Below are 137,520 nucleotides of genomic sequence, written 5' to 3'. Positions count from 1 at the left end.
TCTCCTCTCTCTTCCCCTCCCTCTCTCTCTTCCCCTCCTCTCTCTCTCTTCCCCTCCCTCTCCTCTCTTCCCCTCCCTCTCTCTCTTCCCCTCCCTCTCTCTCTTCCCCTCCCTCTCTCTCTTCCCCTCCCTCTCTCTCTTCCCTCCCTCTCTCTCTTCCCCTCCCTCTCTCTCTTCCCCTCCCTCTCTCTCTTCCCCTCCCTCTCTCTCTCTTCCCCTCCCTCTCTCTCTCTTCCCCTCTCTCTCTCTCTCTTCCCCTCTCTCTCTTCCCCCCCTCTCTCTCTCTCTTCCCCTCTCTCTCTCTTCCCTTCTCTCTCTCTCACTCTGGAGGGGGGCGGGGGGGGGGGGGATGTCACACCAGTGTGAGGTGTGAAGCAATAAATGGGGTCACAGCAGAGGGAAGCTCTACAAGGTCTCATTATCGACTGCACGTTCCTTTGCCTTGTTAACCCTCTCCAAATGCATTAACTCCGGCTCCCTAGGTTGACCAAGTGAATGAAATCGTGTTCAAAGCTGGAAGGCTTCAGCCTCGCTGGCGCCCGCCCTCCAGCCCGAAGGTGGCTCCCTCACCATAGTCAGAGTCTTTGAAGCAGGCACCCAGGCTCTCCTGGTCGTCGTAGCTGTCGTTGTCGTTGTCGCTGCCGCCACTGCGATTCCCAGGCAGCTCGCTGCTCTTGCTGGCGGGTGCGGAGCCGCTTTGCTCTTGGTCTTCTTGCTGTGGGCCTGAGCGGCGGCCGAGCAGGTGGACGAGGAGGACGGCAGGCCGCCATTCCGCTCCTGGCCGCTGCTGTTCCACCAGGCCTGGAGGCTGGAGCCCGGCGAGGCCTGCTGCAGGTTGGCCATGCACAGCATGCCCTGGATAGCCTCCTGCGTGCTGGGTGAGGCTGGGGGCTGGCTGCTGTGAGAGAGAGAGAGAGAGGGGAGAGAGAGAGAGGGGAAGAGAGAGAGAGGGGAAGAGAGAGAGAGAGAGAGAGAGAGGGGAGGGGAGAGAGAGAGAGAGAAGGGGAAGAGAGAGAGAGGGAGAGAGAGAGAGAGGGGAGAGAGAGAGGGGAAGAGAGAGGGAGGGGAAGAGAAGGAGAGAGAGAGAGGGGAGGGGAACAGAGAGAGAGGGAGAGAGGAAGAGAGAGAGAGAGAGAGAGAGGAAGAGAGAGAGAGGGGAAGAGAGAGAGAGAGGAAGAGAGAGAGAGGAAGAGAGAGAGGAAGAGCGAGAGAGAGGAAGAGCGAGAAAGGGGGGAGAAAGAAAAAGAGAGGGGGAAAGAAGGGGAGAGGGAGGGAAGGGAGAGAAACAGGGGGGAGGGGAGAGAGAGAGAGAGTGAGAGAGAGAGAGACAGAGAGAGAGAGAGAGAGAGAGAGAGGAGAGAGAGAGGGGGAGAGCGAGAGAGCGAGCGCCGGAGCGAAAGTGCGCCAGAGCGAGAGCAAGAATGAGATGGAGACAGCGAGGCGGAGAGCGTGAGGCGGAAAGTGCGAGAGAGAGGAAGAGGAGTCAGGTGGGGGGAGAGAGAAAGAAAGGGAGAGAGAGTGAGAAAAAAAGAGGGAGAGGGAGGAGATAGAACAGAAACAAAAATCAGAGATAGCGAGAGGCATTGGGAGCGCGTCCCATTAGGAAGAAGCCACAGGAAAGGATCCGCGATCCAGTCCAGCGCCCCTCATAATGTAGGAACCCGACTGCCCAATTGGCGCACAGCAAGATCCCACAAATGGCAATGTGATAATGACCATATAATCTGCTTTTATGATGAGGGATAAATATTGGCCCCAGCCTGCCGGGGAGAACCCACCCCTCTCTTCCTCCAATAATGGCCTTGAGATCTTTTACATATACCAGAAAGGGCAGACGGGGTGTCGCTTTAATTTCAGTTGGCACTTCCATCAGTGCAGTGCTCCATCAGTAGTGACTCTCTGACAGTGCGGTGCTCCCTCAGCACTGACCCTCCGACAGTGTGGTGCTCCCTCAGTACTGACCCTCCGACAGTGCGGTGCTCCCTCAGTACTGACCCTCCGACATTGTGGCGCTCCCTCAGCTCTGACCCTCCGACAGTGCGGCGCTCCCTCAGCTCTGACCCTCCGACAGTGCGGTGCTCCCTCAGCACTGACCCTCTGACAGTGCGGTGCTCCCTCAGCACTGACCCTCCGACAGTGCGGTGCTCCCTCAGCGCTGACCCTCCGACAGTGCGGCGCTCCCTCAGCTCTGACCCTCCGACAGTGCGGCACTCCCCCAGTACTGACCCTCCGACAGTGCGGCACTCCCTCAGTGCTGGCCCTCCGACAACATGGCGCTCCCTCAGTGCTGACCCTCCGACAGTGCGGTGCTCCCTCAGTGCTGACCCTCCTACAGCGCGGCGCTCCCTCAGCACTGACCCTCCGACAGCGCAGCGCTCCCTCAGTACTGACCCTCCGACAGCGCAGCGCTCTCTCAGCACTGACCCTCCGACAGTGCGGCGCTCCCTCAGTGCTGACCCTCCGACAGTGCGGCGCTCCCTCAGTGCTGACCCTCCGACAGTGCGGCGCTCCCTCAGTGCTGACCGTCCGACAGTGTGTCGCTCCCTCAGTGCTGACCCTTCGACAGCGCGGTGCTCCCTCAGTGCTGACCCTCCGACAGCGCAGCGCTCCCTCAATGCTGGCCCTCCGACAACACTTTACTGGATTATGGGGCTCTGGCCTTTGGAGTGGGGCTTAAACACATGACCTCCTGACTCAGAGATGAGAGTGCCATTGCCTACTTAGTGCCCAAGATTCACTCCAAGCATTCATTCCTTTGAGGTAAAGGACTGGCACAGGAATATTTTACAGGGGGCGGGGTGCAGAAGGAGAGGTTTACCTTTGCGAGGCATAGTCCAAGCCCCCAACCTCCTTGCTGGCCTTGAGGAGATCCAGAATCCCAGCCGAGCTGCTTGCTCCAGCAGCATCGGCGGTACCCGCTCCATTACTGATATCAATGTCAATGGCTGAGTCTTCATCTGACGAATCATCCTCCTGCGTATAGGAAGGAGGGAGGGAGGAGAGGGGACAGGGCGAGTGAGGAGGTGAGAGAGAAAAGGGGGAGGGAGGGAGCAGAGGGGGCAGGGCGAGTGAGGAGATGAGAGAGAAAAGGGGGGAGGGAGGGAGGAGAGGGGGCAGGGCGAGTGAGCAGACGAGAGAGAAAAGGAGGGAGGGAGAGGGGGAGAGGAGACAAGGTGAATGAGGAGATGAGAGAAAAGGGGGAGGGAGGGGGGAAGAGGGGACAGAGTGAATGAGCAGATGAGAGAGAAAAGGAGGGAGGGAAAGGAGGCAGGACGAGTGAGGGGATGAGAAAGGGGGAGGGAGGGGGGAAGAGGGGACAGAGTGAATGAGCAGATGAGAGAGAAAAGGAGGGAGGGAAAGGAGGCAGGACGAGTGAGGGGATGAGAAAGGGGGAGGGAGGGGGGAAGAGGGGACAGAGTGAATGAGCAGATGAGAGAGAAAAGGAGGGAGGGAAAGGAGGCAGGACGAGTGAGGGGATGAGAAAGGGGGAGGGAGGGGGGAAGAGGGGACAGGGCGAACGAGGAGATGAGAGAGGAAAGGGGGGAGGGAAAGGAGGCAGGACGAGTGAGATGAGAGAGAAAAGGGGGAGGGAGGGGGGAACAGGGGACAGAGCGAGTGAGGAGATGAGAGAGGAAAGGGGGGAGGGAAAGGGGGCAGGGCGAGTGAGGGGATGAGAAAGGGGGAGGGAGAGGGGGAGAGGAGATAGGGCGAATGAGGAGATGAGAGAGGAAAAGGGGAGAGTGGGGGTAAGGTGGGGAAGGAGGGGGAGGGTGGGAGAGGGAGAGACAGTTGGAGGTAGGTGGAGGAAGGGGAGGGAGAAGAATGGGGGATTGTGGTAAGGGGATGGAGAGTGGTCGAACGGAGAGTGATATAGGAAAGAAGGAAGAAAGGATGGTGACAGAGACAGAAATAGAGAGAGAGAGAGAGAGATATAGATAGAGAGAGAGAGATCAAAGAAAACAGGATAAGCAGGTCCAGCAAAACACCAGTGCATAATAACAACCTTAGACATGGACGTAACGTCAGCCATTTTGGGATGGCATGATCGCTAACCGGCAGGGAAATGAAAGAGCATCGGGTGGAGTTGCCCGAGGGACGAACGTTGCCCAGGGCTCCCAGGAGGAGGGAGTCCCTCGCTCTGTCAATCTGGATCCTTAGCATCCAATTCCATCCGGGGCCAGGTTTGGGCCCCATCGGGACTGCCCTGGGACAAGGCCCCCCGCCCCCCCACCCAACCACCGCGAGCGGGGCTCAAACTGGCAACCCACCCCATCAGCAGGGACGGCAGCCCCGGGCACGGCCGCCGTCGGACGAGCTGTTCCACCAAGCGGTGGGGGGGGGAATCACCCGTCTTCCCCGTCCAACGCTACACCACGGGCCAGTGGGTCGAGCACGACGGCGACGAGGTCAAAGGCGCCGCCAGAGGGGGGGGCGCGAAACCGAGAACCCGGCGACAGGAAGAAAAAAAAAGGCATCCTCACCACGATATCGAAGTCCACTTCACCAGGCTCTCGCTTGCGGGTGGGGTCCTTACAGGGCTTGGCCCGAGGCAGTCGGCGCGGCAGCTCTGGAGGGCGGAAGAACGAGACTCTGAGCGCACGGCAGTCTCTCCCCACCCTGACGCGGCGGGTGGGAGTTACACCTCGGCAAGAGTCGGGGGGGGGGCGGGGAATGGAGAGAATTTGAACGGGCGGGAGGATCTGATCTCCGTCGTCACTTTCCCAGTGCCACATTCAGGGGGGGAGCCGGTGTCACTGTGACCGGTATCCCAGAGACCCAGGGTGATGCCCTGGGGACCCAGGGTTCGAATCCCGCCCCGGCAGATGAACTCAATAAAACAAAACCTGCATTAAAAGTCTAATGGTGACCATGAAGCCCTTGTCGTAAAACTCCCTCTGGTTCCCTGATCCCCTTTAGGGAGGGAAATCTGCCGTCCTTACCCGGTCTGGCCTGCACGTGACTCCAGACCCCACAGCTACGGTGGTTGACTCCTAAATGCCCCTGAACAGCGGCAATAAATGGTCACGTTCCACGAACAAATAAGGGAAAAACTCGTATTCCAGAGCAGGCTTGACGCTCGGAAGGACAGGGGTTCAAATCCCACCACGGCAGCTGGTGGAACTTAAATCCAATTAATAAAATCTGGGAGAATCCTGTCGATCGTTGTAAAAAAAAAAAACCCATCTGGTTCACTAACGTCCCTCAGGGAAGGAAACCCGCCGTCCTTACCCGGTCTGGCCTACATGTGACTCCAGACCCCACAGCGATGTCGTTGACGCTTAGCTGCCCCTCTGAAGCGGCCCGAGCAAACCACTCAAGTTCAAGGGGCGATTAGGGATGGGCAACAAATGCTGGCCCCGCCAGTGATACCCACATCCCCTGAAAGAATAAATCTTTAAGAACTGCTGCTGAGAGCCTGTACCTGCACCGTGACAGGTAACTGTTTACATATGGGATTGCCGTTCTAAGTGTTTCCTGGGGGCAGTTTCAGTGCTACTGTCTGTTATAAACACGGCAGAGGATTTGGGCAACAAGGTGTTAATGTCATCAAAGCGGGAGAGCGATGGATAGAGACAGGTTAAGGTCGAGGGGGTACAAAGATCATGAAGTCACAACGGTTCATCCAATTTCACCATCCTGCTCCTCGGTTCCCGATTCACGCAAGACTCGACAGGTAGGGTGGCCAATGCTCCAAACTCACGGACGGTCAGTGTGATCCAGCACTTACCCCACGCCCTCCCTACCTAATTTCCCCCCTCAGCTATCGTCCACAGTCAGAAGCGGCCCCCTTCACCCACCCTCCCGATACCCCTGCCCGGGCTGATACTGGGACTGTGATGGGCAGGGTTGGCTGCATGCATCCCAAATTAAGACAGATAGGCGCTATGGGACGCCCCGAGGTGGGGAAAGATGCTATGGAAATGCAAGTTCTCCGTTCCCCTGGTCTGGAGCATTCTGCGAGCTGCTGAGCAACGAGGGAGAACACAACAGATACAAGGAGGGGACCACTCGGCCCGTCGATCCTGCTCCACCATCCAGCACGATCATGGCTGATCTCGGGCTTCAACTCCACTTGCCCGCCTGCTCCCCATATCCCTCGATTCCCTGACAGACCAAAAATCCTGTAACCTGCAGTTACAGGCACTCACCTCCTGACTCCCCCAAAGCCTGTCCCCCAACTACAAGGCACAAGTCAGGAGTGTGATGGAATACTCCCCACTTGCCTGGAGGAGTGCAGCTCCCACACTCAAGAAGCTCGACACCATCCAGGGCAAAGCAGCCCCGCTTGATTGGCTCCCCATCCACCACCTTAAACATTCAATCCCTGCACCACAGACGCACAGTGGCAGTAAGTGTGTACCGTCTACAAGTTGCTCTGCAGCGACTCACCATGGTGCCTTTGACAGCACCTTCCAAACCCACGACTTCTACCACCTAGAAGGGCAAGGGCAGGAGATGCCTGGGAACACACCCATCTGCAAGTTCCCCTCCGAGCCACTGACCGTTCTGACTTGGAAATATATCACCTTCACTGTCACTGGGTCAAAATCCTAGGACTCCCTCCCTAACAGCACTGTGGGCGTACCAACACCACACGGGCTGCAGCGGCTCAAGAAGGCGGCTCACCCACCACCTTCTCAAGGGGCAATTAGGGATGGGCAATAAACGCTGGTCCAGCCAGCGACACCCACATCTTGTGAAAGAATAAACAAACAAAAAACGTATTCAACGATGGGGCAACCACAACCTTCTGGGATAGAGGTTTCCAAAGATTCACAACCTTTTGAGTGAAGAAATTTCTCCTCATCTCAGTCTTAAATGATCAGCTCCTTAGCGGAGAACGTGCCCCCGTGTTTTAGATTCCCCCGACCAGCGGAAACAATCCTCTCGGCGCCCACCCTGTCAAACCCCTTCAGGATTAGGTAGGTTCCAATGAGGTCGCCTCTCATTCCTCTAAAGTCCAGAGAATACAGACCCAATTTACTCAGCCTCTCAGCATAGGGCAACCCCCTCATCCCCAGGGACCAATCTGGTGAACGAGGATGTTAATGGGGAAAGGGCCATCCGTATAGAGCAGATAATCATTCGCATTGGGGAGGGTTGGGGGGGTAGTTATGGTGGAGGTTTATGAAGAGCAGGATCTTACTCAGCAGCTTCTTACTGGCGTTCATCACCCTGCGCTCCTTCCGCGGCGTTTCATCGATTTGCAGGTCGTCCTCGGAATCGTAGTCGTACTCGTCCTTGATGCACCGCTTTACCCCTTTCAGCATGCCGAAGAGTGGCTCGAACGTCCCCGGGGCTGACTGAAACTTCACCCCTTTGTTACTGAAGAGAGAGTTATAGGAAAGTTAGGGAGGCTGGAGAATGGCCGGTTCAGAATGGCCTCCCTTCCACGGTGTGGTGGAAGAGGTTTCCCTACCAGCTTACCCCCCTCCTGTTTTTGCGTACAGTTTCCGAGTCTCAGTGGGGTAGTTGGGGGGGGGGATCTCATGGATGCACCGCAGTGTGGGGGTGTGCGCACGTGCGGAAATGCAGGTGTGGGTGCGTGCCGGGGTGGGGAGGGTTATGGCGTGCCTGTTTGGCTCTGCCGGGCTCTGTTTGGCTCTGCCGGGCTCTGTTTGGCTCTGCCGGGCTCTGTTTGGCTCTGCCGGGCTCTGTTTGGCTCTGCCGGGCTCTGTTTGGCTCTGCCGGGCTCTGTTTGGCTCTGCCGGGCTCTGTTTGGCTCTGCCGGGCTCTGTTTGGCTCTGCCGGGCTCTGTTTGGCTCTGCCGGGCTCTGTTTGGCTCTGCCGGGCTCTCTTTGGCTCTGCAGGGCTCTCTTTGGCTCTGCAGGGCTCTCTTTGGCTCTGCAGGGCTCTCTTTGGCTCTGCCGGGCTCTCTTTGGCTCTCTTTGTCTCTGTTTGGCACTGCAAGGCTCTGTTTGGCACTGCAAGGCTCTGTTTGGCACTGCAAGGCTCTGTTTGGCACTGTTTGGCTCTGCAAGGCTCTGTCTGGCACACATGGGCATGGGCGCAGACACGCACGGGCACGGGAGTATGCACGCTTATGGGCATCTGGGAGAGTTCAGGAGCTGAGGGGAGTGGTGAGGGCGGGCCTATGAGTGAGTGCGAGCAAGGGTGAGGGCGGGCATGTGTGCGCACAGGGGGGAAGTCAAGGGGATGGCGTGAGACAGGGAGGGTGTGCGCGTGCGCTTATGGATGAGCGCAAGAATTTGTGTCAAACAGAAGGCGGTGAGCGAACGTGCAAGGGCAAATGAGTGCGCAAGAGGCAGTTGCAGCGTGGACACAATCAGCCTCAGTTCCAGGGTCAGGGAATAGCATGAACTGGCATGGCTGCAATCCCTAAGACCCCAGTTCAGTGAATAGTAAAGAGTCAGTGTCTACAAGTGGGGTGGGAGGAACCATGAAATGCGTTAAACTTTCAAACGGTACAGGAGAAACTTATGCCACAGCGCTGCCTGGTGGCTAGAGCCTGCAACGTGACGGTTGACATAGCAAAATATTATGGGGAAAAGCTGATATAGTATTATCCTGGCAGAAGTGCATGACTAAAGGTAGCGACAACAGGAAGTAAGGTTTATGTGCACGAGGGAATTTTCCCCCCACGTGCCTAGATGAGGGTAGGTCAATGATATAATGGCTGAAGCAGCCATGTGGACTTGCCTCATTATTTTCCCATTGGAAAGCACGAACCGCAGCTTGCTGTCATCCAGGCCGACTGAGGCATCCATTGCCAGCTCGCCCTCGAGCGTCTCCAGCTGCAGCTGAGAGCTGGGCACGTCGCGCTGTGAATGGGAACACAGGAGAGAGGTGAGGAAGGTGAGGGGAGCCAACATCCATTCAGCCGGTTTCGGCAGGGCAGGGCTCGGAGCCCGCCACCTCTCGCACATTCCACCTCTCGCACAAAACTCTTATCGCGCATAACGGACAGAATTCAATCCATTAAATCAAATCCCCAGCTTAGGTCCCGGGACAGAGAGCGAACTGCACAATGGTGCAAAATCCCAGCAAAGGAGAAATGTGAGGGGGCACAGAGAGAGAGAGAGAAAGAGGGAGAGAGAAGTGATGGAGAGAGATAGAGAGAGGGAAGGGAAAGAGAGAGAGAGAGAGAGAAAGAAGGGAAGGAGAGAGAGGGAAGGGAAGAAAGGGAGAGAGAGAGAGAGGGAAGGGAAGAGAGAGAGGGAGGGAAGGGAAGGAGAGAGAGAGAGAGAGAAGTGATGGACAGAGATAGAAAGAGGGAAGGGAAGGGGAGAGAGAGAGAGAGAGAGAGAGAGAGAGAGAGAGAAAGAGAGGGGAAGGGAAGGAGAGAGAGAGAGAAGGGAAGAGAGAAAGAGAGAGAAGGGAAGGAAGGAGAGAGAGAGAGAGGGAAGGGAAGAGAGAAAGAGAGAGAAGGGAAGGAAGGAGAGAGAGAGAGAGAGGGGGAAGGGAAGAGAGAGAGAGAGAGAGAGAGAGAGAGAGAAAAAGAGAGAGCGGGAAGGGAAAAGAGAGAGAGAGGAGGGAAGGGAAGGAGAGAGGGGAAGGGAAGGAGAGAGAGATAGAGAAGGGAAGAGTGAGAGAGAGAGAGAGAGAAAGGGAAGGGAGGAGAGGGGGGAGCGAGAAAGAAAAACGGGGTAGAGCGGGCTAAGTGGGGAGAAGGGGGTGCGAGCAAGGTGGGGAGGTGTTGGACATGGAGAGAGGGGTCCGGGCGAGGACAGGAGGCGGCCAGGCGAGGAGGGGCGGGGTCAGGGAAAGAAGAGGGTGTCTCGGGGCCGGGACAGGGGTGTCAAGGAGGGGGAGGGAAGAGGAGACGAAAGGAATGAAAGCAAGAAAAATAACGGAATAAAAGGTGAGGGAGAAAGGAAAATAAAAGAGGGAGAGAGAGAGAAAAATGGATGCGACCGGCTGGGCGGAGCAACAAGCCGGGGGATCAGAGATTTCGACACATCCTCACACAACCGAGCACGAGACGCCTACAGGGAACAGGAGGAAAAGATGGAATAAGGATGAGCATGTTGGGGAACAAGGAATACGAGGTATAAAAAGTGAAAAGCCACCTTTTCCTTCTTGGGTGACTCCAGTTTCTTCAGTGTTTGTTTGGTGTGCATCTCCAGGAGGTCCAGGTCCGGCGTCAGCAGGCTAACGGGCTCCTTCCCTCTCTTTCCCTTCCTCTTCCCGCTGTCCCTCGGCAGGCCTGTCTTCTTACGGCCTGGCTTGTCGCTGTTGCCAGCGGTGTTCAGCGTCTGTGGACTCCGGTGGAGGCCGAATGGCCCACCCGCCTTCCCTACAGTCTGACATAACACAGCCAAATCATGGACCCAATTTCAAATGGTCCCGACACGCGGGAGACGCAAGCGGTTCACAGGGTCGGTGCTGAGGGAGCGCCGCGCCGTCGGAGGGTCGGTGCCGAGGGAGCGCCGCGCCGTCGGAGGGTCGGTGCCGAGGGAGTGCCGCGCCGTCGGAGGGTCGGTGCCGAGGGAGTGCCGCGCTGTCGGAGGGTCGGTGCCGAGGGAGCGCCGCGCTGTCGGAGGGTCGGTGCCGAGGGAGCGCCGCGCTGTCGGAGGGTCGGTGCCGAGGGAGCGCCGCGCTGTCGGAGGGTCGGTGCCGAGGGAGCGCCGCGCTGTCGGAGGGTCGGTGCCGAGGGAGCGCCGCGCTGTCGGAGGGTTGGTGCCGAGGGAGCGCCGCGCTGTCAGAGTGCTGCACTGTCGGAGGGTCAGTACTGAGGGTCTAAGAGCAGTTAAAGCTGGTAAATGCTGTACTGTCGCCCCTCCGCGGCAGAGTACAGGCACTGCAGCAAAAGCAGCAGGGCTGCCACTCCCGAGCACTGCTTTAAGCACCAGTGGGCACATGGATGTCAGGGGAAGGGAGGGGAAATAATCAGCTGGGTGAGGTGTTGCAGGAAGATGGGCAAGGGGGTTGGGTGGAAGAGGTTCAGATAAACCAGGGGAAGGGGTCAGGGTCCGCAGTTTGAAACACACACACACACACACACACACAGAGAATGAGTAACACTCACGTCCACCAGGCGAATCTCTTTGGCGAGATCTTTGATAAGCTGCGCTGTCCGAATGGTCTCTGGAATTTCATCCTCATGCTCGGAGAGCGCCTAGTTTACAGAAAATAAAGCAGCACCAATTAAATCATTCGGCAGCCAAGAAACTCTAAATTTCATGTACATCTTGGGGCAGGAGGAGCCATTCAGCCACCCTCTCGAGCCTGTTTCACAGAAACAGGAGGAGGCCATTCAGCCCCTCTCGAGCCTGTTACACAGAAACAGGAGGAGGCCATTCAGCCCCTCTCGAGCCTGTTACACAGGAACTGGAGGAGGCCCATTCAGCCCCCCTCGAGCCTGTTACACAGGAACAGGAGGAGGCCATTCAGCCCCCCTCTCAAGCCTGTTACACAGGAACAGGAGGAGGCCATTCAGCCCCTTGAGCCTGTTACACAGGAACAGGAGGAGGCCATTCAGCCCCTCTCGAGCCTGTTACACAGGAACAGGAGGAGGCCATTCAGCCCCTCTCGAGAGCCTGTTACACAGGAACAGGAGGAGGCCCATTCAGCACCCCCTCTCGAGCCTGTTACACAGGAACAGGAGGAGGCCCATTCAGCACCCCCTCTCGAGCCTGTTACACAGGAACAGGAGGAGGCCCATTCAGCCCCCGCTCTCGAGCCTGTTGCACAGGAACAGGAGGAGGCCATTCAGCCCCCTCTCGAGCCTGTTACACAGGAACAGGAGGAGGCCATTCAGCCCCCCCTCTCGAGCCTGTTACACAGGAACAGGAGGAGGCCATTCAGCCCCTCCAACCTGTCCCTCCATTCAATCTGATCATGGCTGATCTGTATCTTAACTCCATCCACATTCTCAGTTCCGTAACCCTTAATCCCCCTTCCTCAACAATCTCAGGTTTGAAATTTTCAAATTACGCCTCTCCCCCCCCACCCCGCCAAACCACCTTAGGCTTGACAACTTTTTGGGGGAGAATGTTCCAGATTTCCACTCCCCTTTGTGTGAAGAAGGGCTTCCTAACGTCACCCCTGGACGGCCTGGCTCTCAGTTTAAGGTTCTGTCCCCTTGTTCCGGACTCTCTCCTCCCCCCGCCAGAGGAAATAGTTTCTCTCTATCGACCCGATCGAATCCTTTAATCATCTTAAACCCCACGACCAAATCACCGCTTAATCTTCTACACTCAACAGTGTACAAGCCTAGTCTGTGTAAACTGTCCTTGTAATTTAACCCTTTCTGCACTGCACCCCTTCCAAGGTTGAGGTGCGGGGCCTAGAACGGAACACTTGGCTGTTCAGATAAAGGCTAATATTTGAGATCTGAAATATTTGAAAGAGAAAAGTGCGGTCGGAGGGTCAGTGCTGAGGGGGCGCCGCACTGTCGGAGGGTCAGAGCTGAGGGAGCGCCGCACTGTCGGAGGGTCAGTGCTGAGGGAGCGCCGCACTGTCGGAGGGTCAGTGCTGAGGGAGCGCCGCACTGTCATGGGGTCAGTGCTGAGGGAGCGCCGCACTGTCGTGGGGTCAGTGCTGAGGGAGGGCCGCACTGTGGCAGGGTCAGTGCTGAGGGAGGGCCGCACTGTGGCAGGGTCAGCGCTGTGGGAGCGCCGCACTGTCAGAGGGTCAGTACTGAGGGAGTGCCACAATGTCGGAGGGTCGGTACTGAGGGAGCGCCGCACTGTCGGAGGGTCGGTACTGAGGGAGCTCCATACTGTCAGATATGCAGTTTCTCAATACTTAATTCTCAACCACCATCACTTACAGATTGGTTGTCTGGCTGCTGGTTGTGGTAGTTTGCTGTTCGCAGATTAGCTGCTGCCTCTCCTACATTACACCAGTGCAGCGGGGCCTCGTGCAACAGGTGGTTATGTTGGGGAAGAGCACTGAACAGGGGAACAGGTCGGCCTCTGTGCGCCCCTCCCAACATGGAGCAGCGTCACTGACAAGTTGAGGGGTGGAGCCAGATGCTGTGAGGTGAGGGAGAAAGCAGGCAGTACTATCCAGGTCTTGTGAGTGGCAATCTAACAGGGGCCTAGAGCAGCGTGGAGCCCGAGTGTGGCGAAGGAGCCAGGATGGGAATTGGAAACCTAGTCAAACCAATTGGCAGCACACCTGAGTCCGAGAAGCCTCACGAGAGAGAGTGGGAGAAAGAACTGGACTGCAGCCAGGAGCTGGGTAGCAGAACAAGCCTGGTGAGTGACTGCGTTGAGGAGCCAAGGCCCCAACTAGGACAGAGATCTGGAGCATTAGCAATGAATATTCTCTGTAAATAGTTTGTTTCTTGGAGTTACGCTTCCCCCTGAGGATTGATTCCACTTTGATACCAGTTGGAGGGTCAGTACTGAGATCTGAAATATTTAAAAGGAGAAAAGTACTGCCGGAGCGTCAGTACTGAGGGAGCGCCGCACTGTCGGAGGGTCAGTGCTGAGAGAGCGCCGCACTGTCGGAGGGTCAGTGCTGAGAGAGCGCCGCACTGTCGGAGGGTCAGTGCTGAGGGAGCGCCGCACTGTCGGAGGGTCAGTGCTGAGGGAGCACCGCACTGTCGGAGGGTCAGTGCTGAGGGAGCACCGCACTGTCGGAGGGTCAGTACTGAGGGAGCGCCGCGATGTCGGAGGGTCAGTGCTGAGGGAGCGCCGCGATGTCGGAGGGTCAGTGCTGAGGGAGCGCTGCACTGTCAGAGGGTCAGTGCTGAGGGGGCGCCGCACTGTCGGAGGGTCAGTACTGAGGGAGCGCCGCGCTGTCGGAGGGTCAGCGCTGAGGGAGCACCGCACTGTCAGAGTGTCAGTACTGAGGGAGAGTCGCATTGTCGGAATAGACAAGCCTCATTTTCTAACCTTCGTGCAACCCGTGTGCTTAAACCAGACGCTACACTGGTGGCCGAACTTCAAAAATAAAGAGCATCATTGGCTGCAAGTTGCACCTACCAGTTCTCACCTACTCCACATACCCTCCCTTGACCCCTTTTCTCCACCCGCTTGACATTTGATCTTCAGTTACATCGCCCGTTTCTATCTCCCACCGCGGAATCTCACTCTACCACTCGCTTTTCCCATCCCCTCGTCCCATCCCTCACCTAAAACTCACTCACTACAGCCTTTTACCAACCCGTCGGTGGCATTGATGGGCAGGGACAAGGCGAGGGGGAGGATTTTGGGAAAGTGGGGGTGGGGGAGAGGGAGGGGCGGCAGTGGACGTTACCTCCTTCTTGATCCATGACCTGAAGGCCACGTTGAGCGACTTGGCGCCATGGACGAGGTAGTTGGCCGGGTGCCGCTGGTTCTCACGCAGGCCTGTGGGGAAGAGTCAGAGGCTGCAACACATCTCCCCATTAATAACGCACAGGATTGAGTGAGCCACGCGTGAAAAGACACTCCCCCCCATCTTCCCGCCCCCACCCTCCCCACTCCTTACCTCTGAACGTGTCCAGCAAGTGCTTCCCGACGTACCAGCAAATCGTCTCGAAGTTCGGGAACTTAAAGAGGTCGGCCGTGTTCAGCCTCTTCTCGATCTCGTATGCTCTGAGGGAAGGGACACAGGGAGAGAGGTGGTTTCACGATCGGTACAGGACGCAGAGAGGCGCAGTATGCTACAGGCGCGTTTCTCCTTCAACGAAAACGTCCCTCTTCCTCCTCCCCCCTTGGCCTGGGCGTTAGGCTCAAGGGCACCATTGACAACCGGGTAAAGAGCGAGAGACAGCGACAGAGGGAGACAGCGACAGAGGGAGACAGCGACAGAGGGAGACAGCGACAGAGGGAGACAGCGACAGAGGGAGACAGCGACAGAGGGAGACAGCGACAGAGGGAGACAGCGACAGAGGGAGACAGCGACAGAGGGAGACAGCGACAGAGGGAGACAGCGACAGAGGGAGACAGCGACAGAGGGAGACAGCGACAGAGGGAGACAGCGACAGAGGGAGACAGCGACAGAGGGAGACAGCGACAGAGGGAGACAGCGACAGAGGGAGACAGCGACAGAGGGAGACAGCGACAGAGGGAGACAGCGACAGAGGGAGACAGCGACAGAGGGAGACAGCGACAGAGGGAGACAGCGACAGAGGGAGACAGCGACAGAGGGAGACAGCGACAGAGGGAGACAGCGACAGAGGGAGACAGCGACAGAGGGAGACAGCGACAGAGGGAGACAGCGACAGAGGGAGACAGCGACAGAGGGAGACAGCGACAGAGGGAGACAGCGACAGAGGGAGACAGACAGAGAGAGAGGGAGACAGACAGAGAGAGAGGGAGAGAGAAAGAGAGAGAGGGAGAGAGACAGAGAGAGAGGGAGAGAGACAGAGAGAGAGGGAGAGAGACAGAGAGAGAGGGAGAGAGACAGAGAGAGAGGGAGAGAGACAGAGAGAGAGGGAGAGAGACAGAGAGAGAGACAGAGAGAGAGACAGAGAGAGAGACAGAGGGAGAGAGAGAGGGAGAGAGGGAGAGAGACAGAGAGAGAGGGAGAGACAGAGAGAGAGGGAGAGACAGAGAGAGAGAGGGAGAGACAGAGAGAGAGAGGGAGAGACAGAGAGAGAGAGGGAGAGACAGAGAGAGAGAGGGAGAGACAGAGAGAGAGAGGGAGAGACAGACAGAGAGAGGGAGAGACAGAGAGAGAGAGGGAGAGACAGAGAGAGAGAGGGAGAGACAGATAGAGAGAGGGAGAGAGTGTAGTAGACAGGGCGATAGATTAGGGCCCCAGGCAGCTGAAGGCATGGCCGCCTATGGTGGAGCGATGGGAATCGGGGGGATGCTCAAGAGGCTGGAATTGAGCGCAGAGATCTCGGAGGGTTGTAGGAGGTTACAGAGATAGAGAGGGTTTTCGGGGCTGGAGGTAGTTACAGAGATAGGGAGGGTTGTAGGGACTGGAGGAGGTTACAGAGATAGGAAGGGTTGTAGGGGCTGGAGGAGGTTACAGAGATAGGGAGGGTTGTAGGGGCTGGAGGAGGTTACAGAGATAGGGAGGGGTGTAGGGGCTGGAGGAGGTTACAGAGATAGAGAGGGTTTTCGGGGCTGGAGGTAGTTACAGAGATAGGGAGGGTTGTAGGGACTGGAGGAGGTTACAGAGATAGGAAGGGTTGTAGGGGCTGGAGGAGGTTACAGAGATAGGGAGGGTTGTAGGGGCTGGAGGAGGTTACAGAGATAGGGAGGGTTGTAGGGACTGGAGGAGGTTACAGAGATAGGGAGGGTTGTAGGGGCTGGAGGAGGTTACAGAGATAGGGAAGGTTGTAGGGGCTGGAGGAGGTTACAGAGATAGGGAGGGTTGTAGGGGGCTGGAGGAGGTTACAGAGATAGGAAGGGTTGTAGGGGCTGGAGGAGGTTACAGAGATAGGGAGGGTTGTAGGGGCTGGAGGAGGTTTACGAATCTTGGCACAACACGAGGGAGAAAGGAATATAAGGATATTGGGGTAGGGGGAGATGAAGTAGGGATTGGGAGAAGGCTGATGTGGAGCCAATACACCAGTATGGAGCAGATAGGCCAAAAGGCCTGTGCGGGAATGCAATTATTGCAAGCTGATGGAAGGCCGCCCAGCAGACTAGACTCTCTTTAGGTCCCAATCTGTGTTGAAATGAAAGGTTTTAACAGTGACTTACTTCAACTGCATTTCGATGTTGAGACTGTGTAGAAAGTTGCCACCAAATGCAATGCAGTCCATTGGTGTGAGTACAGCATGGATCCAACCTGCAGGGGACAGGCAAGATAGCAATGGCTTCAGCAAATTCCAGGACTCCACAAAATATCATACACATTCGCAGCCTTCACACTTTTAAGTCCTGCTCCCCTCAGTCTGCTCCGACAGCGCGGCGCTCCCTCAGCGCTGACCCTCCGACAGTGCGGTGCTCCCTCAGCACTGACCCTCCGACAGCGCGGCGCTCCCTCAGCACTGACCCTCCGTCAGTGCGGCGCTCCCTCAGCGTTGACCCTCCGACAGCGCGGTGCTCCCTCAGCACTGATCCTCCCACAGTGCGGCGCTCCCTCAGCACTGACCCTCCCACAGTGCGGCGCTCCCTCAGCACTGACCCTCCCACAGTGCGGCGCTCCCTCAGCACTGACCCTCCGACAGTGCGGCGCTCCCTCAGCACTGACCCTCCCACAGTGCGGCACTCCCTCAGCACTGACCCTCCCACAGTGCGGCGCTCCCTCAGTGCTGCACTCGCGGACTGGATTACGGGGCTCGAATCTCTGGAACGGGGAGCCCACGATCTCCTAACTCAGGAAGCGAGACAGGAGTGGCACTATCCACTCAGCCACACCTGAGGCCAGAGGTCTGATAACAATGGTGACCTTCTGAGGGAAGTTTGGCCTGACATTCAGCTGGGAAGTTTCCCTGTTGCACCTGGGGTGGGCAAGCAGGCACCAATGGCAGTGGAGCAGACAGCAGCGCCCAGCTTCCGCCAACCCTACCAAGCTCCAATTGGCTACAGAGCCCAAGAGGTCCTGTCGACCGTCATTCTGGCGACGCCCGTCACAGTCAAATAGTCCTGGAACTACTCGTTTGGCGCTCTGCGTGGCTTGCGGTGAAGGATAATTGAATGGTAGGTGTTATTAAGATTAGGCTGGGTGAGGCTTGCTACGCTTATTCAATTCGAGCTCCAAACGCACTGTGAAAACTCAGCAAGGCTCCTTCGACAGCACCTTCCAAGCCTGCGACCTCTACCGCCTAGAAGGACAAGGGCAGCAGGCGGATGGGGAACACCGCCGTCTGCAAGTTCCCCCTCCGAGCCACTCGCCATCCTGACTTGGAAATATATCGGCCGTTCCCTCAGTGTCGCTGGGTCAAAATCCTGGAACTCCCTCCTTAGCAGCGCCGTGGGTGGTACCTACACCACACAGGGACTGCAGCGGCTCAAGAAGGGGGCCCCTCACCCACCACCTTCTCAAGGGGCAATTAGGGATGGGCGACAAATGCCGAGCCCAGACAGCGACGCCCACGCCCCCGTGAAGGGATTAAAACAAAACCGTGGGCCCCGACCTCCGCTCCGGAGCCTTGAGCTTTTTAAATGGAGTCCAACGTCTCGCTCGTGCGGTACTGGGGAGCACAGCGTCTGGGTTACTGGACTGGACTGGACTGGGGCACAAGTTCAAACTCCACCATGGCGGGCAGGAGAACTTAAATTCAGCTCATTAAAGGAATCTGGAAGATCGGTCTCGTTTCGTTTATGGTGGCTGGGTGGCCGTTAAAAACTCCATCCAGTTCACTCACGTCCTTCCAGGGAGGGAAATCTGCCGTCCTTACCCGGTCTGGCCTACATGTGACTCCAGACCCCACAGCCGCGTGGCTGACTCTTTACCCGCCCGGCAGCACGGGGATGGGCAACAACTGCCGGCCTGGACAGCGCCGGATGAAAGTAACGAACCAGAGTCCGTGCCCTGCCACACAATCGCGGGATTTACCAGTCGGGATAAAGAGAGTCTGCCCCTGCTTCACCGAGCAAGTGTAGCACTTGTCCACCTGGTCTCCGTAGAACATCTCGTTCTGGTTGTTGGATGAGCTCCAGCGCTCGAACAGTGCCAGGTTCGCGTTGGTGGGTCTAATCAGATAGAAGATCTTCTCCCCCTGGATACAAAGGGAACGAAAGCTGTCAGGTTGTGGACGTTAAGCATCTTGAAGTATTGCTGAGGGGAGGGACATGTGGCTGAAGCCTTTCGTCTTGCACTCAATCAGGACTAACTGACCCCAAACTCTCCAATCCTCCCTATCTCTGTAACCGACCCCCAAACTCTTCAATCCTCCCTATCTCTGTAACCGACCCCCCAAACTCTCCAATCCTCCCTATCTCTGTAACCGAAACCTAAACTCTCCAATCCTCCCTATCTCTGTAACCGACCCCAAACTCTCCAATCCTCCCTATCTCTGTAACCGACCCCAAACTCTCCAATCCTCCCTATCTCTGTGACCGACCCCCAAACTCTTCAATCCTCCCTATCTCTGTAACCGACCCCAAACTCTCCAATCCTCCCTATCTCTGTAACTGACCCCCAAACTCTCCAACCCTCCCTATCTCTGTAACCGACCCCCAAACTCTCCAATCCTCCCTATCTCTGTGACCGAGACAGGGAGAGTTGTAGGGGGCTGGAGGAGGTTACAGAGATGGGGAGGGTATTGGGGGAGGAGGTTAGAGAGAGAGGGAGGGGAGAGGGGGTTGGAAGAGGTTACAGAGATAGGGAGGATTGTAGGGGATGGAGGAGGTTACAGTGATAGGGAGGGTTGTAGGGGGCTTGAAGGGTTTACAGAGATGGGGAGGGGAGGCGGTTACAGAGATAGGGAGAGGGCGAAAGGGGGAAGAGGTTACAGAGATAGGGAGGTGAGGGAGGGAGTGAAAGAGATGGGGGAGGAGGTTATAGTGATGGGGGAGGAGGTTACAGAGATAGGGTGGGGCGGAGGAAGGTACTGAGATAGGGAGGGGAAGGGGGCAGGGGAGGAGGTTACAGAGATAGTGAGGGGATGGTGGGGGAGGAGGTTACAGAGAGAGGGAGGGGGGAGGGGGTTGGAAGAGGTTACAGAGAGGGAGGATTGTAGGGGATGGAGGAGGTTACAGTGATAGGGAGGGTTGTAGGGGGCTTGAAGGGTTTACAGAGATGGGGAGGGGAGGCGGTTACAGAGATAGGGAGGGGGCGGAGAGGGGGTTACAGAGATAGGGAGGGGGCGAAAGGGGGAAGAGGTTACTGAGATAGGGAGGTGGGGCAGGGAGTGAAAGAGATGGGGAGGAGGTTATAGTGATGGGGGAGGAGGTTACAGAGATAGTGAGGGGATGGTGTGGGAGGAGGTTACAGAGATGTGGTGGGGTGGGGTTGCGAAAGCACCACACATGGATTTGAAAACAAGGGTGAGAATTTGAAAATGGAGGCTCTGTGGACCAGGAGCTAGTGAAGGTCAGCGAGCGGGGGGGCGAATGGGCCAGCGAGCGGGTTTTGGTGTGAGTCGTGTTATGGGGGCTGCAGAGTTTTGCACAATCTCAAGTGAACAGAGGGTGGGAAATGGCAGATGGGAGCTGGCTGGGGGAGTGTTTCGATAGTGAGATAAAACATACGCGCGCAAGCATAGTTACACTCTCCACCCGCAACCTCCCCTCCCCCGCCTCCCACCCCCACCAACGCGCACATACCTTGAGAACGTGGTACCAGACAGACGTGCCCCCAAAGTCGATGTGGAAGTCGGTGTAACTGTCCTTCACCCCCATCAGGCAGTACTTCTGGACGCTGGGCCTCTCGAAGAGCGAGGACTCCGGCCACAGGTTCTCCACCCAGGACAGCTTCCTCACCAGCTTCGGGGTCTCCACGAGATTGGACAGCCTGCGACCGGCCGATCAGAGAGTTAGCAAAGGGTGAGAGAGAGACAGACAGGCTTTGTAATCCTCCACAGCACCTCGGGGATGGCTCCGAAGCGCCTCGCAACCAATTGGGGGACTTGTTTTTAAGCGAAGTGTGACGTGGGAAGCATGGTAGGCAACTTGCGCAGAGCAGGATCCTACAACGTGATAAGTGAGTGCAGGGGAGGGGTGGGTGGTGGGGGGGGGGGATGTCACCACCTGGTTAGCACTGGGTGTGGCCTGCTCTGTGTAGGGCAGAGGGAAGGGCGGGATTGGGTCCCAGCTTCCGTCCGGGGTGCTGCCTGACGCTCCAGTTGGCCCCAGTGCCCAAGACGAGCGCTGCAGTGTGCGATGCACCCCCTCCCACAGTTGAATAGCTCTGGCGGCACATAGTTAATTCAATACATTTTTTAAAAAAAAATTCATTCATGGAACGTGGGCTCTGCTGGCTGGGCCAGCATTTATTGCCCATCCCTCGAGTGAGAAGCTGGTCTCAGTCCCGAAGACCACGGGTCGTCATAAAAACCCCATCTGGTTCACTCGCGTCCCGCAGGGAAGGGAACCCGTCGTCCTTAGCCGGCCTGGCCTACGCGCGACTCCAGACCCCACCGCAACGGGGTTGACTCTCTTAACTGCCCCCTCGCCTAGCCAGCGACGCCCCGTGAACGAGCGAGACGGGCACAGCACCCAGCCGTAGGTTCCCCCCCCCACCCCCCACCCCCGGGCTCGACTCGCCTCCTCACCTGGTGTCGGAGAACTCCAGGCTGATCACGTTCAGCACTTTCTCCCGGTTGCTGCTGTTGTAGTATTTGACAAAGTCGCCGAGCTTCATCTTGCAGTCAGCCTGGCGGGCCACGTCGATAACATCGATAATCTTCTCAGGGCCTGCGGTGGGTGGGTGGGTGGGTGGGTGGGGGGGGGTGAGGTGCGGGTGAGGGAGGTGGGGGGGTGCAGTGGACCCGGGCGAGAGAGAGAGAAGCAGCGGTAAAACAAGGGGCAGTCGCCAGGCAGTCAACAAAATGAATACACAACACTCGCCCTGCCCACCTTCAGCGCACGACACTCGCCCGCCCACCCCCACGTCTGATAGTTGCCCCCCCGCCCGGTGCCCGACAGTCACCCACCTCCCCCGCAGTGCCCAACGCTCACCCCACCCCCGCAGTGGCCCCCCCCCCCACCGACACGCGCGCACTCACCCACGCACCGCTCCACGTCATTCACGGTGAAGGAGCTGGAGGGCACGGTCATGCCAAGGCCGTCCTTCTTGGCCACCAGGATGGGGACACTGAAGCTGTTCTCCTCCAGATACTCCACTGTCAGCTGATATCCCGTCGGCTTCAGGATCACCTCATCTGCACTAGAAAGAGACAGAGGGGACACAGGTCCAATTGCAACAATTAGATCAGGAGTCAAACATCATTAATAAACAAACAGAACAACAGACCTGTTAACTGAGCGCAGTTTAACGTCTCATCTGGAAGGCAGCACAGTGCGGCGCACCTACAGCGCTGACCCTCCGACAGTGCGGTGCTCCTTCAGCACTGACCCTCCAACAGTGCAGCGCTCCCTCAGCACTGACCCTCCAACAGTGCAGCGCTCCCTCAGTACTGACCCTCCAACAGTGCAGCGCTCCCTCAGTACTGATCCTCCAACAGTGCGGCGCTCCCTCAGCACTGACCCTCCAACAGTGCAGCGCTCCCTCAGCACTGACCCTCCAACACTGCAGCGCTCCCTCAGCACTGACCCTCCAACACTGCAGCGCTCCCTCAGCACTGACCTGCCAACACAGCGGCGCTCCGTCAGCACTGACCCTCCGACAGGGCAGCACTCCGTCAGCGCGTTGCACCCACAGCCCTGACTCTCCCACAGTGCGGCACTCCCTCAGCACTGACCCTCCGACAGTGCGGCGCTCCCTCTGCACTGACCCTCCCATAGTGCAGCGCTCCCTCTGCATTGACCCTCCCACAGTGCGGTGCTCCCTCAGCACTGACCCTCCCACAGTGCGGCGCTCCCTCAGCACTGACCCTCTGTCAGCGCGACGTTCCCTCAGCACTGACCCTCCGACAGTCCCGCACTCCCTCAGCACTGACCCTCCGACAGTGCAGCGCTCCCTCAGCACTGACCCTCCGACAGTGCGGCGCTCCCTCAGCACTGACCCTCCCACAGTGCGGTGCTCCCTCAGCACTGACCCTCCCACAGTGCAGCGCTCCCTCAGCACTGACCCTCCAACAGTGCAGCGCTCCCTCAGCACCGCATTGAGAACTGCCAGCCTCGATTACGGGGCTCGAGTCTCTGCAGTGGGACCTCGAACCCGTGAGTTGTCGACTCAGAGTCCGGAGCGAGACCTGACTGAGGTTTGGCTGATGGGCAGGGGGTGAGTCGCTGACATGACAGTACGGGAAAACATTCTACAAAAAGGCCCCCAGATAGAGAAACAACGACCAGATTATTGCTTCTCCAGTTAGGAGGGACCACCGATTGATCCTACCTTGGAAATGTCCGACTCCGGAGCTCTTTAATAAAGATCTGACTCCCGGTTTGGACCGGCTGTGACCTGTCCACAGTGTAGAGATTATCTGGCTTCGGCCAGCTTTTCCTCCTTTTCACTGGCGTGTTCAAGAGAGAGCGAGAGAGAGAGAGAGAGAGAAACAAAACTTGAATCAAAACTACCAAAAATTTAACAGATTGGTCTAAAAACCTTTTAACTGTCTCGAGTGTGCGGCACTGCGAACGAAAGCCTGCATTTCTATAGCACCTTTCGTGACCCCAAAGCTTCCCAAATCGCTTCACGGCCAATGAAGTGCTTTGCTTGAAGTGCAGATATTGTTCCAGTGTATGAAACACAGCAGCCATTTTGTGCACAGCAAGCTTCCACAAACAGCATAGGGATAATGACCAGATAATCTCTAGTGTACTGATGTTGGTTGAGGGATAAATATTGGGTCCCAGCACGCTGGCGATGACGCACTACCCTACTCTTCTTCCAATAGTGGCATTGGGATCTTTTACACTCAGCTGAGAGGGCAGACACTTCATTCTGAAACACGGCACCTACAATGCGACGCTCCCTCAGTACTGACCCTCTGACACTGCGGTGCTCTCTCAGTACTAACCCTCCGACAGTGCGGTGCTCTCTCAGTACTAACCCTCCAACAATGTGGCACTCCCTCAGCACTGATCTCCAGTCAATGCGGCGCTCCCTCAGTACTGACCCGCCGACAGTGCAGCGCTCCCTTAGTACTGACCCTCTGACACTGCGGTGCTCTCTCAGTACTAACGCTCCGACAGTGCGGTGCTCTCTCAGTACTAACCCTCCGACAATGCGGCACTCCCTCAGCACTGACCCTCCGACAGTGCAGCGTTCCCTTAGTACTGACCCTCCGACAGTGCGGCGCAGCCTCAGCACTGACCCTCCGACAGTGCAGCGCTCCCTTAGTACTGACCCTCTGACACTGCGGTGCTCTCTCAGTACTGACCCCCGGACAATGCGGCGCTCCCTCACTACTGACCCTCCGACAGTGCGGCGCTGCCTCACTATTGACCCTCCGACAGTGCGGCGCTCCCTCAGCACTGACCCTCCGACCGTGCAGTGCTCCCTCACCACTGACCCTCCGACAGTGCGGCGCTCCCTCAGTACTGACCCTCCGACAATGTGACGCTCCTTCAGCACTGACTCTCCGACAGTGCGGCGCTCCCTTACCACTGACCCTCCGACAGTGCGGCGCTCCCTCAGCACTGACCCTCCGACAGTGCGGCGCTCCCTCAGTACTGACTCTCCGACAATGTGACGCTCCTTCAGCACTGACCCTCCGACAGTGCGGCGCTCCCTCACCACTGACCCTCCGACAGTGCGGCGCTCCCTCAGCACTGACCCTCTGACAGTGCGGCGCTCCCTCAGCGCTGACCCTCCGACAGTGCGGCGCTCCCTCAGCACTGACACCCAGTATTTCTATTTCCTTCTCCCTGATGTGTTTATCTAGCTTCCACCCCCACCACATACACCAACACTATTCTCCTCAATCACTCCCTGTTGGAGCGAGTTCCACACTCTCCAGGTAAAGAACTTTCCCTTGAACTCCCCCGATTGGATTTATTAGTGACTGTGCCCCTCGTTCTGGTCTCCCACACAAATGGAAACCTTTGCTCTAGGTCTGCCTTATCGAAACTCCTGATGGTTTCAAAGGCTTCTATCAAGTTACCCCTCAGCTTCTCTTTGCTAGAAAAAAAAAGAGCCCCAGCCTGTTCAACCTTTGCTAAAAGTGCTAATCTCTCGGTTCTGCAATGAATCCTTTTTTGCACCTTCTCCAGAGCGTCGATGCCAGTGTTTGTGATGGAAACCAGACCTGCGAACAGAAAGCGTGTTTAAGGAGAAACGAGGCCTTGGTGGATGGGGTGGGGGGCGACGTCGGTCAGTCAGTCAGAAGGCAGGCCCGTGCCCCTCTCAGCCTGGAATCCCCCTGTCACACAGCAGCAGGAGTGGAGCCTACCTCAAGTCAAGGAGCTCAGACAAGGGGAGGGTACTTACTCACGGAGGGTCCATGCGCCTTCTCACAGTTCGGGCAGTGGTACAAGTCGATCTCTGCCGCCTTGTCTTCCTCCACGCCGACACAGCTGTAAACACAGTCACCGCACGGATAGGTTAACAGCATGTTCCCTTAATACTGGCACCAGGTCCGTGGGCAGGGACACCCCCAGACTGGTCGCATTTCCAACTCAATGGGCACGCATTGGCCATCAGGAGCTGCATCCCAGAGCTGTCAAACTGCACCCTCTGGCCTTTCTCAAAGTGCTCAAAGCTAAAAGGAAATTAGAATCACACAGCGTCATGGGGAAACTGTGGTTAAAGCGTTAAGGAAGTCCAACATGGGCAGAACCCATCACTGCTCGACCCCCAACCTCGGGTGGTGTCTGTATACTGACTGGCATCTCTCAGTCCCTCTATCTCTCTATCAGGGAGATATCTGTACACTGACTGGTGTATCTCAATCCCTCTCTCTATCAGGGAGATATCTGTACGTTGACTGGTGTCTCTCAGTCCCTCTCTCTGGGAGATATCTATACATTGACTGGTGTCTCTCAGTCCCTCTCTCTCTCTCAGGGAGATATCTGTACACTGACTGGTGTCTCTCAGTCCCCTCTCTCTCAGGGGGAGATATCTGTACACTGACTGGTGTCTCTCAGTCCCTCTCTCTCTCTCAGGGAGATATCTGTACACTGACTGGTGTCTCTCAGTCCCCTCTCTCTCAGGGGGAGATATCTGTACACTGACTGGTGTCTCTCAGTCCCTCTCTCTCTCTCAGGGAGATATCTGTACACTGACTGGTGTCTCTCAGTCCCCTCTCTCTCAGGGGGAGATATCTGTACACTGACTGGTGTCTCTCAGTCCCTCTCTCTCTCAGGGAGATATCTGTACACTGACTGGTGTCTCTCAGTCCCCTCTCTCTTTCTCTCTCAGGGAGATATCTGTACACTGACTGGTGTCTCTCAGTCCCTCTCTCTCTCTCAGGGAGATATCTGTACACTGACTGGTGTCTCTCAGTCCCTCTCTCTCTCTCTCTCAGGGAGATATCTGCACACTGACTGGTGTCTCTCAGTCCCTCTCTCTCTCTCTGGGAGATATCTGTACACTGACTGGTGTCTCTCAGTCCCTCTCTCTCTCTCTCAGGGAGATATCTGCACACTGACTGGTGTCTCTCAGTCCCTCTCTCTCTCTCTCTGGGAGATATCTGTACACTGACTGGTGTGTCTCTCTCTCTCTCTCTCTCAGGGAGATATCTGCACGCTGACTGGTGCCTCTCAGTCCCTCTCTCTCTTCTCACAAGGAAATATCTGTACACTGACTGGTGTCTCTCAGTTTCTCTCTCTCTCAGGGAGATATCTGTACACTGACTGGTGTCTCTCAGTCCCCTCTCTCTCAGGGAGATATCTGTACACTGACTGGTGTCTCTCAGTCTGTCTCAGGGAGATACCTGTACACTGACTGGTGTCTCTGAGCCCCCCTCTCTCTCAGGGAGATATATGTATGCTGACTGGTGTCTCTGAGCCCCTCTCTCTCTCAGGGAGATATCTGCACACTGACTGGTGTCTCTCAGTCCCTCTCTCTCTCTCTGGGAGATATCTGTACACTGACTGGTGTCTCTCAGTCCCTCTCTCTCTCTCTCAGGGAGATATCTGCACACTGACTGGTGTCTCTCAGTCCCTCTCTCTCTCTCTCTGGGAGATATCTGTACACTGACTGGTGTGTCTCTCTCTCTCTCTCTCTCAGGGAGATATCTGCACGCTGACTGGTGCCTCTCAGTCCCTCTCTCTCTTCTCACAAGGAAATATCTGTACACTGACTGGTGTCTCTCAGTTTCTCTCTCTCTCAGGGAGATATCTGTACACTGACTGGTGTCTCTCAGTCCCCTCTCTCTCAGGGAGATATCTGTACACTGACTGGTGTCTCTCAGTCTGTCTCAGGGAGATACCTGTACACTGACTGGTGTCTCTGAGCCCCCCTCTCTCTCAGGGAGATATATGTATGCTGACTGGTGTCTCTGAGCCCCTCTCTCTCTCAGGGAGATATCTGTGCACTGACTGGTGTCTCTCAGTCCCTCTGCCTCAGGGAGATATTTGTACACTGACTGATGCCTCTCAGTCCCTCTCTCTCTTCTCACAAGGAGATAGCTGTACACTGACTGGTGTCCCTCAGTCCCTCTCTCTCAGGGAGATAGAACCATAGAAAAGTTACAGCACAGAAGGAGGCCATTCGGCTTATCTTGTCCATGCCAGCCCGAGGACACCCAGGTGCCCTTTCTAATCCCACCTTCCTGCACCCGGCCCATAGCCCTGCAGCTTACAGCACTTAAGGTGCAGATCCAGGTACTTTTTAAAAGAGTTTAGAGTTTTTGCCTCTACCACCAACTTGGGCAGCGAATTCCAGACACCAACTACCCTCTGCGTTAAAAAGTTCCTCCTCATGTCCCCCCGACACCCTCTGCCACTTATCTTGAATCTATGTCCCCTAGTTCTAGAATTCTCCATCAAGGGAAACAATTTTATCCTGTCCACTCTATCTATTCCCCTCATAATTTTGTACACCTCAATCAAGTCACCTCTCTGCCTTTTTTGTTCTAAGGAAAATAACCCTAACCTATCCAATCTCTCCTCGTAGCTACACTTTTCTAACCCTGGCAACATTCTTGTAAACCTCCTCTGCACTCTCTCCAGAGCTATTACGTCCTTCCTGTAATGTGGTAACCAGAACTGCACACAATACTCCAGTTGTGGCCTCATCAGTGTTTTATACAATTCCAACATTATATCCTTACTTTTATATTCTATACCTCTGCCAATGAAGGAGAGCATTCCATATGCCTTCTTTATAACCTTGTCTACTTGAACTGCTGCCTTCAGGGACCTGTGTACTTGTACGCCAAGATCTCTCACTTCATCTACCCCTCTTAGTATATTCCCATTTATTGTGTAATCCCTGTAACTGTTTGACCTCCCTAAATGTATGATCTCACACTTCTCAATGTTAAAATCCATCTGCCACTTTACCGCCCACTCCACCAACCCATCTATATCGTTTGTACACTGACTGGTGCCTCTCAGTCCTTCTCTCTCAGGGAGGTATCTGTACACTTGACTGGTGTCTCCCAGTCTCTCTCTCTCTCTCTCTCTCTCAGGGTGATATGTGTACACTGACAGGTGTCTCTCAGTCCCTCTCTCTCAGTGAGATAGTGGCTTGCCATCCAACCCTGCGTCAAATCTGCACGACCCTGTCCAACCCAACATCAACTCTGCACGACCCCGTCCAACCCGACGTCAGCTCTGCACGACCCCGTCCAACCCGACGTCAGCTCTGCACGACCCCGTCCAACCCGACGTCATCTCTGCACGACCCCGTCCAACCCGACGTCAACTCTGCACGACCCCGTCCAACCCGACGTCAGCTCTGCACGACCCCGTCCAACCCGACGTCAACCCTGCACGACCCCGTCCAACTCGACGTCAACCCTGCACGACCCCGTCCAACCCGACGTCAACCCTGCACGACCCCGTCCAACCCGACGTCAACCCTGCACGACCCCGTCCAACCCGACGTCAACCCTGCACGACCCCGTCCAACCCGACGTCAACCCTGCACGACCCCGTCCAACCCGACGTCAACCCTGCACGACCCCGTCCAACCCGACGTCAACCCTGCACGACCCCGTCCAACCCGACGTCAACCCTGCACGACCCCGTCCAACCCGACGTCAACCCTGCACGACCCCGTCCAACCAGACATCAACCCTGCACGACCCCGTCCAACCCGACGTGAACTATGTACGACCCCGTCCAACCCAACGTCAGCTCTACGACCCCGTCCAACCCAACGTCAGCTCTACGACCCCGTCCAACCCAACGTCAGCTCTACGACCCTGTCTAACCCAACGTCAGCTCTGTACGACCCCATCCAACCCAACGTCAGCTCTGCACGACCCCGTCCAACCCAACGTCAGCTCTACGACACCGTCCAACCCGACGTCAACTCTGCACGACTCCGTCCAACCCAACGTCAACTCTGCACGTCCCCGTCCAACCCGACGTGAACTATGTACGACCCCGTCCGCCCCAACGTCAGCTCTATGACCCCGTCCAACCCAACGTCAGCTCTACGACCCCGTCCAACCCAACGTCAGCTCTGTACGACCCCATCCAACCCAACGTCAGCTCTACGACCCCATCCAACCCAACGTCAGCTCTACGACCCCGTCCAACCCGACGTGAACTATGTACAACCCCGTCCGCCCCAACGTCAGCTCTATGACCCCGTCCAACCCAACGTCAGCTCTACGACCCCGTCCAACCCAACGTCAGCTCTACAACCCCGTCCAACCCAACGTCAGCTCTGTACGACCCCATCCAACCCAACGTCAGCTCTGCACGACCCCGTCCAACCCAACGTCAGCTCTACGACACCGTCCAACCCAACGTCAGCTCTACACGAACCCGTTCAACCCAACGTCAACTCTGCACGACCCCGTCCAACCCAACATCAACTCTACACGACCCCGTCAAACCCAACGTCAACTCTGCACGACCCCGTCCAACCCAACGTCAACTCTGCACGACCCCGTCCAACCCAATGTGAACTATGTACGACCCCGTCCAACCCAACGTGAACACTCTACAGCACGAATGTGAACAGTCTTTGACCTTGTTTAACCTTATGCTAAGACACACATCCACATCCTAGCCATATAAATACTGTGGCTACAAGTGCAGGTCAGAAGCTCGGAACCCTGCAATGAGTAACTCATCTCCTGACTCCCCAAAGCCTGTCCACCAGCTACAGGGCACAAGTCAGGAGTGTGATGGAATACTCTCTGCTTGTCTGGATGAGTGCAGCTCCAACACTCAAGAAGCATGACACCATCCAGGGCAAAGCGGCCCCCTTGATTGGCACCCCATCCACCACCTTCAACATTTACTCCCTCCACCACCGACGCACAGTGGCAGCAGTGTGTGTACCATCTACAAGATGCACTGCAGCAGCTCGCCAAGGCTCCTCCGATAGCACCTTCCAAACACACGACCTCTACCATCTAGAAGGACAAGGGCAGCAGACACATGGGGAACACCACCGCCTGCAAGTTCCCCTTCGAGCCACTCACCATCCTGACTTGGAAATATATCCTTCACTGTCAATGGGTCAAAATCCAGGAACTCCCTCCCAACAGCACTGTGGGTGTACCTGCACCACACGGGCTGCAGCGCTTCGAGATGGTAGCTCACCACCAGCTCCTCAAGCGGTAATTAGGGATGGGCAAATAAATGCCGGCCTAGCCAGCGATGCCCACACCCCATGAACGAATAAAAAAAAACAGTATTTATACAACGCTATGAATCGCTTTAAAGGCGTTGTTCTTAATTCAGTTATCACATTTGTAATAAGTCTGCGAAATTGTCAAAGAGAAGGCTCTGGATATTCCAGCACAGTGCACACAAGGCAACTCTGTCCACTCTGCTCCCGTACAGCCTGCGCACATACCATATTGCCTTGTGAGTCTTTCCCTGCTTGTATTGAGTACAAGGGTAGCCCACGCATGAATAACTGAAACCAGAAACCATACTCCCCAACTCTGCACATCTCACACCCCCAAATGGCTCGTCTGTGGCTGGACTATCTCAGCCCAGTGGGAACCCACCCTGGAAAACTAGGAATCCTTCCGTATCGAACCAGACACAAACCCCCAGTCAATCCTCCCCTGTTCCACCCGGGAACACAGTCCCGCAGTCACCTCCACACACATTCACCAGCCTCAGGGGAGGGGGTTTATTTTGGGCGAGGTGGTTTAATTTGGGTGGGGGAGGGGAGGGTTTATTTTGGGGGATTTATTTTGGCAGCATGTGGGTTTATTATGGGGTGTGGGTTTATTTATGGGGGTGAGGGTTTATTTATGGGGGTGCGGGTTTATTATGGGGCAGTGGGTTTATTTATTGGGGCTGGGATTTATTATGGGGTTTGTTTAGGCCATAAGACGTAGGAGCAGAAGTAGGCTGTTCGGCCCATCAAGTCTGCTCCGCCATTCAATGAGATCATGGCTGATCTGATAATCCTTAGCTCCACTTTCCTGCCTTTCCCCTATAACCCTTGATTCCCTTACTGATTAAAAACCTGTCTATCTCAGCCTTGAATATACTTAACGGCCCAGCCTCTACTGTCCTCTGCGGTAAAGAATTCCACAGATTCACTACCCTCAGAAAGAAGAAATTCCTCCTCATCTTTGTCTTAAATGGGCACCCCCTTACTCTGAGATTATGCACTCTGGTCCTAAACTCTCCCACAAGGGGAAACAACCTCTCAGCATTTACCCTGTCAAGCCCCCTAAGAATCTTATATGTTTCAATAAGGTCGCCTCTCATTCTTCTAAACTCCAATGAGTACAGGCCCAACCGACTCAACCTCTCCTCATAAGAAAATCCCTCCATACCCGGGATCAACCTAGTGAACCTTCTCTGGGCTGCCTCCAATGCCAGTATATCTTTCCTTAGATAAGGGGACCAAAATTGTTCACAATTTCTCGGTGTGGTCTAACTAGTGCCTTGTATAGTTTTAGCAAGACTTCCCTATTTTTTTTACTCCATTCCCTTTGGAATAAAGGCCAACATTCAATTTGCCTTCCCTATTACCTGTTGAACTTGTATGTTAGCTGTTTGTGATTCATGCACAAGGACCCCCAAATCTGTGCTGCAGCTTTCTGCAGTCTTTCTCCATTTAAATAATATTCAGCTCCTCTATCCTTCCTGCCAAAGTGCATAACCTCACATTTTCCCACATTATATTCCATGTGCCAAGGTTTTGCCCACTCACTTAACCTGTCTATATCCCTCCGTAGACTCTTTGTGCCATCCTCAACACTTGCCTTCCCATTTATTTTTGTGTCATCCGCAAACTTGCCGATAGTACATTCACTTCCCTCATCCAAGTCATTTATATTGTAAATAATTGTGGCCCCAGCACTGATCCCTGTGGCACTCACTAGTTACAAGTTGCCATCCCGAAAATGCCCCTCTTATCCCATCTCTCTGTCTTCTATTAGTTAGCCAATCCTCTATTCATGCTAATCCCCAACACCATGGGCTCTCATCTTATTATGCAGCCTTATGTGCGGTACCTTATCAAATGCCTTTTGGAAATCCAAATATATTATATCTACTGGTTCCCCTTTATCTATCCTGCTTGTTACCTCCTCAAAGAATTCTAATAAATTTGTCAGGTATGATTTTCCCTTCATGAAGCCACGCTGACTGCTTGATTAGATTATGCATTTCTAAATGCTCTGCTGTTACATCCTTTATAATAGACTCCAGCATTTTCCCAATGACAGATGTTAAGCTAACTGGCCTATAGTTAACTGTTTTATGGGGATGGGAGTTTATTATGGGGTCTATTTATGGGGGTGTGGGTTTACTTATGGAGGTGCGGGTTTATTAAGTCTTTATTATTTATGTAGGGTTTATTTAGGTGTACATTGTTTATGGTGTATTTATGAGGGGTTTAGGTGTATTTGGGGTTGTGCAGGTTTATTTAATTCGCAGGCCCAGGAGGATTCTCCCTCTCCTTTCCCTGTTTCGTATTTATGGAATTTATTATTAATGGGGTTTTGGTGGAGGGTTTTATTTTTTATGGGGTTTGTTGGGGGGAGGGGGTTTATTATTTATGGGGTTTGTTGGGGGGGGGGGAGGGGGTTTATTATTTATGGGTTTGTTGGGGGGGGTTTATTATTTATGGGGTTTGTTGGGGGGAGGGGGTTTATTATTTATGGGGTTTGTTGGGGGGAGGGGTTTATTATTTATGGGGTTTGTTGGGGGAGAGGGGGTTTATTATTTATGGGGTTTGTTGGGGGGGAGGGGGTTTATTATTTATGGGGTTTGTTGGGGGGAGGGGGTTTATTTTTTATGGGGTTTGTTGGGGGGGAGGGGGTTTATTATTTATGGGGTTTGTTGGGGGGGGAGGGGGTTTATTATTTATGGGGTTTGTTGGGGGGAGGGGGTTTATTATTTATGGGGTTTGTTGGGGGGAGGGGGTTTATTATTTATGGGGTTTGTTGGGGGGAGGGGGTTTATTATTTATGGGGTTTGTTGGGGGGGGGGGTTATTATTTATGGGGTTTGTTGGGGGGGAGGGGGTTTATTATTTATGGGGTTTGTTGCGGGGGAGGGGGTTTATTATTTATGGGGTTTGTTGGGGGGAGGGGGTTTATTATTAATGGGGTTTTGTATTTATTGGGGGAGGGGGTTTATTATTTATCAGGTTTATTTTAGGGTTTATTATTTATGGGGTTTAGTATTTATTGGGGGAGGGGGTTTACTATTTATCGGGTTTATTATTCATCGGGTTTGTTTTAGGGGTTATCATTTTTCGAGTTTAGTATTTATTGGGGAGGGGATTTATTAGTTATGGGGTTTATTATTTATGGGGTTTATTTTAGGGTTTATCATTTATGGGTTTATTATTTATTGAGGAGGTTTATTATTTATTCAGGGTGGGGTTTATTATTTAAGGGGTTTAAGGGTTTATTATTAGGGTTTATTATTTATGATGTTTATTATTTATTGCAGAGGGGGTTTATTATTTATAGGGTTTATTATTTTTGGGGTAGAAGTTTATTATTTATCGGGTTTATTATTTATGGGGTATATTTTAGGATTTATTATTTATGGGGTTTGTTAGGGGAGGGAGTTTATTTTTTATGGGGTTTATTTTAGGGTTTATCATTTATGGGGTTTATTATTCATTGGGGGAGGGGGTTTATTATTTATGGTGCTTATTTTAGGGTTTACCATTTATGGGGTTTATTATTTGTTGGGGGAGGGGATTTATTTATGGGGTTTATTATTTATGGGGTTGATTACTCATTGGGGTTTATTTTAGGATTTATTATTTATTGGGGGAGAGGGTTTATTATTTTAGGATTTATTATTTATTGGGGATGGGGATTTATTGTTTATTGGGAGGGGGTTTATTATTTTATGGTTTATTAGTTATTGGGGGAGTTATTTATGGGTTTATTATTTCTGTGGTTTATTATTTATGGGGGCTGAGGGGTTTATTATTTTGAGTTTATTATTTATGGGGGACAGGGGTTTATTATTTATTGGGGAGGGGGTTATTTATGGGTTTATTATTTATGGGGGCTGAGGGGTTTATTATTTATGCAGTTTATTATTTTTGGGGGAGGGGGTTTATTATTTATGGGGAGAGGATTTATTATTTATAGGTTTATTATTTATTGGGGAGGGGTTTATTATTTTAGGGTTTATTATTTATGGGGGCAGGAGGTTTATTATTTTAGGGTTTATAATTTATGGGTGAGGGGATTTATTATTTATGGGGTGAGGGGTTTAGTTTTTGTGGGTCAATGGGTTTGTTATTTATGGGTTGAGGGGTTTATTATTTATTGGTTTATTATTTATGGGGTGAGTGGTTTATTATTTTTGGGGGCAGGAGGTTTATTATTTATGGGGGCAGGAGGTTTATTATTTATGGAGTGAGTGGTTTATTATTTGAGGGGGCAGGAGGTTTATTATTTGTGGGGGCAGGGGTTTATTATTTATGGGGGCAGGAGGTTTATTATTGGTGGGGTTTATTATTTATGGGGGCAGGAGGTTTATTATTGGTGGGGTTTATTATTTATGGGGGCAGGAGGTTTATTATTTGTGAGGTTTATTATTTGTGGGGGCAGGAGGTTTATTATTGGTAGGGTTTATTATTTATGGGGGCAGGAGGTTTATTATTGGTGGGGTTTATTATTTATGGGGGCAGGAGGTTTATTATTGGTGGGGTTTATTATTTATGGGGGAAGGAGGTTTATTATTGGTGGGGTTTATTATTTATGGGGGCAGGAGGTTTATTATTGGTGGGGTTTATTATTTATGGGGGCAGGAGGTTTATTAGTTGTGGGGTTTATTATTTATGGGGGCAAGAGGTTTATTATTTGTGGGGTTTATTATTTATGGGGGCAGGAGGTTTATTATTGGTGGGGTTTATTATTTATGGGGGCAGGAGGTTTATTATTTGTGGGGTTTATTATTTATGGGGGCAGGAGGTTTATTTATTTCCCAGGCCCAGGGGACCCGCCCCCCTCGCCCTGTCAACAATCCCCCCTCCCTCCACACAGCCCTGAAGCCCGAGGCCTCCCCTCGCTCACCTGCCGTGGAACCAGTCCTGACACACATCGCACTCGATCATGAAACGGGTCACATCGTACGGTAACCGGCAGAGGCAGTAAACCGGCACCGACGCCATTGTCCCGGGGGCCAGGGGCCGAGCACCGGGCTCCAGTCCGCACATTCCACTGAGCCCGGCGGGGGCCCACCCGCTCTCTCGCTCTCCGTTAAAGGAACACCCGAGCCCGCCGAAATCAGAATAAAACCGGGGGAATATTCAGCCAGAAATTATTCATTTCCATAAAGTTAAAAGTGAAATCGCTCCGTTCCCATTCGCACTTTCGTTGCGGCGGCGGAGGCACCCAGTACACCCACTCCATCGCCGGGCCGCACTTTCCACAGCGCCGACCTGTCACCCTCTCACCCCTTATTCAAAGAACTCCTCATCCCTCCCCCCACCGCGGCCATCAGAATAATACCCGGGGAATATTCACTCCCAGAATTATTAACTTTAATGGAGCTATAACTGAAATCGCTCCATTCCCATTCGCACTTTCGCCGCGAGGGAGGCGACTCCCAAACCACGCGCTGCAATCCCGGGCCGCACTTTCCACGGAGCCCGGCGGCGCCCCCCAACCCCCTCTCACTCTTTGTTAAAGGAACACCTGATCTCGCCGTAATCAGAATAATAGCCGGGGATTATTCAACCAGGATTTATTTATTTATTTCTATAACGTTAAAGTTGAAATCGCTCCGTTCCCATTCGCACTTTCGTCGGGGCGGAGACTCCCTATCCACCAATTCCGTTCCCGGGCTGCACATTCCTCACAACCAGGCTGCTCTGCTCTCACTATTTATTAAAATAACTCTTCATCCTCTTACAATCACAATAATTTTCCTGCAATATACACCCCCAAAATTATTCTTTTTAATAAAGGCAGAATTGAAGTCGCTCCGTTCCCATTCGTACTTTCGACGCGGCAGAGACTCCCAATCCACAAACTTTATTCCAGCCCCGCCCTTTTCACATAGGTGGACGGCGCCACCCCCTACCCTCACGGCTTTTAAAAAAGAACTCATGAGCTCCTCGCAACTGCAATAATAGCCCGTGTTTATTCAATGAAAAATAGATTTATTTTCATATAGGTACAACTGAAATCACTCCGTTCGCTTTCGCACTTTCGTCGGGGCGGAGACTCTTCAATCCACCAACTCCATCCCGCACTTTTCCTGATGGCCGAGCGATCGCTCGCTATTAAACCAACTCCTCTTCATCTCATCGTCAGAATAACATCGGCGGAAATTAGACTTCGGAATCATTAAGTTTAATGAACGTTAACTGGAAATCGCTCCATTCCCGGTCGCACTTTCGAGTCAACAAGCCAGCGACTTCGTTCCGGCAGCCGCACTTTCCACCCACCCTGGTACACCTCTTTCACTCGCTATTAAACCACCTCTCCGTCCTCCTCTACGTGTAATAATATCTTGAGAATATTCACCACTGAACTATTTACTCTTTTGATATTAAACATGAAGTCGCTCGGTTCGCAGTCGCACTTTCGTCCCTGGAGGAAGGTGGGGGAGAAGGAAAGAGAGGCTCAGCTTCCCTCTTGGTCGCACTTTCCACACAGCCCTCCCCTCACTCGCTCCGAGAGGAACTCATTATCCTCCCGTCATCAGAATAACATCTGGAGAATATTCCCCGCCGAATTTTTAATTTTAATCAACTTAAACGTGAAAGTACTCCGTTCGAATTCGCAGTTTCGTCACTGCAGAGACTCCACCCCCCCCCCCCCAACTTCATCCACCTCCTTCCAACAAATTCTTATCCTCTCCTCATCATCATATTATTATGCTGAGGATATTCAACCCTGAATTATTTATTTTCACGAAGTTCAATTTGAAATCGTTCAGGGAGACTTTTTAAAAATTCATTCCTGGGATGTGGGCTTCGCTGGCTGGGCCCATCCCCAATTGCCCCCTTGAGAAGGTGGGGGTGAGCTGCCTTCTTGAGCCGCTGCAGTCCGTGTGGTGTAGGTGCACCCACAGCGCTGTTAGGGAGGGAGTTCCGGGATTTTGACCCAGCGACAGTGAAGGAACGGTCAGTCGGTGGTGGAGGGAGTGAATGTTTGTGGATGTGATGCCAGTCAAGCTTTGTCCTGGATGGTGTCGAGCTTCTTGAGTGTTGTTGGAGCTGCACTCATCCAGGCAAGTGGGGAGTATTCCATCACACTCCTGACTTGTGCCTTGTAGACGGTGGACAGGCTTTGGGAAGTCAGGAGGTGAGTTTCTCGCCACACAACTCTCAGCCTCTGACCTGCTCTTGTAGCTACAGTATTTATATGGCTAGTCCAGTTCTGTTTCTGGTCAATGGTAACCCCCAGGATGTTGATAGTGGGGGATTCAGTGATGGTAATGCTATTGAATGTCATGGAGAGATGGTTAGATTCTCTCTTGTTGGAGATGGTCATTGCCTGGCATTTGTTTGGCATGAATGTTATTTGCCACTTGTCAGACCAAGCCTGGATATTGTCCAGGTCTTGCTGCATTTAGACATGGACTGCTTCAGTATCTGAGGAGTCGCGAATGGTGCTGAACATTGTGCAACCATCAGCGAACATCCCCGCTTCTGACCTTATGGTGGAAGGTCAGTGATGTAGCAGCTGAAAATGGTTCGGCCAAGGACACTACCCTGAGGAACTCCTGCAGTGATGTCCTGGCACTGAGATGACTGACCTCCAACAACCACAACCATCTTACTTTGTGCTAGATATGACTCCAACCAGCGGACAGTTTCCCCCTGATTCCCATGGACTCCAGTTTTGCTAGGGCTCCTTAATGCCACACTTGGTCAAATTCTGCCTTGATGTCAGGGGTAGTCATTCTCACCTCACCTCGGAGTTCAGCTCTTTTGTCCATGTTTGAACCAATGAAGTCAGGAGCTGAATGACCCTGGTGGAACCCAAACTTAGAGTGTCAGTGAGCAGGTTATTCCTAAGCAAGTGCCACTTGATAGCACTGTTGATCCCTTCCATCACTTCACTGATGACCGAGAGCAGACTGATGGGGTGGTAATTGGCCGGGTTGGATTTGTCCTGCTTTCTGTGTACAGGACAAACCTGGGCAATTTTGCACAAAGCCGGGTAGATGCCAGTGTTGTAGCTGTGCTGGAACAGCTTGGCTAGGGGCGCGGCAAGTTCTGGAGCACAAGTCTTCAGTACTATTGCCAGAATGTTGTCAGAGCCCTTAGCCTTTGCAGTATCCAGTGCCTTCAGCCCTTTCTTGATATCACGTGAAGTGAATCGAGTTGGCTGATGACTGGTACCTGTGATACTGGGGAACTTCGGAAGAGGCCGAGATGGATCATCCACTCGGCACTCCTGGCTGAAGGTCGTTGCAAATGCTTCAGCCTTATCTTTTGCGCTGATGTGCTGGGCTCCCCTATCACTGAGAATGGGGATATTTGTGGAGCCTCCTCCTCCAGTGAGTTGTTTAATCGTCCACCGCCATTCACTACTGGATGTGGCAGGGCTTAGATCTGATCCGTTGGTTGCGGAATCGCTCGGCGATGTCTATCGCTTGCGGCTTGTGCTGCTTGGCAGGCGGGGTAGCCCTGTGTTGTAGCCCCACCAGGTTGGCACCTCATGTCCAGGTATGACTGGGGCTTGGACCTCCCAAAGAAGCTACAACTCCACCTCCGGCCGCACTTTCCACACACACCCTGACTCACTCTAACATCAACTCCTCGCCCCCTTTCACAATCAGAACAATACTCCCCGGATATTGGCCACCGAAGGCTTCACTTTAATAAAGTTAGGGTTAAAATTGCTCCGTTCCCATTCGCACTTTCGTCAGGCCGGAGAGACTCCTCGATTGCATTCCGGTCCGCACTTTCCACACGGACCCCCCCCCCCCCCCACCACCACCCACAACTAACCCCTCCAACCAACTCCATGCTCTTTCACCATCACAATAACATTCCGAGAATATTCACCCCTTCATTTCTCAGTTTACTTCACATTGAACCTGAAATCCGTCGTTTCGGAGTCGCACATTCGACGCGTCCCGAAACCCCTCCCATCCGGCCCGGCGGGGTCCGCACTTTCGACACTCCCCTCCCCCTCCTTCCTTCTCAGCCCCAATTACAACAGCCCAACGGCCAAATGGGAAGTAAAACAAAACATTATTTAATACCCCTTCCCGCCCCCCCGGTGATTAAAATAATTAAATCGAAAATGTTAATCGTTCCGTTCCCATTCATCGCCGGGAAACCGCGGTCTTGCGATTCATCGCCGCACTTTCGGCCGTCCATCACTTGCGGAGGGGTTTGCGGCTCTGCTCCCACCGCCGTTTCCCATTCGTGCAAACGCCCGGAGATTTTATTTTATTTATTATAATTATTATCATTGGGAAAGCGGCTGAATACATCATTTCTGTCGCTCAACCCTTCGATTCTCTTCGGCATATTCGTTCCCAGCTCAGCCCCCACCAACCCTGGTTTGGGATTCCAGTCGCCACTTTCGACACTCCACATGTTGCTGGGTTGGGTTTGATGTGTCAACCTAACCTCCCCCTCCCCCCACTCAATTTTCAATATGTTTATACCTGGTAAAAGAGAAATGTTCAAAGAAAATGACCCAAAAAAAAAATAATAACGTCCCTATGATTTTTCTCCAGGGTTTGCGCACAGCAGGGTCCCCAAAGGTTCTTCTTCGTTGCCTGGAGACTCCAGGGCAATCCTGGAGGGTTGGCAACCCCACTCTTACCTCCCCCCACTAGGGGATTTCCGTGTCACTGTAACCCCTGCCAACGCAAGTTGGCTGTTAACAGGACGAATGCAGAGAGACGGTAGAAAACGAAGGGTACAATTCTAATCGGGGTGCAGGAGCAGTGTGTTTTGATGCATAGATCATTGAAGGTGGCAGAATGGGTCAAGAGCACGGTTAACAAAGCTTACGACATCCACAGCTTTATGGACAAGGGTGTAGAGTAAGGAAAATACGTCAAACCTGCATAAAACACGGGTTGAGCCTCAGCTGGAGTATTGCGTCCAGTTGTGGGCACCACTCTAGAGGAAGGATGCGAAGGCATTCATAGTCATAGAGTTATACAGCACACAAACAGGCCCTTCGGTCCATCATGTCTGTGCTGGCCATCAAGCCCTGATCTATTCTAATCCCATTTTCCAGCACTTAGGCCCGTAGCCCTGTATGCTATGGCGTTTCAAGTGCTCATCTAAATACTCCTTAAATGTTGTGAGGGTCCCTGCCTCTCCCGCCCCCTCAGGCAATGTGTCCCAGATTCCAACCATCCTCTGGGTGAAAAACATTTTCCTCAAATCCCTTCTAAACCTCCTGCCCCTTACCTTAAATCTATGCCCCCTGGTTATTTGGAGAGAGTGCGTGGAGAAGATTCACGAGGCTGGTCCCAGGGATGAGAAACTCCAGTTTCGTGGACAGATTGGGGGTGGTCAGGACTTTTCTTCTTGGAGAAGAGAAAGTTGAGGGGAGATTTTTTTTTTGTTTTAATTCCTTCATGGGATGTGGGCGTCGCTGGCTGGGCCAGCATTTATTGCCCACCGCTAATTGCAGCTTGAGAAGGCAGTGGTGAGCTGGAATACGCTGCCTGAGAGTGTGGTGGAGGCAGGGTCAATCGAGGCTTTCAAGAGGGGATTTATTATTGAAAAAGGAAGGACGTGCAGGGCTAGGGAAAAAAGGCAGAGAATGGGAATAGGTGGGCTGGCACAGACACAATAAGCCGAATGGCACCTTCTGCGCCCTGCCCTATCTCCGTGACCTCCTCCAACGCTCTCGTGATTGGCGTGTTATGAGGATCTGTGGGCTCTTGGCTTTCTTCATGGCTCCGAACAAGCTGCTTGCCAAATCTCTTAGGCCTAGAATCATCCTGGACGATGTCAAATCCATACGTTTCACGGTTCTGCTCCGAGTGCACGGTTCAAAGGGACGCTGCCCAACCGTGACGATTTCAGCAGCGCCATCTTTGGTCCTGGCCGCTCTGCCGCTTTTGGCCTGGAGTCTCCAGACACTGAAGATCTATCTCCAGGACACTGATGTGTGCAACCATCATCGGGACATTTAAAAAAACAGATTTTTTAAAATCATTTTCTTTGAATATTATCTCTTTTAATTTAATTATGAATTAATTACAGCTCATAATGAGGCTGATTGGCTGGAAGTGACACACATTCATATGCAGGGACTCTGCAAACAAAAGGAATATGTTCAAGCCTTGTGCCTTTTTTGAATTACCCGGGGGCTTGAGGAGCCTATAGCTCCCCGTTGCTTTCTCCACGGCAACGCCTCGGCCAATCGGAGACAACTTGCCAACCAAACAGCACCCTTTTCTCCTGTAGTATAAGTTGTCGTCATCCTTTGAAATTTGGTGTTCTTACATCTGTCCTGATGAGCGCGCGACAAAAAGCTTCAGCAACACGTCTCTCTTTGCAGCGATATTCAAGTTCTGTGCTGCCAAGCGCATCTTTCCTGCCATGTTGCTGTCCAATTTTTAATTGGCAGTGTCCAGCACAGGCATGATGGGCTGAATGGCCTCCCTTCTCTACTGCAAGTTTCCATGGGGGTCAGAAGAGACCGCGGGAGCACTTGCAAGAAGAATTTAACCGCAGAATTATTTTAGATGCATTTATGTTGGGATTATGTGTAAGTATATATGTGGTAATCTCTGTGGAGTTAAATACATGAGCAATTCTGGACAGCTGGCCTTTTGGATTGGATTCCAATAAACAGCTTTGTGCTTAAATATGGAAACTGGCTGAGCTTCTCAGCTGCCCTTTCAACAGAGGGACCATTATTTAATTGGTAATTAGCTGTAGTCCATGAGGGACCGTAGATCTCTCTCTCCATTAGAGAGAGGCAAGTGCTTGAATAGCGTGAGGAGAGCCATGCCACATCAAGCATGGGGCAAAGCGTGGAGGCAGGCCTCCAGAACTACCACCACCAGTACAGGAACAGCGCGATGCTCCCTCAGCACTGACCCTCCGACACCGCGGCGCTCCCTCGGCACTGGACCTCCGACAGCGCGGCGCTCCCTCGACACTGACCCTCCGACAGCGTGGCGCTCCCTCGGCACTGACCCTCCGACAGCGCGGCGCTCCCTCGGCACTGACCCTGCGACAGCGCGGCGCTCCCTCGGCACTGACCCTGCGACAGCGCGGCGCTCCCTCGGCACTGACCCTGCGACAGCGCGGCGCTCCCTCGGCACTAACCCTGCGACAGCGCGGCGCTCCCTCGGCACTGACCCTCCCGACAGCGCGGCGCTCCCTCGGCGCTGACCCTCCGACAGCGCGGCGCTCCCTCGGCACTGACCCTCCGACACTGCAACACTGCACTGGACTCGATTTGGAGCTCACACTGGGCCCTGATTGGGTCACCAAGAGGAATCAGAAATCTGTGGCATTAGGAGGCAACTCGCACAAAAGCCCACAGATGTGAAAATAAGACAGTGTCCTGGGTTTATACTAAAAGAATAGACTTTTTATTAATTAAGCACTGTAAGTATCTTTCATCCTCATAACAGCACACCATGATCCTTCAACATCTATTCAGTTCCCCTCACAGTTTACCCTTCAGAGAAATAAGGATTCACTTATTTTCAACAAAACATCGAGATACAATTACTAAATAGCTGTGGAAATGGTTGGGGTGTGGATCGGGGTGGGGTTTGGGGAGGGGAGGGGTGGGTCCTCGGGGTGGGTGGGTGGGGGGGGAAGAGAGAGAAAGGGTTGCACCTCACACTGTTCAGTAATATGTGACAGAGAGCTTAGAGGAGTGCTGGGAGGAGTCGGGTAGGGATGTTATCAAGCGGATGAAACGCAGAGAGAGGAAGAATAATCATTTTTCAATTAAGTACGGGGTGGGGTTGGGGGAAGGGGAATAATTTCACCGCACAGAAAAATGTTTAAATGGGTTCAAAATAGACACGATTTGGAGGGAGGCGGGAGGGGAGGGGGGGGGGAAGAGAGAGAAGGTGGGGGTAATTTTTACAGTGTCTTCTCTTTGAGCAAGTTGACTAAAGCTTACAATTCTCGAAACGAAACTAAAAAAGGGTCGGTGGGGAAATTTTAATAAAATATCACTAGCTTGCTGATTTGGGGTGGGGTGGGGTGGTTAAGAGGGTGGAGGACAGTAAGCGGATCACTGATGCAAGTAATGGATTTTATTTAACAGTGGGGGGGTGGGGTGGGGGTGGGGGAAATAATCCTTGTGTCGCCACGGCAGAGGACAGGACAATATCAAATAAGCTTACTAACCAGTAAGTAACAAGCAGAACAAACAGGATCACAAAAAGGATATACATGTGGGGTTAACTTTTTTTGTCGTTTTTAATATATCATTAGACTGAGAGAGAGAAAAAAAATCTATGCTGACTTTGAATTCATTTCCTTTTCAAAATTATCTCGTGTAAATTAAAATTGTCGCTATCCAAGTGTGTAATTCGGTTAAAAGTCGGTAGTTAGTGAAAGTAACGCGGATTAATGTGAACTCTACTGCCTGCCCGATAATGTGATTTATAAGATATACCAGTATACCAGGGAGGGAGCTCAGGGCTCCAGACTCGATTCCTACCCACCCACCCCCCCACCACCCCCCAGCGTAATTGCAGTTAGAACATTTTGTGGGATAGCACAGGAGGAGACCATTCAAGCCATCGCGCCTGTGTTGGCCCTTCTGAAAGAGCTGATCAATTAATCCCCCCCCCCCCCCCCCCCCTCCCCACCACCCCGGCCACCTTTTTCACCCTATCGTCCTGCAATTATTCTCCCTCTCCAATTAAATCCCCCCCCCCCCTCAGAAAGTTAAAAGGGGAAGGGCTTTTTTTATTTTGGATAAAAGCAAATCACTTTTCTTCCCCCTCCCCTCCCTGTTCCCAGTCTGGAGCCCCCTGGTTCAGTTAAGAAGAAATGTTTAAAATAGAAACACACACACATACACACACACACACACACACACACCTCAATCTCCATTTGAGAGGAGAGAGAGAGAGAGAAAGAGGGTGCCAGCATGCATATTAGTGATGCACTCTAAGAACCAGCCAAACTATTATTAATGTGTTTTAACTGTGAGTTCTTGTCAGAAAAATTATTTTGTGGTTTTTTTTGTAATGTCTCTCTTTCACTGTTGTGGCCTTGCTTAACACCGCATCTAACTTTGACCAGAAATGAGTCTTTTGTTTTTTTTTAAAAAAAACAAAAATTAAATCACGTCAGGTGTGAAGAAATCTCCTGTGACACTCTGAGCTTGCTTATTGGTGAGAGAGAGAGAGAGAGAGAGAGAGAGAGAGGTGGGGAGAGGAAAAACAAATGGTCATACTTGTGACCCAAGAGTGGCTTTACACCAGCGTGGCGGAGCGTGTTGGTGCGGGACAGCCTGTTCGTGCTGACAAGGAGGACGGACAGAGGAGAGCGAGTGCAAGTGAGAGAGAGCGCGAGCGCGCGAGTGCGAGAGAGACCACGAGAGAGAGCGTGAGTGAGAGAGAGCGTGAGTGAGAGAGAGCGAAAGAGCGTGAACGAGAGAGAACAAGAGAGAAAAAGCGAGTGAGAGAGCGAGCGTGAACAAGAGAAAGAGAGCGAGAATGAGAGAAAGAGAGCGAGAATGAGAGAAAGAGAGCGAGAACGAGAAAGAGAGAAAGAGCGAGAACGAGAAGAGCCAGCATTGGGTCGTGCCACCTCAGGCTCTGGTGCCACATGCAGGTGTACTGTCCGTCCATCATAGAGGTGGTTTTGCTGGTACTGTTACAGTGAGGCTGCAATAAATCCTCACCCCCAGCTAGATACCTGCCGGCCAAACTTGTCTCTGGCAGGACAGTTTTGAAACTGAGACACATTGGGGTACTGTATGAGAGGGAACAGGCCTGTTACTGTCGATAGGTAGAGGATTTAATACCGTAGAGCCATGGGTACAGTTGGATACAGGTCCGTCTGTGTGACGGGTACAATAATGATGGTACAGGGCCGTCCCTATTTGGCCCCTCCTGTTGAAGTGGTTTATTCGGTGTGGCCGCTGTCACATGCTAACAGCTGCTTGGAGCCGTGGCCGAGAGCTGGATGAAGGTGCCGACCAGGACAGGAGGAGCCAGTCCAAAGGAGCGCCTGACGGTCAGATGGCAGGCACGGGGGGGTGCTCACCCGGGCTGGCGTTGCCGAGCACCCACACCAGGTTGAGACAGTCGCCACTGGGTTGGGCTGGTCACGTAGCCAGAATGCCTGACACTCGCTAGCCAAAGACGATCTTCCACACAGAGTTGGGACTCTGAGCTCCAAAGGAAGCTACAATGACGCTCTGAAGGCTTTGCTTAGGGGTTTAGATATCGGCTTCGAATCCTGGGCCCTGTTTAGCAGCAAGATCTTCATCCAGGCGCGGATTGGCCTTTGAGCAGCCCATCGGATCCCGACCAAACCCCCCAAGATGGCGAACGTGGTCACCTTCGCCAGCAGCGGCAGACGAGAGGTCCCAGTGCTAAACGAGGGATGCCAAGGCAGGTACCAGCGTGCAACGTGGGCACAGCACTGGTGGGATACAGCTCGCGGGTGACCAGTCAAGAGGCCATCGCACAAGCGGATTGCACACTGAGGGAGGCAGGCATGTAAGAAGCGAGGGGGCCCTGTTCACAATGCAGAAACGTGTGCATTGTTTTGTGTATAACCCACATGGTGCAAGTAGCTGGGAAAACAATCTGATATTAACTGCTTGGTCAGCAAGGGGGTGCGGGGGTGGGGGGGAGATAAGATCCGTGTGGATCCATCCACACGCTCCATCCACATCCTCCATGCCCCGTCTTTAATCTGTCAGTGGGGGATTTTTGAGCAGGGAGAAAGAGAGAGAGAGAGAGAGAGAGAGAGAGAGACAGGGCAGGCATGCCAAGTGGGCTGGTTAAAGCTCGCTCCATGTGCCCTCTCCTCCATTCACTGCCCCCTCACGGACGGAGGGGGTGCCTCGCTACATCTGAAGCCTCGTACCAGAGCCCAGTGGATCTGCCTGAGAGTGTGGCAGCCCAGGGTGCAGAATGGAAAGCAACCCTCCTCTTGGCATGTGCGGTTTGACAGTGCGAGGGGGCAGCAGGGAGAGTGGTGAAGGGAAGCTACCTAGGGCTGGGCGTCGCTGTGCTGACTGCTCTGCCGGCACTCTCACTACCTGCCCAAGATCGTCGTGGCCATTTTCATTTTCTATTTTGAGCTCCACCATGGCACAGGGTCAGTATATATTTTCAGAAGGGAGATGGTCAGCCCACAGAAGAGGGAGAGGGAAAGATCGGGGGGGAAAGAGAGAGAGAGAGAGAGAGAGAGAGGGGGGGGGGGAGAGAGAGAGAGGGGGGGAAAGAGAGAGAGAGGGGGGAAAGAGAGGAGAGAGAGAGGGGGAAGGAGAGAGGTGGGAAAGAGAGATGGGGGCATAGAGAGACAGAGAGAGAGGGAAAGAGAGAGAGATATCTTGGCTGACATTGTAAGGGTAAAAAAGGATTGGAAGTTTCACTCACTGGGATGGAGGAGGAGAAGCAGGGGCAGCAGCAGGGAGCAGTCTGTATTCTCCCTCCATCCTTGCGCCCTCCCACACTGCTCTGGGCTTCAGGACTCTGGCTGCCCGCTTCTCCCAGGAGGGCGGTGAACAGCCAGAAGCATCGAAACGGGAGGAGGGCCATTCAGTTTTCGGATTGTGGCCCACCTGTTCCTTAAGCCCATTTACCCGCCTCTGGTGGCATGACCCTTAACCCAACACAAGTCGATCAATTTCAACGGCACCATTTTCAATGCACTCCACACCCCAAGGGTCCAGATTTTCACTCCCCTTTGTGTGAAGGAGTGCTTCCTGACATCATCCCTGAACGGGCTCAGCTCTTGGTTTAAAATCATTGCTTCTGGACAGAACGATACGGTGGGGGGGACAGGGGGGAGAAAAAAACCATTAGTGCAATGGCTCCCCCGAAGGCAAGAACGTGGGAGTTATCTAAAGCCCGGGGGCGGCATGATTACTCAGATCGGAAGCAAATTCCCACAGGAAACCACGTCCCGTTTTATTTTTTTAAGGCTTCGCACTCGGACCTGGCCATTTGCTTCGGGGAGATGGGAATCGAGCCTCGAGGGGAGGGGGGAACAGCCCTGTGAAAACCCCCTCTGCCGAGCTACTTCGTCCCACCCCCTCTCCCCCACGTCTTACCTTGGGCTGTTGGGGGAGGGGGGAGAGATCGTGGTCGCTGCTTCCAAAACGGCACCAGCTCGTTTTTAGCCGAACTGCATTACTGTCGAGAGTTAAAATGGAGGGTGGGGGCGGAGAGGAAGAGGCAAGCCTGCTCTTCAGGTTAGGTTTGGAGGGGGGTGGCGTGTGGCTGGGAGGGAGGGAGGGGGTGTGTCGGGGGGGCCGGGAAAGTGGGGATGCTTTCCATTTTGACGACAAAAGCGTCCCGGGGCTCATGAGTGACCCTGACGGAATCGGGACCGAGGGAGACCCGCCCCGCCACTCGCCCCCAACTCCGCACCACGGGAGTTGGGGCTCGTCCGGCAGCCGCCGGCAGGGAGGGAGGGGGCAGCGCAGGAAGAGAGCCGACAGCAGCGTGCCAGCCTCACGCTCAGCGGGAGAGGAGGGACGGCCGGCAAGGTGGGAGGGAGGGTGGTGGGGATTAGGATTGGGGAACCCGCCAAAGAGCCACGAGCCGGCGAGACATCTCTTGTGGAAAGCAGGCGGGAGGGCTGCCCGTCGTCTTATTATTTTATTTTTGGTCGGTTCCCTCTCTAACTAATCCTACAGAGGCGCAGGGGGGAGGGGGGAAGAGAGACAGCAGAGTTCGTTGGTAAAAGAGGTCATAAGAAAAAGAGAGAGTCGGAGAGAAAATTCCCAAAAGTGTCGGTCGGTGGGTGGAAACGTGTTTGTGTGGCTGGGAGGAGTGGGCCCTGCACTGGGCAGTGATAGCAGCCTCCCCACCGATCAGCATGAAACACCTTTCTTTCATATATAGGCTTGTATATTTTTTTTTCTTTAAAAAAAGAGATAAGCGATATAAAGTTATCTTCTTGACGTCGGATCTGGTCAGGTCCTTGCTAAAGTTTGCATGGTGCTGTAAAGTGCAATACTGCTCTCCCCATTTTTACACAGGCTTCTCACAAGCCAGACCATCTTACAGCTTCCCCCACCCTTTTTTTTTTGTGTATATATAAACAGTGGAGATCGCAGCTCTTACAGTTCATCCCACAGGCCCAAAGGTACTTGTTTAAAAAATAGGTGGCGCTTTCAATTGAAATTGGGATTGGATGCTTGTTATTTTCAACCCAAAAACAGACAAGAAACCAACAGCTGCGTTCTTAAAAACAAGGGCTTGTTTTCCTCTTATTTGACTTTAAGCAGCCAGTGCAGGGTGACCAGGCACGGAGGTCCGCCTGGAAACCCCCAAACCGGCCAGCCTTTCACCACCCTGCTCGCCGGTGGTCTCCAGTCCAACCGTGCAAAGTCTGCGCGAGTGGACGCTGAACGTACAGAGTAAAAATCGACAAAAAGAAAAGCAAATCCAGAAACAGGCTGGATCAGCCCATCTTTGGCATGGATCCAACTTTAAAGAGGGTCGTCACGGGAATATAGTGTTTTCAACAGAGATTTGGAGGGAGTTGGTGGGGGGCATGAACGGTACAGGGGATGGAAAGGGGTTAGGAGGGGGAGGGGAGGTGGAGGCGAGGGTCATACCCGATTTTACTGGGAATGTTCCAATCAGGTAAGACCTCAAAAAGAGTCTCGTGTATAAATGTTTCATCTTCCCCAATGAGTGGAGCTGAAACTTTTCTTTCTCATTTGAAAAGGTTTTAGACCTGGTGGCCTTGGCATGGTATTCCGAAACCCCCTTTCTCCATCCACAGTCCCAACCCAACACGCAACGTGTGGAAAAACTGGCCGCAGGGGGCCGGGAGATTCCGCCCCACACTCCCCCACCCACCCACCCTCAAATTAAGAGCAAAGTTTTCTTTTGGTGGGGGGGAGGAGAGGGGCAGAGGACTCACTCCCGCTGCCTCACATGCCTCGATTTGGGTTCAGGAGGAGTGGGAAGTGGAGGAGGAGATTGGGGGAGGGGGAGGGGTCAAACTATCCCGCACCTCCCCTCTCCTCCCGAAGGAATAAATATCCGGACCGGGGGTGGGGGGGGGGGGCACTCCCTAGTTTTGGATCACGTATCCAAGGTTTAGCAGCATGACCCTGCGGGGGAGGAGCACTTGACGCTGCCACCATGCCATATTGGATATCGTGGCAGGAGCAGACATCAACCGCTCAGCAGAACAGGGGAGGGAGGCAGCCATGTGCAGGGTCTAAGAGTGTTGGGGGGGTGGGGCTTCATTTAAAATCAACCCCATCTTGATGTGTGAGCTGCGTCCGGCTGCAGGGCATACAATCTTTTAAAACAAAACAAAAATCCATGGGCGAAAAGTTTAAATTCCTTGGCTGGGTCTCCTTTCCCCACCATGGCGATAAAGTTGAGTTTTTTTTTTGGGGGGGTGGTGGATGGGCGGGGAGGGTGTCAAACCGAACTCTCTGCTTCGAGGCGTCACCCGGGCGCCGAGGGGCTCACTCGCTGGGAGCTCAAGCCCACCTGTCGGCACGCACTGCCCTGGAGGGGTGAGCGACCAGTTTAAAGGCAAAACGCTAAGGGGCCCAGTCGGGGTGGAGGCCGGCAACAAACAAAGACGTCTCCCAATCAGCCTCCGAGTTGTGGTCTCGGGACTTCGAATAACCAAAGTTACACTTTCCCTCGTCCCCACTCCCCCACCCCTCACCCCTCACCCCAACCCCGGTCCTTTAGAAATCACACTCATATCTGTCGTACTTGACCAGCGCACGAAACGCTCTTGCTATCGAACAGCCCAAAAATATATCTCCGTCTGCTGCATTCTGACATTCAAGCCCCTTCACAAGGCCGACGAAAAATAACTCCCCCTCCCCACCCACCCCTCCCCCCACCCACCCTTAACGTGGGGGAATTCAAACAGAGGGAAAAGTACATGTTTCCGATTGGCTCCCACCTTCTCCAGGCGGTTTACAGGGCAGGTTGGAGGAGAGTTCTACTGCCCGCAGTGAGCCCCGCTGCTCGCTGGATCCCGTGACCAGGTGGCCTCGGGGGCCGAAAAATTGGAACCAAGGAAAGTGCGCGAGGCTTAGCTTTCTCAAATAAACTGCAGTTATACTGCATTGGCGGTGGGACATGAGCAGTGCAGCGTGACAGTGCCCGCCATCTCCACCACCACCACCACCACCCCCCACCTTCGCCAGTGACAGTCTCGTGAGCATCCGCCTTCAGTGCGATTGGAATGCGCTTGCTCCTAGTTATACTGTCAGCTGTGCAGTTGATGCAAAGCAGATTCTGGGGGAGGTTGGGAAGTCACAAAAATATAAAAACTTTATAAGTGGGACTTTCTAAGGAATATCTGGAATATCAACCCGTCAAGGGCCTTGCTATGGATCAGAGGCAATTTCTGTCATTACTTCAGATTCCCCGCGCAACAAACCCATCACATCTGGGGGGGATTTGGACTCTTAGCCTTACCCACCACCCCATATAATGCATGAGAGCTACGCAGTGATGGCCAGTAAATTCCCCTTGGGTGGGTGGGGAGCTGGGAAATGTCGGCAGGTTAGATCACAGACAGGGATGGGGAACACACAAGTCTCTCTGCGTGGGGTGTAGGAGCAAGGCAAGGAGCTGGGAAGAGAAAGAGAGACAGGGAAAGAGAAAGAGAGACAGGGAAAGAGAAAGAGAGACAGGGAAAGAGAAAGAGAGACAGGGAAAGAGAAAGAGAGACAGGGAAAGAGAAAGAGAGACAGGGAAAGAGAAAGAGAGACAGGGAAAGAGAAAGAGAGACAGGGAAAGAGAAAGAGAGACAGGGAAAGAGAAAGAGAGACAGGGAAAGAGAAAGAGAGACAGGGAAAGAGAAAGAGAGACAGGGAAAGAGAAAGAGAGACAGGGAAAGAGAAAGAGGAGACAGGGAAAGAGAAAGAGAGACAGGGAAAGAGAAAGAGAGACAGGGAAAGAGAAAGAGAGACAGGGAAAGAGAAAGAGAGACAGGGAAAGAGAAAGAGAGACAGGGAAAGAGAAAGAGAGACAGGGAAAGAGAAAGGGAGAGACGGGGAAAGAGAAAGAGAGACAGGGAAAGAGAAAGAGAGAGACGGAAAGAAAGGGAGAGACAGGGAAAGAAAGGGAGAGACAGGGAAAGAAAGGGAGAGACAGGGAAAGAAAGGGAGAGACAGGGAAAGAAAGGGAGAGACAGGGAAAGAAAGGGAGAGACAGGGAAAGAAAGGGAGAGACAGGGAAAGAAAGGGAGAGACAGGGAAAGAAAGGGAGAGACAGGGAAAGAAAGGGAGAGACAGGGAAAGAAAGGGAGAGACAGGGAAAGAAAGGGAGAGACAGGGAAAGAAAGGGAGAGACAGGGAAAGAGAGAGGTGGGGGGGAAGAGAGAGAGAGGGAAAAAGAGAGAGAGAGAAAGACAGGGAAAGAAAGAGAGCCGGGGAAAGAGAGAGACAGGGAAAAGAGAGAGAAAGAGAAACAGGGAAAGGGAAAGAGAAAGAGAGAGAGACAGGGAAAGAGACATACACACAGAGAGACATGCAGATAATATAAAAGAGAGAGTATGTTCTGGGATCCTGCACAATAAAAACAGAATTCGACTTAAACTAGGAGCAGGAAACTATTGACACTGGGCAGGTCTCTCAGACGCAGCTTAACGCAGGTCTCACAGATCCCCTGCAAGCTGTCTTAAGTCCAGGGGCATCTCCATGCATACCCCATATAGGGGGCAGCGACAGATGGGCGAAGGTGGGGGGGGTGAGATTTCACCGTGGAACCAACCTGGAAATCGGAAGCATGTATTTTTCTTCATCTTTCAATTTGTTAAACTCCCACCACCCCCACCCCACAAAACAAAGGGGAGAACTATAAGAGCCCGGTTGGTGTTGGGTGGGGGGGGTTGGAGTGGGGGGAGGGTGGTGGATGAGGGTGGGACGTGCTTTACTCCTCCTTCCGCCGAATGGCAGCTTCCGCTCTCTGCTCCCAGTGGCAGCTGTCGTCTGCCTTTAGTGCATTGAGGTGAGCAATACTATTGCAAAGGTCACTGTCCCTCTTTAAGGCACTTGGCGATAGGGCGGGAGGCTGTGGCTCCTCCTCACTCTTCGGGCTCCCGTTCAGCTGGGCCTGGCCGTCGCTGGCGCCAGGTGCTCGGCTCTCCGTGGGCAACGCAGGCGCTGCTTCTTCCTCCTCCTCCTCCTCCTCCTCCACCACCTCCTCCACCACCTCCACCTCCTCCTCCTCCTCCAGTGGGGGACTCTGGGGGCCCAGAGCCCCCGGAGACTCGGTTGGCGCGGATGACCTGCTGGCCACGGGGTTCTGCTGTGCGTTTCGGCGACAGGGATGGAAGAAACAGACAAGACACACACACACACAACTCGATTACTTGCTGCTGCTCAAGAAAATGCCAAGGCGGGCCCTTCCCGCTAAATTCCAGCTGCACCCCTCCCCTCCACCCCCTCCCGCAACCTCTAGTGTTAAACCGGCGCAGGTAGCGAGCTCGGCGTTACCTGGCTGCTGTCGCTGGTGGCCGCCACGGTCCTTGTGCTGGTCCCCCGGGCTCCTCTGCCAGCCAGTGCGGAGTCCTTCACTTGCCTGGCGGGTGTGGAAGAGACAAACACAGTCCAAGGTCAGCTTCGGACGAGGGAGAGAGACTCCGTCACTGCTATTAAAACGTCCTAGCTATCTCAGCACCGACAGCAACCCCCACCCCCACCCCCCAGCACAACCGGCTGACCATTAAGTTTGACGATTTCAATAAATCACTCAGACTGTAGAATCACACACCCCGGGAGGAGGCCATTCAGCCCATCGTGCCTGTCCAATCTATCCAGCTAATCCCACCCTCCCTCCCTGCTCTTTTCCCCCCAAAACCCTGCAAACTTTTCCCCTTCAGTTCCCCCTTTGAGCGTGAATCTGCTTCCGCCGCCCTTTCAGGCAGCGCCTTCCAGATCACAACAACTCGCGGTGCCAAAAAAATTCTCTTCATCTCCCCCCTCTGGTTCTTTTACCGATTCTCTTCAATCTGTGTCCCCACCTCTGGTTACCGACCCTCCTGCCACTGGAAACAGTTTCTTCTTATTCACTCGATCCAAACCCCCTCGTGATTTTGCAAGCCTCGATTAAATCTCCCCCCCCCTTCACCGTCTCTGCTCTAAGGAGAACAGTCCCAGCCTCTCCAGGTGATCTGAAGTCCCCTCATCCCTGGAACCGTTCTCGTAAATCCCCTCTGCGCTCTCTCCAAAGGGCTTACGCCTTTGCTAAGGTGCGGAGCCCAGAGCTGGACACGATACTGAAGCCGTTTTTCAAGGTTTATTAAGCGTCATGTCCTTGCTCTGCCAGAGCCTCTTTCTTTCATGGGGCGTGGGTGTCGCAGGCAAGACCAGCATTTGCTTTCATCTGCAAATCCCCTTGAATTGAGTGGCTCGCTAGGGTCAGTTCAGAGTCGACCACATGGCTGTGGGGTCTGCAGCCACGTGTAGGCCAGACCGGGTAAGGACGGCAGATTTCCTTCCCTCAAGGACATTAGTGAACCAGATGGGGTTTTTAATAAACAATCGGCGGTGGTTTCACAGGTACCATGACCGAAACTGGCTTTTAATTCCAGATTTTATTAGTCGAATTTAAATTCCACCAGCTGCCGTGATGGGATTTGAACCCATATCCGCAGAGAATTAGTCCGGGCCTCTGGGTTACTAGTCCAGTGACACAAGCACTAAGCCACCATCTACGTCAACCTGCCGCCAGGCCCCTTCCCTGTAAAATTCCCAAACCCGGAAACAAGTCACTAAGGAGGGGGGATAGTGCAAGAAAGGCAGGATTTCACAATGTGGTGGATCACTCGCCCCCAGCGAGAGAGCGAGCGCGCCCACCCACCCCAGCCCGGGCGCAGCACCTACCCTCTCCCGTGTCCTCCGACGCAGACGACCTGTAGATTGAGCGAACCCCGGCCTCGTGCCGGCCGGCTCCCGGCCCACTGCCCCACCACCATGCCGGCAATCTCCAGCTTCCCTCCCTGATGCGGGATCTGCTGGATACCTGGAGGAGGAGGAGGAAGAGAACAAGGTCACCCCAAAAAAAAAACAGTTTTTAAAAAAAATATATATTCTTCCACAGGATGTGGGCATTCGCTGGAAGGGTCGGCGTTTGCTGCCCGTCCCTAATTGCCCCTTGAACTGAGTGTCTGGCTAGGGCCACTTCAGAGGGGCAGTTAAGAGTCGACCACATTGCCCGTGGACCTGGAGTCACGTGTAGGCCAGACCGGGTAAGGAGGGCAGATTCCCTTCCCTAAAGGACGTTTGTGAACCAGATGGGTTTTTACGACAATCGATGATAGTTAATCATGGATTAGGAGGAGTAGGCCACTCGGCCCCTCGAGCCTGCTCCACATTTGATAAGATCATGGCTGATCTGATTGTAACCTCCCACCTACCACGGTAACCTTTCACCCCCCCTTTGCTTATCAATAATCTATCTACCTCGGCCTTAAAGTATTCAAAGACTCTGCTTCCACCGCCTTTTTGAGGAAGAGAGTTCCAAAGACTCATGACCCTCTGAGAAAAAAAATTCTCCTCATCTCTAATCTTAAACGGGCGACCCCTTATTTTTAAACAGTGGCCCCTAGTTCTAGATTCTCCCACAAGTGTAAACAGTCTCTCCACATCCACCCTGTCAAGACCCCCTCAGGATCTTAAAAGGTTTGAATCAAGTCGCCTCTCACTCTTCTAAACTCCAGCGTTCCAGATTTATTAATTGAATTTAAATTCCACCAACGGCCGTGGTGGGATTTGTACCCGGGCCAGTAGCTTGGGCCTCTGGATCACCAGCCCAGTGACATTACCACCACATCACATCTCCCGCTTTACCCTGGGCGATCCTGACAGGCCGGACCTGACTCCGGCTGTACCTCGCAACTAGAGGCTGTGAGGGAGCTGGGGAGAGGGGGGGATTTGGAGGAAAGCAATGGGAAGGGACAGTGGGGCAGGTGTGGAATGGTAATGTAGTTTCCCCCCCACCCTGAAACGATCAGACAGTCTCTCTCACAGAACAAAAGCCCTGCGTCTCACGATGAGGTGGGGGACCTAAAGAGATGGATGTGACAGCCCGCTGGGATGACTGAATTCAGTTCCAGGCATTGCAGCCCCGGGAGGGATAGATCAGCCATGGAGGGGGTGGAATCACGCATTCACCAATGTGACACTGAGGCCAAAGGATTAAATTACAAGAGTAGGTCACACAGACTAGGTTAGTGTTCCAAACTTAATTAGATGATTAAGGGGTGATCAAATCAAGGGGTTTAAGATGATTAAAGGATACTAAAGAGTCGATAGAGAGAAACTACTTCCTCTGGTGGTGGTGGGGTGGGGTGGTGTTAGGGTGGGGGGGGTGGGGAGTCCACAGCAAGCGGGCAGAACCTTAAAACGAGAGCCAGGTCATTCAGGGGTGATGTCAGGAAGCACTTCTTCACACAAAGGGGGGTGGAAGTCAGTGATACAACAGTGCGGCACTCCTTCAGTACTGACCCTCCGACAGCGCGGCGCTGTCTCAGCACTGACCCTCCGACAGCACGGCGCTCCCTCAGCACTAACCCTCCCACAGTGCGGCGTTCCCTTAGTACTGACCCTCCCACAGTGCGGCGCTCCCTCAGCACTGACCCTCCCACAGTGCGGCGCTCCTCAATACTGACCCTCCGACTGCGCGGCGCTGTCTCAGCACTGACCCTCCAACAGCGCGGCGCTCCCTCAGCGCTGACCCTCCCACAGCGCGGCGCTCCCTCAGTGCTGACCCTCCGACAGTGCGGCACTCCCTCAGCACTGACCCTCCGACAGTGCGGCGCTCCCTCAGCGCTGACCCTCCCACAGCGCGGCGCTCCCTCAGTGCTGACCCTCCGACAGCGCGGCGTTCCCTCAGCACTGACCCTCCGACAGTACTGAAGGAGTGCTGCACTGCCACCGGGAAGAGACCTGTGTGAGGAGTTTTTTGCAACGGGCACTCGAACACACGACCTTCTAACTCAGAGGCAAGAGTGAGTTCACCCACTGAGGCCTGAAGTCTTGCAAGTTTCTGCAGGTGGGATTGATGGGTCGCAGAAACGTCCCGGTAGCTTTGCACCACGTGGTCCCTCTCGTCACTCACCAGCGAAACTCCTGCCCCTGCCCTGAGGGGGTGGAACTGGCCCGAATGGCCGGCCGTACATCGGCATGGGGTAGAACGGCGCCATCATAGGTGGTACAAAAGCCGGCGGCGGCATTGATGGGGGCAGCATGGGCTGGCGGCTAAGATTCAGCCCTTCCAGGATGCTCTGTCTCATCTTCTCCACTTTGGCTACCTGGTCTGCCTGCACGGTGGGTAGGGTGGTGAGCCAGGGACAGAGGGGTAAAAAGAAACAAAAGATCAGCCTGGAGTATTACAAAGAGTTCAACTTCACGGCACAAAGGCACGCGTGTGGACAGAAAGAGCAAACAGACACGACTTTTAGCACAATATTAATCACTCTCCCCAGCCGTTGACCAAATCCGAAAGAGGGTTAGAGGGCAGGTGGTCACCACACCAAGGCTAAGCCTCCATTTTAAAGTCAGACATTTTGTCCTTGTGTTTAAAATACCCGGTCAATTCAAAATTTATACTTCGAAAGCAAAGTCTGGGACAATTTGGGAAGTGCAGAACTAGGTTGTTTCGAGCAGTGGTGGCTCGGCCTGCAGTCCAGGACTGGGAAATGGGGTTCTGAGGCACCACAGCACCACCAGTGGCTGGAGGGTGTAATTACAATGTGACATGTTTACAGAGGAAAATTTCATTGTAAGGAAAGAGAAATACATACAACCTAGGAGCAGGAGTATGCCACTCGGCCCTTCAAGCCTGCTCTGCCATTCAATAAGACCATAGCTGATCTGCCTACCCCGGATAACCTTTCACCCCCTTGTAAATCAAGAATCTATCAAGCTCTGCTTTAAAAATACTCAAAGACTCTGCTTCCACCGCCTTTTGAGGAAGAGAGTTCCAAAGACCCATGACCCTCAGAAAATATTTCTCTTTATCTCTTGTCTTAAATGAGCGACCCCTTATTTTTACACAGTGACCCCCCCCCCCCAGCTCTAGATTCTCCCACAAAAGGAAACATTCTCTCCACATCCACCCCGTCAAGACCCGCTCAGGGTCTCAAGGGTTTGAATCAAGTCGCCTCTTACTCTTCTAAACTCCAACGGATACAAGCCCAGCCTGTCCAACCTTTCCTCAGAAGACAACCCGCCCATTCCAGCTATTAGCCTAGCAAACCTCTGAACCGCTTCTGACACTTTTACATCCTTCCTTAAATAAGGAGACCAGTAGTGTCCACAGTACTCCAGACGTGGTCTCACCAGTGCCCTGTACAACTGAAGCATAACCTCCTAACTTTTGTATTCAATTCCACTCGCAATAAATGACAGCATTCTATTAGCTTTGCTTATGACTTGCTGTACCTGCATGTGGAACCTATCTTTTTGTCCACTTTCCCCATTATAACAGGAAAGTTATTTAAGGCGGGACGTGCTTGCAGCCTCTTTTTCTAACACGTTGATCGCGGTAATCCCATCGCGGGCAACCCTTGTGAAGAGCAGAAGCGCGTACCTGACCGTCACAGAGGTCAATGAGAGGGGCCTTCTCGCGAGTGGCCCGGACCAGCTTGCTGTGCAGGAGCTTCCCGTCAAAGTAGATCCAGGGGCAGCAGTGCTCCCAGGGAATGGGCTGTCCGCACGCATCGTTGGCGAAGAGCGCGGTGTCAACGCCGCTCATGAACAGGGCAGCGAGTTGGATTCCGCGGGCGTCCAGTTTGTCAATCTTGAGGAGGAAAATTTGAAAGGAAAAAAAAAAATGGTGCCACGGGTTAGAAACACCCATTCAGATCTTTTTATCCCCCCCCACCCCACTCCTGCCCGACTCCCCATTCCTGGCTTCTGAAAGCAGATAGGCTCCCTCATTTCTCAACGTACGGTTCACACAGGCAGGACAGGCTATTCAACCATGGCTGTGTACGATCCTGTCCTGGCCTAATATTGGTTAGGCCAACATGAGTACTTACCGCTGACAATTCTGGTCTCTATACTGTTAAAAAAGGAGCACAGGGGCATTGGAGATTGTGCAAACCCTATCATGGAAAAGTGAACATATTGAGGCTCTTTTCCCTAGAAACAGAGGTAACATGATAGAGTTCATCGAGGCTATGCAAGGGTTCGAGTGGGGCAAATGTAGAAATGATGTTTCCCTCTGGTGGTGGAACAGTCTAAAATGCAGAGCTGCAAATGTAAAAAAAATCCTTAGAATGGGGAATTCAGGAGAGAGGAATGTGGAGCTGTTACTCTGTACTGACCCTCCGACAGTGTGGTGTTCCCTCAGTACTGACCCTCAAACAGTGCTGAACTCCCTCATCACTGACCCTCCAACAGTGTGGCGCTCCCTCATCACTGACCCTCCGACAACGCGGCGCTCCCTCAGCACTGACCCTCCGACAGCGCGGCGCTCCCTCAGCACTGACCCTCCGACAGTGCGGCGCTCCCTCAGCACTGACCCTCCGACAGCGCGGTGCTCCCTCAGCACTGACCCTCCGACAGCGCGGCGCTCCCTCAGCACTGACCCTCCGACAGTGCGGCGCTCCCTCAGCACTGACCCTCCGACAGCGCGGCGCTCCCTCAGCACTGACCCTCCGACAGCGCGGCGCTCCCTCAGTACTACACTTGCGAATGTTGACATGTATTGTGGGCCCATGTCGCTGCAGTTGGACTGGAACTCGCAACCTTCTGACACTATCTGACACGCTCCACTAAGTTCCCCCTTGGCTCTTTCTGGACACGACACAAGTGGGGAATCTGACAATCGACGCCCCCGTAGTCACTCATACCTTCAGCTCCTGCAGCTGGTCTGGTTCGTAGAGTTTCGAGGAGACAGCCTGCGCCAGGAAGGCGTCCAGCTCATATCTGTGCAAGATCCTGCTGCCCGGCCACTGCATCATGTACCTGCAAACGGAGACAGAGCGCCACTGTGACTGAGAGGCACACCAGGTCCTAGCGGGGGGCAAGGCCCCAGAATTCAGCGCCCCGCCAAGTCAGGAAAGAGTTGGTGTTAGATGGGATTAGTGAATATAAAGCAAGGAGTCACTAATAAATCTAAGAGGGTATTCTGGAGAAACATGTTTAACCCAGAGAACAGCAAGAACATGGAGTGATTGAAGTGACGATGCATTTAAGGGGAAGCTGGATAAACACAGGTGAGAAAGGATTAGAAGAATTATGGTGATGGGACAAGATGAGGTAGAATTAGAGAATGATTCCACATAGGAAGAGGCCATTTTTACCCCTCCTCCAAATCCCTTTCAAAAGTTACTATTGAATCTGCTTCCACCAGCCATTAAGTCAGTGACTTCCAGATCACAACCTGAAACGTAAAGCGTTTCCGTTCCTTATCTGCCCCTCCGGATCTTTTGTTAATTCTCTTCAATCTGTGCCTCTCTGATTACCGACCTTCCTGTCAGTAGAAACAGTTTCTCCTTACTCTACAGATATAACATTCATGATTTTGAACGCCTCTGTTAAATCTCCCCTTAACCTTCACCGCTGTCAACTACGAGGAGGGCGGTGTAGAGCTTCAAAAGGGCATAGATAAGTTGGCGGAATGGTGGCAGATGGCGTTCAAGGCGGAGAATTGTGAAATGATTCGTTTTGGTAGGAAGAACATGGAGAGACAATGTAAAATAGAATAGGGGATACAATTCTAAAGGGGATGCAGGAGCAGAGGGAGCTGGGTGTATATGTGTGTATGTCATTAAAGGTGACAGGGCAGGCGGAGAGAGCGGTTAATAAAGCATACAGTATCCTGGGCTTTATTAATAGGGGCATAGAGTACAAGAGCAAGGAGGTTCAGTTGAAGTTGTCTAAGACCCTAATTCGGCTGCAGCTGCAGTGTGTCCAGTTCTGGGTGCCGCACTTTAGGAAGAATGTATAGGCATCAGAGTGAGTGCAGAAAAGATTCACGTGAATGGTTCCAGAGCTGAAGAACTTCAGTTATAAAGATAGGTTGGAGAAGTTGGGGCTGTTTTCCTCGGAGAAGAGGCCTAGAGGAGATTTGATCGAGATGTTCAAAATCATAAGGGGTTCTGGACAGGAGTACATAGAGAGAAACTGTTTCCATGCGTGAAAGGATCGAGAACGAGAGGGACACAGATTTAAAGTAACGAGTAAAAGAAGCAATAATGATACAAGGAGAAACTTTTTCACACGGCGAGTGGTTAGGGTCTGGAATGCTCTGAATGAACGAGTCAGGGCTGGACTGCAACTCAACTGGAGCAAAGGCAGAAACCTGCTGTTGCAAGCAGTAATTAATCACCGGAAACCTCCAACCTCCATTCCTTCAGTGAGCCAAAATTGAATCATTAGGCCTGTTTCCAGCTACCATCTTGAAAGACTCTAGAGTAGTCGTGAATTTTGGACTTTTTGAAAACCTAAGTGAAGCATAAGTGCATGCTACCTCTTTCGTAATCAACTTTCCCTATGTCACGTTCTTGGGTGCTGTTGCAGCCACATGTCAGGTGTTGAGAAATAAATGTTTATTCTTTCTTTTTTCAAACAAATATTTATTCTTTTTTTAAACTAACGAGAAAGTCCATCTCGTATCTGTTCTAGAGAGTCACAGCCTTCAAGGTGTTAAAACATTTCTTCTTTAAAACACATCTGGTTGCTGTTAGTCGAGAGGTGGAAAAAAGGGGGAACCATCCCAGCATCTCTCCCTCGTCTATAACATGGGCTATGGGGGAAAGGCAGGGGGATGGCACAAGATGAACTGCCCCATCAGAGGGCCAGCGCAGACATGGCAGGCTGAATGGCCTCCTTCTGTGCTGTAACTATTCTAAGTTTCTACGAGAGTGTGGTGGAGACAGGTTCAATTGAGGCTTTAAAGAGGGAGTTGGACCCCTACCTGAAATGGAAGAGTGTGCAGGGTTATGGGGAGAAGACAGGGAAATGGAACTAGGTGAGTTGCTCATTCGGAGAGCCGGTGCTACCACGATGGGCCAAATGGCCTCCTTCTGTGCTGTAACTATTCTGCGACGCCAGCCACTTGCCGGGCCACACCTCGAGCACGGCTTAGCTGCTTGGGACCCACACCCAGCAAATGAACATTACCCTCCTTGAGAGTGTGTTTCACACCAGGCAGCTCGCTTCATTGCAAACAGTTACTTGTGAGATACCAGGGCCTGCCCGTCGGTCACAGTCACATCGCTCGGCGGGCACAGTCTCCAGAACCAGAGAGAGGGGCCCACAGGTTGACACACCTCAATAAAATTCTGAGCCAACGATTCTGAGGGGTACATGAAGCCCAAAAGTGACCCGAGCTCGAAGGTTTCATAACTAACAGCTCTGATTGTATACGCCACAAAAATCTTCCTTCCCTCCCCCACCCCCCCACTAGCCAAAGAACAATTAAAGACTGGAAGCGCCCTCCAGAAAACTTAAACCTCCATTCCCTCTAGGGACTCTTATCTAAAATCTGTTGAACATTTCTAACTAATGCGACCATCGACCACATTCGTTGTGCACTGTCTGTGAGAATTCCCAAGTGGAGAACGACAGAGAGAATTATTGGAAGTTTATGGCACAGAAAGAGGCCACTCAGCCCAATGCCACTTTCCAGCATTTGGTCCCTGAGCCCTGCCGGTTCCGGCACTGGAGGTGCATGTCCAGACATCTTTTATATGGGGTTGAGGGTTTCTGCCTTGACTACCCTTTCAGACAGTGAGCTCCAGACCCACACAACACCTCTTGGTTTAAAAAACACATTCCTCATCTTCCCTCTAATCTTTCTACCAATCACTTTAAATCTATGCCCACTAGTCACTGACCTCTCTGCTAAAGTAAATAGGCCCTTCCCATTCACTCTATCCAGGACCCTCACAATTTTGTACACCTCAATCAAATCTCCCCTCAGCCTCCCCTGTTCCAAGGAGAACAACCACAGCCTATCCAATCTTTCCTCATCGCTGCAATTTTCCAGTCCTGGCAACATCCCCTTAAATCTCCTCTGTACCCTCTCTAATGGAATGACATCCTTTCTGGAATGAGGTGAGCAGAACTGCACACAGTACTCACATTGTGGCCTAACTGGTGTTTCATATAGTTCCAGCATAACCTCCCTGACTCTAATAAAGGAAAGGATTCTTTATCGTTTCTTAGCCCGCTTATCGACCTGTCCTGCTACCTTCAGTGACCCAAATCCATAATCCAGGTTTTGTGCCTAGAATTGGGGACACACACTCAGGGCACGAGCGTGCATGGACTCAGGGAATCCCCTGGCAATTAACAGGACAGGAATACATGCCCGAGCCTTTTCTGCCCTACCTGGTTCACACCAGGCAAGATCAATAAAAGCTGGGAACCAACACTGGGATCGGTCCCACTAACTTACTGCCAGGGATCAACATTGGGATCGATCCCATTAACTTACTGCCTGGATCAACACTGGGATCGATCCCACTAACTTATTGCCAGGGATCAACACTGGGATCGGTTCCAATAACTTACTGCCAGGGATCAACACTGGGATCGGTCCCACTAACTTACTGCCAGGGATCAACACTGGGATCGGTCCCACTAACTTACTGCCGGGTATCAACACTGGGATCGGTCCCACTAACCTACTGCCAGGGATCAACATTGGGATCAGTCCCAGTAACCTGACCCCACTGCCCTGGCCCAATACCAGAACACCGCACGCCCCCACCTGCCCCCAACCAGCCCCCCTCCCCGTACCGCCACCACTCCCTGGACACTCACCGTAAGACACAGCAGAGGAGCAGCAGGTGGGTGGGGACGTTGGCCGGGTTCAGCATCCCAGGGGTGTCTGACTTCATGCAGGCAAGGAAGGCCCTCATCCGCCGGTTCTTGTCCTCCACTGCCTTGCCAAGCCACAGCTTCTTCAGGTTGGGACAGGTCCACTCCCTGAAGGTCAGCCCCGTCACCAACTCGGGCGTCTGGGGGGACTTGCCCTTGTAGGCTGACCACTCCTTGATAATGACCGGGGGAACTAACAGGAGAGAGAGAGAGAGAGAGAGAGAGAGAAAGAAAGAGAGGGAGAGACAAACAGAAAGGAGATGGATACCCTGCAAATAGTGGGAAACGTAAGTCCATACGCATTGACTATTGCCGATAGCCGGATTTTTCCTTTATTCTTTCATGGAACGTGGGTGTCACTGACAAGGTCAGCATTTACTGCCCTTCCCTAATTGCCCCTTGAGCTGAGTGGCTTGCTAGGGCCACTTCAGAGGGGCAGTTAAGAGTCGACCACATTGCTGTGGGGTCTGGAGTCACATGTAGGCCAGACCGGGTAAGGACGGCAGATTTCCTTCCCTAAAGGGGGTGAACCAGATGGGGTTTTAACAATAATGGATAGTTTCCGGGTCGTCTTTACTGAGACTCGCTTTATATTCCAGATTCCAGCAATGTGGTTGCCTCTTAACTGCCCCCTGCAATGGCCTATCAGTTCAAGGGCAATTAGGGACGGGCAAAAATGCTGACTTCACGTGTCCCACGGAAGAATAAAGGAGAAATGTTTTATTAATTGAACTTAAATTTCACCAGCTGGCTGTGGTGGGATTCGAGCCCAGGTCCCCAGAGCATTAGCCCGGGCCTCTGGATCACTGGTCCAGCAACATCACCACTACGCCATCGCCTCCGCACACTCATCCTCTATGAGCCCTGGGTGACCAAATCGGCACAGGCGGTGGTAACCTGCTAAAAGCTCCTTAGGACAGGGCCGACACTGAAGCGGATCCGAGAGTAAGGCATGTGAAGCAGCCTAGTGTCGACTGTTAACACAGAGGGAAGGGAGGAGGCCATTCAGCCCCACGAGCCAGCTCCGTCATTCCGCTCGGGTCAAAGAGACATGGGCTCGGGAGAGGAGGCGGATTAGAGATGAGCGAATGCATGCACTTGGAAAGCATCACACGGACGTAGGGGGTGAAAGATTTTCATTCCCAAAGCACCGTTTACTCCTCAGGGCATTCCAAAGCACTTCTCCGCCCAATGCAGTGTGCTTTTTGAAGTGTAGTCACTGTTGTATATATTATTATTATATTGTAAGTATATTATCTAAATGGTGAGAGATTGCAGAGCTCTGAGACGCAGAGGGATCTGGGTGTCCTAGTGCATGAATCTTAAAAGGTTAGTATGCGGGTACAACAAGTCATCGGGAGCGCTAATAAAATGTTATCGTTTATTAAGGGGAATTAAATATAGAAGTAGAGAGGTTATGATTCAGTTATACAAGGCACTGATGAGACTACATCTGGAGTACTGTGTACAGTAATGGTCTCCTTATTTAAGGGAGGATGTAAATGTGCTAGAAGCAATTCAGAGAAGATTTATTGGACTAATAACTGGAATGGGAGGGTTGTCTTATGAGGGAAGATTGGACAGGCTAGGCTTGTGTCCACTGGAGTTTAGAAGAGTAAGAGGTGACTTGATTGAAATATACAAGATCCTGAGGGGTCTTGACAGGGTGGATGTGGAGAGGATGTTTCCTCTTGTGGGAGAATCTAGACCCAGGGGTCACTGTTTACAAAATAAGCAGTTACCCATTTAAGACAGAGATAGGGAGAAATGTTTTCTCAGAGGGTCGCGAGTCTTTGGAACTCTCTTCCTCAAAAGGTAGTGGAAGCAGGGTCTATGGAGCACCCACAACCCTCTGGGGTGGAGAATTCCAAAGATTCACAACCCTTTGAGTGAAGTAATTTCTCCTCATCTCAGTCCTAAGTTATTGACCCCTTATCCTGAGACTGTGCCCCCGCGTTTTAGACTCCCCCGACCAGTGGAAACAACCTCTCAGCGTCCACCCTGTCAAACCCCTTCAGGGTCTCACATGTTTTAATGAGGTCGCCTCTCAATCTTCTAAATTCCAGGGAACACAGACACAATTTACTCAGCCTCTCTTCATCGGACAACACCTTCATCTCATCTGCTGCTCAATGCTAACAGTACCTTCCACGGGAATCCTCCTCCTCATGGCCAAACGCTCAGCTCTCCTCTGGGTCTCGGACAGACTGAAGAGCACGCCATAGATGTACTGCCTGGCTGACCTGTACAGCAAGGTGGCAGGGGGCAAGTCATTGTTGGCCTCGTCCTCGATGCAGACTGGGAGCTTCAACTCGCCCTGGGAGTTGGGGGGGGTGGGGAGGAATAAAAATCACACAAATGAATTTGCGAAGGAAAAACAGTGCATCCATTCACACCGACAGGAACAATCCCTGAAGCCACTTAATTCTTCCCATGGAAAAGCAAAGTACAGGAATCAAGGGTCACCATAGTCGCACAGCTCAGAGAGATTATGTGTTCAAGCCCCATGATAGGCTTCAGCTCATAATCCCAGGCTGACACTCGGAGGGCTTGTGCCAAGGGAGCGCTGCGCAGCCGGAGGGTCAGTGCCGAGGGAGCACCGCGCCGCGCCACCAGAGGGTTGGTGCTGAGGGAGCGCCGCGCTGCCAGAGGGTCGGTGCCTAGGGAGCGCCGCGCCACCTGAGGGTCAGTGCCGAGGGAGCACCGCACCGCCGGAGGGTCAGTGCCGAGGGAGCGCCGCACCGGAAGGTCAGTGCTGAGGAAACGCCGCACCGCCGGAGGATCGGTGCCGAGGGAGCGCCACACCAGAAGGTCAGTGCTGAGGGAGCGCCACACCGGAGGGTCAGTGCTGAGGGAGTGCTGCACTGTCAGAGGGTTGATGCCGAGGGAGAGCTGACTTTTAGAGGAGATATTAAACAGAGGCTCTTATCTGCCCTCTCAGTTGAGTGTTAAAGATTCCACAACCACGAATCAAAGAAGTGAAGTGTCAGCTCTCCCTGGTCTCCTGGGTCCACCCTCTCTTCAAATTCATTAGCACTTTGTGACCTATTTACCCCTGCCCCCCTCACAGTATTGGTCACAGTCCAGTAAGGAGGCAAACAAGTAGTTGCCTTTCTAACACATCGTGGCTGAGGTCAGTCATTTCAACAGGTCAAGCTCAAGAAGCTCGACACCGTCCAGGACAAAGCAGCCCCGTTTGATCTGCACCCCATCCACAAACATTCACTCCCTCCACCACCGACGCACAGGGGCAGCAGTGTGTGTACCATCTACAAGATGCACTGCAGCAACTCGCCAAGGCTCCTTCGACAGCACCGTCCAAACCCACAACCTCTACCATCTAGAAGGACAAGAGCAGCAGACACATGGGAAATTCCTTGACCAAACAACTGAACCTCATTTCACCTCAAACCTCAACTCAGCTATCAAACTTAAAATCAATAAATGCACCTTTAAAGAAACACGCACACACATTTTTACAGATTAACTGTGGACTACATGGTATGAGTTTTCTATCCTCCTCAACCACAGTTTACAGTTTATCCTCCAGTTTACAACAAGTGTTAACTATCAGTCGCTACTCGATGTCGAGAAGTGTGACAAACAAAGCCAGCCACTTCACGCTGTCTTCCCCGGGTCTGCAGCCAGGAACTTACAAGCATCTGCAAACTCTGAGCCCGTACAGCAATTGAACTCTCAATGACCTCAGAATCAAACTACCAGATGGCACACCATTAGGGAACACCGCAGGCAACACCAGAGGAGATCGACTGATACTAGCTGAGATGCCTTTAAGGGAGGGATTGCTTCATATGTGCATACGATCATACAGCAAAGGAGACTGCCCATTGAGTCTGTGTCATCTCTTTGAAAGAACTATCCAATTGGACTCACTCGTCCCCGGATCCCCACACCCTCCTGCTGTGCAGTTTTCCGGTTCAAATGTCTATTCGAATCCCCTTCTGAAAGTTACTATTGAACCTGCATCCACTGCTCTTTCAGAGAGTACATTCCAGAGCATAACTCTCATTCTTACCGATGGAAACATTTTCTTCTCCCTATCCACATCATTAAAAACCATGATTATCAACGCCACTATTAAGTCTCCCCTTAACCGTCTCTGCTGTAAGAGCAATCCCAGTTTCCACGTCTCTTGAGGGTTTCTGTGATCGCAGTGCGGACACGCGCTCCTTCTCGGTCAGATTGGCGCTGGCACTTACCATTGTCAGTACTTGATAGATGTAAGGGTACATGAGACCCTTCCTGTGTCTGTGGTCTGCCACGCGTAGGACCTCCGGGGCGACGAGGGGCAGTGGCGGGGTGGTGATGTCCATGTGGTTCCTGGTTTGCATGGAGAGCAATGATGGGATGTGTGCAGTGGGGTTGACAGGGGCGGCGGCCACATCCTGTGCCACGGGAGCTGAAGGCTGCCGGCTCCCTGCTCTGGCATCCGATACCCCCTGCACCAAATGAAGAATCGTACAAATTTTACAGCATGAAAGGAGGCCATTCTGCCCATTGTGCCTGTGTCAGGCCTTTGACAGAGCTATCCAATTAATCCCATCTTCCTCCTCTCTCTGTTCCTTCCCCACAGGCCTGAAAATATTATTTTTCAAGTACTTATCCATTTCCCCCTTTCGAGCATTCCTATTGAATCTGCTTCCACTGCCCTTTCAGGCAGCCTGTCCCAGGTCACAACAACTCACTGTGTCAAAAAAAATTCTCATCTTCCCCTCTGATTAAATATAAAACTCGGCACTAATACTTTTCTAGATAATAGGTTTATCTGCAGAATGCAGCACTACCTATGACTGATCCCTACCTGCTAACCCAGTGTTCCACAAGTCTCCCTTTATAAGTGCTCTAGGTACTAAATTAAATCCTCTCTGCACCTTCTCGAGGACCTTTGTTAATTCAATCCCAATCCAGCTGGTTGAATATGCAGCTCGGCAATAACACTTTTCGCGATAATAGGTTCATCTACAGAATGCAGCATTACCTATGATTGCTTCCTACCTACTAATCCACTGCCCCAGCAGTCTCCCTTTATAAGTGCTCAAGATACTAAATTAAACAACGTCCTTCACCTTTGTATCTTAACAATGCAATTAACATACCATAGCAGGGGAGACAGTGATGCAGTGTTAATTTCACTGGACTAGTAATCCAGAGGCCCATGCTAAAGCTCTGGCGACACAGGATCAAATCCCTAAATCTGGAATTGTAAGCTCGTCTCAGTGATGGAGACCATGACAACCATCATCGATTGTTGTAAAAACCCATCTGGTTCTAATGGGAAGGAAATCTGCCGCCCTTACCTGATCTGGCCTACATGTGACTCCAGGCCCACAACAATGTGACTGTCTCTTGGCAGCCCTCTGAAATGGCCTAGCCAGCCACTCAGTTCAAGGGCAATTAGGGATGGGCAACAAATAATGGCCTTGCAATTGATGCCCACATCCCATGAAAGAATGAATTTTAAAAAATTAACAGCCTTGTCACCCTTCCTCAAGAGTAGTGTATTTTTGTGGGAAACACATTGTGTGGGCTCACCATCTCTCTCTCTTCACTCTAGAGTGACAGCAGTACCAGACAGCAGCACGAGGAGGCCAAGAGCAGCAGGCGCACGGGAACACCATCAGCCTTCCAGGATCCCCTCCTAAATGTACACCGTCCCAGCTTGGGACCACAATCCAGCATTTCATCGCCACTAGATCAAAATCCTGGGATTCCTGCACATCACCCCCACCCCTCCCTCCACCCACCCACCAATGCCATCATGGGAGCGCAAGGAGCCCTCCACAACAGCCTTCTCAGGGCAACTAGGATTGGGCACCTTGCCCACATCCCAGAGAATGAACAGCAAGTGCAAGGACCTGCTATCAGAAACCTGCACTGGGCTGAGCTGCTTCTTGTGCCCGCCTGGCACCTGAGCCTCACCCGTGAGTATCTGTGCAGCCCTGACACAACATGCCATTTCTGGCTGGGCGTGACCATTTCAAGCACAAGTCTTCGAGTTAGTGCAGAAGCTGGCTTTTGAGCAGAGTCAAGCGATCACACGGAACACCCCCTTAATGATTTTATACCCTCCCAGAGACATCTTCACCGACATTATGTGTGGCTCATTTATACTTGCTAGAAGCGACGCACATTCATACTCAGGGACCTTGACTCTGCAAACGAAAGGAACCTGCTCAAGCCTCATGCCTCTTCTGAATTACCCGGGAGCTCGGGGAGCCAACAGTTCCCCATTGCTTTCTCCATGGCAACGCCTCGGCCAATCCGAGTCGGCTTACCAGCCAATCAGCACCCTTTTCTCCAGTGCTACAAATCGTTGCGATCCTTTGAAATTTGGTATTCTTGCATTTGTCCTGATGAGTGCAAAATGAAAAGATCCAGCAACAAGCCTCTCTTTTCAGCAATGTTCAAGTTCTGTAGCACCAAGCGACAGCCTCTAAATTACTTGCAGTACAGTTGGAAAGATGGTTTTGCTCCCGATTGAGCATCACCATACCATGACAGGCCTGCCTGCCACTCCACCCATCCTGAGCCCCCCTGCTCTCTGGAAGGCAGCAACTCCTTCGCCATTATTAGGTGTCCAGAGCCTTGCCCGGCACTTGCCAAAGTGGGCAGCCCAGGCAATACCCGCTACAACAATGGTACCAACCTTCAACGATGACAAAAATATTTACCTCAGGGCCACTCGTCTCTGGACTCTTGCTTGGAGCGGGAGCTGCACCAGCAGCTTCCCAGTTTGCTTTACGTTGAGGGGGCTGCTCAGTGAGATGGCTGAAAAAACAATAGAATCCACCGATTAGACACTACCAGCCAACTCGGATGACAGCCGCACGAATCAACCTCCTACTGGGAGCTGGATAAGGGCTGGAACACACGGGTCTTTGAACTTATCAGCATTCCTTTTCAATATGAGTTCTGTACATCTCAACGTGAGGGATCTGAACGCAAGGACATTGAATTATATATCGATTAAAGTTCCCACCACACTGCTCCAATACTCCACCTAACCCTGTGCTGAACCTACCCTGGGAGTGTTTGATGGGGACGGTGTAGAGGGAGCTTTACTCTGTATCTAACCCCGTGCTGTAGCTGTCCTGGGAGTGTTTGATGGGGACAGTGTAGAGGGAGCTTTACTCTGTATCTAACCCCGTGCTGTACCTGTCCTGGGAGTGTTTGATGGGGACGGTGTAGAGGGAGCTTTACTCTGTATCTAACCCCGTGCTGTACCTGTCCTGGGAGTGTTTGATGGGGACGGTGTAGAGGGAGCTTTACTCTGTATCTAACCCCGTGCCGTACCTGTCCTGGGAGTGTTTGATGGGGACGGTGTAGAGGGAGCTTTACTCTGTATCTAACCCCGTGCTGTACCAGCCCTGGGAGTGTTTGATGGGGACGGTGTAGAGGGAGCTTTACTCTGTATCTAACCCCGTGCTGTACCTGCTCTGGGAATGTCTGATGGGGACAGAATCGAGGGACATTTACTCTGTATTTAACCCCGTGCTGTTCCTACCCTGGGGAGTGTTTGATGGGGATAGTGTAGATTAGAACTGTTAGCCCACTCTTCACCTCTACTGCCATCTCCTTTGGCGCACGCACTCACAGACACACACTAAATTTAACACAGCATAACAGCTGGGAGAAAAAAATTATCATACAGAATTTCCAGCACAGAAACAGGCCATTCGGCCCCTCTGCTCTGTGGTGTTTCTGCCCCACACCAGCCTCCTCCCACCCCCCCCTTCATCCCCCTCGATCCCCATATCCTTCTATTCCTTTCTCCCTCGTGTGTTTATCCAGCTTCCCCCTTAAACACATTGACACTATTCACCTCGACCACTCCTGTGGGAGCGAGTTCCACATTCTCCCCATTCTCTGGGTAAAGAGGTTTCTCCTGAATTCTCCGATTGGATTTATTAGTGACTGTCTTATTTTGATGACCCCCGCCCTAGTTCCGGTCTCCCCTCCACAAGTGGAAACATCTTCTCGACATCGACCCTATCGAAACCCCCTTCGTCATTTTGAAGGCCTCGATCAGGTCAGCCCCTCAGCCTTCTCTTTTCTAGAGAAAAGGGCCCTGGCCTGTTCAATCTTTCCCGATAGTTATAACCTCTCAGTTCTGGGGGCATCCTTGAGAATCTTTTTCTGTATCTTCTCCAGTGTCTCTGTATCCTTTTCATAACATGGGAGACCAGAACTGTGCACAGTGCTCCGAATGTGGTCTAACCAAGAGACAATGGAGACCAGAACTGTGCACAGTGCTCCAAGTGTGGTCTAACCAAGGGATACGGAGACCAGAACTGTGCACAGTGCTCCGAGTGTGGTCTAACCAAGGGATATGGAGACCAGAACTGTGCACAGTGCTCCGAGTGTGGTCTAACCAAGGGATATGGAGACCAGAACTGTGCACAGTGCTCTGAGTGTGGTCTAACCAAGGGATACGGAGACCAGAACTGTGCACAGTGCTCCGAGTGTGGTCTAACCAAGGGATATGGAGACCAGAACTGTGCACAGTGCTCTGAGTGTGGTCTAACCAAGGGATACGGAGACCAGAACTGTGCACAGTGCTCCGAGTGTGGTCTAACCAAGGGATATGGAGACCAGAACTGTGCACAGTGCTCTGAGTGTGGTCTAACCAAGAGATAATGGAGACCAGAACTGTGCACAGTGCTTAAAGTGTGGTCTGAGGGATATGGAGACCAGAACTGTGCACAATGCTCCAAGCGTGATCTAACCATAAACGTTTCACACAATTTCTCTGTTTTTCTGAGGGAATGAAACCCAGCGTTTATCTGAGGGAATGAAACCCAGTCTTTGATTTGTGTTTTTGGCCTTACTAATCTTCGTCGCTCCATTTAGAAAATAGAGGCACAGCTAATTGAGTTGTTCCGGAGAAGTTATACATCTCAGTTTAGGTGTCGATCCTTTTTTTTGACCTTTCCAATGCCAAGAGTCCTCGAGAACCCTGTTTAAAAATAAACAAACAGATAGGATTCGAACCGCCCGAAGACTTACTTGGCCGCAATGCCGCCATTCTGTTCCTCCGCATCTGAGGAAGAGGAGGGTGAAGAATCAGGAAGAGGCGATGGCGATTCTTTTGCGGGAACGTGGTTGGAGATCCTGGGGGGCGCCGGTGGGCCGTAGGAGCCAGCCCACTCGCCGAATGGCTTGCCGGGCCGCTGGAGGGGGCCATCGTGCCTGGCTGTCCCGGGGTCGAAGTGGGGCCCGTGCATCAGGTGAGGCTGGGAGGGGGGGAAGGCGACGGCAGGGCCTGGTCCTGGCGGGAAGGGCTGGTACGGCAGTTTCTGCATCATCGGTGGAGGTGGGAACTAGATGGTGGCGGGGGTGGGGGGAGAAAAGGAGAGAGCGGCGTCAGTCCGTGCACAAACTCTCAAACGCCCCACTGTGAACATACAGCTCAGCCCCACGCCACTATTACACCAAATGAACCAATCTATTAGCCATGGGCATTGCTCAGTGAACCGTTTCACTGCAGCTTTCAATTCTCTCCTCTCTACTGCCCTCCTTTCCACCACCCCTCCCTTTCTCGCCAACCCCCCCTGCCCCCATTCAATAAAAGTCCGGAATTAAAAGTCTAATGACCACGAAACCATTGTCAATTGTCTTAAAAGCCCATCTGGTTCACTAATCCCTTTTAGGGAAGGAAATCTGCCGTCCTTACACGGCCTGGCCTACATGTGACTCCAGACCCACAGCAACGTGGGTGACTCTTAAATGACCCTCTGAACAAGGGCAATTATGGGTGGCCTAGCCAGCGACGCTCACATCCTAAGATCGAATTTAAAAAAAGGGATAGAGAGGGATAGGCAGAGAGAGAGAGAGGGAAAGGCAGAGTTAGAGAGGGATGAATAGGCAGAGGTAAAGAGGGAGGGAGAAAGGGGGATAGGCAGAGATAGAGAGAGAGAGATAGAGAGGGAGGAATAGGCAGCAAGAGAGAGAGAGAGAGAGAGAGAGAGAGAGGGATAAGCAGAGATAGTATCCCACAGAGAGTAACTCCCGACTCCCCAAAGCCTGTCCTCCATCTATTAGGCACAAGTCAGGAGTGTGATGGGATACTCCCCGCTTGCCTGGATGAGTGCAGCTCCCACAACACTCAAGAAGCTCAACACCATCCAGGATAAAGCAGTCCTGCTTGATCGGCACCCCATCCACAAACATTCACTCCCTCCACCACCGACGTACAGTAGCAGCAGTGTGTGTACCATCTACAAGATGCACTGCAGCAACTCACCAAGGCTCCTTCAACAGCACCTTCCAAACCCACCACCTCTACCATCTAGAAGGCTAAGGGCAGCAGACACATGAGAACACCGCCGCCTGGAAGTTCCCCTCCGAGCCAATGAAAAAAAGGTCACACCCCCACCAATGCAATTACTGCCTCCTCTCCAGTCCCAGTGACCAGTTCGATTTCAATTTGTCTGCACTGAAATTCATTTCGGGTACATTGCTCGTTCATTTTAAAACAAAATACTTGTAAAGAATTAGAAAAAAGAGAATTTGCCAGATCACAAAAGGCCACCCCCTCCCAATCGAGCGACGACCCCTCCCCTCTCCCACATTCCAGTTACCCCCACTCTCCATCTAGAGAGCTCCCTCCCACTTTCCCAATTCCCCTGCCCATAGGAGGAGGAGTAGGCCATTTGGTCCCTCGAGCCTGCTCCGCCATTCAGCTAGATCATGCCTGATTGTCCACCGCAATGCCATTTTCCCACACCATCCTCATATTCCTTAATACCTTTAATACCCAGAAATCTATCGAAAGTACTCGGTGACAGAGCCTCCACAGCTCTCTGGGGTAGAGAATTCCAAAGATTCACCAGCCTCTGAAGAAATCCCTCCTCCTCTCAGTCCTAAATAGCCTACCCCTTATTGTGCTGTGATTGTGTCCCCTGGTTCCAGACCACCGCGCCCCCCCACCGCAGCCAGGAGAAACGATCTATCCACATCTACCCCGTCAAGTCCTCTAGGAACATCAATGAGATCTGCTCTCATTCTTCTCAACTCTAGAGAATACAGGCCCCAGTCTCCTCATCGGACAATCCCGCCACCCCCGGGATTAGTCTGGCGAACCTCCGCTGCACTCCCTCTATGGCGAGTACATCTTTCCTTAGGTAAGGAGACCAAAACTGCACTCGATACTCCAGGGTGTGTTCTCGCCAAGCCTCCATACAGTTGCGGCAAGACATCTTTCCGCCTGTACTCAAATCACACAATTGTCACGGTGCAAGGGGGAGGCCATTCGGCCCATCGTGTCTGCGCCAGCTCTCCGAATGAGCACGATGACCCGGTGCCATTCTCCTGCCTTTTCCCCGTAACCCTGCACATTGTTGCCACCATCTTGCAATAAAGACCCCTCTCCCAATCCCAGCGAGGCTCCTCGTCCTTCCCCCCGCCGTTACCTCCCCAGGATATTTAGCTTTTGAGCACACAACGAAGACCTACCATTGGTTTGGGCTGAGGAATTCCTTGCATGTGAGAGGCCGGGAAAGGGGGCATTCCGAACTGCCCGGGGCCCAAACCTACAACAAGAAGTTAAAAGCGTTACACCCCACAGCCTCTCTTTAATATCGCCCACTGTCGCGCACCACCCCCCTCCCTCCGCCCCCAACACCCGTGACCCCTCCAGCTGCCGCTACGCAACTATACAAGACGGAGCACGCGTGAGCGCGAGAGGGCGTGACGCAAATCAATCTGCAACGGAACGCGGTCACTCAGCCCCTGCGCTCTGCTCAGACCTGGAATCCCACCTCCCTGCCCCCAATCCATTGAATTCTCAATGCATCAGTGGAGGCCGTAGAGAGATTCCAGTTCTTGTTCTCATCAAAGCATTAAAATAAGACTTTGCCTCCAGCACTTTTTAAATTCTGAGGGTTATAGAGATGGGGAGCCTGCCAGTACCAATCCATTTGAAAAGGGATCAAACATGTGGCAAGCCATCGCTCTACGGTATAGGGCCGTGGCAGCCACGTTGAGATACTGGGGCCAAAAATTCCATCAGGGATTTCGGGTTTAAGAAGCATCTTAAAGGAGGAGAGAGGCGGAGAGGTTTAGGGAGGGAATTTAGGGCCCCGGGCAGCTAAAGGCACGGCCGCCAATAGTGGAGCGACGGGAATCGGGGATGCTGAAGAGGCCACACTTGGAGGAGTGCAGGGATCTTGGAGGGTGGTGAGAGGTACAGAGATAGGGATGGGTGTAGGGGGCTATAGGAGGTTACAGAGATAGGGAGGGTCATAGGGGCTGGAGGAGGTTACAGAGATAGGGATGGTTCCCAGGATTGTAGGAGGTTACAGAAATAGGGAGAGTTGCCGAGGTTGTAGGTGGTTACAGAGATAGGGAGGGTTGTAGGGGCTGGAGGAGGTTACAGAGATAGGGAGGGTTGTAGGGGCTGGAGGAGGTTACAGAGATAGGGAGGGTTGTAGGGGCTGGAGGAGGTTACAGAGATAGGGAGGGTTGTAGGGGCTGGAGGAGGTTACAGAGATAGGGAGGGTTGTAGGGGCTGGAGGAGGTTACAGAGATAGGGAGGGTCATGGGGCTGGAGGAGGTTACAGAGATAGGGAGGGTTGTAGGGGCTGGAGGAGGTTACAGAGATAGGGAGGGTTGTAGGGGCTGGAGGAGGTTACAGAGATAGGGAGGGGTGTAGGGGCTGGAGGAGGTTACAGAGATAGGGAGGGTTGTAGGGGCTGGAGGAGGTTACAGAGATAGGGAGGGTTGTAGGGGCTGGAGGAGGTTACAGAGATTGGGGGAGGGGGGTAGGCGAGGCCAAGGATGGAATTGAAACCCAGGACAAGAATAAATATCTTGGCTTTTCCTCAGCTTCACCACACGGGCTGTAGTCCTCCCAGGTAGTGCTCAACATGGCCTCCTCAAAGGGCATCAAGGGCGGGCAATAACCTTTCCACATCTGTCAAACGAAATAAAAGGTGCGGCTCTCGGGGAACATGCAGGGTGGCAGTGTGGTTCCGCTCCAATAGTATACTCACCCAGGAAGGGAGATGGTCCAAGAGGAGGAGGTGGCCTCGGTTTGCTGGCGGCTGCATAATACTCCACAGCTCTTTTGAACCGTTCAGTTTTGTCTGCTGTCCGGGCCTGCGTTGCAATGAATTTAAAAACGTTAGAAACCTTTTGATTTGTCGCAGGAGTGTGGTGTCAAGCCCCAAAGTGGCTGATTGCAGACACTGGAAAATGGACGAGCTTCCACCCGGTGAGCCAGCATCATCTCCTACCGGCCACGGCCTGATCACCATGCGGTTCAGTAACCTCAGAGCGCTTCACCGAGACCAGGCGATGGGGGTGGGAAATCTGCTCTCTCATGCCCTGCTTGGTAACCCCTCCCTCCCCCACCCCGTCCCAGGAAGCCACAAGTCAGGAGTGTGATAGAATATTTACAAGAGCAGGTCAGAGGCTGGGAATCCTGCAGAGAGTGACTCACCTACTGACTCCCCCAAAGCCTGTCCACCATCTACAAGGCACAAGTCAGGAGTGCGATAGAATACTCTCCACTCCCCAACCTGTGCCCCTGGCCGGGGCGCCGGCGGGGGAGGAGCCAGGGCGCGGGCGCCAGAGCGGGAGAGCGGGCGCCAGAGCGGGAGAGCGGGCGGGAGAGCGGGCGGGAGAGCGGGCGGGAGAGCGGGCGGGAGAGCGGGCGCCAGAGCGGGCGGGAGAGCGGGCGGGAGAGCAAGCGCCAGAGCGGGAGAGCGAGCGCCAGAGCGGGAGAGCGAGCGCCAGAGCGGGAGAGAGTTTTTGTGCGAGAGAGCGAGCGCACGCGCGTGGTCTTTTTTCCCAAGGCGATGAGTTGTGATCTGGAATGGGCTGCCTGGAATGGATGGGGCAAGCAGGTTTAGCAGTAACTTCTGAAATCGTGTTGGATACACATTTGAAAGACAATTAAGTGTTGCAGGGCCATGGGGCAACAGCAGAGGGAACTAACTGGGAGCTCATCAGCAGGCCAGCACAGGCACAACAGGCCATACGGGCATCCATTGGTGCTGCGTGAATCAGTGATCACTCCACTTACTTTCTTTGGAACGTCTAATGAAGGGGAGATCGTGGTATAGTGGTAATGTCACGGAGCGAGTAATTCAGAGGCCGGGCGCTGAGGGACAGGGGTTCAAATCCCATCACGGAAGCTGGCGAAATTTAAATTCAATTAGTAAAGCAGGAATGGAAACCCTGTCTCCGTAATGGGGACCATGAAACTATCGATTGTTGTAAAAATCCATCTGGTGCACTGATGTCCTTCAGGGAAGCAAATTTGCCCAGTTAGGCCAACACGGGACTCCAGGCCGGGTTGACTCTTAAATGCCCTTTTATATGGGCCAAGTAAGCCATGCGAGGGGCTATTCGGGATGGGCAACAAATGCTGGTCTTGCCAGTGACGCCCACGTCCCACGAAAGAATTAAAAATCTCACAATCTCAGAACCTCCGTGTTACAAAAAAAGTGTCCGAATATTTGAACTCGTGTCAACTCCCCTTTATCGAAACATCCAAATCACCGGGGAAGGTTAATTCAGTCTCCTCTGACCTACCCTTCAAAACGTCAAACGCTTTGTGCCAAATCAGCCAGTAACCCACCACTGCCCCAGCAAAAAGCAGCACCGATTATCCCCCCGGGGCCTGTTCGAAACACGTGTGGCATCACCCAAACTGTCTGATCCTCCTATAGCTGCTATCACAGGCCCTCAGTGCGAGGGGTCTCAGCAGTTCCCCCGGGGAGGGGGAGGCAGGGGAATCCCTCATCGCCCGAGCAGAGGCGCCGGCAGGTGCGTTGCTACTGACCCGTGAGTGCTTGAAAACATCCTGAGCCACGGCGTCGAGATCACGGATGTCGGGAATGCTGCTGACATAGAGGGCGACGGCTTTGATGACCACGTCGCAAGGCGGCAGGACCAGCTGGTGCGCTCTCACCTGGGCACAAAGGAGAGGGAACAAGGCGAGAATTACAAATATTAGCGGGACCCCTTCCACAGCACAGGCTGTGTGTGTTAATATATGTGTACACAACCCACCAGTACTGTACCCCAGTGTTATACAGTGACAGACCCGTCCCCACCAGTACTGTACCCCAGTGTTATACAGTGACAGACCCGTCCCCACCAGTACTGTACCCCAGTGTTATACAGTGACAGACCCGTCCCCACCAGTACTGTATCCCAGTGTTATACACTGACAGAGCTGTCCCCACCAGTACTGTACCCCAGTGTTATACAGTGACAGACCCATCTCCATCAGTACTGTGCCCCAGTGTTACACACTGACAGACCCGTCCCCACCAGTACTGTACCCTAGTGTTATACAGTGACAGACCCGCCCCCCACCGGTACTGTACCCCAGTGTTATACAGTGACAGACCCGTCCCCACCAGTACTGTACCCCAGTGTTATACAGTGACAGACCCGTCCCCACCAGTACTGTACCCCAGTGTTATACAGTGACAGACCCGTCCCCACCAGTACTGTACCCCAGTGTTATACAGTGACAGACCCGTCCCCACCAGTACTGTACCCCAGTGTTATACAGTGACAGACCCATCTCCATCAGTACTGTGCCCCAGTGTTACACACTGACAGACCCGTCCCCACCAGTACTGTACCCTAGTGTTATACAGTGACAGACCCGCCCCCCACCGGTACTGTACCCCAGTGTTATACGGTGACAGACCCATCCCCACCAGTACTGTGCCCCAGCGTTACACGCTGACAGACCTGTCCCCAACATTACTGTACCCCAGTCAGTATTATACAGTGACAGACCTGTCCCCACCAGTACTGTACCCCAGTATTATACAGTGACAGACCCGTCCCCACCAGTACTGTACCCCAGTATTATACAGTGACAGACCCGTCCCCACCAGTACTGTGCCCCAGTGTTATACAGTGACAGACCCGTCCCCACCAGTACTATACCCCAGTGTTACATGATGACAGACCTGTCTCCACTAGTACTGTACCCCAGTGTTATACAGTGACAGACCCGTCCCCACCAGTACTGTACCCCAGTGTTATACAGTGACAGACCCGTCCCCACCAGTACTGTACCCCAGTGTTATACAGTGACAGACCCGTCCCCACCAGTACTGTACCCCAGTGTTATACAGTGACAGACCCATCCCCACCAGTACTGTACCCGAGTCATAGAGGTCTACAGCACAGAAAAAAGCCCTTCAGCCCATCGAGTCTGCGCCGGTCAAACAAGCACCAAACTACTCTAATTCCATTTTCCAGCACTAGGCCCATAGACTTGTATGCCAAGGCATCGCAAGTGCACTTCCAAATACTTCTTAAATGTTATGAGGGTTTCTGCCTATACCACCCTTTCAGGCAGAGAGTTCCAGATTCCCACCACCCTCTGGGTGAAAAAATTCTTCCTCACATTCCCTCTCTAAACCTCCTGCCCCCTACCTTAAATCTATGCCCCCTGGTTATTGATCCCTCCACTAAGGGGAAAAGTTCCTTCCTGTCTACCCTATCTATGCCCCCTCATAATTTTATACACCTCAATCATGTCCCCCCTCAATCTCCTCTGCTCCAGGGAAAATAACCCCAGCCTATCCAATCTCTCCTCATAACTAAAACTCTCCAGCCCAGGCAACATCCCGGTAAATCTCCTCTGCTCCAGAGAAAATAACCCCATTCTATCCAATCTCTCCTCATAACTGAAACTCTTCAGCCCAGGCAACATCCTGGTAAATCTCCTCTGCATTCTCTCTCGTGCAATCACATCCTTCCCATAATGCGGATTCCAGGACTGCACGCAATACTCTAGCTGTGGCCTAACCAGCATTTTACACAGTTCCAGCATAACCTCCCTGCTCTTATATTCTGTGCATCGGCTAATAAAGGCAAATGTCCCATATGCCTTCTTAACACCTTATCTACCTGTCCCGGTACCTTAAGGGACCGGTGGGCATGCACACTAAGGTCCCGCTGATCCTTGGTACTTCCCAGGGTCCTACCATTCACCATGTTTTATCGTGCCTTGTTTGTCCTGCCCAAGTGCATCACCTCACACTTATCCGGATTAAATTCCATTTGCCACTCATCTGGCCAGCCCGTCCATATCCTCCTGTAATCTAAGACTATCCTCCCCACTATTTACCGCCTCACCAATTATCGTGTCTTCCGCAAACTTACTGATCAACCCTCTTACATTCAAGTCTAAATCGTTTATATATACCACAAACAGCAAGGGACCCAACACCGATCCCTGTGGAGCCCCACTGGACACAGGCATCCAGGCACAAAAACACCCCTGGACCATCACCCTCTGCTTTCTGCCACTCAACCAATTCTGGATCCAATTTGCCAAATTGCCTTGGATCCCATGGGCTCTTGCCTTTGTTATCAGTCTCCCATGCGGATCCTTATCAAAAGCCTTGCTGAAGTCCAAGTAGACGACATCAAATGCATTGCCCTCATCTACACACCTGTTCACCTCTTCGAAAAATACAATCAATTGGTCAGGCATGACATTGCCTTAACAAAACTTTGCCGATTGTCCTTGATTAATCCCTGCCTCTCCAAATGTAGATTAATTCGGTCCCTCAGAATTGCTTCCAATAGTTTCCCCACCACTGAGGTTAGACTGAATGGCTTGTAGTTCCCTGGTTTATCCCTTCCTCCCTACTTGAATAACGGTACCTAGTGTTATAGTGACAGACCTGTCCCCACCAGTACTGTACCCCAGTGTTATACAGTGACAGACCCGTCCCCACCTGTACTGTACCCCAGTGTTATACAGTGACAGACCCGTCCCCACCAGTACTGTACCCCAGTGTTATACAGTGACAGACCCGTACCCACCAGTACTGTAGCCCAGTGTTATACAGTGACGGACCCGTCCCCACCTATACTGTACCCCAGTGTTATACAGTGACAGACCCGTCCCCACCAGTACTGTACCCCAGTGTTAAACAGTGACAGACCCGTCCCCACCTGTACTGTACCCCAGTGTTATACAGTGACAGACCCGTCCCCACCAGTACTGTAGCCCAGTGTTATACAGTGACAGACCCGTCCCCACCTGTACTGTACCCCAGTGTTACACACTGACAGACCCGTCCTCGCCAGTACTGTACCCCAGTCTTATACAGTGACAGACCCGTCCCCGCCAGCACGGTACCCCAGTGTTATACAGTGACAGAACTGTCCCCACCAGTACTGTACCCCAGTGTTATACAGTGACAGACCCGTCCCCACCAGTACTGTACCCCAGTGTTAGACAGTGACAGACCCGTCCCCACCAGTACTGTACCCCAGTGTTATACAGTGACAGACCCATCCCACCAGTACTGTACCCCAGTGTTATACACTGACAGACCCGTCCCCACCAGTACTGTACCCCAGTGTTATACAGTGACAGAACTGTCCCCACCTGTACTGTACCCGTGTTACACAGTGACAGACCCGTCCCCACCAGTACTGTACCCCAGTCTTATACAGTGACAGACCCATCCCACCAGTACTGTACCCCAGTGTTATACAGTGACAGACACATCCCACCAGTACTGTACCCCAGTGTTATACAGTGACAGATCCGCCCCCAGCAGTACTGTACCCCAGTGTTATACATTGACAGACCCGTCCCCACCACTACTATACCCCAGTGTTATACAGTGAGAGACACGTCCCCACCAGTACTGTACCCCAGTGTTGTACAGTGACAGACCCATCCCCACCAGTACTGTACCCCAGTATTATACAGTGACAGACCCGTCCCCACCTGTACTGTGCCCCAGTGTTATACAGTGACAGAGCTGTCCCCACCTGTACTGTATCCCAGTGTTATACAGTGACAGACCTGTCCTCACCTGTACTGTGCCCCAGTGTTATACAGTGACAGAGCTGTCCCCACCAGTACTGTACCCCAGTGTTATACAGTGACAGACCCATCCCCCCCAGTACTGTACCCCAGTGTTATACAGTGACAGACCCGTCCCCACCAGTACTGTACCCCAGTCTTATACAGTGACAGGCCCGTCCCCACCAGTACTGTAGCCCAGTCTTATACAGTGACAGACCCATTCCCACCTGTACTGTACCCCAGTGTTATACAGTGACAGACCCGTCCCCACCAGTACTGTACCCCAGTCTTATACAGTGACAGACCCGTCCCCACCAGTACTGTAATCCAGTGTTATACAGTGACAGACCCGTCCCCACCGGTACTGTACCCCAGTGTTATACAGTGACAGACCCATCCCCACCAGTACTGTACCCCAGTGTTATACAGTGACAGATCCGCCCCCAGCAGTACTGTACCCCAGTGTTATACATTGACAGACTCGTCCCCACCACTACTATACCCCAGTGTTATACAGTGAGAGACACATCCCCACCAGTACTGTACCCCAGTGTTGTACAGTGACAGACCCATCCCCACCAGTACAGTACCCCAGTATTATACAGTGACAGACCCGTCCCCACCTGTACTGTGCCCCAGTGTTATACAGTGACAGAGCTGTCCCCACCTGTACTGTATCCCAGTGTTATACAGTGACAGACCTGTCCTCACCTGTACTGTGCCCCAGTGTTATACAGTGACAGAGCTGTCCCCACCAGTACTGTACCCCAGTGTTATACAGTGACAGACCCATCCCCCCCAGTACTGTACCCCAGTGTTATACAGTGACAGACCCGTCCCCACCAGTACTGTACCCCAGTCTTATACAGTGACAGGCCCGTCCCCACCAGTACTGTAGCCCAGTCTTATACAGTGACAGACCCATTCCCACCTGTACTGTACCCCAGTGTTATACAGTGACAGACCCGTCCCCACCAGTACTGTACCCCAGTCTTATACAGTGACAGACCCGTCCCCACCAGTACTGTAATCCAGTGTTATACAGTGACAGACCCGTCCCCACCGGTACTGTACCCCAGTGTTATACAGTGACAGACCCGTCCCCACCAGTACTGTACCCCAGTGTTATACAGTGACAGACCCATCCCCACCAGTACTGTACCCCAGTGTTATACATTGACAGACCCGTCCCCACCACTACTATACCCCAGTGTTATACAGTGACAGACCCGTCCCCACCAGTACTGTACCCCAGTCTTATACAGTGACAGACCCGTCCCCACCAGTACTGTACCCCAGTGTTATACAGTGACAGACCCGTCCCCACCAGTACTGTACCCCAGTCTTATACAGTGACAGACCCGTCCCCACCAGTACTGTACCCCAGTCTTATACAGTGACAGACCCGTCCCCACCAGTACTGTACCCCAGTGTTATACAGTGACAGACCTGACCCCACCAGGACTATACCCCAGCATTATTTAGTGATTGTCCAAACATTTATCAGAAATTCTGCTACGGGGGTAGAATTTACAACTCTGAGATTGCACATTGTGTGTTTGTGCTTACCTTCAGTGAAGCCAGAGGATGGTCTGGGCCTAACAGGCTCCAATGGAAAGCAGCCAGGTCTTCATCGGGGAGAATGTGGTTCCCTGAAAGATCACGGACAGAATTAGACACGGGAAGCTGAGCCCGTACAGCCTGCATTCCCAACTAGCATCAGTCTGTACCCCTTCCTAATACCTGTTGCACTTCCGAAACCCAAATTCAGTCTTTGCGCCCACAGACTTACAAAAGCACCAGGTGATAGCTGGGAATAAACCAGGCCGCTCTGTCTCAGATGATGGGTGGAAATAGGACTTGGTGTCCGCTCATGTCTAAAAAGCCAAGCTGCCTCACCTGTGTGTCCCCCCCCCCCCCCCCCCGCCCCCCCATCCATCTTGAACGCATGCTTAGCCAGGCAGTCACTGGAGAGTGACGCTCAGGAGAGCGACGCTCAGGAGAGCCAACCCTGACCAACTCCATTTCCACCAGCTTCTGTTGTCACGGCGAATGGAGCACGTCACTATCGACGGAGAGGAACCAAGAGGCCCAGCCATATTTGCATGTAAATCGACCGGAGAAGCTGGGACTGTTCTCCTTGGAGAAGAGAAGGCTGAAAGGAGATTTGATCGAGGTGTTCAAAATCACGAGGGGTCAGGGACAGAGCAGACAGGGAGAAACTGTTCCCATTGGTGGGAGGATTGAGAACCAGAGGGACACGGATTTAAGGCAATTGGCAAAAGAAGCGACGGAGACGTGAGGAGAAACTTTTTCACACAGCGAGTGGTTAGGATCTGGAATGCGCTGCCTGAGATTGTGGTGGAGGCAGGGTCAATCGAGGCTTTCAAAAGGGAATTGGATTGTCATCATAAAAGGAAAAATGTGCAAGGTTATGGGAAAAAGCCGGGGGTACGGCACTAGGTGAATTGCTCATCTGGAGAGCTAGCAGAGGCACAATGGGCCGAATGGCCTCCTCCTGTGCTCTAACCATTCTGTGATTCCACACCGACCTCCCGAACTTTGGTACGAGACCAAGCAGGGACTCGGATCTACCCGTGACAGAGCAGACTGGAATGAACTCTGGGGTCAGTGTGGAAGGAACGGCAGCACAATGACCGGAGAGGAGACGGGGAGTCCGAACGCGCGAGCAGCCCAGGGGGTGGAGGGAAACGGAGAGAGCACAGCAGAGTCTGGACTCACCATGCCCGACGTGCCGAGTCGGCAAGAGAAACGTGCGGACCCGGCTGCCCACCCCAGCCCCGTCAGCCCGCCGCCGCGCACACACGCGCCCTCCACCTACCCAGCAGCGCGGCGAAGATGCTGAAGTGGGCCGGGTTGACGTTCAGCTGCTTGGCCACCTCCTGCATCAGGTACTGGTTCGTGGTCAGGCTCTTGCCATTCCAGCTGAGCTTGAGGGCGTGCGCGCTGAGGTAGCACTGAACGTTGCACAGGGCGTACTCCGAATCGTAGGCGATGAGGCCGTGGAATCCATTCTCCCGGTAGAAGGAGATCACCTCTTGGTGGTGGTCTTCTATACTTTGGACAACCTAGCAACACCAAGCACACATCAGTCAGGAGGATCTCAACAGACACTGCACTGACCAGGAGACACAGCTTTCTGGGCAGTGTGAGCAGGGCAGGCTTGCACTGTCATAGTGGCTATTGAGGTGTAACGTAAGACATAAGCCGTATATTTTTTAAAAACCAAACGTGGCTACAAGGGCTGGTCGGAGGCTGGGAATTCTGCGGAGAGTGACTCCCAGAAGCACATAAGAAGCAGGAACAGGGGAAGGCCATTCAGCCCCTTGAGCCTGCTCCCCCATTCAATTAACCCTACCTTACTGCAAAATAGCTTCAACCCTCGTTGGTCCCACTATGGACCGCTCCAGGAAACTATCATGAAAGCATTCTACAAACTCATCTTCCACAACATCTTTGCCAATTTGATCAGTCCAGTTGATATAAATATTAACAGCGTCCACAATTATTACAACGCCTTTGTAGCAAGTCCCAATAATTTCTCGTTTAATGCTCTATCCCTTGGTATAATGACTGTTAGGGGGCCCATAAACAAACCCCACCAGCGTTTTCTTACATTCGCTGTTCCTAATCTCCGCTCATGGGGTTCCACTTGCTGATTTTCTGAGCCAAGATCACTTCTCACTAATGCCCATATGTCATCCTTTATTAACAATGCTACTCCACCTCCTTGCCATTCTGTCCACCTTTTGAAATATTGTGGGCCTGGAATATTTATTTCCCAACCTTCGTCACCTTGTAACCATGTCTCTGTTATGGTGATTAGGTCTAAAGCATTTATCTCCATTTGTGCCACAATTGCATCTATCATTTTGCACATGCTTCATGCATTCAGATTAAGCGACTTCAATTTTATTTTTTTCAAACTACTATTCCTGATCTCTGATGCAGCATCACCGTTAAACTCTGTGTCCCTTCCTGTCCCACTCAGCTTTTCTTTATCTGTCCAACATCTACGAGTCACAAGTCAGGAGTGTGATGGAATACTCTCCACTTGCCTGGGTGAGTGCAGCTCCAACAACACTCAAGAAGCTTGACACCATCCAGAGCAAAGCAGCCCTGCTTGATCGGCACCCCATCCACAAACATTCACTCCCTCCACCACCGACGCACAGGGGCAGCAGTGTGTACCAGCTACATGGTGCACTGCAGGTGCTTGCCAAGGTTCCTTTGATAGCACCTTCCGAACCCACGAATGCTACCACCTAGAACGACAAGGGCAGCAGACGCAGGGGAACACCACCACCTGCAAGTTCTGAGTCACTCGCCATCCTGACTTGGAAATACATCGGCCGTTCCTTCACTGCCGCTGGGTCAAAATCCTGGAACTCCCTCCCTAGCAGCACTGTGGGTGTACCTACACCGCAGGGACTACAGCGGTTCAAGACGACGGCTCATTGCCGCCTTCTCAAGGGGCAATGAGGGATGGGCAATAAATACTGGACGTGCCCAGATGCTCACATCCAAAGAAAAAATGGGAAAAAAAACACAGCCAATTTGGTAATGACAAGGTAAATATTGGCCCTGGGCACAGGGGGCCAGAATACCCCCATTCTTCCCTGCCTGAGGGGGCAAGTGGGGTTGCGGGTCAGCGCCTCATTCAAAAGACAGCACCTCAGACAGTGCAGCCCTCCCTCGGTGTCCCACTGGAGTGCCAGTCTAGATGATGCCCCTGAGGCCTTGAAGCAGGACAAAAACCCATGAACTGCTGACTCAGACTCAGTAAGTCTCAGCCCACCCAGCTAACAGTGCTGCTGGAATTATACAGAGACTGCTCAAGGATGCGTGGGAGCTCACCTCCAACTTCACCATCCACCCCTCACCCTACCCTCCCAAAATCCCTTCCCCTCAAAAGGTGACAGACTGGCACTTGCTCAGCAACGTGCAGTTGACGTAGTTTATATGGATTTCAGCAAAGCCTTTGACAAGTCCCACATGGGAGACTTATAAAGAAGGCAAATGCACTTGGGATACAGGGTCATTTGATAAGGTGGATTCAAAATTAGCTTAGTTGTAGGAGGCAGAGGGTGATGACAGAAGGATGCTTTAGTAACTGGAAGCCACTGTCCAGTGGCGTACCACAGGAATCTGTGCTCGGTACCCTATTATTTGTAATTTATATAAACGACATAGATGACTATTTGGGGGGTAGGATTAGTAAGTTTGCGAATGACACAAAGATTGGCCGGGTGGTTAACAGTGAGGTTGAGTGTCTTGGGCTACAGGAAGATATAGACGGGATGGTCAAATGGGCAGATAAGTGGCAGATGGAATTTAACCTTGAAAAGTGTGAGGTGATACACTTTGGAGGGAGTAGTTTGACAAGGAAGTATTCAATGAACGGCATGACACTAGGAAGTTCTGAGGAACAAAGGGACCTTGGCGTGTGTGTCCATAGATCTCTGAAGGCCGAGGGGCATGTCAGTGGGGTGGTGAAAAAGGCATATGGGACGCTTGCCTTTATCAATCAAGGCATAGATTACAAAAGTAGGGAGGTCATGTTGGAGTTGTATAGAACCTTGGTGAGGCCACAGCTGGAGTACTGTGTGCAGTTCTGGTCGCCACATTATAGGAAGGATGTGATTGCACTGGAGGGGGTGCAGAGGAGATTCACCAGGATGTTGCTTGGGATGAAACATTTAAGTTATGAAGAGAGGTTGGATAGACTCGGGTTGTTTTCATTGGAGCAGAGAAGACTGAGGGGCGACCTGATCGAGGCGTACAAGATAATGAGGGGCATGGACAGGGTGGATAGGGAGCAGCTGTTCCCCTTAGTTGAAAGGTCAGTCACAAGGGGGCATAAGTTCAAGGTGAAGGGCAGGAAGTTTAGGGGGGGATGTGAGGAAAAACTTTTTTACCCAGAGAGTGGTGACGGTCTGGAATGCACTACCTGGGAGGGTGGTGGAGTCGGGTTGCCTCACATCCTTTAAAAAGTACCTGGATGAGCACTTGGCACGTCATAACATTCAAGGCTATGGGGCCAAGTGCTGGTAAATGGGACTAGGTAGGTAGGTGAGGTGTTTCTCACGTGTCGGTGCAGACTCGATGGGCCAAAGGGCCTCTTCTGCACTGTGATTCTGTGAACCTGCTCACTGATGTCCAGTTTGGGTTCCGCCAGTGCCACTCAGCTCCTGACCTCATTACAGCCTTGGTTCAAACATGGACGAAAGAGCTGAACTCCTGAGGTGAGGGGAGAGTGACTATCCTTGACATCAAGGCCGCATTTGACCGAGTGTAGCATCAAGGAGCCCCAGCAAAACTGGAGTCAACGGGAATCGGGGGGATAAACTCTCTGCTGGTTGGAATCATGCCTAGCACAAAGAAAGACAGAGTAAATAGGGAGAAACTGTTCCCGCTCATAAACGATCAAGAACCAGAAGGCACAGTTTTAAAGTGTTTTCCAAAAGAAGCAAATGCGAGATGAGAAAAAACTTTTTCCACACAGCAAGTGGTTAGGGTCTGGAATGCACTGCCTGGAAGTGTGGAGGAGGCAGGTTTAATCAAGGCATTCAAGAGGGCAATAGATGATTATTTAAATAGAAACAATGTGCAGGGTTACGGGGAAAAGGCAGGAGTTTGGCACTAAGTTAAAATGCTCACAGAGAGCTGGTGCAGACACGACGGGCCGAATGGCCTCCTTCTACCCCGTAACAATTCTGTGATTCTGTGAAGATGGTTGTGGTTGTTGAAGGTCAATCACCTCAGCTCCAGGACATCACTGCAGGAGTTCCTCAGGGTAATGTCCTCGGCCCAACCATCTTCAGCTGCTTCATCAATGACCGTCCATCCATCATAAGGTCAAATGTTCGCTGATGATTGCGCAATGTTCAGCACCATTCGCGACTCCGCAGATACTGAAGCAGTCCATGTCCAAATGCAGCAAGACCTGGATAATATCCAGGCTTGGGCTGACAAGTGGCAAGTAACATTCGCACCACACAAGTGCCAGGCAATGACCATCTCCAACAAGAGAGAATCTAACCATCGCCCCCTTGACGTTCAATGGCATTACCATCACTGAATCCCCCACTATCAACAACCTGGGGGTTGCACTGACCAGAAACTGAACTGGGACCAGCCATATAAATACTGTGGCGACAAGATCAGGTCAGAGGCTGGGAATCCTGCGACAAGTAACCCACCCCCTGACTCCCCAAAGCCTGTCCACCATCTACAAGGCACAAGTCAGGAGTGTGATGGAATACTCTCCACTTGCCTGGATGAGCGCAGCTCCCACAACACTCAAGAAGTTCGACACCATCCAGGGCAAAGCAGCCCCGCTTGATTGTTTGTGGATGGGGTGCCATTCACTCCCTCCACCACCGATACACAGTAGTAGCAGTGTGTACGATGTCCAAGATGCAACGCAGGAATTCACAAGGCTCCTTCGAAAGCACCTTCCAAACCCACGACCACTACCATCAAGAAGGACAAGGGCGGCAGACACGTGGGAACACCACCAACTGGAAGCTCCCCTCCAAGCCACTCACCATCCTGACTTGGAAATATATCGGCTGCTCCTTCACTTTTGCTGGGTCAAAAGCCTGGAACTCCCTCCCTAACAGCAATGCAGGTGTAGCTACACCACATGGACTGCAGCGGTTCAAGACGGTGGCTCACCACTACCACCTCAAGGGGAACTAGGGATGGGCAATAAATGCTGGCCCAGCCAGCGAAGCCCACGTCCCGTGAATGAACAAATAGGCGTCGCTGCGAGACTTGGCTGCGGTGCCAAGATGTTCCCGCTAAGCATAGGACCTCCTGTGCCCATTAGTGAGAGGCAGAGAGAACACCAGGTGCTGTGAAATGAACATTGAAGGCTGGAAACACCCCACTCACACACCGTCAATGCTGCCAATCTACTGGGAGTTAAAAATAACCTTCAGATCCCCAGACAGCTCTGCTTTTTCAGTCAGTGCCTCCACAACAACAACAATCTCTATTTACTCAGTGTTCCCTGTGTGATGCCCGTGATCCTGAAGGGACTATAAGGAGTGGGACACAGGTCTGTCACTGTATTACATTGATGTACAGTACTGGTGGGGATGGGTCTGTCACTGTATAACATTGATGTACAGTACTGGTGGGGATGGGTCTGTCACTGTATTACATTGATGTACAGTACTGGTGGGGATGGGTCTGTCACTGTATAACATTGGTGTACAGTACTGGTGGGGACGGGTCTGTCGCTGTATAACATTGGTGTACAGTACTGGTGGGGACGGGTCTGTCGCTGTATAACACTGAGGTACAGTACTGGTGGGGACGGGTCTGTCGCTGTATAACACTGAGGTACAGTACTGGTGAGGACAGGCAGTTCCAGCGAGGGGAGGTCCGTCACTGTATAACACTGGGGTACAGTACTGCTGGGGACAGGCAGTTCCAGCGAGGGGAGGTCTGTCACTGTATAACACTGGGGTACAGTACTGGTGGGGAGGGGTCTGTCACTGTAGAACAGTGGGGTACAGTACTGGCAGGGCAGGTCTGTCACTGTATAACACTGGGATACAGTACTGCTGGGGACAGGCAGTTCCAGCGAGGGGAGGTCTGTCACTGTATAACACTGGGGTACAGTACTGGCAGGGCAGGTCTGTCACTGTGTAACACTGGGGTACAGTACTCGTGGGGACGGTTTGTCATTGTATAACACTGGGGTACAGTACTGGTGGGGACAGGTCTGTCACTGTATAACACTGGGGTACAGTACTGGTGGGGACGGGTCTGACACTGTATAACACTGGGGTACAACACTGGTGGTATATACCTTCTAAGATTAAATTTATTTTCAATTATTAACTTCTCTGCCCATAGGTATTACTAGGCTGGAGATCAAATCAATGATTCAAGTTCATACATTCATACAGGTTTGTCACTGTAATCGAGGGGTTCGAGGGAGGGGGGGTTTATATCGAGGATAAAAGATACCCGGGAGTGAGTTACAGACTGGAATCTAATCGAGGGGTTCATGTATAGAATAACAGATACCCTGGAGTGAGTTACAGGCTGGAATCTAATCGAGGGGTTCGGGGTGGTTTATATATAGAATAACAGATACCCGTGAGTGAGTTACAGACTGGAATCTAATCGAGGGGTTCGGGGTGGTTTATATATAGAATAACAGATACCCGGGAGTGAGTTACAGACTGGAATCTAATCGAGGGGTTCGGGGTGGTTTATATATAGAATAACAGATACCCGGGAGTGAGTTACAGACTGGAATCTAATCGAGGGTTTCGGGGTGGTTTATATATAGAATAACAGATACCCGGGAGTGAGTTACAGACTGGAATCTAATCGAGGGGTTCGGGGGGGTTTATATATAGAATAACAGATACCTGGGAGTGAGTTACAGACTGGAATCTAATCGAGGGGTTCGGGGTGGTTTATATATAGAATAACAGATACCCGGGAGTGAGTTACAGACTGGAATCTAATCGAGGGGTTCGGGGTGGTTTATATATAGAATAACAGATACCCGGGAGTGAGTTACAGACTGGAATCTAATCGAGGGGTTCACAAGGAGTTGGAGGGATAGACTTTAGACTTAATGGGTTGCATTTGGAGCGGTGCCGCTTTGTCTCGTGGAAACAGCAAAGAGACCAGCTGAAGCCTCACATCTCACCGAACAGCAGGTGTACTGCACACAGCATGATCACATCAAGCAGAAACATCTGACAGGTTAGACCATGCTACGCTGTGGGTCTCACAGGGGCTGGTATGCACAAGCGAGCTGGAGCTGCTAAATAACTCAGGGAGATCAAACAACAGTGTCAATCCTGTCAAGTGCTCAGCACCTGCGATTGCTCCATTCCCGACATGGGGACTCAGGCAGCTTGCGAAACCCATACAAGTTACCACTCGCCTCGCCCAAAATCTGACTAAGTTAGACTGCTGGGAGCTTGAACTGCTCTGGTCTGCACCCCACCCCAGGAACTGTAGAGGGTCTGTGGTTATCCTGGTAAAGATGGGGGAGGGGACATATCCGGCAGCTACAGTCCATAGCCTAACTCACACCAAGTCCTGTTCACCCACATTGGCTCCCGGCCTGGCAATGCCTCAGATTTAATATTCACCTCCTCGCAAGTGGGGTGGGGACAGATACTTAGAGCATCGCAGCTGTACAGGGTGTGAGAGGGAGCACTGGGCCTTTCCCCGCCCTTTGTTTCACCTGTTCACCGGACAAAGTCCGGCTGAGTAAAAAAAAACTATCATCGATTGTCGTAAAAAACCCTATCTGGTTCACTAATGTCCTTTAGGGGAGGAAATCTGCCGTCCTTACCCGCTCTGGCCTACATGTGCGACTCCAGACCCCACAGCAAATTGGTGGACTTCTTAACTGCCTCCGAAATGGCTCCAGCATGCCACTCGGTTCAAGGGGCAATTAGGGATGGGTAACAAATACTGGCCGGACCAGCGACGCCCACATCCCGTGAAATTTTGAAGAACCAAGAAAATGTGACACTCCCTGGAAGCCGAGCGTCGCTCTTTGCAGAGAAGCTGGGGTAATTCCTCTCACTGCAGAGGAGGCTAAGAGGAGATCAGGGAGCTACTAAAACTTGTAATGGGTTTAGATAGAGCAGATTAAGAAAAGCTGCTTCTGATGGTTGAAGGGTTAATAACGAGGGGGCACAGGTTTAAGGCAAGAACTAGAGGCAATGTGAAGGGAAAACTTTCACGCGAGAGGTCAGGATTTCAGAACCAACTCCCTGAGGGTTCAAGATCAGCCTTCAAAAGGAAATTGTTAAAGACTCGGAGGGGAAAAATTTGCAGGGATAGGGAGGGAGGAGGGAATGGGCCTAACTGGATTGCTCTTTGCTGGAGCTGGTTCAGACTCGATGGGCTTGAATGATCTTCTCCTGATTTGCATTGTTAGATTAGACAGGACTACAGGCATGCTGAACAGCCAAGGTAGCAAGCTACCTTGTGTGATATCAAGGTACAGCTCAACACAGCAAAGGCCACAGTCCCCGACAGTAATACCCCAGATTCTAGCTGTGTCCCTCGCCAAACTGTCCCAGAACAGCAGGCAGGCTGGAGGAATGGGCAGACAGCTCAAATAAATGCAGAGAAGTGTGAAGGGATCTACTCTGGCAAGACTCCAGAATAAAGGATATAATTCTAAAGGGGGTGCAGGGGTAGAGGAGCCTGGGGGTATGTGCTATTGAGTCTACCGAAACTAAAATAGATTAATTAACAAATTGTAATTTAACCAATTGACAGCTCCTTAAAGGGGCACTGTAATGAAAGGCAAAACTTTAAAGGAAACTGATGAAAATGTTGCTTCTGGGACTGATGAAGCACTCCAGCCTCTGTGGTACCCACTGATCGCGGCAGGCCTTGTGTACCAGTGGGCACTGCATGCTCTCTTTTCATGGGCACCCAGCTGTGGAAGAGGGGAGGGCAGTCAGGCCGGGTGACCTCCGCAACTGCCCCCTGTCTGGACACCTGTTAATGGCCACTTTGGCAGGCTAACAAGGAGGCCCTCCTCCCTGCCAACACCCACCACCCCTGAGCACCGGCTGGCCAAGGATCAGGAGCGTGGGGCTGAAGTGCAGCCAAAATCTGAGGAGCAGCCCCCTCAGATAATCGAAAAGGGAACCTGGGGGCATATGTGCGCAAATCACTGAAGGTGGCAAGGCAGGTTGAGAAAGCGGTGAGTAAAGCATACAGTATCCCAGGCTTTATAAATAGTGGCATCGAGTACAACAGCAAAGAGGTGATGTTGAGCCTGTATAAAACACTGGTTCACCCACAACTGGAGTACTGCGTCCAGTTCTGTGTGCCACACTTTCAGAAGGACGTGAAGGCATTGGAGAGAGCGTGGAAAAGGTTCACAAGAATGGTTCCAGGGATGAGGCGACTTCAGTTCCGTGGATATAATTGGAGAAGCTGGGGCTGTTCTCCTTGGAGAAGAGAAGGTCGAGAGGAGATTTGATCGAGGGTGTTCAAAATCACAAGGGGGTCTGGGACAGAGCGGGCAGAGGGAGAAACTGTTCCCATCGGCGGAAGGATCGAGAACCAGAGGGACACGGATTTAAGGTGATTGGCAAAAGAAGCGACGGAGACGTGAGGAGAAACTTTTTCACGCAGCGAGTGGTTAGGATGTGGAATGCGCTGCCTGAGAGTGTGGGGGAGGCAGGGTCCATCGAGGCTTTTGAGAGGGAGTTGGATTATTATCTGAAGGACAGAAAATTGAAGGGGTATGGGGAAAGGGCAGGGGACTGGGACTTGGCGAGTCACTCATGCAGAGGGCCAGCGCGGGCACGAGAAGCCGAGCGGCCCATTCCTGCGCTGTCACCATCCAATGCATTCGATATGTAAACCATGATGGGAAACCACAGGGGAATGGGGGTGACTGGCGCAGAGTTTTTTTAAAAAAAAATCATATTACAACACGACTGGGAAGGAGAAACAGATATTAAACTGACCACACTGTTAGATTTGCATTCACAGTTGCACAAACAATCCTGGCATTCACGACTTGGACAAGGTCACGTAGTCAATGGTAACAGAGAGTACTAATTGTAATCACTGATTAAACTATGACTAACACAAAGGCAGTTTACCACTTCACATTAATTATGTATTACATAAATGGAGAGCATGATTTGATTAACATGTTTGCTGCACTTGGTGTGTCAATGAGATTTGACTGGCAAACCTGCCATGGTGATGCTCCCCGTGAGTTGGCGGGGGTGCGGTGGTGGGGGAGGGGGGCCAATGCACCACCACATAGCGGCAGGCGGCCCTGCCGCATCGGGCACAGTGTGGCGCCAAGAGCCGCCGGGCTGCAACAGCCGGGCAAGGCAAATTCGACAGCGGGAGGGCATTCCGCACGGAGCCGCTTGGGATATCAGGATTCGATCTGTGCTCCACCCTACATTCTTTATCGCCCCTGCTTATCGCGGAGCTGTAATCCCACCATTCCAGGTCGTTGATCCCGCCAACCCGTACGGGGAAAGAAAACGGGAACAACGCAACGCGTTAGAAATACCCGAGCGTTCCCATTAACTGAGAATGTAAGTGGGATTTATAGGCTCGCTAAATCATTGGCCCCGATTCTGACAGGGTCATAACTTTAAATGCTATCTATAATATATAATACAGGTCTCTACCTATATACACATAGACGACTTAGGCTGATTATGCTGTGTTAATGTGAAAATGGTTTCTACACCAGGGGCTTAACAGCCGCCCAGTCTAATCAGCCCGCACTTCAGCACTAAGATTTCGCAGGATTGAACTCAGCCACATGATTATAACCACTGCAGGATTATGATTTATGAGCGTTTAGCTTTTGGATCAATATTTGCTGAGAAGTACCAATGTGTGTGAAACACTGATTTTCCGTTCCAAGTATAAACAGGTCAGGTGTTCCTCAAAGTTGGCAAGTTGGTGGGGGCGAGGTGGGGGAAGCAACAGGAAGCGTGGAAGGAAGGTCCACGCAGGAATACAGACGCCCCACCCCCACAACTCCAGCCAGATTCTAACACACTTGCTTTCAAAAAGACCAGGCCGGCCATTTTGCAGCAAATGCCCATTGTTCTGGGGTCTTCCTTCCCCTGCGAAGCCGCGAGTTGGTGGCCTCGAGTGCGATACTGTGCATTTGAATTTACCAGCAGTGGTACAATTCACGTACATCCTGCATCGCTACTTGACATTACCAATATTAGGCATTAAGAGTCAAATTTTTTATTGGTTTTTTTTTTTTAAAATTGCCCATCCCTAATTGCCCTTGATCGGAGGGCATTTAAGAGCGAGTTGTCTTTTTACAGCAATCGGCAATGGTTTTTGTGGTCACCATCGGAATTTTAATACCAGATTTTCACTGAATTCAAATTTCACCATGGTGGGGTTCGAACCCAGGTTCCCCCAGAGCATTACCCTGGGTTTCTGGAATACTAGTCCAGTGACAATACCACTACTCCACTGCCTTCCCCCCCTCACTAAGTATGAATTTGTTCCATGCTTATACATATAGTACATTTTACCAAGAAACACACAGGCTAAACTTATTTGTTTCATGAATAACGGTCATGTGGGGCCTCAACTTTTTACAATTTATATAAGTGGCTTGGATGAAGGGATGGTTGCTAAGTTTACTGATGGTACAAAAGATAGGTAGGAAAGTAAGTTGTGAAAAGGACAAGGAGGAGGGCATCATTAGGTTGAGCGAGTGGACAAAGGTCTGGCAAATGGAGTATAATGTGGGCAAAGGTCAAACTGTCCATTTTGGCAGGAAGAATAAAAAAGCATATTATCTCAATGGTGAGAGACTGCAGAGCTCTGAGATTCACTGGGATCTGGGTGTCCTCGTGTTTGAATCACAAAAGGTTAGCATGCAGGTACAGCAAGTCATCAGGAAAGTTCATAGAATGTTATCATTTATTGTGAGGGGAATTGAATATAAAAGCAGGGAGGTTGTAGTCCAGTTGTACAGAGCACTGGTGAGACTACAGATATCTGGAGTACTGTGTACAATATCGGTCACCTTATTTAAGGAAGGATGCAAATGTGTTAGCAGTTCAGAGGTTTACTAGGCTAATAACTGGAAGGGGAGGGTTATCTTATGAGGAAAGGTTGGACAGGCTAGGCTTGTGTCCGCTGGAGTTTAGAGGAGTAAGAGATGACTTGGCTGAAACATACAAGATCCTGACGGGGTCTTGACAGGGTGGATGTGGAAAGGATGTTTCCTCTTGTGGGAGAATCTGGAAGTAGGGGTCATTGTTTAAAAATAAGGGGTCACCCGTTTAAGACAGAGATGAGGAGGAATTTATTCCCCGAGGGTCGTGAGTCTTTGGCGGTGGAAGCAGGAGTCTTTGAATATTTTTAAGGCAGAGGTAGATAGATTATTGATTAACAAGGGGGTGATAGGTTATCGGGGGTAGCCAGGAGGTTACAATCAGACCAGCCACGATCTTATTGCATGGCGGAGCAGGCTTGAAGGGCCAAGTGGCCTAATCCTGTTCCTATAACTCGTATGTTCGTATGTATTTTATTATTTAAACGTCACTTTTTTTTTTAAAACGGGTACCATATATATGAAATGCGATATGTACATTCGATACAGTATTTCATATTTTTAAAGTATAAAATGAGGCAACCAAGGAACTTGATTTAAAACTGTGAGATATCTTTCACAATTATGTCGATTGCTTTGACACTCTCGTTACTCACTATTTCACACTTGCACTATCGCGCCATGATTTCGCCCTTACCGCTCACCATCGCACACCCACTATCCACCTTCCTCACCACCACACACTATATTTAAACAGTTAGCACACGGCCAACACAATGGGTTTGTGCGATGGCAGCTCACATTTCACCCCGTTCACCCAGCTGTACATTTGTTGCTCCCGACTGTGTCCATCTTGCTACCATTGTAACACCCCATATAGCCACTCAGATCACTGCATTATATATCAGCACACTCATGTTGCTAGCCACTGTTGCATACGCGAGTTGCACGTTAATACTGCAGCCATATACCCACTAGGATTTGCACACACACGGGATAATTGCCCATTATAGCTGTACCCTATTATCGCTCTATGATTTGCAACCTCTCCGTACTGAAAGTCTCCCAAGTATCAGCCTCGCAAACGACTCGCATCCCCTCTCCAAACAACTTGCATTCCCCCTACGACTCGCAGCCTAAGATGTGCCTCCACGACTGCCACCCTACAATGTGCAGCTGACAATCTGCTCCCCATTTAATGGTACCCTGTGACTTACAGCCTATGACTTGCTGCCAATAATTTGCTCCCTATGACTCGCACCTATGACCCGCTCCCCGGCACCCGGCGACCCGCTCCCCGGCACCGGCACCCGAGGACCCGCTCCCCGTCACCGGCACCCGAGGACCCGCTCCCCGTCACCGGCACCCGACGACCCGCTCCCCGTCACCGGCACCCGACGACCCGCTCCCCGTCACCGGCACCCGACGACCCGCTCCCCGTCACCGGCACCCGACGACCCGCTCCCCGTCACCGGCACCCGACGACCCGCTCCCCGTCACCGGCACCCGACGACCCGCTCCCCGTCACCGGACGACCCGCTCCCCGTCACCGGCACCCGACGACCCGCTCCCCGTCACCGGCACCCGACGACCCGCTCCCCGTCACCCGACGACCCGCTCCCTGTCACCCGACGACCCGCTCCCCGTCACCGGCACCCGACGACCCGCTCCCCGTCACCCGACGACCCGCTCCCCGTCACCGGCACCCGACGACCCGCTCCCTGTCACCCGACGACCCGCTCCCCGTCACCGGCACCCGACGACCCGCTCCCCGGCACCGGCCGACCCGCTCCCCGGCACCTGACGACCCGCTCCCCGGCACCCGAGGGCCCGCTCCCCGTCACCGGCACCCGAGGACCCGCTCCCCGTCACCGGCACCCGAGGACCCACTCCCCGTCACCGGCAACCGCTCCCCGGCACCCGACAACCCGTTCCCCGGCACCGGCAACCCGCTCCCCGTCACCGGAGGACCCGCTCCCCGTCACCCGCTCCCCGGCACCTGACGACCCGCTCCCCGTCACTGGCACCCGAGGACCCGCTCCCCGGCACCCGACGACCCGCTCCCCGTCACCAGCCCCTGCAGATCGCACCCCGCCACTGGCACCCTGCGACTCGCTCCCTCCCACTGGCACCCAGCGGCTCGCTCCCTCCCACTGGCACCCAGCAGCTCGCTCCCTCCCACTGGCACCCAGCGGCTTGCTCCCTGTGGTTCGCTCTCTAACACTGGAACCCTGCGACTCGCCGCCCCTACCACTGGCACCCCGCCACTGATACCCTGTGTATCCCACACACCCGCCCACCCACCACCACCGGCACCCTGCGACTCAACCCCCACCCCCCCCCCGCCCCCACCCCCCCCCGCCCCACTGGCACCCAGCGGCTCGCTCCCTCGCTCCCCCCCACCTCGCCGCCCCCCCCCCCACTACTGGCACCCCCCCCATCCACTGGCACCCAGCGGCTTGCTTCTCCCCCACTGGCACCCAGCGGCTCCCCCCCACCCCCCCCCCCACCCCCCACTGGCACCCAGCGGCTCGCTCCCCCCCCACTGGCATCCAGCCCCCCGCCCCACACCCCCACCCCTGCCCAACCCACTGGCACCCAGCGGCTCACTCCCCCCCACTAGCACCCAGCGGTTCGCTCCCCCTCACTGGCACCCAGCGGTTCACTCGCCTCCACTGGCACCCTATGACTTTCTCCCTGCGGCTCGCTCTCTACCACTGGGACCCTGCGAATTCCCTCCCACCCACCACCCCCCCCCACCCCCCGCTACCACTGGCACCCTGCGACTCATCCCCTACCACTGGCACCAAGCGACTCACCCTCCTACTGCTGGCACCAAGCGACCCACGCCCTACCACTGGCACCCTGCGACTCGCCCCCCCCCCCCCCCCCACCACTGGCACCCTGCGACCACCACCCCCCCCTCCCCCACCACTGGCACTCTGCGACTCGCGCCCCCCCCCTACCACTGGCACCCTGCGACTCGCGCCCCCCCCTACCACTGGCACCCAGCCACCTGCCCCCTACCAATGGTACCAAGCGACCCACCCTCCTATTGCTGGCACCCAGCGACTCACCCTCCTACCACTGGCACCAAGCGACCCGCCCCCTACCACTGGCACCCAGCGACCCACCCCCTACCACTGGCACCCAGCGACCCACCCCCTACCACTGGCACCAAGCGACTCACCCTCCTACCACTGGCACCAAGCGACCCGCCCCCTACCACTGGCACCAAGCGACCCGCCCCCTACCACTGGCACCCAGCAACCCACCCCCTACCACTGGCACCCAGCGACTCGCCCTCCTACCACTGGCACCCAGCGACTCGCCCTCCTACCACTAGCACCCAGCGACCCGCCCCCTACCACTGGCACCCAGTGACCCGCCCCCGTACCACTGGCACCCAGCGACTCGCCCCCCCCCCCCCCCAACTGGCACCCAGCGACTCGCCCCCCCCCTGCCACTGGCACCCAGCGACTCGCCCCCCTGCCACTGGCACCCAGCGACTCGCCCCCCCTGCCACTGGCACCCTGCGACTCGCCCCCCCTGCCACTGGCACCCAGCAACTCGCCCCCGTACCACTGGCACCCAGCAACTCGCCCCCGTACCACTGGCACCCAGCGACCTGCCCCCTACCACTGGCACCCAGCGACCCGGCCCCGTACCACTGGCACCCTGCCACTCGCCCCCTACCACTCGCCCCCCCTACCACTGGCACCTAGGCCGTACGGTTTGCCCCGCACCCTGCGACGAGCAGCCCCGTGTCCGGCCTCTCTCTCTCCCCCCCCCACAACCCCCTTACCTTGACGCGGAAGCGGAGCAGGGCCAGGCGGATGCAGTGGGCCAGGCAGGGAGGCGGCAGGAACCAGACGCGGGGCGGCGGGGTGCCGCGGCTGCGGACGTGGTTGACGACGAGCTGGGCGCTGTGGCGGGCCTGGCTCTGGCGGCGGGCCCAGTCGGGCAGGCGGCCCTTGGCCAGGGCCCCGTCGAAGGCGACGACCAGCTCGAGGCCGGCGGCCCGGCAGGCGGCGGCCAGCGAGGCCAGGTAGGCCAGGGTCTGGTTCCACTGGCCGCCGCTCACCCAGTCGGTGAAGGAGCCGCCGTACAGGCGGTGGAGGCCGGTCTCGGCGTCGAGCAGCAGCCGGAGGGGGGGAGGCGGCGGCGAGGCCGGGGGGGGAGGCGGGCAAAGCCCAGGCCTGAGGCCCGAGGCCCGGTGGCGGGCGGCCCGGGCTAATTTCTGCAGCTCGACCGGCACCACGGCCGCGGCGCAATGTTTCTCGATGAATTCCTGAAACCCTTGGACTCCCATTGTTTTAAAAAAAAAAATTTCTCCTCAGGAACGGAGGAGGAGGAGGAGGAGGAGGGAGAGGGGGGGAAGGGAGGGGGGGGGGAATTTAAAAAGTGACGGTTAAAACCGTTAGAGCGGGTGGGGGAGGGGGGGAGACGACGTCGTCGTCGTCTTTAATGTTGTGTTTTACGGCCTCTCATTCCCTTTTTTTTTGCCCTCCCTCCCCCCAACCCGGGGATCGTTAATAACGAAGAGAGAGAGAGAGAGAGGGGGAGGTGGAAGGAGGAGGAGGGAAATGTGTGTGTGTGTGTTTTTTTATATATTTATTTATTTATTGGGCCCGCCTCTTGTGAAGGGGGGATCCGCCATTTTGCCCACCCCCCCCCTCTCTCTCTGTGTGTGTCCTGGAACTCCTACCCCTCCCCGAGGTCTCCCGGGAGTTGTAGTTCCCGCCACCCGGGTCTGCCCGTCTCCCAGGCCGGCGGGTCTGCGGTGAGAGGACTACAACCCCCGTCGGCCCCTGCGGTTCCCCTCCCTCGCAAGCTCGATGCGTGGCCCGGTGCACGAAGGGGGTTGTAGTTTCCCCTCCCCCCAATCATCCAAAGCCCGGTGTTCGATGGGGGTTGTAGTCCCATCTCTTCCCCTTTTTAGTGCAGAGGGACACAAGTGAGAACAACTACCACTCCCGTCGGCCTCTGCGGTCCATCGTCATCATCATCATCACCATCCTCCCCTTCATCTCTTGGCGGACCCCTCCTACTTCCTCATCCAATAGCTCCTCCGCGCTCGTGCATTCTGGGGGTTGTAGTCCTGCCCAACCGGCGGTCACGCACCGGCGGCTGAACCACAACTCCCACAAGGCCGTCTGCCACCCCCCGGCGCATGCGCTCTGGCTGACTCGCTTCCACACGCACGGCCAGGACCAAGGTGAGGCTTGCACGCAAAGCACGCCGGCTGATGTAGTCCCGAGGCCCCCCCCCCCGCTCTCTTGCAATGACGGGAGCTAGGGCTCCGGACTACAACTCCCAGGAGGCACCACGCAGCAGGGGCTCGTTCGCCCACTTGTTGAAAGGGGCAGTGGGTTAATATCAAGGTGCAGTCCCAAGTTGTGCTTGGATACTGTTTGCAGCCATGATCCAGGGAATTTATGCATTAAAAAATCCCTTTTGCAAGAGATTATTTCCATTTTTCTTTTTGCAAGAACTTTATCTGTCAACCAAATTTTAAACCTCATCCCCTGCAGTCACATATTAAGAGGTGAGGTGAGAGTGACTGCCCTTGACATCAAGGCAGCATTCGACCGAGTGTGGCATCAAGAAGCCCGAGCAAAACTGGAGTCAATGGGAATCGGGGAGGAAACTCTACCCTCCCCCTCTATCCCCATATCCCTTAATGCCCTAAGTACCCAAAAATCTATCAACCTCTTTGTCGAGCATCCGCCGCCCTCTGGGGTAGAGACTTCCAAAGATTCACAACCCATTCATTGAAAAAAATTCCTCCCCATCTCAGTCCTAAACGGCTGACCCCCTTATTCTGAAACTTGGCCATGTTCTAGATTCATGTGCCAGGGGGCACAACCGCTCAGCATCTGCCCTGTCACGCCCTTTAAGAATCTTACATCTTTCGAATAGATCACCCCTCATTCTTCTAAACCCCGGGGAATTCATACATATGTTATATATCGTGGGGCTTAAGCATTGCTGGCACAGGCAGCATTTATTGCCCATCCCTAATTACCCTCAATTGCATCAAGGCACCCTAGTAAAATTGAAGTCAATGGGAATCGGGTGCGGGAGGGAACTCTCCACTGGTTGGAGTCATACCTTGCATGAAGGAAGATGGTTGTGGTTCTTGGAGGTCAATCACCTCAGTCCCAGGACATCACTGCAGGAGTTCCTCAGGGTCGTGTCCTCGTCCCAACCATCTTCAGCTGCTTCATCAATGACCTTCCCTCCATCATAAGGTCAGAAGTGGGGATGTTCGCTGATGATTGCACAATGTTCAGCAACATTCACGACTCCTCAGATACTGAAGCAGTCCATGTCCAAATGCAGCAAGGCCTAGACAATATCCAGGCTTGGGCTGACAAGTGGCAAGTAACATTCGCGTCACACAAGTGCCAGGTAATGACCATCTCCAACAAGAGAGAATCCAACCACCGCCCCTTGACATTCATTGGCATTACCATCACTGAATCCCCCCACTATCAACATCCTGGGGGTTACCATTGGCCAGAAACTGAACTGGACCAGCCATATAAATACTGTGGCTACAAGAGCAGGTCAGAGGCTGGAGAGTCACGTCCTGACTCCCCAAAGCCTGTCCACCATTTACAAGGCACAAGTCAGGAGTGTGATGGAATATTCCCCATGCTGTCGTGAAACCAGTTTGTGATCGTCCCCTTCACCCATCCATGGCGTTCTGCGTTTCCCATCGCCGCACATTGGGAACATAATTTCAGCATCTCATTATAAGCACTGCTCGCTGGAATCACACACCCCCCACCCCGTGCTGGATCATGCGGGCACATCGTGTTTCTGTACAAAAGTGTTATGAACCCAGCTGAGATTACCCCCTGGACAGGCCTGATCCCAGGGTGGAACCTAGCTTGATAGATCCTAACTTTTATTTGTTTGTTTAGATATGTGGAGAGTGGCTACTGAACAGAGTCACAGGAGTCAGCTGATGAACTTTTAACAAAATAATAAAACATCTACTTAACAAGAAAAGATGAACTATATTACAATACTCCTTCACCCACAACTATACCTTTACAGATATGTACAGATTTGTAAGGATGACACAAGTTACAAAAGCTATCTTATACTTTAATGTTCACGGTAAGTACATAGTCCATGTACCAACAGGCACCTTGTCGTCAGACACACCACACTCTGAAACCAAGAGACAGATGCCACCTCAACCATAAGCTATAAATCTCTCATCAACTCCCCCCCCCAGGCGCTTATCATACCGTGAGCCAACCGGTCTCACTGAACTCCGTCTTTTACATGAGGGTTTCCAATCTCTACACTTAGCCTGTCTGGTTCTACACTTTTCTCCACCTCAGAGGGATGGTGGTACATGGCGAGGTGCACACATGTCCTCCAGCACATTGCTGAAAGAAGCTGGCATTGTTCTTTATTACCTGTCTATATATAATTCTATCTGCAAATAAATCTGACCACTGAGCTTAGCCTGTCTGGTTCTATGTTTTTCTCCACCTCAGAGGGATGGTGGTACATGGCGAGGTGTACGTGTGTCCTCCAGCACACTGCCATCACAAGCTGGTAATTATAGATGCAAGTTTCCGTCCATAAGGGACTTGGGTCTGCCTAGAAACCCTCATGATCCCACTGGACAAGACATTACATGGTGAGAAAAAGCCCAGATGACGACATCTCACCTTTAAGTGCCCAACTTATAAAGCACCTGTAGGTGCAGCTCCCCACCCCACCCCCCACCCCCAGGGGGCATGAAGGAGGAAATGTTGGGCGGGTGACCAGAAACTTAAAAACAGGGGATATGAGTTTGATTGAGGGGAGAGAGGAGAGACACTAAAAACTGAGAAATAAGATTTCCAACTTGGATTGGGGAATTGTCCACTCGATTCCAGCGACTGAACATTCGAACTTAGGAGACAAAAAAATAAACCAACACCGAGAGTTTTGGTCAGTTTTTTCTTTCTCCTCCCATCTAATCTTAGAAAGATACAAAAGTCATTTTGCACATGCAGCTAAACTTTGCAGAATGTTTTGACTTTTGGGCAGTTTTCAACACAAAACCCCTCCCCCTTGTGGGGTGGGGGGTGGGGGGGGAGGAAGGGGGAAGGTGGAACATGGCGAGGTGTACACGTGTCCTCCATTACACTGCTGAAAGAAGCTGGCATTGTTCTTTATCACCTTTCTATATATAATTCTATCTGTAAATAAATCTTACCACTGAGCTTAGCCTGTCTGGTTCTATGCTTTTTCTCCACCTCAGAGGGACGGTGGTACATGGCTCCAACTTACAAACTGCTTTACTACACAGTATATATATTTTTAAAAACAGACGACAAAAGAAAATACGCTCAGAGGTGACGCAAAAAGATAATCACAGTTTGAATTTACCAGTAATACTGTTTGTTAACTCTCCTCACCAACACCCACTCACGAACGCCAGAGCACAGACAGGAGATTCCGACTGCCCAACACCAGTCACCCCTCGCACCACAAATCAAAGGAAAAACGCAGGTTTTGCAGTGAAAAGGAAGCCCGCAGTACCTATCCCCTTCTCCGTCACCTCACCTCACGAGTGAGGGATTGTCACCCCCCCAAGCCGCACACCATCCTGACTTGGAAATATATCGGCCGTTCCTTCACTATGGCCGGGTCAAAGTCCTGGAACTTCCTCCCTTAACGGCGCTGCGGGTGTACCTACACCGCAGGGACTGCAGCGGTTCAAGAAGGCGGCTCACCACCACCTCCTCAAGGGGCAATTAAGGGTGGGCAAGAAATGCTAGGCCTGGCCAGCGACGCCCTCATCCCAAGAATGAATGAAAAAAAAAAAATTGCCTCCAATAAAATCCATTGGCCACAGTTGTAATCTTGTGACTTCTGCTTAGACTGTTTACAATTCCACCTATCTTTGAGTTATCAGCAAATTCACTGCTTTCTACATTGTCATTAATAAATACCACGAATAGCTGAGGTCCCAGCACAGATCCCTGTGAGGCACCGCTAGTCACTTTCTGCCAATTAGAGTCCCATGCCCATTATCCCTACTCTCTGTTTCCTGTTGGCTCCGCCAGTTTCCTAAGCAGACCGATAACTTGTTCTTAATCCCATGAGCTTCAGCTCGAGCTAATAACCTCTTATCAGGGACTGGATCAAAGGACATCCGGATAATATCCGTGGATGTCCCGCTGTCAGCTCCGTCAGTCACCCAGAGCTTTAATGGCAGACTCTCGGAATTTCTCCGGGAACAGGCAGACGTAGGGCTAAAAACAAAAAACTACTGCGGATGCTGGAAATCCAAAACAAAAACAGAATTACCCGGAAAAACTCAGCAGGTCTGGCAGCGTCGGCGGAGAAGAAAAGAGTCGACGTTTCGACTCAACAGAAGTCCTGTTGAAGGGTCTTGAGGACTCGAAACGTCAACTCTTTTCTTCTCCGCCGATGCTGCCAGACCTGCTGAGTTTTTCCAGGTAATTCTGTTCAGACGTTAGGCTGGCCGCTCTACAGTTTCCACACTCGCTTTCTCCAAGAGCTGGGGTGGCATGTGCAATTTTTCCAATCTGAAGGAATGTCTCCCCAATCGAGAACTTTGGAAGATTAAAGTTAAGTGACTGTCCCTGCCCCTTTCCTCTAAACCCCTGCAATGGAAACCATTTGATCCCGGGGATTTGTTCTTCCTACTTCCCCCAACACTGTTACCTCACTTATGTTAATCGGGCTGAGCACCCCCACCACTCCCTACCCCTGCTACCCCCAGTCCCTGACTGAATATTAGTTCACCCAGACCTCCCTGTCGCTTGCCATTTCAACACTCCACCCTGCTCTCTTGCCCACACGTCCATCCTTGGCCTGCTGCAATGTTCCAGTGAAGCTCAACGCAAACTGGAGGAACAGCACCTCATCTTCCGTCTAGGCACTTTACAGCCTTCCGGACTGAATATTGAGTTCAACAATTTTAGATCTTGAACTCTCTCCTCCATCCCCACCCCCTTTCCGTTTCTTCCCCCTCCTTTTTTGTTTTTTCCAATAATTTATATAGATTTTTCTTTTCCCACCTATTTCTATTATTTTTAAATGTAATTCCACCCATCGTTTATCTATACCTTTTATGCCCTTTCAGTCTTATTTCACCCCACCCCCACTAGAGCTACCTTGCTTGTCCTGCTCTCCACTCTTAATTAGCACATTCCTTTAGATAATATCACCACCTTCAACATCTCTTTGTCCTTTTGTTTGTGACATCTTTGCTTATCTCCTCCTATCACTGGCTGCATGTTCCCCCCACCCCACCCCACCCCCCTTAAACCAGCTTATATTTCACCCCTTTCCTATTTTTACTTAGTTCTGTTGAAGGGTCATGAGGACTCGAAATGTCAACTGTGCTGTTCTCCGCCGATGCTGCCAGACCTGCTGAGTTTTTCCAGGTATTTCTGTTTCTGTTTTGGACTTCCAGCATCCGCAGTTTTTTGTTTTTTATTTTTATATTCGTTGAGATGTGCTCTGTAGTAAATAGCGACACAACACAGTGGGAGGCAGTGGTATTGACTTTGGACTAGTCTTCCAGAGACCCAGGGTAATGCTCTGGGGACCTGGGTTCGAATCCCACCACGGCAAATGGGGACATTCGAATTCAATTTTTTTTAAAAACCCTGGAATTAAAAGTTTGACAATGACCACAAAACCATTGCCGGTTTTCATAAAAACCCCACCTGGTTTACTAATGCCCTTCAGGAAAGGAAATCTGCTGTCCTTACCCGGTCTGGCCTACATATGACTCCAGACCCACAACAATGTGGTTGACTCTTAAATAAGATATGGGCAATAAATGCTGGCCTAAAGGCCACTGTTATGTCTCCTATCTTTTTTACGTTGACAATATTCCTGGGTCCACATTGCTCCTGACCACCTACTTTTCATTAATGAGATCAATTTTCACAATGTTAACCGAATCTGGCTCGTGACTCACAGCTAAGTCTGATTTAACTTGCCCCAGTGTTGGTTCCAGGGCTCGTATTGTTGCAGAAAATGACCCTAAAGGCACCGAAGGAATCCAGTACCTGCAACCATTATCCTCTCTCTCTCTCTCTTGTTTTAAGATGTATCAAATTTCTTTTCCCCATCTGAAAACTATTTCTTTGACCCTCCTCAGCTTTAACCAACTGGCCCTCCCAGCCTACGAGAGCTACGAGAAACTGCGTCACATGTTGCTGCTCGCCATCCAGGAGTGTTCGGAGGGATTTGGCCTTGCCTGAAGCTGTACAAACCAAGGAAGGATGGAACGAACAATCGGAAGACCATTGAGAAACAAAAAAGGCAGTGCACAAAAGGGGAGGATGTTTTAAAATAAAACAAGACCTGTATAACGTGCAAAACTTGTTCTCCTCGGACTGACCTAGTAGACAAAAAAATGTTACAGAAAGGCAACAGCCTGTGCCTGAGTGGGCTTCTGGAGTGAGAGATTCGCACAGGGGTAAAAATATACTGACTTTGGGGAAAGAAAATCTTACATTTTCTCCATCCTCCTCCTCCACCTCCTGTTAGGTTGCATCATTGTGTGTGTGTGTGTGTGTGTATGCGTGTATGTGTGTGTGCACATGTGTGTGTGCGCGCGCGTGCATGCATGTGTGTGCACACAAGTGTCTGCGCACACACACCCTTGAGTTGTCTTGACTTGCACATTGGAGGGGGATGAAGAATTTTGTTTTTTTTTAAAGAGAGAATTCCGACATGGAAATAATTGGCTCCAGTGTCACTAGCTCAGTAACGGATACCACTTGTTGCGACGTCACTTTTCACTATGCCGTTTGTCTCGTTCTTTTGTTTATCTCTGAATCCATGCAAATATTGAAGATGTAAATAAACATTACAAAGTTTTTGATCCACAGACGGCCCTATTCAGCAGTGGAGCAAGTGACCTGCCGGCAAGAGGTCAAGGGTTATATTTGTGAATCATGGCAAGGCTTTAGCTTTGAACCGGATCCCCATTTAATCGGACGATGACACACAAGGCACGACACAAATTAAACATTGTGACGCGGGTAGGCGGTGGGGTGGGAGGGGGAGGAACAGAGGGGTGAGGAAGAAAGCTTAAAAGTTGTAAAATATGTGCAAAAAAAAAGTCATTAGCCAAGTTCATGCTTTTTTCCATATTTATTCGTTTAGATTGGAAAATTCTGGAATAAATAAAAAGCTGGTTTGATTCACTTCAACATTTGAATGTTTAAAAAGGAGAGAGAGAAAAGAGGAACTTCAGGTTCTGATCTCAGAATTTCAAATGCGACCTCTGTCCTTTTCTTTTCTGCCTGTCTTGATATCCAAGTGTGCGAGAGGGAGGGGAGGGGGTTCTGTTATGGCCATTAGTACTTTGAACAAAGGAGAAAAATATACAAAGAAGATTCATTAAAGGTTTAGTTTGAAAGACGTTTTTAGTCTGTCATTCTGTGCTGTAGGATGTCGAGGCTTTTGTGAGATTGGAAAGGGAGAGAGGGAAGCATATAAATTTGTGGCACAGATTGAGGCCATTCTGCCCGTCGTGTCCATGCCTGCTGTAAAAGGGCTATCCAACCTAATCCCCCTTTCCACCTCTCACTCCGTAGTCCTGTAGATTGCGGCACTCCAAGTGCATGACCGTGTACTTTTTACTGAGGGTTTCTGCCTCCACCACCCTTTCAAACAGAGAGTTCTAGACTCCTGCCACCCTCTGGGTGAAATATTTTCTTCCCCTCTAAACCCTTGGAGCAATTACTTTAAATCCATGCCCCTCGTAATTATATACACCTCAATTAAATCTCCCCTCAGCCTCCTCCTCTTCCTGGAAAACAATCCCAGCCTCTCCAATCCTTCCTCATCCCTATTGGTGGCAACATCCTGGTAAATCTCCTCTGCACCATCTCTAATCCTTCCTGCGACGCAGTGACTAGACCGGGACGCGGTGCCCTGCCCAACGGTACAAGGTTAGCAGCCTTCCGGCAGCAAGGCTGCAGCCAGAGAGAGGATTGGGAAAGGATGGTCAGAGCCTCCGTCTGCTCTTGCCTCTCTGAACCCGGGAAACATTTCATCCGGACTTGACGATTTATCCACTTTCAAGGACGCTGGACACCTTCATAGTACCTCCCGCTCTCCGTTTTATTTAATGGGATTCAGGCAATACCGGCCAGGCCAGCATTTATCCCCCATCCCTAATTGCCCTCGAGAAGGTGATCTCAGAGGGGCATTTAAGAGTTGACCACAATGCTGTGGGTCTGGAGTCACGTGTAGGTCAGACCGGGTAAGGACGGCAGAGTTCCTTCCCTAAGGCGACAGCAGTGAACCAAAGGGACTTGTGCAACAACCGACAATGGTTTCATGGTCATCATTAGACGCTTAATTCCCGATTTCTATTGGATTCAAATTCCATGGTGGGATTCGAACCCAGGTCACCCAGGAGGGATGCCAAAGAGCAGTCCGTGTGGTGTAGGTACACCCACTGCACTGTTAGGGAGGGAGTGCTCGGATTTTGCCCCAGCGACAGTGAAGGAACGGCCGATTTATTTCCAAGTCAGGGTGGTGAGTGGCTCGGAGGGGAACTTGCAGGTGGTGGGTGTTCCCGCGTGTCTGCTGCCCTTGTCCTTCCAGATGGTAGCGGTCGTGGGTTTGGAAGGAGCGGCTGAAGAAATTCCTCACGGGTAGGGGATTAAGGGTTGTGACACCAAGGTGGATAGATAGAATTAAGATATACATCAGTCGGGGTTGAATCAAATGGCAGCAAGGATTCAGGAGTGGGGGCTGGGGGAACAGAATGGCCGACGCCCTGTGTGCATGTTCCTTTAAGGAACCTTTCGAAGGAATGACTCGGCCCTTGAAATGCTGCTGCTTCCGCTTCTTGTGATGTCACAAGTAGCCCCCACCTCCCGATGTATATTGGCGGTTCGGGGTGACAGTTACTCTGTTCACACCCGGGGGGGTGACACACGGGAATTAGTGGTTGTCAACATCCGTTGACTGGTTCAGCCCCAAAATCTCGTCCAAAGGTACGCTCCTCCCTCTCCCCACGGTCGCAAACCGATTAGTTCTTGTGAAAGAAATGATTTAAGAATTTTATCTACTGCCTAATCCTCCATTTATTGTGCTCGGTAACCTCTCTCCCCCAGCGCACTGTGTTATTGACTGTATCTCTACTGATGTTAATCCAGCTCCCTCACACTGTCACTCAGTAACCCCTCTCCCCCAGCGCCCTGTGTTACTGACTGTATCTCTACTGATGTTAATCCAGCTCCCTCACACTGTTATTCACTAACACCTCTCCCCCAGCGCCCTGTGTTATTGACTGTATCTCTACTAATGTTAATCCAGCTCCCTCACACTGTCACTCAGTAACCTCTCTCCCCCCAGCGTCCTGTGTTACTGACTGTGTCTCTACTGATGTTAATCCAGCTCCCTCACACTGTCACTCAGTAACCCCTCTCCCCCAGCGCAGTGTTACTGACTGTATCTCTACTGATGTTAATCCAGCTCCCTCACACTGTCACTCAGTAACCCCTCTCCCCCAGCGCCCTGTGTAATTGACTGTATCTCTATTGATGTTAATCCAGTTCCCTCACACTGTCACTCAGTAACCCCTCTCCCCCCAGCGTCCTGTGTTACTGACTGTATCTCTACTGATGTTAATCCAGCTCCCTCAGACTGTCACTCAGTAACCCCTCTCCCCCCAGCGTCCTGTGTTACTGACTGAATCTCTACTGATGTTAATCCAGCTCCCTCACACTGTCACTCAGTAACCCCTCTCCCCCCAGCGCCCTGTGTTACTGACTGTATCTCTACTGATGTTAATCCTGCTCCCTCACACTGTCACTCAGTAACCTCTCTCCCCCAGCGCCCTGTGTTACTGACTGTATCTCTACTGATGTTAATCCAGCTCCCTCACACTGTCACTCAGTAACCCCTCTCCCCCAGCACCCTGTGTTATTGACTGTATCTCTACTGATGTTAATCCAGCTCCCTCACACTGTCACTCCATAGCCCCTGCTACATCCCATCTGTGACAATACGACACCCAAGAATGTGAAAGCAATCTCATTAATCCCACTCCCCAGCTCCATCCCCATAGCCCTGTAAACGTTAATCCAATTCTCCTGGGTATTGACCGCATTCGGTCAAGAGCACGCGGAGTTTTTACCGTGACAATGTGAACAAACTGTTACCAGGGGCAGGAGGGTCGGTGAGCAGAGGGGACACAGACTGAAGAGAATCGGCAAAAGTGCCGGTGGGGGATTGGGGGGCGGGAATTATTTTACTCAGCGATGTTGTTCTGATCTGGAAGGCTCTGTCCGAAAGGGCGTTGGGGAAAGGTCCAAACAGGAACACTCAGGAGGGAATTGGTTCAATTCTTGAGAAATGAGCTGGAGGAGGCCACTCGGCCCCTCGAGCCTGCTTCCCCACCCCATTCGATAAGATCGCGGCTGATCCCATTGTGGCCTCAACTCCACTTTCCTGCCCGTCCCCCTCCATAACCCTCGACTCCCCTCGTCGATCAGAAATCTGTCTCACTCGGCCTTGAATATATTCAGTGACCCGGCCTCCCCTGCTCTCTGGGGCGGGGGGTGGGAGAGAATTCCACAGACTGACCACCCTCTGAGGGGAGCAATTCCTCCTCGTCTCCGTCCTCAGTGGGAGGGCCCTGAACTAGGCCGGGATCTTCTGGTGCCGCCCAGGGGCGGGCCTCGCCGAGGACGGTGCGGGGAATCTGACGGACCATCGAGAGGTCCATCGGCCTCGGGCGGGCATTTCCAGGCCTGTGGTTGGGGGCAGGGGGGTCCAGAAAGTCCCGCCCCTTCTTCTTAAAGCTCTGCCCGCCGGTTCTGGGTACACAATCACGAGGAGTCAGGGCAGAGAGACGAGAGGAAGAAACCATTCCCGCTCACGACAGGATAGAGAATGGAGCGGGGGGGGGATTATGGGGGGCGCTCAGAGTTTAAGGAGTGAGAGAGGTGCGGGGGGGAGGGGAAGCTTCCTCGTGCAGCGAGTGGTCTGGGGGTCTGGAAAGCCCTGCCTCAGAGTGCGGTGGAGGCAGGTTTGAGCGAGGCGATCGGGGTGGGGGGGAGTTGGACCGCTTGTCTGTAAAAAGGTAGCGCGTGCAGGGTCACGGTGGGGGGGTGGAAGGTGGGTGGGGAGCGCCAAGGGGATGGCCCCTTCGGAGAGCCCACGCAGACATGGTGGGCCGAATGGCCTCCATAGCCGTTCTGAGATTCCCCCCCATCCTATCCGCATCTACCCTGCCAATCCCCCCCCCTCAGGATGGTCCACGTTTCAAGATAGGTGCTTTCAAGTGAAATATTGACAGGGCAATTGGCTAGGGGATGGGGGTGGGTTTGGTGGAGGGGTTAAGTTGGACAGTTCTATTCGAAGACCTGGCGCAAGTCCAATGGCGCCAGTGTCCGCCTCCTCAGTGTGGTCAACGCCCAATGAGAATTTCCCGGACCACTGGGCCACGGACTGGAGGTAGACTGAAGGCGGAAGTGACATGATAGATCGGTGCCCTCCAAGGTGACGGGGGGTTGGGAGGGGGGGGGTTGGGGTTGTGGGATATGCCCATTCACCCTAACGCCGTGGTAACTGTTCTGTTTGCAGTTTTTTTTTTTGCCTGCGCAAGCTGGGGCCCCCATACCGAGGGAAGAGGTTAATGTGAAGGGGAGGCAGCCATGGAGCCCGGACCGGAGGGGAACCCTCAGTCGCCCTCGCTGCCTGGCGAGAGCGTCAGGCCGCCAATCAAGGGCTCCAGCTTGCAAAAAGTCAACAAGGTCCTGGCCAAGGGGGTGAAGCAGCTCTTCGTCAACCACAAGGACGCGGCCCCCGACAGCTACGGCCTCCAGCACGACGCCACGAGCCGGGGGGTCCGGCACAGGGGCTCCTTCCTGCGCAGCTACCTGACCCCGTTGGACGACGAGCTGCCCCCGTCAGCGCTGGAGGGCAAGCGGGACTCGGGCCTGGCGCCCGGCCACGGGCCCGCCAGCCGGCCCGGGGCGGACCGGAGGTGGCCCAAGGACTGGAAGCGCAGCGGCGGCGTCCGCCCTCACTTCGTCCCCAAGACCGGGAAGAAGAGCCCCGAGGCGCGCAAGAGGCCGGCCCCGCCCAGGCCGCTCGGGGACCCGGCGCCGGTCGGGGGCCCGCCCGGCCCGGCCGGGGCCGAGGAGGGCGCCTGGGCCGGGCTCCGCAGCGTCCAGCCCTACAGGCCGTCCGGGCCCCTGACCGGCGCCGGCGGCAAGGGGCAGCTGGGCGCACCCCCGCCCACCAAGTTCGGCTCAGAGGCCGCCGAGAACCGCGCGGGGGCCGAGGCGGATGCCCACCACGGCACGGACGACGGCAAGGCCAAGCTGAAGACGAGGTTTGACGAAGGGCGCCGGTTCACCATTTCCGGCACGCTCTCCAAGATGAAGGGCTTCAGGAAAGAAAAGGTAAGAGTGAGCGGCAACCGGCCACGCGTTTTAACGGAGCGTCTTTCTCCAAAGTCACTGCCTTTAGACCCGAAGACCTGGGGGTGGAAACGAGGCCATTTGGCCCATCGAGCCTGCTCCGCCGCGATTTCCGTCCGTATTGGTCCACCAGAGGGGTCCTTTGTTGAACTGCAACCGAACGGTTTTCATGGGTCGCCATTACCGAAACTAGTTTCCTTCTTGAATTTAATTGGATTGACCGAATTTGAATTCTTCTTGTTCTCCCACACCAACCCCCTCCCACCAACCATTTTGTTTTTATTTGTGGGATGTAGGCGTCGCTGGCCGGGCCCAGCACTTGTTGCCCATCCCCAATTGCCCCCTGGAGAAGGTGGGGGTGAGCCGCCTTCTTGAACCGCTGCAGTCCCCGTCTGGTGTAGGTACACCCACGGCGCTGTTAGGGAGGGAGGATTTTGACCCAGCGATAGCGAAGGAACGGCCGATGTATTTCCAAGTCGGGATGGTGAGTGGCTCGGAGGGGAACTTCCAGGTGGTGGTGTTCCCCATGTGTCTGCTGCCCTTGTCCTTCTAGGTGGTAGAGGTCGTGGGTTTGGGCGGCGCTGTCTAAGGAGCCTTGGTGGGTATCTGCGGTGCATCTTGTAGATGGTACACACACTGCTGCCACTGTGCGTCGGTGGTGGAGGGAGTGAATGTTTGTGGATGGGGTGCCGATCAAGCGGGGCTGCTTTGTCCTGGATGGCGTTGAGCTTCTTGAGTCTTGTGGGAGCTGCACTCATCCAGGCAAGTGGAGAGTATTCTACATCCCTTGATATCTTGACTATCTAAACACTAACGAGGCCCGAGTTTGCTTAGCTTCTGAGATCAGACGAGATCGGGTATTTTCAGACTAGTATGGCCGTAGGCAGGGCTTATCTGTGACTGAATTCCACATACGCCCCCCTCCCCATATCCCTTAATACCTCTGGCTAACTAAAAATCTAACACCCTCAGTTTAAAAATTAATTGAACCGGTGTCGAGAGAAGAGATTTCCAAACCCTGATCGCCCTTTGTGCGGAGAAGTATTTCCTCCATTTCACTCCTGAAAGGTCTGCCTCTCGTTTTTAGCCCCCTCGTCCCAGCGGGAAACAGTTTCTCTCCATCGGCCCTATCAATTCCCTTGAATATCTCAAAAACCTCCATCAAATCGACCCCCTGAGCCATCTAAATTCCAGGGAATACAGCCCTGAATTGTGTTTAATCTCTCCTTGGAATCTGACCCGTGGAGTCCCGGGATTGTTCCAGTAAATCTACACTGACGCCCCCTCCGAGGTCAGTATATCCTTTCTTGGGGAACCGTGCCTTCAAGAATTATATTTCCTCGCAGCATTTGGAAGAACATTGCGTTATGTGGACGCTCAGGAACTGACTTGGATTTCTGTTTTTTTAAAAAAAAGGTCATAAATTCACCTTGGATTGTGAGCAAGTATGCCTTTTTCAGAGAAATCACATGACTTCAGTTAAATGACCAGCATGGCACTTGAGGAGGAGAGCTATTTGCTTATTTGAACTGTAATTACTTTAATGACGGGACCAAAAAAAAAAAAACTGGTTTAAAGGCAAAGGCCCTGGTGATTTACTGGAAATCGCCTGGCAAAGATGAGCTTTATGTTTCGCACTTTTTTTTTTTGAACTCAGTCGGGGATAAAACAAGAAAGAGGAAAGCTGCCCAGCTTGCATTCTCCTTGCCTTGCCTGAGAAACAGTGCGGTTATCAGCATCCAGCACGGAATCCTCATCTCAGCAGAACTTGTCTGTATTTTAAAACCCGAGAGGCGGAGACAAGGCGGCGATCCCAAGGATTGATCCTGCTCCGTTCTTCTCCACACCGGGGCTCCGCTGGTGAGAACCTCCAGGCATCTACTGGGACCGCTGATCCGCCTTCCCACGAGGGAGCACCAGATCCACAGTGTCAAAACTCTGAGAACTTTATACTTTTCCTAAAGTCTTCTTTAACCGCCGACCTTTGCAGAGACCCTATTTGTTTGTTTGTGTTTTATTTGTGTGTGTGCGCGCGCGCGCTGGGGTGTTTTTAAAAAGGATAGATAGTTACACTTTCAGATGACAAATTGTGTGTTAACCAGTTCTTGCAGCTTGTTTTAGAAAGGAAATTTTATTTTATAATAAATCAATCGTTCTAAGTTTATGGAAAGGAGCCTGGTTTAAGTTTCTTTTATTCTATGGTCTAACAGTAGCGAAGGTAACTAGTTGGCCATTTTGGAGAGTGACTTAAACTAATGGTGCGACCTGCAGAGTAGCGAGGCTAGATAAACGGCACACTCCTTCCATCCCAAGGTCTGGGGTCCAGAACCGCCCATGGTCACTGCAGGCATGATCTAACTAGGGCTTCATGCAGTTGCTCCTAACCCTCTGCAAATAGTGGTCCATGTGCTGTTTTGAACGCACCCGTGGGTGAAGGTGGAGCCTTGGTTTAATGTCTCGGTAACAGTACAGCACCGTATCTCAAGTATTGAGAGGCGGGTGGGGGTGGTGATGGGGTGTGAACCCACGACCTTCTGATTCAGAGGTGAGGGTGCTACCACTGAGCCAGAGAGGCTGTGCGATCAGGGCAGTGTGAGGAAGTGCTCACAGACGTGAAACTCATAAGTGCTCCTGACCGCACTCAGCTCCTTGACATCCTCTGGCCAGTCAGCACCTCGCACATCTACAGAACAAGGGTCTGTACTTCCTCCAGCAAAGTTAAACAGAACAAACATCTCTCCTCGCCACAGCAGAGAAAATAGCTGGCCAAGGCCCAGCCCCCTTATTTCTTTCGGTTCCCAGACTTCCCGAAGAGGCCGCTCGGTGTGGTTGGAGGCTCCTCTGCGATTGAGGCTTATCAGCGAGAGGCAGCACAGCCACCTGACTCTGGCTCTTAGTCTGGCAATGCTTCGATTGCTTGTCCCTCGTGTTCCAACGCATCCGTGAACGTGCCCCGCACCCGGCCTCCGCAACTCGCTCCGACCCTCATCCCTCCCGTCTCCATAACCCCCTCCGGCCCGTACGACCCTCCCCATCCCCGTAACCCCCTCTGGCCCGGTATCCATAATTCCCTCCGGCCCCTACAACCCTCCCTATCTCTGTAACCTCCTCCAGACCCTACAACCCTCCCTATCTCTGTAACTCCTTCCAGCCCCTACACCCCTCCCTATCTCTGTAACCTCCTCCAGCCCCTACAACCCTCCCTATCTCTGTAACCTCCTCCAGCCCCTACAACCCTCCCTATCTCTGTAACCTCCTCCAGCCCCTACACCCCTCCCCATCTCTGTAACCTCCTCCAGCCCCTACACCCCTCCCCATCTCTGTAACCTCCTGCAACCCTCCCGAGATCTCTGCGCTCCTCCAATTCCGGCCTCTCCAGCATCCCCCCGATTCCCATCGCTCCGCCATTGGCGGCCGGGCCTTCAGCTGCCTGGGGAGGGGGCCTCAGCTCTGGAACTACCTCCCTAAACCTCTCCGCCTCTCTCTCTTTAAGAAGCTCCTTAAAAACCGACCTCTTTGATGGAACCTTTCGTTACCTGTCCCTGATGCCTCCCCACATATTATATTCTGCCTGAGTTACACTCCTGTGATCAGCTCGGAGGCATTTTACCAGGTTTAAGATGGCCAGATGAGGACAAACCGTAGCACGATAACAATTCAGGAGAGTTCCTCGGCGGGGGATAGAGGAAGTCGGCGAATGATATTATTGTTCTGTTAACTTGCAAAACCACATCTTTAAATACTTGCAAAGGGGCACAGAGAGACGTCACAATGCTAGTCGATGCTAAACCACAGCCACACATGGGCTGGCTCCACAGCTGGAGAGGAAATGATATAGCAAAGCTCAGCTGCTCCTGACAGACCTTGCTCAGCAAGCAGGAGTTGTTTGGAAGGCAGCTTTGCACGCCCGTGCTGGTGGGGAGGAGAGGAGGAGGTGGGGTGGGGGGGGTGGGGAGCAGAGGGGTGCCGAGGCGGCAGAGCTCGGACGAGGGGTGAGGAGACGCCCCACGCACGTCTGCCCCGCCCCCAACCCCCCCCGTAGCTCACACCTAAGTCTGCATTTCTCACAACCCGCCGCTTTGCCCTCTCCCCCAGCACTGTTAGCACCATGGTATACCGGTTCAGCCTGAGGAAGAGGCCCTGCAGTGTCAAAGTAAGTACCGAAGCCTATTGTCCTTTTTTTAAGGTCTATCATGTCACTCTTTGACTGTCTCTTCTAGAGAAAAAGCCTGTTGGTCCTTTCCTCAGTGTTACCACCCCTCGGTCCTGTGAATCACTTTTGCACCTTTGGCAGTGCCTTGATGTCGTTCAACATACCGAGACCCAGAACTGTGCACAGTGCTCCAGGTGTGGTCTAACTGAGGGATACAGAGACCGGAACTGTGCACAGTGCTCCGAGTGTGGTCTAACCGAGGGATATGGAGACTGGAACTGTGCACAGTGCTCCAAGTGTGGTCTAACTGAGGGATACGGAGACCGGAACTGTGCACAGTGCTCCGAGTGTGGTCTAACCGAGGGATAAGGAGACCGGAACTGTGCCCAGTGCTCCGAGTGTGGTCTAACCGAGGGATATGGAGACTGGAAATGTGCACAGTGCTCCGAGTGTGGTCTAACCGAGGGATATGGAGACTGGAACTGTGCACGGTGCTCCAAGTGTGGTCTAACTGAGGGATACGGAAACTGGAAATGTGCACAGTGCTCTGAGTGTGGTCTAACCGAGGGATATGGAGACTGGAAATGTGCACAGTGCTCTGAGTGTGGTCTAACCGAGGGATATGGAGACTGGAACTGTGCACAGTGCTCCAAGTGTGGTCTAACTGAGAGATACGGAGTCCAGAACTGTGCACAGTGCTCCAGGTGTGGTCTAACCAAGGGATATGGAGACTGGAACTGTGCAGAGTGCTCCAGGTGTGGTCTAACCAAGGGATATGGAGACTGGAACTGTGCACAGTGCTCCAAGTGTGGTCTAACTGAGGGATACGGAGACCGGAGCTGTGCACAGTGCTCCGAGTGTGGTCTAACCGAGGGATACGGAGACTGGAACTGTGCACAGTGCTCCGAGTGTGGTCTAACCAAGGGATATGGAGACCGGAACTGTGCACGGTGCTCCGAGTGTGGTCTAACCGAGGGATACGGAGACCGGAACTGTGCACAGTGCTCCGAGTGTGGTCTAACCGAGGGATACGGAGACCGGAACTGTGCACAGTGCTCCGAGTGCGGTCTGAGGGATACAGAGACCGGACCTGTGCACTCAATGATGAAACATCCACAACCCTCTGGGGTAGGGATTCACCACTCTGAGTGAAGAAATTTCTCATGCCAGTCCTAAGTGGCTGCTCTTGCCCAGAGCCTTTCCCCCAGTTCTCGATCCCCGGTCAGTGGAAACAACCTCTCAGTGTCCACCCTGTCAAACCCCTTAAGAATCTTGTGTGTTTCAATGAGATCGGCTCTCATCCATCTATATTGGCCCAACTTACTCATCATAGAACAACAGCCCTCTCAAACCCACTGAACCTTGGTCATAACAACTCCAGTACCCCTCCTTAGGTCAGGAAACCAAATCTGCAGATGGTAATCCAGGTGTGGTCTCATCAAAGCCCGGTACAATTGAAGCAAGACTTCTTTAATCCTGTACTTTAATCCCCTTGTCATAAAGGCCAACATGGCATTTTTTTTATTCCGTATCCCTCAGTTAGCCCACACTCGGAGCACTGTGCACAGTTCCGGTCTCCGTATCCCTCTGTTCGACCACACGCGGAGCACTGTGCACAGTTCCGGTCTCCGTATCCCTCGGTTAGACCACACGCGGAGCACCGTGCACAGTTCCGGTCTCCGTATCCCTCGGTTAGACCACACTCGGAGCACCGTGCACAGTTCCGGTCTCCGTATCCCTCGGTTAGACCACATTCGGAGCACCGTGCACAGTTCCGGTCTCCGTATCCCTCGGTTAGACCACACTCGGAGCACCGTGCACAGTTCCGGTCTCCGTATCCCTCGGTTAGACCACACTCGGAGCACCGTGCACAGTTCCTGTCTCCGTATCCCTCGGTTAGCCCACACTTGGAGCACCGTGCACAGTTCCGGTCGCCATATCCCTCGGTTAGCCCACACTTGGAGCACTGTGCACAGTTCCGGTCTCCGTATCCCTCTGTTAGACCACACTCGGAGCACCGTGCACAGTTCCGGTCTCCGTATCCCTCGGTTAGCCCACACTCGGAGCACCGTGCACAGTTCCGGTCTCCGTATCCCTCGGTTAGACCACTCTCGGAGCACCGTGCACAGTTCCGGTCTCCGTATCCCTCGGTTAGACCACACTCGGAGCGCTGTGCACAGTTCCGGTCTCCGTATCCCTCGGTTAGCCCACACTCGGAGCGCTGTGCATTTTTAAAAAAATAGTCGTCCATAGGATGTGGGCATCGCTGGCCAGGCCAGCAGTTATTACTCGTCCCTCGTTGCCTTTGTTCATAGGGCATTTAAGAGTCACCCGCACTGCTGTGGGCCTGGAGTCAGAAGGCCCCACAGGGCACGTTTTACAAATATTGGCAATAGTTTCATGGTCTTTTAATTCCAGATTTTTATTTCCACCATCAGCCGTGGCAGGATTTGAACCCAGTTCCCCAGGGCATTAGTTCAGTCGATGGCCAGTCAACGATGGCAGAGAGGGTCACCCACCCCAAGACATCAACCCTCGCCCACTGGAAGAAGAGCGGGGAAGGGGAGAGGGATTTCTCCCCGGGTTTCCTGCGGCCAAGTGTATATCCCTCAGCCACCGTCGCCGGTGATCTGGTCTTTGATCACATTGCGGCTCGCAGGAACTTCCTGCGCACAAATTGGCTGCCCGCGTTTCCTACCTTACAACAAGGGACCGCGCTTCAAGAGTATCTCCATTGGCAGTGAATCGCTTTTTGGATTGGGGGTGGAGGTGTGGGGTTGGGGAGAGGGGGAGTCCTGAGGTGGCGAAAGGCACTGGAGAAATGAATGTCCTTTCTTCTGAGCTGGGCGGGGGTGCCTGGGCTGGATACAAAAACGAGCCAGTGTCGGTGTGTGGGCACGTGCCTTCCTGTTTACAGACGGCTGCACTGAATGCCGGAAGTGAGAGTGGTTTCGATAGTTTATGTCTGGTTGCCAGAGCCAAGAACACTCCCATACCCATCACTTGCTCAGCTGAATGCGGCTGAACTCCCTGTGACCTATGGCACCTTCAACCCCACCCTCCACACCCCCCTCCGCCCCTGTCCAAAACTAAAAAAAAACAAATTAAATAGTTTGGTAGGACACAAGTTAGAAAAAAGCTGGAAATAAATCTTGTCCCCATCAGGACAATTGACGAGAATACCAATTGTAAAGGGAACAACAATTTATACTGCACGAGATGAGAGTGCTGATTGGTTGGCAAGTGGACTTTGATTGGTAGAGGCTTTGCCACGGAGATAGCTCCAGGGAACAGTCAATTGCCAATTTGTTCAAATTGAAACCAGGCAGGTCGACTCCGGTCACGACATTGCCGGGGGAATGAACCAGAGAATGGCTGTCCCCTAAGGTTTTGTTTATTTGAAAAAGGCGCAATGTGTGGGCATGCTCTGTTTGCAAAGGGCAAGGCCCTGTGTGTGAATATAGGTGGCTTCTAGCACGTGTAAGTGAGCCACACCGTGAGCCCGGCTGATAATCTTAAATTGGTTGTTCGTATAATTCTTAGCACACGCAGGTTTGTTCAGCAAGCGCTATCCAACGGCGGCATCGCACCTAATGTCAGACGCTACATATTGGTGGATCGTATCAAATGGCGCGTCCCTTTGCCTGTTCGCAACAGGCAAAGTACTGACTGTAACCAGCCAGCCCGCGCTTGTCAAACTCAAAGCACGGTGTCCAACATTTCCCTCCTCTTGGACTTACGCTTATTGCTCCTTACTCAGGGAATCAGTTAAAAGATTGGGAAGTTGACTAAGTAGGGAAGGCCTGCGTTTTCCCTAACCTGCGCAGCTGCGGAATGCTGTCTGCGGACAGGGCCAGCGCCTCCAAAGAGACCAGTAAATGCTTCTCATGAGGCGTTCAAGTTTGTTCTATCCGTGAAACGCATGCAAGGGGACGCACTACACCGGAACATGAAGACGGTGGCCGAGTGGGCTAGTAATCCAAGAGGCCCAGACCAACGTTCTGGGGAACACGGGTTCAAATCCCACCACGGTAGCTGGTGGAATTTAAATTCAATTTAATAAAACCTGGGATTGAAAGCCAGTCTCAGAGACGGTGACCATGGTTACGGCAAGTAACATTCACGCCACACAAGTGTCAGTCAGTGCCAATTCCAACAAGAGAATCTAACCATCGCCCCTTGACGTTCTATAGCATTACCATCCCTGAATCCCCCCCACTGTCCACATCCTGGGGAGAGGGGGGTTACCATTGACCAGAAACTGAACTGGACCCAGCCATATAAATACTGTGGCTACAGGAGCAGGTCAGAGGCTGGGAATCCTGCAGCGAGTAACTCACCTCCTGACTCCCCAAGAGCCGGTCCACCGTTTACAAGTGTCACGGCTCCCTGGGGATAGTGCGCTGTAATATCGAGCCCCACTGCTCCCCGAGCCGTGAGAAAGGTGAAAAGGTTTGATCAACCTACCTAACTGTTTAATTTAAAACAGAATACGAGCGCCAGCTTTGTAAACTTAACAAACAACTGTTTATCAAACTGTCATTAACCAGTGGCAAAAGAAAGAAATATGAACTGCTAACTTCTAACACCATAAATTCCCTCTACGCCCCCCCTTCTTAAATCCCTCCACACATATAGGACAACAAAACCATGGATTTTATGAGTGAGATAAAATAGTTCAATAGCACCAGTCCAGAGTACAGGATTCGATGGGTTGGTTTTGATCGATGTCTTCCAAATTCCTTTCCGTTCTTGTTGATGACACGAGGTGGTCTTCCCAGCACTTTCTGTATTTATTTCACCGGTTAAGCACTTGCCTTTCAATGTCTCCAACAGTGATTTTCCCCTTTTCCTCTTGACAGGGGTTTTCAGAGAGAGAGAGAGAGAGAGAGCAGGTTTATAGAGATAGGAGGATAGGAAAAAAAACAGCTAGCTATTATTGTGGAACTACTGGAATCTTCCACATACTGGAGAAAGAGGTTTTAGGTCTTATTTCTTTCAGGCTAGGAGCTATTCTGCTCTGGTCTCACACAAAACCTGGTCACCTGGTCAGGAGCCAATTAAAATGTTGTTGTCAGGCAGCTCCCTTGGTCCAGGACTCCTTTCAGGCACCAGCCTGTCTTTCACGGACTGCAACATTGTATATATCTCTCATCCTGTTCCAGTGGGCATGTCTTTCAACCTGCAGCCAATGTAATTCCAATCTCCAGTCCAACAGAAATAAAAAAATGTTCCTTACACAAGGCACAAGTCAGGAGTGCAATGGAATTCTCTCCACTTGCCTGGATGAGTGCAGCTCCAACAACACTCAAGAAGCTTGACACCATCCAGGACAAAGCAGCCCCGCTTGATTGGCACCTGATTTACAAACATTCACTCCCTCCACCATCGATGCACAGTAGCAGCAGTATGTACCATCTACAAGATGCACTGCAGGAACTCACCAAGGCTCCTTTGACTGCACCTTCCAAACCCATGACTGTTACCATCTAGAAGGACAAGGGCAACAGACACATGGGGAACACCACCACCTGCAAGTTCCCCTCCGAGCCACTCACCATCCCGACTTGGAAAGATGTCAGCCGTTCCTTCACTGTCGCTGGGTCAAAATCCTGGAACTCACTCCCTAACAGCACTGTGGGTGTACTTACACCACATGGGACTGCAGCGGTTCAATAAAGCAGCTCACCACCACCTTCTGAAGGGGTAATTAGGGATGGGCAATAAATGCTGGTCTAGCCAGCAACGCCCACGTCCCATGAATTAATTTAGAGAAAATCAAGTGTCGTAAAACCCCATCTGGTTCACTAATGTCCCTTTAGGGAAGGAACTCTGCATTCCTTACCCAGTCTGGCCTACGTGTGACTCCAGACCCCACGGCAATGTGGTTGACTTTTAACTGCCCCCCTGAAGTGGTCCTATCAAGCCACTCAGCTCAAGGGCAATTAGGGACGGGCAACAAATGCCCAAATCCCACAAAATGTTTTTTTAAAAAAGGCCATTCAGCCCCTCCAGCCTGCTCCGCCCCTCAGTTCGATCACGGTTCATCTGCATCTTAACCCAATTTGGCGCCGTGACCCTTAATATCCCACCCTGAAAAACAACAATCACAACCTAGTTTTTTTGGGGTAGGCTTTACGATTCTCTGTGTAAAACAGCGCTTCACAATATCACTGTAGAAACCTTCTTCCCTCCCAACGTAGAGATTTTAAAAAATTCTTTCACGGGATGTGGGCGTCGTTGGTGGGGGTCCAGCATTTATTGCCCATCCCTAATTGCCCCTCTAGAAGGTGGTGGTGAGCCGCCTTCTTGAACCGCTGCAGTCCCCGTGTGGGTGTAGGTTCTCCCGCCTCGCTGTTAGGGAGGGAGAGTTCCAGGATTTGGACCCAGCGACAGTGAAGGAACGGCCGATATATAGTTCCAAGTCAGGGGCTCGGAGGGGAACTCGCAGGTGGCGGTGTTCCCAAGCGCCTGCTGCCCCTTCTGGAGGGTAGAGGTCACGGGTTTGGGAGCAGCTGTCTCGAGGCGCGTCGCTAGGCTTTGGGGGTCGTTGTTTCGAAGGGGCTTTGATTATGCCAACTAAGAGTGCGCACTTTTTTCCTCTCTCTCGGGCTTTCTTTCTCTTTCAGGCCGAGCAGGCGGAAGTGGTCAGCTTGGCGCCGACGCCCAGCCCGATCAACCTCAGCCCGGACGAGAGCCTCAACGCGGTGGTGCCCGAGCAGCAAGAGGCGGCGGCCATCTTGGAGAGGCTGAAGACAGAGCAGGCCCTGGTCCAGCAGAAGGTGCTGAAAGTCACCGAGGAGCTCCGCGTGAAGCAGGCCAGCCGCAGCGCCAACGTCTCCGAGTACCTGCACCTCATCTCCCACACCGACCAGGCCCAAGCCTTCCGCCTCAAGCAGGCCTTCGAGAAGAAGAACCATTACCTGTCCTCCATCATCGCCGAGCTCCAGCGGAGGCTGGACAGCTACACCAAGCGGCAGCAGCAGCTGGACAGGGAGGTGGGCCTCCTGCAGGAGAAGGACCCCACGCTGCAGCGGCACCAGGGGGCGAGGAGCGGCTACCTGCAGGAGGAGGCCCGGCTGGAGTCCCCGCTCCTCAGCGAAGCCAGCACGACCCGGGCCAACGCCCTGCTTCACTCAGAGTTGGAGGCGCACTTGTCCAGGAAGGCCCAAGGCTCATTCAGCTCCCCGTATCACAACGGCAATCAGCCGCAAACATCAGGAATGCCGCACGACACGTACTCCATGATGACAAACTACTCGGAGGACTTACAAGACTTAATGGGACTTAACTTCGGCGTTAAAACATCCAGGATCAACTCCCTGGAGAGGCAACACATCGGCTATCTATCCATACTGGAGGAGCTGACCGAGATCAAGGAAACCCAATTAAATTTAGAGCTAAGCTTTAAGAACATTGCAGAGCAATACAATCAGCATTACGCAGCCTTTGAAGAGTCCCTACAAGAGGAGAAATATAGGTATTTGTCCATTACCCCTTCCACCAGTTTTCTCCCCACTTTTCCCCCCGCAAGGAGTGACCTCCGCAAGAGAGGTCACAGCAGCGCGCCCGCTCTTGGCCACACGAAATAGGGTGATGAGATAGGCCATTCGGCCCCTTGAGCCCGCTCCGCTGTTCAGTAAGATCGTGGCTGATCTGTCTGTGTTTCGAGTCCCACATTCCCATCTAACTCCTTCGATTCCCTTGCCTACCTAGAATCTATCTACCTCCGCCTTAAAAAATATTCAATGACCCCCACTCCCCCGGCCTCCAGAGGCAGAGAGTTCCAAAGTCGCACAACCCTTGGAGAGAAAAAAAATCCCTCCTGATCTCTGTCCTAAAAGGGCGACCCCCAATTTTAAAGCAACTAGTTCTGGACTCACCCACAAGTGGAAACGTCCTTTCCCACGTCCACCTTGTCAAGGCCGTTCAGGATCTTGTAGACTTCAATCAAGTCACCCCCCCCTCGCCCTCACTCTTCTAAACTCTAGTGGAAACAAGCCCAGTCTGTCCAACCTTTCCTCATCAGACAACCCACCCGTTCCGGGTCTCAGTCCAGTGAACCTCCTCTGTACCACCTCCAACGCGTCTCCAGAATTCCGTAAATAAGGAGGCCAAAACTGCACACAGTATTCAGCTTGCCAACGTGTGGCATTGGCTGATCGAAAAAGTCCGACCCCTTATCCTGAGACCCACCCCACCCCCACCCCCACCCCCCCTGGCCACTCGTTCTGGACTCTCCAGTCACTGGCGAAACAGCTTCTCGGCGTCGACCCTGTCAAACCCTCTCGGTACTTCGTACGTTTCAGTGAGATGACCTCTCACCCTTCGAAACTCCAGTCAGCCTCGGCCTATTCTACACAACAGCGCCTCACTTAGGTAGCCCCGCCATCTGAGCAGTGAATCCATTAGTTGCACCCTCCCTAGGTTCAGGATACCCTTCCTTCGGTAAGGAGATCAGGACTCCTACGCATAGTCTCACCCCAAAGCCCTGCGCAACTGGAACAGGACTTCCTTAGTCTGATACGCCAACCCCTTTGCCATAAAAGGCCATTTGCCTTCACCTTTGCTTGTTACACCCGTGTATGAATCTTGAGCTTCACGGACAAGGGCGCCTAAATCCCTTTGAAAAATCAACGTGCAAACATTTCATTTCCCCATTCCTCCTACCAAAGTGAATCACATTTCCCTATTCCATACTCCGGAAAGTGAGGGGAGCGGGGAGGGTGGCGCTGTTGGAGCTATTGAGCTAACCCATTTTTAATTTTTTTTTTAAGACGTAGGAGCAGAAATTAGGCCATTCGGCCCATCGAGTCTGCTCCGCCATTCAATCATGGCTGATAAGTTTCTCAACCCCATTCTCCCGCCTTCTCCCCGTAACCTTTGATCCCTTTACCAATCAAGAACCTATCTAACTCGGTCTTAAAGACAAACCCATGGCAAAGAGAATGAGAGTGCGTTAAGGAATAAGGTGTGCCTTTGGGATTATTCAGCTAAACCATGGCAAGGAGAATGAGAGAGTGCGAGAGTGGGGGGGGTAGTTTAAGGGATCTCGGAGATGTAGCCAGTGTGTGGGTGCTTTATAGGCAACAAAATGGCCGACTGGGCCCATGTCATGGGCTTGGAGTTCCCAATAGTCCTCCTTAAAAGGGGAACGCTCAGCTGCCCAGATTCTTTTGAGAGCTCCCTGTGGAACATGGAGATGACTTGACTCTTTTTCCATGTTTTAGATCCAACCAGCTGCAGGCCCAGATGAACGACCTGATAGACCTGCACCAGAACGAGGTCCAGAATCTCAAGAGTGAGCTGGCCAGCCTGGAGGAGAAAATAGCCTACCAGTCATACGAAAGCAGCAGGGACATCTGGGTCAGTACGAGCTCGGCCGTGAATCGGCACGTTTGGGTGGGAGGGGGGGGGGGGGGGAGGCTGGGCTATTCGGGGACTAGAGGGTGGGGGCCCTTCCCCCCTCCCCCGCCGGTAGTGAGACTCGCCGTGGGCGGGTGAGGTGGGGGGACCTTTTGTGAAGGGTAGTCACTAGCAATGCAGGAGCCCAGCAGCCAATGTACACACACACACACGCGCACAGCAGGCCACCACGAACTACAATGTGAGTATGACCAATTGACTTCTCTCTTCTTCTGTCACATCGATTGAAGAGTAAATATTGGCTGGGACTCTGACGATAACACCCACACCCCCGCCGCCGCCCTCCTCCAAATAGAACTGCCTGGGAGAGCAGACAGGGGCTCGGTTTAATGTTGCTTCTGACAGCGTTGCACTCCCTCGGTACTGCACTGGCGTCTCAGCCTAGATTGAGGTGCTCAAGTCCTGGATTTTTGTAAGCGTTGATGTTCAAAGAGCCTTGGGTGTAACTCTTTCGAGTACATTCACAGTTCTTGACTTTTTTTTTTCTGGGAGTGGGACACGAACCCACAACCTTCTGACTCAAAGGTGAGGGTGCTATGAACTGAGCCACAGCTGAGTGGCTCTAACACAGGTGCTCAAGTCCTGGAGGGGAGGTTCTTGAACTCTCAAACTTCAGTCTCAGGAGGAGAGCGGGAGAGCGCACACTGCCAACTGAGCCCCAGAATGACACATTTGGGTTCTGTAGGAGAACATGCCAATTAGGATTAGGCCACTCGGCCCCTCAAGCCTGCTCCGCCATTCAATATCATGGCTTATCTGAATGTAACTTCAACCCCACATTCCTGCCGACCCCCCCCACCCCCGATACCATTTCACCCCCTTGTGAATCAAGAATCTATCCGGCTCTGCCTTAAAAAATATCCAAAGACTCTGCTTCCACCGCCTTTGGAGGAAGAGAGTTCCAAAGACTCATGACCCTCAGAGGAAAAATTTCTCCTCGCCTCTGCCTTAAGTGAGCGGCCCCTTATTTTTTTTAAACAGTGACAGTGACCGTGGATGGTTCTGGTCTCTGTATTATAAAAAGGGATGGAGAAATGATCCACATCCTGGTTCCTCCCTTATCCACCCTACCAGTTACAGCCTCAAAAAAAAACAAATTTGTCAAACACCATTCCCCTTTCATAAATCCTTGTTGACTCTGCCCAATCGTATCAGGATTTTCGAAGAGCTGTGTGATCACATCCCTAACAGGTATCCAGCATTTTCCCTACTGATGATCGGCTTATTATTTCCCACTTTTTCTCTCTCTCTTGATCCCTCCCACCCCAACTTCACCTTTCTTAAATAGCGGGGTTGCACTTGCAACCCGATTGATGGGCACTCCATCCTCTTCAACATTCACTCCCTCCACCACCGATGCACAGGGGCAGCAGTGTGTGTACCATCGACAAGATGCACTGCAGCAACTCGCCAAGGCTCCTTCGACAGCGCCGCCCAAACCCACGACCGCTACCGTCTAGAAGGACAAGGGCGGCAGACACATGGGGACCACCATCCGCAAGTTCCCCTCCGAGCCCCACACCATCCCGACTTGGAAATATATCGGCCGTTCCTTCACTGCCGCTGGGTCAAAATCCTGGTACTCCCTCCCTAACAGTGCTGTGGGTGTACCTACACCACACGGGCTGCAGCGGTTTAAGGCAGCAGCTCACCCCCACCTTCTCAAGGGGCAGTTAGGGATGGGCAATAAACGCTGGGCCCAGCCAGCGACACCCACATCCCGGGAATGAATTTAAAAATTGCCATCTTCCGGTCAATGGGGATGATTCCAGAGCGTCGGAAATCTTGCAAGATGGAAACCAATGCAACGCCTGCCTCTTTCAAAACGCTGGGGGTTTGTCAGCTTTTAGCCCCATTAGCGCTGGAGAAACTACTTAGCGGCGATTCATGGCTTCGCGTCCCTCACGGGTTGTGTCAATGTCGACTTCTTTGCTTCTCCAACAGGAGGTGCTGGAGAGCTTCCAGAGCAAAATGACCAGGCTGGAGCAGCAGCAGCAGCAGGGAGAGATCCTGGACCACGTTAACACGAGGGAGCTGCTGGGGAAGTCCATGAACCTGCTGCTCATCATGTTTGCCGTCGTCCTGATGCTGATGTCCACCGCATCGGCCATCATCCTCCCTTTCATTAAGACCCGGGCGAGGACGGTCAGCACTGGCGTGGCCATCGTGCTGCTGATTCTGATGTGGCACAACTGGGAGTTCTTCACCGCCATTTCCCCCAGGCGGCTGATGTTCCGCTGGCGCTAGCACTGCGTGCCGGGGGGGCGTGGGGTTGCTGTGGTAAGGGGCTCGCCGCTACCCCCTCCACCCCAAGTTGACCAGATTAAACAGTAGAGCTAAGGAGAGCCGGCCAACTGTGCAGCACGGAATCGCGGTGTTATCCACGAGCCACAAAGGAGGCCATTCAGCCCGTCCGGCCTGTGCTGGCTGGGAAAAGAGCCACCCATCTCTAATCCACCCTTCCAGCTCTCGCTCCGAAGATATGAACTTGCCCACGTACGTCTTCCATGTAATGGTGGTTCTTGCCTCCAACCACCCTCTTGTGAGTTCCAGATCCCCGACGAGGTTGTGTCAACTCGACACTTTGCCATCTGGTTGAAAAGATTACTCCACATCTTTCTCCCAATGACTTCACGTTCCCTGGTCTACTGACCTCTCTGGCCAACAAGGCAAGAGGGTCCTTCCCTATCCACTCTTTTTAGATGCCCTTCAGAATGACGCAGTTGAAGATCCCAAGAAACCGAACCCTCAGCCTCGCCAATCTTTCCTCGTCACTGGAGTTCTCCATTCCTGGCAACGTACTCATAAATCTCCTCAGTGCGCTCTCGTTCTCTCTCCCTCGAGTGCGATCACATCTGCCCTTGGAATGCAGCGACCAGAAACGGATGGAGCACTCCAGCTGCCGCCTGACAATCGTTTGTACAGCTCTTAGCGTAGCCTCTCTGCCCTCTCGGTCTCAGCTTATAACTCAATTCCTTCCCAATGATCTCATCTCCCTCTCCTACCCGCCTTCAGGGATCTCTGGGCCTTCACTCCAAGGCCTCTCTGCACTTGTCACAATCGTCTAATATGTTGTCCATCTCCTGGCCTCGCTCGTCCTCCCCAGCAGTATCGCCCCACACCCTACAGATTGAATTCAACTCGATACTTGTCCACTCCCTACCCTTGACCGGCTCATCGATGCAGCCTACAGCTACCTCATAGAAAGATAGAAAATAGCAGGAGGTGGTCATTCGGCCCTTCGAGCCTGCTCCGCTGTTCAATATGATCATGGCTGATCCTCTACCTCAACACCGTACTCCTGCGCTCCCCTCATACCCGACACCTTTAGAGTCCAGAAATCTATCTTTTTCCTTCAGTGACTTGGCCTCCATAGCCTTCCGTGGTAGAGAATCCCACAGGTTCACCACCTTCTGAGTGAAGAAGTTTCTCCTCATCTCAGTCCTAAATGGTCTACCCCGTATCCTGAGATTGTGACCCCCTTCTTCTAGACCCCCCCTCCAGCCCAGAGGAAACATCATCCCTGCATCCAGTCTGTCCATCCTTATCAGAATTTTATACGTTTCAGTGAGATCCCCTCTCAATCTCCTAAACTGCAGGGACTACAGGCCGAGTTGGCCGAATCTCTCCTCATACGACAATCCTGCCATCCCGGGAATCAGTCTGGTGAACCTTCGCTGCACTCCCTCTGTGGCAAGTGTATCCTTTCTTAGCTAAGGGGACCAAAACTGCACGCAATACTCCAGGTGTGGTCTCACCAAGGCCCTGTACAACTGCAGTAAGACAGCCTTGCTCCTGTACTCAGGTCCTCTCGCAATGAAGTCCAACTTAACTCTTACGGCGCCTGCATGCTTGCTTTCAAGTGTACAAGGGCACCCAGGTCCCTTTGGGGAAGGTTGATGTACAATCTATCGCCATTCAATGAATACTCCGCCGATTCTGTCTTTCCCCTGTCAACAAACGTGGCCAATTTTTGTACCGCCTGCAAACCTCTTAATCATGTCTCCGACATTCGAGTTTAAATCATTGGTAGATACCACAGGCCACAAGGGGGCCCCAACGCCTGAGCCCCGCAGAATCCCAATCTTCCAGTGAACCAAATAATTAAAAAAAACACCCCACTCTCGCATCCTTTTATCCTCTTGCTTGCTGTCGCCCAACCCGTTTAGGAACCTTGCTGCCACTTTCCTGCAGGTGACCGAGCACCGTCCCTCAGAACTTTTTCTTCCACCCTCCCCCGCCCCGAATAATCGGTTCAGCGCCAAAGTTAGGCTGCACTTGCTCGGTCCATCCCTCTCTCAACAAGGGTGCGAGGTGAGCAGTCCTTCAGCCCCCAGCCTGGAGCCAGGGGACACTGGGAAAACACTGGTGGTCCGAGCCTCTGTTGTTCTTCCGCCCTCCCCACTCCCCCCTCCTCTCCCCGCCTCCTCCCCTCTCGGTTCGCCTCTGCGGGTCCGAGCCTGTTCGACGTTTCACACTCCTGGTCCACGCCTCGTACCAAAGGGCGCGCGGCTTTCCCCGGCGCGGCGGCTTCCCGGCCAGTCGATGCCCGACGCCGAGAGGCTCGGGAGCGGAGACGGTGCCTGTCCCAGCGCTGGAGAAGGAACGTTACTTTGTTGTCGGGGGGTGGAGGGAAGCAGAGCTTATGCAACGCGGAAAGGTTCCAGCCTAACTTTTCTCGTGGGTTTTGTTTTTATTTTTGTCCCTGGCGCTCCTCAATCTTTCACCGCTCTCCCGCCCAGCACCCAGAGCTGCTGCCAGATCGTCACCAGGAGCGATGGCGTCGAGGGAGCTTCCCTCCGAGCGCGCCAACGGTCCACACTGTGCCGTATAAACAACTTACGAATAAATGCCAAATCCTATGGGCTGACCTGTTGTCGCTTTCGATTTTATTGGCTTACAAGGTGTTTCGCGCGTTGCCCCTGGGGCCACAGATTGGTGGACGGTCGGTGGACCCTCCTGCTCCGCCCCGCCAATGAGCTCCTGACCTTGTCGGGTGTAATTTAGAGGTCTGCGGGACAGTGCCTCGGCCTTTCTGAGCTGACAGAGGAGATGCTCGGCTGTCTCGTTTGCATCTACGGCCGTGAGATTCGACAACCTCCCCCTTGAACGCCAGGCAGCGTGGAGCAGACCACCGCAAGCCTTGACAAGTGCCGCGGGGGCTCCTGACGAGCTCTCCAGGCGGAGGAGGTGTTTGAGTGCCCCAATCAGTGGTCTGCGCGATCGCTGTGGGCGGCAGGTTGGTTTACATGACATGCACTGCTGCCCGCGTCTGCATGGGTGGTGCCCCTGAGTCGAGGGGGTAACGTGGTCAGCAGATGGACCTCGTCATCAGGTGAGCCGCCCGCCGGTTTGTCGTGCCATCTCCAATGCAGTTGGCACAGCTGCGACACAGAATGTGGGCATCATGACTGCTGCCAGGACACCGGGCAGTGAGTCGTGTATGGTTGCACGGTAGCAGGGTGGTGACGGGAGTGGAGTTCCCCCCACCAGCCAGCCCGATGGTGCCGGCCCCTCCCCCCACCAGCCCCCTGGCACCGGCCCCTCCCCCCACCAGCCCACCCGCCGGTGCCAGGCCCTCTGTCGGTGTGTGTAACAATTCGAGGTTTCTTGTTTCCTTCACCGAGACCTCTTGTTCTCTCCGGGGGCCCCAAAGCAATGGCATTTCTTTCTCTCCAAAATATAGCAGGGCGGGTAAATCTCACCCAGCAAACATTCTGATTCGGCACAATCAAATCCAGCCCCAACCCTACAGGGAAGCTCCCAAAAATCCAGAGAGTGGAACTGGGGGTGTGGAACGGGTGAAAGTTATCATATTCCATATACAGCCCCCCCCAGCCCCGAACCCCTCGACTAGATTCCAGTCTGTAACTCACTCCCGGGTATCTGTTATTCTGCATATAAACCCCACCGAACCCCTCGATAAGATTCCAGTCTGTAACTCACTCCCGGGTATCTGTTATTCTGCATATAAACCCCCCCGAACCCCTCGATAAGATTCCAGTCTGTAATTCACTCCCGGGTCTCTGTTATTCTGCATATAAACCCCCCCCGAACCCCTCGATTAGATTCCAGTCTGTAACTCACTCCCGGGTATCTGTTATTCTATATATAAACCCCCCCGATTAGATTCCAGTCTGTAACTCACTCCCGGGTATCTGTTATTCTATATATAAACCACACCCGAACCCCTCGATTAGATTCCAGTCTGTAACTCACTCCCGGGTATCTGTTATTCCATATATAAACCACCTCGAACCCCTCGATTAGATTCCAGTCTGTAACTCACTCCCGGGTATCTGTTATTCTATATATAAACACACTGAACCCCTCGATTCGATTCCAGTCTGTAACTCACTCCCAGGTATCTGTTATTCTATATATAAACCACCCCAAACCCCTCGATTAGATTCCAGTCTGTAACTCACTTCCAGGTATCTGTTATTCTATATATAAACCACCCCCGAACCCCTCGATTAGATTCCAGTCTGTAACTCACTCCCGGGTATCTGTTATTCTATATTTAAGCCACCACGAACCCTTAGATTAGATTCCAGTCTGTAACTCACTCCCGGGTATCTGTTATCCTATATATAAACCCCCCCGAACCCCTCGATTAGATTCCAGTCTGTAACTCACTCCCGGGTATCTGTTATTCTATATATAAACCCCCCACTGAACCCCTCGATTAGATTCCAGTCTGTAACTCACTCCCGGGTATCTGTTATTCTATATATAAACCCCCCCCGAACCCCTCGATTAGATTCCAGTCTGTAACTCACTCCCGGGTATCTGTTATTCCATATATAAACCACCTCGAACCCCTCGATTAGATTCCAGTCTGTAACTCACTCCCGGGTATCTGTTATTCTATATATAAACACACTGAACCCCTCGATTCGATTCCAGTCTGTAACTCACTCCCAGGTATCTGTTATTCTATATATAAACCACCCCAAACCCCTCGATTAGATTCCAGTCTGTAACTCACTTCCAGGTATCTGTTATTCTATATATAAACCACCCCCGAACCCCTCGATTAGATTCCAGTCTGTAACTCACTCCCGGGTATCTGTTATTCTATATTTAAGCCACCACGAACCCTTAGATTAGATTCCAGTCTGTAACTCACTCCCGGGTATCTGTTATCCTATATATAAACCCCCCCGAACCCTTCGATTAGATTCCAGTCTGTAACTCACTCCCGGGTATCTGTTATTCTATATATAAACCCCCCCCTGAACCCCTCGATTAGATTCCAGTCTGTAACTCACTCCCGGGTATCTGTTATTCTATATATAAACCCCCCCCGAACCCCTCGATTAGATTCTAGTCTGTAACTCCCTCCCGGGTATCTGTTATTCTGTGTTCATGTTGCCATGGCCCCTTTTATTCCATGGCCTTTAACTGTGCTGGAAAGCCTGTTGTACACTTCACCGAACGCCATTTGGAAATGCACGGAGGCCACACCCTCAGCATTAGCCTCTCTGGCGCCTCGTCAAAAAGCTCAGTCGAGTTTAGCTGGACACAATTTGCCTTCAACAAGTCTCTTCCCCCGCCCCACCTTTCCTTCACTTCTTTAAGCATGTCCGCGATTATTGTCCGCACCCTCGAAGGGTTAAACCGACTGGCCTGTCGCTGCTGCGTCCAGTGTCACGGCCTTTCTTGACCGAGGGGTTCGGCTCTGGCTGCACGCCCCCAGGTGAGCTATCCCTCTCGCCGGTACCCAGGAGTGAACACCGGTTGGACCGCGAGCGACACCGCTCAGCGCTAGAGGAGGGTAAAACAAAACAGACGCACAAAAGACGGCTCAGAATGCGATCAGGGGAGCGGATGGCCGGCGTTGACCCGAGTCCCTTGGTTTATATATTTTTTTTTTGGGGGGGATAAAAGAGAACTGGTGCCACCCGGGGCTCTGTCAGACAAAGGGAGACTGAAAGACTGAAATGATGGGGTCTTCGTGGTTTCTGAGGACGAGCACGCTGTGGAACTTGTCGATCAGCATCAGCAGCACCGAGCGGCGCATGTTCTCGTTGTACATGATCTCCTCCAGGTGATGGCGCCCGCGAAAATAATGCAAGAGCCTGAAAAGGAGAGGGAGAGGGAGACAGACACACACACGGAGAGAGTGAGTGAGACAGACAGACAAATAGTCAGTTGTGGGGGTGAAGGAGAGGGGGTGCGGGTGGGGGCGAGGGGAAAATGGGGGGGGGAGGGAGGGCAGGTGTGGGCGAGCGGCGGGGCTGGGAGGCGCGAGGGAGGGACAGGCGGGCGAGAGGGATCGCCAGCCTCACAAGCACCAATGCGCCAACCATCCTTCACCCACGTTTAAACCATCAAGCCGCCCGACCCACCTGGGCTGAGAAATAAACTCTACCGCAAACATAAGGAGAGGGTCTGGAACGGTGAACGTTTCGAGTGGGACCTCCCCACTTCGTCTGCTCCCGGAGAGCTGCGGCCAAGAGGTTTCAAAAGGTTACGTGGGGTTAAACGGGTCACGCAGATAGCTGACTGATCTCGCGCGCGTCTCCAGCTATTTCTGGACTTCCCGGCATTTGCAGGGGGATTTCCTTTTTCCTGTTTCTATTTGAGGCTTTTGTTTAAGGGAAACGGCCTTTGTTTAGGGGCTTCTGCCTGCCCCTGAAGGGCCCTCCTCGAATCTCGCTTCCACGGGTCCCGCTCTACTCTCCGGTCCCCCCCACCTCCACCCGCTCGGCCAGTCTTCGAGCGCAAGCCGAGGGAGCGAGTGCCCGTCGGATGTTCGGGCAGGTGGGGCATCGCGCTGCCCAGTCACATCCTCCAGACTGGCACCTTGCGTCTTGATAGTGAACGCTGGCTTGTCGGAGGTGGTTATGGGGGGATAAGAGATCTCTCCCCCACCCCCTCCCCCCTCACCGAGTATAGAGACACGGACACCCACTGGGGATTGGTGTATTCGCCAACTGAGGCACATGGAGGAGGAGGAGGGGAAGGGGGATGGGAGAAGCTACTGGAAACACTTTACAAACTGCACTCTCGCCCGCTCTCACGCACCCACCCCACCTGCTCACTCACACGACCCCCCCACTCGCCCGCTCTTGAGCCCACCCACTCTCACACCCTCCCATCTTGCCCACTCTCTTGCCCCCCACCCTCCATTTCACTCACCTGCTCTCGATCCCCCCTCCAACGCTCGCCGGCCTCTCATGCCCCCAACCATCATGCCCTCGATCCCCCCCCCATACTGCCCACCCGCTCTCGGACCCCCACCACCACCACCCCCGCTCGCCGCTCCTACTTTGCAAGCATCCGCAGGTCCTCTGGGTTCTGGGCGGCCGGAATGTTCTGGATCATTTTCCTCTCGTGGTCGGACAAGCTGGCCAGCAGGTTCTCGGTCATGCGCTTGTTCAAGGGCGAGTCACCTCCGGGAAGGAGCTCAGCGCTGGAGTTGTCCATGCTCGGGCTGGTCAGGGTCATGTCGTCGCTGCTGGCTGGAGGAGAGGGTCAGAGAGTCAAAGTGTGAGGGAGTGTGGTGGTGGTGGTGGTGGGGGGGGGGGCAGGAGATAAAATAACAATTCCAGGAAGAGGCGAATAATTAAAAAAAACTCTTAAGCACAAAGGGAGCAGATTACAGGCCGACAACGTAACAGCAAAACAGCGGCATGGGGTGTGTGTGTCGTTCTCAAACAAAATTCAACATGTCGTTGAGATTTTAGGTGCACGAGGCTTGGACAAGAGATACATGGTTAAAGAGAGAAAGGGAGGGAGAGAGAGAGAGAGAGAGAGAGAGAGAGGGAGAGCCCAGAGAGAGAGAGAAGAGAGAGAGACACAGAGAGACAGAGAGGGAGCCAGAGAGAGAGAGAGAGAGAGGGAGCCAGAGAGAGAGAGAGAGGGAGCCAGAGAGAGAGAGAGAGAGGGAGCCAGAGAGAGAGAGAGAGAGGGAGCCAGAGAGAGAGAGAGAGAGGGAACCAGAGAAGAGAGAGAGAGAGAGAGGGAACCAGAGAGAGAGAGAGAGAGGGGAGCCAGAGAGAGAGAGAGAGAGAGAGAGGGAGCCAGAGAGAGAGAGAGAGAGGGAGAGCCAGAGAGAGAGAGAGAGAGAGACAGCAAGAGAGACAGAGAGGAGAGGGAGCCAGAGAGAGAGAGAGGAGAAGGAGAGAGGAGAGAGAGAGAGAAGGAGAGAGGAGAGAGAGAGAGCAGAGAGGGAGAACGGAGCCAAGAGAGAGAGAGAGAGGGAGCCCCAGCC

At 52.8% G+C, this 137,520-nt stretch overlaps 4 protein-coding genes across 5 annotated transcripts; 1 reads left to right on the top strand and 3 right to left on the bottom strand.

The window, feature by feature from the left end:
- Nucleotides 1-523: 523 nt before the first annotated feature.
- LOC144672890 (histone lysine demethylase PHF8-like) lies at nucleotides 524-35,256 on the bottom strand. The gene is given in 18 exon segments (XM_078534891.1): nucleotides 524-681; nucleotides 684-898; nucleotides 2,819-2,973; nucleotides 4,482-4,567; nucleotides 7,148-7,326; nucleotides 8,662-8,783; nucleotides 10,032-10,265; nucleotides 10,991-11,080; nucleotides 14,173-14,264; nucleotides 14,386-14,492; nucleotides 16,557-16,644; nucleotides 18,358-18,520; nucleotides 20,070-20,256; nucleotides 21,017-21,158; nucleotides 21,470-21,630; nucleotides 22,762-22,879; nucleotides 24,799-24,884; nucleotides 34,957-35,256. Coding segments are annotated over 18 exon segments (2,526 nt in total). The 5' UTR covers nucleotides 35,100-35,256.
- Nucleotides 35,257-51,427: 16,171 nt separating this feature from the next.
- fam120c (family with sequence similarity 120 member C) lies at nucleotides 51,428-100,609 on the bottom strand. Of its 2 annotated transcripts, none has more exons than XM_078534897.1 (17): nucleotides 100,069-100,609; nucleotides 84,504-84,750; nucleotides 83,231-83,313; nucleotides 77,639-77,767; nucleotides 75,843-75,948; nucleotides 74,305-74,381; nucleotides 71,857-72,170; nucleotides 69,522-69,618; nucleotides 67,050-67,289; nucleotides 64,975-65,146; nucleotides 62,773-63,022; nucleotides 58,851-58,965; nucleotides 57,584-57,793; nucleotides 56,111-56,312; nucleotides 53,875-54,013; nucleotides 52,486-52,570; nucleotides 51,428-52,297 (listed from the first exon to the last, which is right to left on the bottom strand). In XM_078534897.1, the coding sequence occupies exons 1-17, from the start codon at nucleotides 100,573-100,575 to the stop codon at nucleotides 51,920-51,922; spliced, it is 3,351 nt and encodes a 1,116-aa protein (XP_078391023.1). In that variant the 5' UTR covers nucleotides 100,576-100,609; the 3' UTR covers nucleotides 51,428-51,919. The 2 variants fall into 2 exon arrangements, with proteins under 2 accessions (XP_078391023.1, XP_078391024.1); XM_078534898.1 differs by having other exon boundaries at nucleotides 51,428-52,294.
- A 17,119-nt stretch (nucleotides 100,610-117,728) lies between these two features.
- On the top strand, nucleotides 117,729-129,562 carry LOC144672889 (transmembrane and coiled-coil domains protein 1-like). Its single transcript, XM_078534890.1, has 4 exons — nucleotides 117,729-117,872; nucleotides 124,502-125,352; nucleotides 127,103-127,238; nucleotides 129,243-129,562. Exons 1-4 carry the CDS (start codon nucleotides 117,828-117,830, stop codon nucleotides 129,543-129,545), a joined length of 1,335 nt encoding a protein of 444 aa, XP_078391016.1. The 5' UTR covers nucleotides 117,729-117,827; the 3' UTR covers nucleotides 129,546-129,562.
- Nucleotides 129,563-135,103: 5,541 nt separating this feature from the next.
- nprl3 (NPR3-like, GATOR1 complex subunit) lies at nucleotides 135,104-136,766 on the bottom strand. Its single transcript, XM_078534886.1, has 2 exons — nucleotides 136,576-136,766; nucleotides 135,104-135,382 (listed from the first exon to the last, which is right to left on the bottom strand). The coding sequence occupies exons 1-2, from the start codon at nucleotides 136,752-136,754 to the stop codon at nucleotides 135,217-135,219; spliced, it is 345 nt and encodes a 114-aa protein (XP_078391012.1). The 5' UTR covers nucleotides 136,755-136,766; the 3' UTR covers nucleotides 135,104-135,216.
- Nucleotides 136,767-137,520: the final 754 nt, after the last annotated feature.

Source organism: Cetorhinus maximus, unplaced genomic scaffold, assembly GCF_964194155.1.
Source record: "Cetorhinus maximus unplaced genomic scaffold, sCetMax3.hap1.1 HAP1_SCAFFOLD_138, whole genome shotgun sequence".
Classification (NCBI taxonomy): Eukaryota; Metazoa; Chordata; class Chondrichthyes; order Lamniformes; family Cetorhinidae; genus Cetorhinus; species Cetorhinus maximus.
The sequence above is the reverse complement of the archived record's forward strand: the minus strand, read 5'-3'. Positions and strand labels throughout refer to the sequence as shown.

Coding starts and splice junctions, on each gene's coding strand:
- fam120c (XM_078534897.1), bottom strand. CDS start 100,575: ATGGGAGTCCAAGGGTTTCAGGAATTCATCGAGAAACATTGCGCCGCG. Junction 75,949..77,638: donor ATGTTTTCAAGCACTCACGG/GTCAGTAGCAAC, acceptor ATTGCAACGCAG/GCCCGGACAGCAGACAAAAC. Junction 67,290..69,521: donor CAGAGACGAGTGGCCCTGAG/GTAAATATTTTT, acceptor CATTTGGTGCAG/GGGGTATCGGATGCCAGAGC.
- LOC144672889 (XM_078534890.1), top strand. CDS start 117,828: ATGGTATACCGGTTCAGCCTGAGGAAGAGGCCCTGCAGTGTCAAA. Junction 117,873..124,501: donor AGAGGCCCTGCAGTGTCAAA/GTAAGTACCGAA, acceptor TTTCTCTTTCAG/GCCGAGCAGGCGGAAGTGGT. Junction 125,353..127,102: donor CTACAAGAGGAGAAATATAG/GTATTTGTCCAT, acceptor TCCATGTTTTAG/ATCCAACCAGCTGCAGGCCC.
- nprl3 (XM_078534886.1), bottom strand. CDS start 136,754: ATGACCCTGACCAGCCCGAGCATGGACAACTCCAGCGCTGAGCTCCTT. Junction 135,383..136,575: donor GACCTGCGGATGCTTGCAAA/GTAGGAGCGGCG, acceptor TCTCCTTTTCAG/GCTCTTGCATTATTTTCGCG.